The 144179-nt window shown below is 37.4% G+C and overlaps 2 protein-coding genes and 1 pseudogene across 10 annotated transcripts; 2 read left to right on the top strand and 1 right to left on the bottom strand.

Moving 5' to 3' along the window:
* Positions 1 to 25011: 25011 nt before the first annotated feature.
* On the bottom strand, positions 25012 to 76326 carry CCDC122 (coiled-coil domain containing 122). 4 transcript variants are annotated; one of them, XR_005782451.1, is made up of 8 exons: positions 73893 to 76326; positions 69939 to 70028; positions 69312 to 69427; positions 59665 to 60063; positions 58797 to 58913; positions 48230 to 48467; positions 26944 to 26988; positions 25012 to 25069 (listed from the first exon to the last, which is right to left on the bottom strand). XR_005782451.1 is itself a non-coding variant. In XM_040448508.1 (6 exons), exons 2-6 carry the CDS (start codon positions 69982 to 69984, stop codon positions 48318 to 48320), a joined length of 828 nt encoding a protein of 275 aa, XP_040304442.1. In that variant the 5' UTR covers positions 69985 to 70028; positions 73893 to 76326; the 3' UTR covers positions 47972 to 48317. The 4 variants fall into 4 exon arrangements, 1 of the variants encoding a protein (XP_040304442.1); XR_005782452.1 differs by having other exon boundaries at positions 58797 to 58838; XR_005782453.1 differs by lacking the exons at positions 69939 to 70028; positions 73893 to 76326 and having other exon boundaries at positions 69312 to 69438.
* Positions 76327 to 79337: 3011 nt separating this feature from the next.
* LACC1 (laccase domain containing 1) lies at positions 79338 to 113021 on the top strand. 6 transcript variants are annotated; one of them, XR_005782450.1, is made up of 8 exons: positions 79525 to 79864; positions 80578 to 81190; positions 81836 to 82014; positions 82753 to 82918; positions 85654 to 85879; positions 87508 to 87668; positions 88663 to 88781; positions 112847 to 113021. XR_005782450.1 is itself a non-coding variant. In XM_040448506.1 (7 exons), the coding sequence occupies exons 2-6, from the start codon at positions 80632 to 80634 to the stop codon at positions 87665 to 87667; spliced, it is 1290 nt and encodes a 429-aa protein (XP_040304440.1). In that variant the 5' UTR covers positions 79338 to 79436; positions 80578 to 80631; the 3' UTR covers position 87668; positions 88663 to 91193. The 6 variants fall into 6 exon arrangements, 5 of the variants coding, with proteins under 5 accessions (XP_040304440.1, XP_040304437.1, XP_040304439.1 ...); XM_040448506.1 differs by lacking the exons at positions 79525 to 79864; positions 112847 to 113021 and adding an exon at positions 79338 to 79436 and having other exon boundaries at positions 88663 to 91193; XM_040448503.1 differs by lacking the exons at positions 79525 to 79864; positions 112847 to 113021 and adding an exon at positions 79339 to 79448 and having other exon boundaries at positions 88663 to 91193.
* LOC121013001 (reactive oxygen species modulator 1-like) lies at positions 109651 to 110913 on the top strand (annotated as a pseudogene).
* Positions 113022 to 144179: the final 31158 nt, after the last annotated feature.

The raw sequence follows: 144179 nt of genomic DNA, 5'->3' as shown, positions 1-144179 counted from the left end.
TTTCTACTAGCTTGTCAAGTACAAGCTTTTCTCTTATAAAGAGCATTACTTCATGGACACTGACCAATGCAAGGTCACCCCAGACTATTTCTGCTGTAGCACCAAACCCACGTCCTTCACCCTTGGTATTTCCACAACCATCCTCTTAGAAGTAAAAGCCCTCAGTTTTACATTCCACGCTAAATTTCAATTTCTTTGAACTCAGGCTTTTGTATGAGCTGCTTCCCTCTCCACTCATGATATCACAGCTTTAAAATGTAGTTGAAATAAAGTGACAATTAAAATGGATTTATTTGGGTGCTGCCAGTGTGTTCTCTAGTGGGGGTCCTTTTAAGTAACTTCTTCTCTGTCCCTCAGTTTACAGTCTTCTTAAGAAGCCAGGTGCTTTTATGTTATGTAGAACACCTATATGTTTAAAACTTCTACTTGAAAGGAAGCTCTGGAACTTACAGGAGGAGCAGAAAAACTCTTGACACCCCAAATGGGTTCCTGACAGCCAACCTAAAATAGGTATGAGTCAAAGTCTTGTAAAATAATTTTAAAGCTTTGTTTTCCTTAGAGAGATGCCTTTAGGCTTCCCAAGTGCTTGTCTTGGGATGCAGAATGTAACCAAGTTTTAACTTCTCTGATGACCACCAAAGGGGGCAGTCTTCTCTTTGTAAAAATAAATGCATTGAGAAGAAGCCAACATTTAAAAATAGTAATGGGAGCGCCTGGGTGGCTTAGTCGGCTGAGTGTGCGACTTTGGCTCAGGTCATGATCTCACGGTTTGTGAGTTTGTGAGTTCGAGCCCCGTGTCAGGCTCTGTGCTGACAGCTCAGAACCTGGAGCCTGCTTCGGATTCTGTGTCTCCCTCTCTCTGCCCAGCCCCCCCCCCCACCCACCCCCCCCCCAGCTCATGCTCTGTCTCTCCCTCTCTCTCAAAAATAAATAAACATTAAAAATTTTTTTTAAATAAGAATGTAGGCTTATAGCAATCTTAATTTATGTTCACTTAAAAGATAAACAACAGAAAAGATAACAACATAAGATATATAGTGTTTATGACCAACTTAAAGATAAAAGTTTGGAGGGACAGCCAGGATCAAAATGCCATAAACCATAGGCCCTCACGCTACTTAAACACTACATAATAATAAAATGTGCTGCTGAGAGATTCACTGTTATATGTTATCATAAATAGGACTGAATCAATAGCATAATCATAAAGGTCCTATTTTTCTTCCTAAAAAGGGCATGCTCCTTAACAGTAACTGCTTTTTTCAATTTGCAACAATGCAATACACTAGTCAAACATTAACTTTCTTAAGAACATAGTACTGGGGAAAGGTGGAGTAGGTAGAGAAACACTTTAACCTGATTTGACCACAACTAACTAATCTATTCTGTCGGTCTAGATTAAAAAAAAGAAAGAAAAAGCTTTCTACCTCTAAACTCATAAATTTTGGGTGTGAGATGTATCATGGATTCTAAAGTCAACTTCTGCTGCTGGGAGCATATGGCCTCACATTCTCTGAAGTGAGGTGGCAGGAACCGTTAGTTGAAGTGCTCCTGTTGATTTTAAATGGTTGTGAGCATGCATAAGGAGACAGGTAATTTCCCCCCATAATCAGGTCCCAGATCACTTAGTCCATTAGAACTTTATATGATTTAAAAAAAAAAAAACCCAAAAAACCAACCTTGACCTGCACCTGGACTCAGAGTGCCACTTTGGTACAGAGTGTCACTCGGGAACAAGGAGAAGACAGGAGCTATCCTGTTTGCATCCGTGCTTTTATACGTTGCTTTATTCCAGGTACTACTTACGGTGCTTAATTCTGAATAAAGATCTTTAAGAAAGTCAAAAACCAGAGGAAAAAAAAGTTATACTTTATTCCAAGCAAAAGTAGATAGGTTTCTGTCATCATCAGTGCTGACATTTATGGTACAGGTGAATATATTAAATAACACCCATTTTTAATAGTTTCTGATCGAGTTATGGATTTCCTGGAAGCTGAAGAAAGCTATGTATCCTCTCCTCAGGAAAGTGAACATATGAAGATGTAAAAACAATTTTTTTTTATTTTTTTAATGATTATTTTTGAGGAAGTGAGTGGCGGAGGGGCAGAGAGAGAGGGAGACAGAGAATCCTAAATCGGCTCTGTGCTCTCATGGGGCTCAAACTCAGGAACCCGTGAACCATGAGATCATGACCTGAGACAAAATTGGACGCTCAACTGACTGAGCCACCCAGGCTCCCCTGAAGATGTAAAACATATTTGAGTAAAATTTCAGGAGTTAAGGGAATCCACTCTGAAGCTGAGGTAAGGAATCCCTAACATACGTCCTTTGCACATTGAGATTTACAGCTATAGAGAGATGAATTGGTAGATTTACTAATATCCTCATTTCTATTTTTAACCTGATAATTTAGTTGATTGTCAACACCAAAAAGACGCATAAACAAATCAGGAAACCAAGCAAGCATTTATTGAGTACCTACTTCATAATTAATTCTGTTCCTTATGCTGTGGTTTTTACCAAAAAGTATAAAGTGCAATCTGTTTCTGCCTTTAAAGAGCCTATCATCTAGCTATCATTATTCTTAGGAACAAAAAAGCTAACATAAGCATACTTTAGCACTTGACCAGATACAACTAGCCTCAATTTGAATTAACAAATACAACTTTTTAAACCAATTGTTAAACCATTCCGTTGAAAATTGGTTATTAGCGACCTATGTCTAAATGCATGTTTTTATATTCATACACCCCTAGTAATAATCACTTAGACTATTGCATGATGTATAATGTAAAAAGCTAGTTTATTGCTGTATTCTGAATTTTAGATTAGAGATAAGAATAAAATTGCTGGCAAGAAAAAATGGACTATGTTGGCAATGGCAGCTATGGATTATCTATCACAGGATCCCTGGGCAAAGTGGAATTGATTAGGATATATTAGAGCTACTATTTCCATTGATCAAAGAATTAGGGGGGTACCCATGCATTTTGAAAAGTCTAGATCTACAGAGACCCAGCAGTCTGTTCTTGGAGAATTTTACATAATATTTTATTTCAAATTATAAATGAATAGAATATAAATATAAAATAAATATTATAATATTTATTATTTAACATAACATACTCTTAACATAATATTTTACTAAGGACTCTCCTTAAAACTTCTTAATTTTTGTCTTCGCGGTTTCTTTTGGCTTGCTGACACAGAATTACTTTTGGTTAACATAATTTTTAAAACTGCAACTCCTTCACTTAATTCATGACGGAATTATGAAGAGTACAAAAGCAGCAACATAAGGAAACAAGAAGTTTCCAGTAGTTAGAGTGTTACCATGAATTCCCCTCCCACTTATACAGTGGCACAGACAGAAAGCCAGTCACAAAATTAGAACTGTGGAAAGCCCAACCATCCACGTGTTGAACATTTTACATAGCCTGCCTCCCCAAGGACCCCAGAGGCTTTCATGTGGGGAAAGCAGGAACATCAATCATATCTTTTTACTTTTCCGGCATCTTAGCATCATATAAAAATAGTACTGGGCACCAAGTCATAAGATCTAAGTTCAATCCTATTCTGGCCGACAGCTTACTGTGAGACCCGGGGCAACTCACTTTCGAAGCATCAGGTGGCCCTCCTGTGTAATGCGGATAATAATAACTGACTCATTGGTTAAGACAATTACATGAAATAATGTGAGAAAGGATCCCTCACATCGTAGGAGCTAAGTAACTCTGTGAAATCTTGGATCTAAATAATAATTTTTTTAAAAATGTATGTGGCAGAAAATTGGAGCACGTACGTGAATGGGAGGCTCCTGCGGAAATTTTGGAGGTTTTTGTTAGAAGATAACTCAAATAATGTTGAATGATTTGATGATTCCTGGGAGTCCCTTCCAAGGATATTTTAGGAAAACCACAGACAACCAAAAGTTGGCAGAAACAGACACATGCAGGATATTGTGGGTTCCATAATTCTAGAGGTGCGGTAATTCTATAAATTCTACTGCTATTGCAAAACCCAAGCTTTTGTGTTCATTTGTTTTTAATTAGTCTCTGTTTTTTTCAGTCACACAGATTCTCCTTTCCCAGTGATGGTTTGCCCTGCTAACTTGCCTATGTGAACATTTATTTTAAAAATTAATACCCATAGGGGCGCCTGGGTGGCGCAGTCGGTTAAGCGTCCGACTTCAGCCAGGTCACGATCTCGCGGTCCGTGAGTTCGAGCCCCGCGTCAGGCTCTGGGCTGATGGCTCGGAGCCTGGAGCCTGTTTCCGATTCTGTGTCTCCCTCTCTCTCTGCCCCTCCCCCATTCATGCTCTGTCTTTCTCTGTCCCAAAAATAAATAAACGTTGAAAAAAAAAAATTAATACCCATAGTAATTTTTTAAATCAAGAATAGTTCACTGTTTTCTGCCCCCTCCCCTTAACTGTGAAAGTGGTATATGTGTTCGTTGGGTTAAAAAAAAAAAAAAAAAAGGCAACGCAGAATGTATAAGGAAGAAAAAATTGCTGTTACATCACCTCTCAGGGACCAATCACCATTACTGTTCTGGTATATGTCCTTCTAGACATTTTATTTGCATAGATTCATTCTTTAAAAAGTGATTCAAGTCAATGTGCAGCCATTTAAATGCATACTAGCATTTTAGTAAAAACGGTTCACAAAAAAGTTCAACAGTTTTGTTCTGTTTTGTTTTTTCCTTTCATACACTTTTCTTCCAAGATGGGCCCTTTGTTCATCACGCAGCTTAAACAGGATTTTAGCCAATCATCTTTGAAAACTTCCCTTCCTGGGGTGCCTGGGTGGCTCGGTCGTTGAGCTTCTGACTGACTTCAGCTCAGGTCGTGATCTCACCATTCCTGGGTTTGAGCTCCATGTAGGGCTCTGTGCTAACAGCTCAGAGCCTGGAGCCTGCTTCAGATTCTGTGTCTCCCTCTCTCTCTGCCCCTTCCCTACTCATACTCTGTCTCTCTCTGTCTCAAAAATAAACATTAAAAAAAATTTTTTTTAAAAGAAAACCTCCCTTCCTATTTCCCCACTTTCAACACTTCTAACAATGAGTCCTTTTTAATGACCCTTTAAAAACTTAGTCTCACCTTGAGCTGACGTGATCTGGAGTCACAAGCCCTGCTCCTTGGCCTCTGGCCATTCTGTGGGTGCTTTGCATTACTTAGCCTCCACCCCCAAGATGAGGTCCAGCTCTGACCTTGGATCTGGTACTGCATTCCCTGATGGAGCAAAAAAGATTCTTGATTTCAATAAGTAACCAGAGTGTGCATTGGAGTGACCATCTACTGGTTCAACAGAAGGTCTGTGTAATGGTGAATTATTTGAGTTCATGTTTTATGTCAATTGCTGCAGGCAAAATTTGGGAAGTTTGTTTTATTTTGCTTTTAGGAATCTATAAACAGTCCTTCACAATGCAAATGCCAGCGATAATTCCAGTAGAATCTCCAACTTTCGCAATTGAGCATGTTCACTATTTTACCCAGAAGCTATCATTATTAATGAAACATATAACAATGTTTGTTTATAATTTTGCTGGTTCGCTAGTTGTACAGAAGGCTACAGGTTCCCAAAGTAAAACAACCACAACCCAATCTGTCCCCCTACAAATCCAAGAGACCAGGCCCTCTGCCACCGCTCTTAAAACGAGCGCTAAAGAACTGACAGAAGGAAAGAAAAAAAGAAAACGAGGTGAGATTAATTACATATAGTTCTCTGAGAAATATATGCCCTACATTGTGAATTACGAAAGTTTTAAGTAAATAAGTTACAACATTGTATGTACAACTCATAAAAGAAAATAATGAGATAATAAAATGCAACATATGAGACAAGCTATAATCTTAGAAATTGTATACAGGGAATAACAATGTGTATTAAAAAGTTTCCAAGAATTGATAGCATGTGTCTGACATTAATCAAAGGAGAGAGCCATCAAATTTAGCAAATGAGAGAGTTTCAGCAACTAGAAACGTATTCCCTTATCGCACATGATTACTTACCTTGATTCTTTCCTGTGCCAGATGTCATAAGATGCCATGTTCACACCATTAAATCTGAAAGGTAAGGTGAGGGCAGAAACAGAAAATCTGAGACTGGGAGACAGGATGAGGCCAGTGCTCCAGAACCAAGTCCTTGAGAGTTGAGTAGCCATGAAATGATCCTCGTATGTGATACACGGCTTGGTTGGAGCTCCAAGAGATGGATGCTATGCACTTTAAATTTGTTTGACTCTATTCTCAAAAACCAGCCTTTGAATTATTATAATAAAAACATTTGACCAGAGGAACTAAGAAAAATTGAAATAAATGCAACAATAATTTTAATTTACTTTCTGCTAAAATATGGTATGTTTTATATCCTTTAACCTAAACTTCACAAATTAGAATCACTAGAATATTTTTTATAGTTAGCATAGAAAAATGAAAATATGCAATTTAAGATCAGATTAAGCTAGATTTAAGTCACAGGTATGTCACTCTCTTGAGTAAACTTGGGTATGTTTCTTAACCTCTCTAGGCCTCAGTTTCTTCATCTGAAAATAGGGGTAGTTTAATACCTAACTGCTAAAACATTTTGTGATGATCAATGAGACAACACTAAGCATTTCCTAATGTTGACCTGCCCCTGGGGGATACTAAGGGCATATAGAGTTTACTTTCTTTGATGGTTAATTTTATGTGTCAACTTGACAGGACCATAGGGTGCCCAGATATTTGGCTAAACATTATTTCTGGATGTGTCTATGAGAGTGTTTCTGGATGAGATTAGCATTTCAATCAGTAGAGGAAAGCAGATTGTCCTCCCCAAAGTGGGTGGGCATCATCCCATCTGTTGAGGACCCAAATAGAACTAAAAGGCAGAAGGGAGAATTTGTTCCCTCTGACACCATGGTTCTCCTGATTCCCAGGACTTTGAACTCCAACCAGAACTACACCACTGGCTTGCCTAGGTCTCCAGCTTACACACAGCGGATCGTGGGACTTCTCAGCCTCCATCATCATGTGAGCCAATTCCTTACAATAAATCTCTTTAAATATAGATATTGGTTCTCCTTCTCTGCAGAACCCTGACCAGCATACCTTCCTCCACCACCAAATGGACTTTTGAGTTCACGTGTCTGTTTTCTCTACATTTCTTCAAAATGTCAGTTATCCCTTCTAGTTTCTATCAGTGCAACTGATCATAGCTTCTCCTCCGCTCCAAAGAGAATTCCATTTCACAGACTTGGGAACATCTATTTTTCAATACAAATAGTCTCGCTTTACTTACTTCCCACGACTAGACTGTATTCTGAATACATAAAGTATTTATTGGAATTCAGTTTTTCGGATACACTGACATCTGTAAAAGAGCATCCCAAGCAGAAAGGCATACATCTGACCTTGCTCCTTCCTGATCAACTCTGCTCACCCTTCACATCATATCACATATTCACCCTGAAAGGAATCAGTTTCTTGTGATTTCAGCTAGTACGAATCCGTTCCTCAGGGCCAGACCACTACTCCGTTTTTTGAAACTGCAAAACTGTGGACCAAGCCCCAAACCATGAAGGTTTCATTAAGGGTTACATCCTATGTGATCCAGCCTGAAACATTCAGTGCTTCCTATCATAAAAATCACAAGTTTTTGGAAATAAATGAACTGAATTTCTTTTTCATATTTAAGACACTCCAAGAGTTTTCACATGGAACATGTATATATTTATATTTCTTAATCTGGGGCATATAAGGGATTTATAATCAAAGTATGAAGAAGAGTTTCCTGATAAAGTGATTCTATCCAAATTGAGTTAAGAAAGACAGTGGAATTGTCCTTTTATATATGTCCATATGAAGCTCTTTGTAAACAGGTCTAAATAAAAGTGTTTATATACAGTACTTACTAAATCCAGACATTAGTGATCAATCAAGTACTCTTTGTTTTTAATGTTTATTTATTTTGAAAGATAGAGTATGTGAGCAGAGGAGGGACAGAGAGAGAGGGAGATAGAGAATCCCAAGCAGACTTCACACTGTCAGCACAGAGCCCCATGTGGGGCTTGAACTCCCAAACCACAAGATCATGACCTGAGCTGAAATCAAGAGTCCGTCATTTAACCGACTGACCACTCATGCACCCCTCAAGTACTCTTTTACTCAGATGATTCTCTGATACTGTAGAATAGGAAAAGCCAGACCAAGATGTTATTGTGATACATTTTAATGGTTTTATTCCATGACAATTATAGAAGGCAAAATGAAAATAAATAGCAGTTGGACTTTAGCCGCTGTTTTAGTGAGATAATCTCCATTTTAGATTTCTAGAATGGAGACAGTAGTCTGGGCGAGAAGAAACAAGATTTTGTTCTTACTTGGTAAAAGATCTCGTGTTAGAGATCTTGTTTTTATTGTAGGAGGGTGGGGAGAAAGGGAATATGATATGCCAGTCTACCTGCTATGGATGGAATGTGTCCCCCCCAAATTCCCATGTTGAACTCCTACCCCCTAAAATGACGTTATTGGTATTAGGATGTGGGACTTTTGGGAGGACACATCTAATAAGGTCATGAGGGTGGACCCTTCAAGAAAGGGATTAATGTCCTTACAAGAAGAAATACAAAAGCTTGCTTTCCACTTTATAAGGGTATATGGAAGAGATGGTCACCTGCAAGCTAGGAAGAGAGGCTTCACCAACCCCAGAATCAGCCAGCACCCTGATCTTGGACTGACTAGCCTTCAGAACTGCAAGAAATAAATGTTGGTTGTTTTAGCCACCCAGTCAGTGTTATTCTGTAATAGCCTGAACTAAGACCCTACCCCAAGAGTTAATGTAGTAGTTGTTGTCTTTTACTTTAACTGCCATGTAGTAATCTGTTCTTGGACTAGAAGACTGTTAGAATTTCCAGGGAATCATTAACGTCTTGCTAACAACCATGCATAATTATGTGAATGTGTATGTGTTTTACTCGTATAAGCTTTGTCATTAATACAGTTAACTAGAACCTTGTTTCATTCTTACAGTGGAAATGTCAATTATGACTTTGGGTTTGTCTTACATTTTTCAAAGCCATTTTTACTCCCTTTTCAGATTCCATGTTATACATTACTACTTATAGCTGGATGCAAATAAAATAAATGCTTTAAATGTTTTGGTAAATCTCCCATCAAGGCTCTTTTTTTGGGCATCTTAAATATATGAAAGAAATATGTACTATAGGTATGCAAAACCATAATCACAATCACACCTTCACAGTTTGGGCGCCTAGGTGACTCAGCCGGTTAAGTGTCCAACTTCAGCTCAGGTCACGAACTCGCCACTCGTAAGTTTGAGCCCCGAGTTGGGCTTTTTGCTGACAGCTCAGAGCCTGGAGCCTGCTTCCCATTCTGCGTCTCCCTCTCTCTCTGCCCCTCTCCCACTCATGCTCTGTCTCTTTCTCTCAAAAATAAATAAACGTTAAAAAAAAATTTAAACCTTCACGGTTTAATTGACATTCCTTAAGAAGGCAGTGTTTGCCCAGAACTACCATTTCACAGAATCCTTCTAATGACTGCATCACTCTGGAAACCAGTGCAATTGACTTATAAATTCTACAAGTGGAATAAGATGAGGGGTACAAGGGACGATGCTTCCAAATTCATTCCATGCTTTGAATTTGCTTTTTAATTTATTTTCCAGGTCTTTCTTTTCCTAGCCTGTTATGATGGTGCTTTGTTGTAGACTGTTGATTTATTTATGAGGAGTGAAGATGGAAAATATATCCTTGTGTCAGAAAGCCTGGGTTCAAGCCATGCGTCTCCCACTTACTGTCTTACTTTGAGTAAATTATTTTACCAGCTCCTGCTCAGTATTTTCATCTCTAAATTAGAGAAAATGGTAATGCTCATCTCCCAAAGCTATTATGAAGATTAAATTGAATTTTTCACTTAAAAATTTTGTAAAATCTAAGGCATCGTATAAATGCTAAAACATTTGGAGGGTATTACTACAGTTGTTACTATTTTAAAATATTAATATTTTCAAAGCTAAATATAGTAACACAGTCAACCATGAACTAATTTACTTGGCATAGTTTCTAGAGCAAAATAAAGAATGCATTTGCAAAGTGAGATGCTGTTCGTTCATCTCACACCAGTGATTCACTCATCTAAGACTCAGCCTGGTACAAAGCATGTAGTAAGGTGTTCGGTACATCATGTTATTTATCCCCTTCTTTAAAAAAATTTTTTTTAATGTTTATTTATTTTTGAGACAGAGACAGAGCATGAGTGGGGGAGGGGTAGAGAGAGAGGGAGACACAGAATCCGAAGGAGTCTCCATACTCTGAGCTGTCAGCACAGAGCCTGACGCGGGGCTCGAACTCACAGACCGTGAGATCGTGACCTGAGCTGAAGTCAGACGCTTAACCGACTGAGCCTCCCAGGTGCCCCTCCCCTTCTTTTAAAACAACTTTATTTCTTTTCAATCCTCCCGTACCTTTCCTCTTGGTTTATATTATTGGGATTATATTTTTGCAGTAAGCAAATATCCCAAGGACTATGAAAAACGCTGATAGCATTTTTCCATCTAAGAACCACATTGGCCCTTTATAAACACATTAATGATCATCACACAACATTGTCTATCTTGAATGTTTTCGCATCTTTTTATCATGCATGTCTGCCTAGTTTAAAATCACAGGGCAGGAACTCTGTCTAATTCTATTTGTAAATCAGAGAGAGAGCATTGTTGTTCAATAAATGCCAAGAAGCGACAGCATCCATGTGAGGTGAATAGGTGGAAATTATTATTTCTGTGTATAGAAAGGTGAAAATAAAATGGGTACTCTACAATTTTCAAAGCATTCTCATATCGATTATCTCGTTTGTCTATCACACCGACATTGTGAGGAAGCTAGAGAGGGCAGCTTTACTGTTAGCCTCCTTGTATGAAGGCAGAAAGTGAGACTAAGAGGTTAAATGCCTTATCCAAGACCCCTCAGCAAGTCAGCAGCACAGCCGGAGGGGAATCCAGACCTGCACAGTCTCTGCCCTGTGGTCTTCTCAACTGATGCTGCAGGAACTTCATAGCAGTAACCGTGCCGGGTCTGTGAGCATGTCAAGAAGCATCAAGAAGCTTATCTATTTTCTTCCCTTTGGGTCTCAGCACTTAACTCTGACCCTGGCCCACAACAAGTGCTTCATAAATAGTTGTTTAATCAATCAATCAATCAATCAATCAATTAATTAATATTATGACTATTCTATCAGCAGGACTCAAGAGTTAATTACTGAGCCCCGATGTCCTTGCGGTCCAGACCGCTGTTCAACCCACAAAACTATTCTGTATTGCTACTTTTCTGTTTCATTTAGTGACCCTTGTGATGCCAGTTTCCAGTACCACTCTCCGTCCTATCATTCTCCTACCAGGTTGCTACCTCTGTTCAGCAGCTGCCCTACATACTACCTCTCTAATAGACTCAGCTATAACCTGAAAAATCCAATAAATGAAGGGCCTAAAAAAGTATACGTCTAACCTTTCATTTCATTACGAAAGTATGTGATATGTTGACTGCTAAAATCTTCAGGGCTGTCCAGTATTCAGAAACTGATACGAGGACACACATGACTTACAATTGAGAGTCTGCTATGAATGTTCTCTGTTCATGCTAATGGCAAATGGAAGGTCTAAGACATTTGTGTGCTATATTGAGCTTTGGAAAAGTGTGAAACACACAAGCTGGATTGGGCAGTAAATGAGTTGGGGAACAGTAATAATGAAGGGAAGGGTGTGAGAATGGCTGTGCACACAGTGGCTACTTTTCTTAGATGTGGCAGGAAACAGTCAGTAATCCAATTAGCTAGGCCAGATTTGAACCGAAGGCATTGCTCATATAGTAGTTGTAGAGTGTCTTTACTTAGTGGTGCTAGAATCAAATGACTGCACACATTTGATATGGGCACTAGTTTAGGGACCTCATCATCCTCGACATCCTTTCTATGTATGCTGTCATTTTGCAGATGTATTTTAGTAGCATTTTTGGCTAATTATCTTTTCAAAATGGTTCATCAAGGAAGCCAGTGGTTGAACTCACTAAGTCTTATTTCTTAGAATCAAAACCAACTCAACAGACCAACAATCCTTTCTCACCCACACAGCCTCTATAAAACACACATATTGTTGAATTACAACTAACCTTATGTCTGTCCTCAGTTCAGTTCTTCATTTTCCAGAGAAATCCACAAAACATGGAACTATTTCTCTTAGAAGAAAATCTTATTTAAAATGAATAACTTATAGTAATATATTCTAATAACATTTTGAGTATTATAGAATATACAACCCCTGGATTCATTAGTGAATCCAGTATCAACATGTGCTAGTTCAATTTCATTAACCCTTCAATAAAACCTGAAATTTTAGGTTTGTACCCAACTTTTCCTATCAAGTGAGAGATCTGAGAGACATCAGAGAAAATGACAGGAGAAAGTGGGTCTAACTCCCTGAAGTCTTCTTTATGTTTATTGTGCTTGACCTTAATTTCCATGTACTGATTAGGCACACATTAAGCAATGTCTCTGAACAGGGCAAAAGAATATATATATATATATATATATATATATATATATATATATACATATTGACACTAGCTAAATTAACAAACCTCGATATCTATTAACCTGTCCTATTCAAAGTAACACAGAGAAAAATACTTGTTAGGTATTACTCAAGGATGAGGAACTCATTTTTATTAATAGGAATGAACAAATGAATGGCCTAGGAGCAACAGAATCGTGATTTTCCCTTTGGTGTTCTGTTAATTCTACAGTATATTTCACTCTGCTTAATGTGTTCTGTACAGCATTATTTTTGTTAAACTTCAAATGTACTAATACATGCTTTTAAAAGTGATTCTATTGTTATTTCTCTTAAAGTTGTGTTTAAAAGTAATTAACAACTCGTTTTTAGTTGTTGTCTAGCCAGATTCTCGTATATGAAGTTGTTTCAGGGCTTACCTTTGTTCTAATTTCTAATCAAGTATTGAGCCTCTCCTACATTTCAGGTATTGTGATAAAATACACTTTCTGTAGGGCATGCATGATTATTCTCATTTTTTATAGATGACAAAGTTCTGTTCCGGAAAGGTTAAGTAAGTTTACAAGGTAAGAAGACTAATAATGATTAGTATGTATCCAGGAATCCAGATCTGTGTTCCTCCAAGGTCTATACCTTTGTCAGTATATCCTGTGGGCTGTTAAATTTTAAAAGCATCAGGGTTTAATATGTATCTGTGTAGTTGCACACATGCAAACACACACACAGCAGGATGCTTTTTCCTTTTTAAAAATAGTCTTGGCATTCGAAACACAAATTGCATTGGAAAGACAGGAGTATCAGTAGTGAACTTCTGACATTTTGGTATATACCTGGCTTAACCTTTGCAAAATCTTAATTAGCATTGGGCCGACCTTGATAAATCATCCTTACTCTTAGTAAAATAAATATGACTTGTGGAAGAGATAGTTTCCCATTCTCTGCACTTTTAAACAGTTCTGGCATCAGGTATAAAAACTACCAGTAGATTTAATAAGCTATTTATTTCTATAATGAGAGAAACCCTTATTATTCACTAGGAATAGACTGCATTTGGGGATACTATAATAGATGACAGAAACAACAATTGAAATTCTGAATACATTAGAACCACAGCATGTTGCAGACCAATTAAAATTGACAACCAAGTGAAGCAAATACACATGGATAAATATAGAAAATTCAAGTTGTTGTTAGGGTGATTCCCCTCCTCTCTGCCTTTTCTCTTTTCTGGGTGGTATTTTTCTTTCTTCTGAATATTCCTGTTCATTCTGTTAATCTTTTTCTGCTCTGCTTCTGAATTTTAATCAAATTGAATGCTTACAGACATAAAATTTTCATTCATAGAATACCTTGGCACTTGGATGTATTTATTTAGTGCCCTGATGTTGGGAAACTATCACTAACTGGAAATACTAGCTTTTGTAGATAATAGATAATTTTCATAATCTTAAACCAAGATGGGGAAAGTAGATACTGTGCTAAATGTTTCAGCCACGTGTTCACCTTTCTGTATTAAATTAGTATTGGCAGCTGGGTAGGAGATTACAGGGTACAGTTGCTTTCACCTTCAACAGTAAATGGTGCTTGCTGAATTGCCTCTATGTGCCTCTAAAGCCCAAGAAGCTTTAAAATATACGTTTGATGCTGATGATCAGAAAACACAGTAAATTAGCATCACTTAGGTTGATGGGGGTGGTGGGGGGAGAGTGGAGACTAAGTATATTGCTAATGGAGATAATGGAATTTGTGTTTCTGAAGTTCTAAAAGTTTTGCATAAGGCCTCCCTGATTCTGGGAGATTACGTTTAATAGAACAACATAAACAACAGTCTGAGTAGCTACTGTGGATCATGCATTGAACTGGGCACCCAGGGTCATAGGATTAGAGGTCATAGGATTAGGGCACCATACCAGTGCCCCTTCTGATTCCAGTGACCTACCTACATTAACTGCACATTAGTTCATTCTCGTGTCAAAAAATACGATAAAGTATTTGTTCATAACGTGTCACACTGTTTGAAAAAAATGAAGTGAGAGAACTAGGTGTCATCCTAATACAAACATAATTTCATTGAAACACAGGTGCCATTCTGGCCTGAAACTGATTTTTAACCTACATAGTTTTTGAAGACAGAGTATCTGCAAAGTATATGAGGACTAGTGGGGAGGAGAAATACAGCTATCTTGGCAGCAAGTGAAAGAAAAGGAGCAAGTTAAATGCTTTCTACTCTCAGACATGATTAATAATCCTTAAGTACTGTTCTGTTTAATAAATTGTGACAGAGTTACTCAATGCGAGTCTGGAAAAGGACATAATGATGGGGCTCCTTGTAAGTAATGCTTTTTAAAGATGGAGGTTGGATTCTTATTATTGTAAAAACAAATAGGTTTGGGGGTGAGAGGAATGTTTCCTTACTGAATTAACTTGTAAAAAGTAGCAAACAGTGCCATCTACTGGGATTTAATTTTCTCTCTTTTACAGGTTTTTCAGAGGATCCTTAATTATGCACATTGAATACGTGCACACAATATAAATAAGACATAAATTTTAAAAGCCCTTGGTTACCTGTCATGAAGATTGCAAGATTTTTTTAAATGGCTGTGTTTGTTTCTTACTAGTACATTCCAAGTCACTTTACTATTGGTATTTAAAAAAATATTCAATAGAAATAATTGCCTTCACAGTAATCTACTTTGACATTCAAAAAAAAATTTTTTCTGGAACGGAAGTTAAATCACCTTACATGGAAGCATAATCAAATAAGAATTGAGGAAAACCTCCACAGGTCTGTGAAATAACCCTCTCCTCTGCTCGGCTGACAACTCTCCGGTCCATCCTCAATCTGATCTACCTGAGAGGCCAACTTTTTCCTTCTTTACAAAGAAAAGGAGGGAAAGGGGAACACTTTTCTTAGTGAGGAGAGCCAGCGGTGTGTACAAACGTTCATTTCATGCTACACACGGTGGAGAAGACGGGGTTGGAGGTGTCGTCCCCAACACTTCCCCGGAAGGACTCAGCGTGCTGGGTCATCTGAGTTCTTTCTCTACCAGCCAGCGTGCCCTCGGTCGTACACAAGATGGCCTGTGAGCCACACCCTGGCAACATGCCAGCAGCGTTTCTCAAATTGTGGTCCTCAGTCCACCTGTATCAAGATCCTCTGAGGAGCTTATGAAAGACACATGTTCTCAGCCTAGTCCTAGGACACGCTGAATCCTAAACTTCTGGTCTGGCACCCACTTTTCACTTAACAGGCTTTTCTTATGCACACTGGAGTTTGATGACCACTGTCTAGAACCCTGAAATTCTTTACTCTGTAACTTCTGTGGTGCCTAAGATCAAACTGCAGGTGGGTGAGCCTCCAGTGATCCATTCCAGGCCTCTTTTGGGAGAATTGTTCTAGAACAGGATGTGCCTGCACATTAGCACCATCGGTGGTACTTTTAAAAGTTGTACATTCCTGGGTCTCCTGTCAGTGGTTCTGATTCACAGAGCAGCTCCCACCACTGTCCACAGTGATCCTGCTGCTCTAGGGAAACTCCCGGACCAATCCTACAAAGACAGTTCTCAGGAAAACCATGGAGCCGACAGCATTTGCCGGCTGTCTCCCCACTGGCTTTCGAGTGCACCCTCTTCCTCTTGGCACCCCGCCTCCCCTGTGGGCCGCTCTTGTTTCACTTAGTCCTCATACTCTGATTCCTTTCAGTTATCCCATTCTTGATAAAGCTTGTTGATGGCAACTAACCTCTCCCAGAGCATTAGCTTTTAATGAACTTACATGCACACGGGGTAGCCATGAAGTCTAGAAACATAAATATTATCTTGTCATATGCTTGGTATGATAACAATAAACCATTTATTTTGTATCTAACTAGGTTTTCAGACTTGATGCTCTTCCTTTAGTTAAAACGTCAATGACTTTGACTTGGTAAAAGGACATGGAGGCTTTTATGGTGATGGGCATGCATGGATCACAGAGCACACCGTGAATGGTGTGGCAGTGTGGACAGAGGTTTGATTACCTATCCCTTTGTGGAAGTTTGCTCATGTGAGGTATCACCTCTCCTGGCAATGCTGGTGCACACCAGGAAGGCACTGAGGCCTCCTGAACATCAGCAAACCATTCATGTCTCTGACTTCCCCCACACACCGCAGTGACACCAGGGAAGACATCTCCAGGACCAAGAACCGCCTCTTTTCACTTATCCACACCCAATTCAGCCATCAAACTCAGCTTGGGTCTAAGCCCCTATGAAGCCTTCTCCTAGGTGAGTCGCATCCATAGCGTCCTCCTCCTTCTCTAAAAGCAGAGTCCTTATGGTCTGAGCCACTACATGACAACCAATTACAGACTGTTTTTAAATAGCTCTTAAGTTGTGGTGAAGAAGAGTATAAAGAATGATTCAAAAGTGAAAATTTGCGATGATTAGTAACATGAGTATTATCACAATTGATCTGTCCAGCCCATTGAAAATATGCTCATTGGAGGCAGGGACCATGTCCTATATTTATTTATATCTTCCGCAATATCCCACAAAGGCCATGTACTTAATAAATAGCTCATTTGAGGGGTGCCGGGGTGGCTCAGTCGGTTAAGTGTCAACTTCAGCTCAGGTCATGATCTCTCAGACAGTGCGTTTGAGCCCCACATCGGGCTCTGTGTGGACAGCTCAGAGCCTGGAGCCTGCTTCGGATTCTGTATGTCCCTGACTCTCTGCTCTCTCTCTCTCTCTCTCTCTCTCTGTCTCTCTCAAAAGTAAATAAACATTCAAAAAAATTTTAAATATATAGTTCATTTGATGCGACTTTTCCTCTCATATCTCTCCTTAGGAATTCAAAGTCTCTTTGAATGTAGGGTTTGTTGACTATTCTGCAGATTGGTGATTACAGAGTCAGAGTAGGGTGTGTCTTAGATTAAGAGAGTCTCTGGGCATTATTATCTTTTTATTCAAGACAAATAAAGAAACTGATCCCATTCACAATTGCACCAAGAAGCATAAAATACCTAGGAATAAATCTAACCAAAGATGTAAAGGATCTGTATGCTGAAAACTATAGAAAGTTTATGAAGGTAATTGAAGAAGATTTAAAGAAATGGAAAGACATTCCCTGCTCATGGATTGGAAGAATAAATATTGTCAAAATGTCAATACTACCCAAAGCTATCTACACATTCAATGCAATCCCAATCAAAATTGCACCAGCATTCTTCTCGAAACTAGAACAAGCAATCCTAAAATTCATATGGAACCACAAAAGGCCCCGAATAGCCAAAGTAATTTTGAAGAAGAAGACCAAAGCAGGAGGCATCACAATCCCAGACTTTAGCCTCTATCTTTTTATTCAGATTCAAACCCATCCCAGACCAAGTCCTTCTTACTTAGTGGTTTTAGAAACCTGTGTACTTCATTCAATCCAGCTCTTATTGGTTCTCCACACTACTCCCTTTATACAGAACAGCTCCTGAGGCAATTCCATTATTATCCAAGTGGAACTTTTGTTCTATTTCCCAGAGTCTTCCACAGCTGTAAGACCCATCCACTTCTCAATCATTGCTGCTTTATCTTTTCCAGTGGTCACAATTCTAGCTACACATCAGAAACATTGGGATAACTTTGTAAAATGCTGATCTCCAAGCCTCCTAAACAGGTTTGACTTAATCAGTTTGGAATAGGACCAAGGTTTCAGTATAAAAAAAAAAAAAAAAAAAAATCTCTTAGATAATTCTAATATGTAGCCAGAATCGAGAACATTCCATTTTTCTTGTGCTTAGCTAAGAAGATCCTATTTTGCCTTACTCTTACAATTTAAGTCAAAATTCTTGGCTTCAGGTTTAACTATTAAAAATTAATAAATGCAAGTATAGACATTTACAAAAAGTAAGCAGACTGTGATATAGAGTATCTCTACCCTACTTTCATCACCTTAGGGAGATACTAGAATCCTCAGGTATTTTAAAGGTTTCAAGGCAAGGGATGCCCTAATGGGTTGAAGAACTACTTTGTTAATGCATTAATTATAAAGTGGCATGACATGGAAAGCTCTGGTAAAACGAGATCTCGAGAATCCTCACCAATACTCTCTTCCCAAACATTTTTCCCAATCTTTAATGCCAGAGAAATGAAGGAATCAAGAGATGTAATTTGCTGTGAGGAGAGGGTTGCTTTGAATGGAATTTAGGAATAGGACTCCCACTCAAATGTACTGCACACTGGCTGATGTTGCCAGCTATCACATCTAACCCGGTTTAGTGCCCACTCAGTGCACTGTTGCCAAGATTTTAGATGTTAATTACCATTGAGAACAATAGCATGGGACATTTCTCAGCCCATCACTCTGCTTTGCCTAGCACATAAGTGTGCAGGGGATATGTGAATGACTAATAAATATATGTGTGTAATAGGTTTCACTAAAATAAAATGATTCATATTTGGACAAAATGCCCTCCTCCATCCATTTGAAGTTGTTTCGTTTAATTTTATTCTACACTATTGGATCCCTAATATTTCTGTCAGTAATCAATGGAAATGATGATGGCTTAAAATCTGCATGTCTAACATTTACTTCATCAGGAAAAATTAGCATATCTGAAATACATAATTAGTTTATCAAACGTGTTTTTAAACACATTTACAGAATGAGAGTTTTTATCTGCCAATTTCACTGAAGAAGCGTTTATGGACATCTAGGGAACTTAGAGTATGATCATGAAGGAACTCGTAACCAATTGAGGGATGAGCCTTGGAAGAATAGAATGAACTATTGATCTGAAATTATTGCAAAACTATGTCATCCTCCCAGAACATATGTGCTGGGAGTTGAGAACAGCCATTTCTGTTCCTGTTCCATCTTCCTTGCTTTTTGTTTTTTTCTTTTTTCTTTTTTTCTTTTTTTTCTTTTTTCTTTTTTTTTTTTTTTTTTTTTTTTTTTGAGAATTTTAACACATTTGAGAGGTTTAGGTTTTGTTACCTTCCTCAGGATTCAGGGATGTGTAATTGAAAAATCAAAAAGGTTTGACAAGTCAGAAAGAGTGAGAGGCAGAACACATAGACGTGTGATTCTTGAGAGACTCCCAACCATGCTGCCTTCCTTTTAATTTGCAGACCCATTACGTAGGTTTATTTGCTTTGTTCTCCCTTTCCCACTAACTAAGCATGTCCGAGTTGACCCAGCAACATTTAATACCTCTTTAGTGATAAAGAGGAATCTAGTGACACAACAGCATCATATACTTTTAAGTATGAAATTTTGTTGTTTTAGAACTGTTAATATTGGGTAAAAATGCCCAGCTAACAGTTTCTCCTCCCCAGCACAGAATACAAGGTTTTCTTGGTATCTTGAAAACTATAAGAGAAGATCAATGGAACAGAAAAGTATCAAAACATGATGGTCCCCTGATGCCACAATACGGACAAGATAGAATCTAGAAAGTGGATCGTGAACAGAAGTCAACTTTGTGACAATTAGTGATTCGCAGTGACTTGAGGATTTTGAGCTACTACTGACAAAAGAGGAAAGAGGGAGGCCAGTGTGGGGAGAGGAGGGAAAGAAATCTCTTCCTCTATATTGCTCTACTAAAGAAGACTGTTTTTCACTCTTGTTATGAGGAGCACACATTTTTTTTTTTTTTTTTTTGAGTTGAAATGGTTTCTGGTTGGGAACCACTGAGATTTCTGTCCCTGCCTCTTCTGTGGTGGAATTTGTCATATTTTCCCTTCTGTTTCAGTATCTGTGACATGTCATATCCTCTTCTACTTGTTAAACCATATAGTCTTCTTTGAATCCTGTAGCCCTTGTATCCAGTAGGAGCAGAATAAACATTTAGCAAATGAATATCTTTTTAAAAGAAGACAGTTTTTAAAATCTTGAGTGAGGGGGTGCCTGTGTGGCTCAGTCGGTTAAGCGTCCAACTTCAGCTCAGGTCATGATCTTGCAGTTCATGAGTTCGAGCCCCGCATCAGGCCCTGTGCTGATAGCTCAGAGCCTGGAGCCTGCTTCAGATTCTGTGTCTCCCTCTCTTGGCCCCTCCCCCAGTCACACTCTGTCTCTCTGTCTTTATCAAACATAAATTAAAAAAAATTTTTTTTAATCTTGAATGAGAAACCAGAAGGTACTCTTCATTGTATACCATAATTTCCATGGTTAAAATTAGTTAGAAATCAAATTGTTCCTTCAGCCTCGTACTTTGCCTAGGACAATGGCAGTTGACTTCTCCTATGTAACTTTCAAAAAAGTCCAAGGAAATGTATCGTAATAGGCAACAACTTCTTGGCATACACTAATAGATGATTAGAGCCATGTGTCACACAATTCCAGAGGCAACATTCATATAAGGGACTTACCATTTTAGCAGGTGTGATTCTCAAACTGTAAACGTAGAAATGCAATGAATATCGATTTATTTTTTATAAGTCATCTTAATTTCTGACTCTGGACTTTCTATCATTCATGCTTGTGAGGAAATTTAACCTCCACCTCTCTTGGAAACCTCCCCTTCCCCAAATGTGCCACCGTTCTGGGATTTTGTACATCAGCAAGTGAACTCCACAGGGGAGCCAGGTTTGAGCCAGCTCAAGGACCCCAGCAGAAAGAGGCTGTGTGTGCACCACTAGAAGGCGACAGCTGCAGGGGACGGTAAGAGGTCGTTTGGAAGGTATCCACTAGGGAAAGGTCCAGACCAGAGTTCCTTGAATGAGGGGTACGTAAATAATCTGCAAATATAACCTAAGAGAGAGACTCTACATCTGACAGACTACGAACAGCGACCTCTGAGTAAATAGGCCTTTGCTCTTTCTACTCAGCCCTCCTGCTCCACCTTGGAGTGAGGAGAAGAGAAGGTGGTGTCAGCAGTTGAAGTTTAGAAGACAGCAGTAGGGGGGCGCCTGGGTGGCGCAGTCGGTTAAGCGTCCGACTTCAGCCAGGTCACGATCTCGCGGTCCGTGGGTTCGAGCCCCGCGTCAGGCTCTGGGCTGATGGCTCAGAGCCTGGAGCCTGTTTCCGATTCTGTGTCTCCCTCTCTCTCTGCCCCTCCCCCGTTCATGCTCTGTCTCTCTCTGTCCCAAAAATAAATAAACGTTGAAAAAAAAAATATATATATATATATAGAAGACAGCAGTAGGGACAGCCTGCCTGTCCTACTCCTAGTACCTAATTAAAGCCTGGAGTCAGACCTCACCTGACAGAAGAAAAGCTTTAGTCAAAACAGGAAATTAAAGTTAGGCCTGTTGCTTACCTAGGAGACTGTAGCTATGGTTGAAATTGTCCAGAAATGCTATATGATTTCTCTGAGATGTTGCCAGGTGGTAGGGAGGAGACACCCACCAGAACACAGATGAAGACAGTGATCCTGATTGGATCCTACTGAATTCATGCTCATTGTCACGTTCCACATGCTCCGTCCTTTCCAGTGTGATGGCCTTCTGATGCTACCGTGCTCTCCTTCCTTGACAGTCATACCTATGACTTGAAGCTGTTCCACACTAGGCTCTTCTGCCTCCCTGGACATTTCCAGAAGACTGCATCTGACTCCTGCCCCAGGACCTCCCTCCTTGGGGAAAGCACTTTCCTTCCTTCTACTCTTTTCAAAAGTTTGCTCCTGCAAACATTTTCTCCCTAATGCATCCTCTATAAGCACTGGAAGTTCTTCTAGGGGCTTTGTTTTATTTTTAGAAAGACAAGCCAGAAAGGACAGGGACAACTTCCTATACCTGAGGCATAAGAGCACAGAGCCAGCTATTGGCTTAAATATGGAAAGGGTAAAGGAAAAAATAGGTGAGAAAAAAAAATGTAAATCATATATCAAAATATTATCCAGCTCCATTTTGATTTCTGATGGATTTTAGTGATCTTAGATTTGATTGAATTTAGCTACTGGATGCAGAAGACAAATGTACATAAGCTAATCCTAGCATATTTTATACCTTGATGTGCTTGCTTCTTCCCTTATGCTTTATATGGACTATGTAACAGAAGCATCACAGCATGGTGGTTGAGAGCATCTGAATCCAAATCTTATCTAAGCCATTATGTCATTCTGTGACCGTACACAAGTCCCTTAGCCTCTATGTGCCTCGGTTTCCCCACATATGAAATGAGAATGATGATAGTAATAGCATCTGCTTCATAGGGAGGTTATGAAGATAGAGTTAAGATTCATACAGTGCTCATGAGAGTGTATGAGACATTGTTGATGATACTTTTCTTGTTCTTTACATTCTGGAATCTCTATGGGGCAATAAATTGCTACATGTGTAGCATTCCTTAGTTGGACAACTCAAGACTTCCTTGAGTCCTCCAGACTAGGTCATTCTCTTAGCAGCTCCACATATTACTTTTTTAGAGCACTTAGCATCTTTACAGTTCAATAATTAACCTTGTAGTTACTTAACATCTGCTTTCCCTGCTCGGTTATAAGCTGCATGACTGCAGAGAGCACATGTATTTTTTTTTTTTTACACTATCCTAATAACTTGCACAGAGTGACTGCTCATAAGTATTTTTGTTAAATGAGTGAATCTGTTGAAATGTTAGGTGTAGTGGGAAGTGTGGGCCAAAAGGTGTGACAGCATGGGCCAGCCTACCCATCTAGCTGCTTTGCTTGCATGAAGATACAAGGATTTGGGGAGGTGAGTTGGCCTACATTGACTCCTGAGACCTCTTACAACTCGTGCAACTGTCCAAGGCTTTCTCTCACAGTCAGCATGGTGTTCTATCTGACCTTGTGTAGGTTGGGGGTTATAGGATATATTCTGGAAGGTTTTATTCAACCATTTGTCAAAATAAAATTTACCAGGCTATTTCTTTTCTACTTTTAAGAGGCATAATAAAATGGTATCAACCCCTTAGCTACTTTTAAAGCTATAAACACTAAAAACATCTGAACTCAGTTTTTGGCTCTAGGAGAGAAACTTAAAAACTTAAATTGCTACATATTTATTTAGTATAGTTTAATATTTAAAAAAGAAAAAAAAATCCTACGTTACTTGAAGGCCTTGTGGCTTGCTCCAAAGTTAGTAGTTTCCAGTTTAACTTGCACTAATGGGTAGGTCAGCTGAGGACTGCTTGGGGGAGAGGGAATTACATTAATGATTACAGACAACACTGACTCTTTCAGACTTCATGTTTTGAAAATCCTGATGGGGTACCTTGGTGGCTCAGTCAGTTGATCATCCAACTCTTGATTTTGGCTCAGGTCATGATGCCATGGTCGTGAGATTGAGCCCCATGTTGGGCTCTGTGTTGATAGCACGGAGCCTGCTAGGGATTCTCTCTCTCCCTCTCTCTTTGCTCCTCCCCAGCTCATGCTCTCTCTCTCTTTCAAAATAAATAAACATTAAAAAAAAAGAAAATCCTTATGATGGAATAATGTTCATAGAACACTATATAAAAAACATGGCATGGTCAGGATTTCATGTCCAAAACAACCTAGAGGAGCTACAACTATCAGATGAACCCATGGTGCAGACTCTCAGGGATATGTTTCTCTTCTCTCTTTGCACCAAGCAGCTCTCTCACCTGCCACCCAGCCTCTGAATCTCAGTGTATCTGATTCAAACTTTCTCTTTTACTTCCCCGAAGTAGTTAGACCTATGTACTGTGGTCATTCTAGCACGCAACAGCTGTGGTCTGAAATATCCAAGCCTTTCCTCTCCACTTCATCAAAATCCTGTCCATCATTCCAAAAACATCTCATGCTCTTCATTCCTCTGAAATTTTGTGAAACATAGTGATACTTCATTGTACTTACCCTTTCAATGTTGCTAAAGTGATTAATCTGTTTCATGTATTACTGGCACAACTGGGTGTAAGATAAAGGAGAGAAAGAACTATGTACTGTCCATTATATTATGTTCCAGAGGTATGCAGTTAGTAGATGCACAATTGTTGAATAAGTGATCCAGAATTTTTAAATAAATGATCCAGAACCTTGGAATATTTAATTAAATCAAGTTACATATTTGTGTGGTGCCCAAGCAAATGTCTAATATTTCTTAGGTGTTCAATAAATATTAGCACTCCACTTGTAATCTGAGATACTGAATTTAGTTTTAAAATATACCAACAGGGGCGCCTGGGTGGCTCAGCTGGTTAAGCATCTGACTCTTGATTTCAGCTAAGATCATGATCTCACAGTTCATGGGATCAAGTCCCACACATTGGGCTCTGTGCTGACAGCATGGAGCCTGCTTGGGATTCCCTCTCTCTCTCCCTCTCTCTCTGCTCCTCCCCTGCTTGCTCTCTTTCTCTCTCTCAAAATAAATAAACATTTAAAAAATAATAAAATAAAATAATAAAATAAAATAAACCAACAAACCAAACAAACTACTTCCCAGGTATGTTTTGAGTTCAGCCTTATCTTTTATAACTTACATATTTAGCGCTATACTACCATATTAAGAGAATAGCTATTTAAAATCCATAATTATTAAGAAAGAAAAGTTAAAATGTGTTTGATGTACTGAATTTATTTAATCCAATTTCCATCCCATCTTTTGCTGTGCTTCCTTATCCTGGACAACAGAACATACCAAAATAAAAATGGCAAAACTGAATTTAGTAGGTTCACCATGGATTTACTCTAATCTGTATCACTTAGACCACTAATGCCAATCCCTCTTTCATAGCTTTATACACCATTTCATTTGCTCAAATGTGCTAACTCCACACCATCACCCTCAGCTCTTATCCTTCCTCCATCTAAACAAAAACTCCTTCCATTTCCCTCCTCTCTTTAAAATTTAATTTTCCTGGGGCACCTGGATGGCTCAGTCCGTTAAGTGTCTGACTCTTGATTTCAGCTCAGGTCATGATCTCACGGTTTGTGAGATGGAGCCCCATGTGGAGCTCTGCACTGACAGCATGGAGCCTGCTTGGGATTCTCTCTCTCCCTCTCTCTCTCTGCCTCTCTCTCTCTCTCTTAAAATAAAAAAGTAAACTTTAAAAAATAAAATTTTATTTTCCTTATCTGACTTTTTTCATTTAGCAAAGTACTCTCTAGCTCCATCTACATCATTGCAAATGGCATTCACTCATGTGGAATTAAAGAAACAAAACAAGCGAAGGGATAAGAAGAGAGAGAGGCAAACAAAGAAAAGTACTCTTAATTATAGAGAACAAACTGATGGTTACCAAAAGGATGTGGGTGGGAAAATGGGAGAAATCGGTGATGGGGATTAAAGAGTGTACTTGTGATGAGTACCGGCTGTTGTATGGAATTGTTGATTCACTATATTGTATACCTGAAACTAACATTACACTGTATGTTAATGAACTAGAATTTAAATAAAAAAGAAAGAAGTTTCCTTTTCCTTTAGTTATTTTCTCTTTTTTTTTCCCCATTCTTTCTCGGATGTGATTTTTTTCCTCAAGGCTACCCCCTTCCTCTCTTCCTCTCTTACCATCTTGTATCTGCAGTATTGCCCTTTTCAAGAGCTCTACAAGTTTGGTCAGATTTCCCAGACCCTAGAAAATCCTCTTCCTAACCCTTTTGGCTACTTTATAAATTATTGTTTTAATGTTTGGCTTTTCATTTAGTATCTTGTTTCTCAAAAATGCAATCAACATGTTATCTCCATTTATCTGATTTTTTTTGTTTGTTTGTTTTGATGCATGGAATCTCTCCAGTCCTCACACCTAAGGCCACAAATTCCAGTCCTATGGGAGTGAGCTTGTGCTTAGATTCTAGGTTAAATCTAGTCATAAGGAAGCAACTCTCGCTCTTTAGATTCCCAGTTTCAAATCAACGTGTCAAGTGCTCCAACCTGGAACTAGATTCTGCCTATATCACTACTACTAGAACTTGTAAAGCCAACCACCCATCAGCTTCAATTTCTGCCTGTTGCTGACCTCTGTTACACTCTTTTTTCCTCCTTTCATGTTTGGACAAATACACATCAAAACATTAACTTCATTATTGATAAAGCTGATTGGGAAATGTGTCTGTAGCTGTTTGGGCGAATAGCTTTATTACATGGGATTGTGTCCTATCATAGCAGCCTAGAATATACCCTGTCTCCACTTGGTTTGCAGGCTAGCTTACAGGGAAAAGGGGCTAAGCCTTCTTCCAAATTAATTAAAAATATGTTACTCATCTACTGGGATGAGAGATAAGCTAAAAATGTTCCTCCCATAATTTTCCATTCCTGGAGAGTAGATTGGACATTCTCTTCCCTTTATGGAAATATGAGTCACGGGCAATAAATGTTCCACACCATCCATCTTCTGCCTCCCTGCTGGGGCTTCTCCCAACTCCTGCTATGCCCCAGAAAGCTTGTCTAATCTTAGCCACCATGCCAGCCCTTCTGTTGCCAAATACACTCACTCCTAAACCCTACATACCATGATTTCTGCCTCAGAAATCAACCATAGGATCTTAATTACTCACTCTGGTGACACCTTTTCGGTCCTTATCTTCTCTGACTTCTCAGCTCTAAAATTTGTGGAAAAAGAGGCAAAGATCATGGATTCAGGCATTAGGCTTTTATACACTAAGTTTCTTATGTAATTGCCATTTTTTCTAATCAGAAGACAATTCTCTTCATAACCAAGTCCATCTAGTGTAGGCTTTTCTAAAAATCAACATTCACATGAAAATGACTTTCAATTGATGTAATAGAGAAATAGGAACTTTGGAGTAAAAACAGATCAAAGGTTAGGTTCAAATCCCAATTCTGACCTTATTAGTTATTTGACTTTATCTACTTTCTCATTGCTTTGGTAATCTTATTTATAAACTGAGAAATTTATGAAATAATTAGTACTAATTTTATTAACAGTAGTTAATATATATTAAGTACTTAATTTTAATCTCTAAAGACTTTATATACATTATCTAATTTAATTCTACAACAAGTCCATGAAGTAAATCCTATTATCATTCCCACCCTACACATTTAAAATTGAGACTTAATGAATGTAAGATATTTGCCCAAAGTTACACCACCTGTAAGTGATAGTTTGGAACTAATCTAGTAAAACATGTATTTGAACTCAGGCTTATATAACTTCAAAGTTAAAGCTTTTAACAATTGAGTTTTTCTTTTTTCCCTATACTTAACTGTATACAAAGACTTCCTACAGTGCCTTGTACAGAATATGAAGTCATTCATTCGATAGTTATTATCATTATCATCCTCCTCACCATTATGGTTATCTCCATTACTATTAAGCAGAAGATTACATTCTAACTTGACCAGCAGTCTTTGTATAGTCTTTTATCAATTTGGTGTGTTATCATGTTTCTACCAAAAGGGGTCAACTCTTTCTCTGAAAACCTTACAGTGTTATTCATGCACAAATGAAACCATGGGCATGTTCCATTATAAGTTAAGTGTAGGCAGACACATGAAAAGATGCTCAACGTCACTCATCATCAGGGAAATACAAATCAAAACCACATTGAGATACCACCTCACACCAGTCAGAGTGGGTAAAATGAACAACTCAGGAAACAACAGATGCTGGCGAGGATGTGAAGAAATGGGAACCCTCTTGCTCTGTTGGTAGGAATGCAAACCAGTGCAGCCACTCTGGAAAACAGTGTGGAGGTTCCTCAAAAAGTTAAAAATAGAACTACCCTACCACCCAGCAATATCACTACCAGGAATTTATCCAAAGGATACAGGAGCGCTGATTAATAGGGGCACATGCACCCTAATGTTTATAGCAGAGCTTTCAACAATAGCCAAATTATGGAAAGAGCCCAAATGTCCATCAACTGATGAATGGATAAAGAAGATGTGGTTTATACATACAATGGACTACTACTTGGCAATGAGAAAGAACGAAATCTTGTCATTTGCAGCAACGTGGATGGAACTGGAGAGTGTTATGCTAAGTGAAATAAGTCAGAGAAAGACAGATATCATATGTTTTCACTCATATATGGAACTTGAGAAACTTGACAGAAGACCATGGGGGAAGGGAAGGGGAAAAAAACAGTTTCAAACAGAGAAGGAAACAAACCCATAAGAGACTCTTGAATGCAGAGAGTAAACTGAGGGTTGATGGCAGGGGGTGGGGTGGGGGGGAGAAGGGACAATGGGTGATGGCCATTGAGGGGGGTACATGTTGGGATGAGCAGTGGGTGTTGTATGTAAGCGATGAATCACAGGAATCTACCCCTGAAACCAAGAGCACACTGTATACACTGTATGTTAGCTAGCTTGACACTAAATGATATTAAAAATAAATACATCAATACATCAAATACATATGAAATTAAAAAATAATAAAATTAAATTAATTAAAATAAAAAAGTGCAGGGAAATTTTCCTATGAGACAAAATACAAAGGAAATAAATAAAAACAGTGATAAATTTAACTACATAAAATTAAACAACTTTTGCGTGGAAAAGATAAGTACTATAAACAAACTAAAAAGACAAATGACAAACTGAAATAAGTACCTGCCACTTGCACGACAAACAAAACTTTATTCTGGCATCAAGACAGACACACAGACTAATGAAGTAGAATACAGAGCCCAGAAACAAACCTTCACATATATGGACAATGATTTTTGACAAGTGTGTGAATGGGGAGAGGAGGGTCTTTTCAACAAATAGGGCTGGAAAGTGGATTTTCCCATGCAAAAGAATGAAGTTGGACTATTACCTTACATCAAATATAAAAATTAACTCAAAATGGATCAAGGACCTCAATCTAGAACCAAAACAATAAAACCCTTAGGAAAACACATAGAGGAAAAGCTTCATGACTTTGGATTTGGCAAGGATTTCATGGACATGATACCAAAAGCACAAGCAAAATGAAATAATAGATAAATTGGATTTCATCAAAATTGAATATTTCTGCACATCAAAGGACAGAGTGAAAAGTTAACCCATGAAGTGGGAGAAAATATTTTTGAGTTATATAACTGATATGGAATTAATAATCTAGAATATATAAAGAACTCCTACAACTCACCACCACCAACAAAAATAACTCAATTAAAAAAATGGACAGGGGCGCCATTGTGGCTCAGTCAGTTGAGTGTCCAATTTTGGCTCAGGTCATGATCTCACAGTTTATGAGTTTGAGCCCCACATTGGGCTCACTGCTCTCAGCACAAAGCCTACTTCAGATCCTCTGTCCCCCTCTCTCTCTGCCCCTCCCCTGCTCATGCTCTCTCAAGAATAAACACTAAAAAAATATTTATTAAAAAAAATGGACAAGGGACTTGAACAGACATTTCTCCAAAGAAGATATACAAATGGCCAATAAGCACATGAGAAGATGCTCTATATCACTAATTAGGGAAATGAAGATAAAAACCAAGTGAAATACCACTTTATATTCATAAGGGTGGCTAATATAAAATAAGATAAGCGGTTGAAAAGATGTTGAGAAATTGAAAACCTTGTGCATTCCTGGTGGGAATATAAAATGGTGCAGCTTCTGTGGAAAAGGCAGGGTGGTTTTTCAAATAAACATAGAATTACCATATCATCTAGCAGTTCCACTGCGAGGTGAATACTCAAAAAGAGTTAAAAGCAGGGACTCAAACACGAACGTTCAGAGCAGCATTACTCATAACAGCAAAAAAGTAGGAAAGCCTCAACTGTCTATGGAGGGGTAAATGGATAAACAAAATGTGGTACATACATACAATGGAATATTATTCAGCTTAAAAAGGAAGGAATTCCTGGCGCATGCTACAATATGACACTATGCTAAGTGAAATAAGCCTGACACGAAAGGACAAATGTTACACAGTTTCACTTACATGAGGTACCTAGGGAAGTCAAATTCATGGAGATGTAAAATAGAAAGGTAGTTTCCAGAAACAGGAGGGAGGAAGAATGGAAAGCTACTGTTTAATCAGTACAGAGTTTCAGTTGAAGATGAATAAGTCCTGGATATGGATGGGAGTGAAGTTGCTGGTTAACAGCACAACAATGTGAATGTACTTAAAGCTACTGAACTGTACACATAAAAATAGTTAAAATGGTAAATTTTATGTTATATATATTTTACCACAGTAAACAACAACAACAAAGGATTATTATTGCTTATACAAGAGGTCTCAAAGAATTGAGAAGAGCCATCAACTCTAATTTTTTAAAGGGGTAAACATTTTAAAAAGAATTCACAGAAAAAGAAATGTTTATGGCCTTTGAACATATGAAAGATGCTCAAATTCAATTATTAGAGAAATGTGAATTAAAATGAATTTATATAAAAGTTCACTCTCTTATCATGTGGGCAAAAATCCAAAAGCTTGACAATGTACTCTGATGGCAAGACTTTGGAGAAGCAAGCAGTCTCATACATTGCTGTGGATAGGGATACAAAATGGTTCAACACAATGGAGAAAAATTTTATAACATCAAGCAAAATTGTGTGTGCACATTATACACTTTATGTATATTTATATATATAAAGTATATATAAATATATATATGTATTAAATATATATAAAGTATATACAAAATTCAACTTAGCAATTCCACTTCTAGAAATCTATTCCAAAGACATACTGGCTAAAATAGAAAATGACATTTTCACAGGAGGCATTCATTACAGTACTATTTATTGTAGCAAAAGATTAGAAAAAAACTCAAATGTTCATTAAGAGTTGAATAAGCTATAGGGGTCAGGGCAGGGTAAAAAAAAATAGAATTGAGGGGCACCTGAGTGGCTCAGTTGGTTAAGAGTCCAACTGTGGCTTATGTCATGTTCTCACTGTCCATGAGTTCAAGCCCTGCGTCAGGCTTTATGCTGACAGCTGCTTCGGATTCTGTGTCTCCCTCTCTCTCCCACTCCCCCACTCGCGCTCTGTCTCTCTCTGTCAATCTCTCTCAAAAATAAATAAACACTAAGAAAAAAGAATAAGCTATGGACATCCATTAGAATGGAAAGCTATGTAGCTATAAAAAGTAAATTAGATTCTACAGAAAAAATTAACTTGTAATTATATTATTAAAAATAACATCATGATATTTTGAAAATAAATATTCATAATAATGTGATTCAGCAACTAAGATTTTCAGCATTAGAGGGAAAAAGCATACACCTCTGAAATTGAAGGTAAAATTGAGTAAAAACTACATGTAATCTTTGAATTTAAAATACAGTATAAATTCAATTTTTTTTTTTTTTTGTCCAAAATACTGATATCTCCTACCTCCACCTACTGAAAAACCCTAGGAACAATGACAGCCTAAGTTGCCCTTGTAAACTTAGTTTGCATTATTAGAAAACTACCTCATATAGGATGAAATATGTTTCTACAAGCAGCTGATGAGACTATATCTTAATTATCAAATCCTGGTCTGTACCTCTCACAGGACAATATCCAGGCAGAATATAACCAGAGATGTGACTAGAATGTTGAAGGGACTTGAACTTATATAAGTTGTTACAAAAGAACTGGGAATATTTAGCCCAGAGAAACAGTCTTTGGGCTGGATATGGGCTAAATATTCCTAGCTTTTTGAGACAAAACTCACTATCACTTTTTAAAAAATGGAATTAGAACATATCATTCATAATGTTTTATAATCTACATTTTGTCTTAACTCAGTCAATGAATTCAGACTCTTGGTAATATGCGTATTAATAAGCTCTTTTTTCCATTATTTAATTAGGTATATTTGGCCTTTCACTTTTTTATTCCCTCCTCTCCAGTGCCCATCATTTTAAATAGTGCTACATTTTAATTCAGATTCAAAGAATGCCTACGATTTCAAGGACTTAGGAGAATATCGAACTTATTTGCCTAAATCATGATGTATTAGCAATTACAATAGTTAATATCACAGAATACACATTTTCTCTTTGGTACATGGGATATTAAACCACGTTACTATGGTTGCTTATCAGCTCCTTGGTGCTTTTCCATTTCTCTATGTAGATTATTTTTCAAATAACCTTGGTTAAAGCAGCCATAATTGTACTAAACTGTATCTGAAAATTAAAGCATCTGGGAAACATCCTAATGAAAGCTCAAAACTCCCTTTGTATGAGAAAATTAGCACTCTCTAAGGCCTAATAAGCATGGCTAAGGATACCTCTGATGCCAAAACTCTGAAAAGTACTCAAAACCCCTGTGCCATCAGCTAATGGAATATTGTAATTTAAGGGGAAAAAGTAAAGAATATTTGAAAGTGATTAAAAGAGAGGCTATTTTCAGTGGTGTAAAGAGTAATAGAATAGACACAGAAAGCTGGTTTCCTGAAAATGATTTTGCTACAAATGTAATTAGGAAAGATATAAAGTGTGTCATTGGGAAAATTACATTAAAATTATAGTTAAACTTCATAATTATGCATAACCCATAGAGAAACAATAAAAACAAAGTGAAATTTTCCCAAATTACCCTAAATATGCATTAAATTTATGATTAATGCACAATATTAAGAGAAATATTCTGGTTTTCATTTTTAATACAGATTTTCTTTCTATTCCCATACAGTCTCATTTGTTGAGTTGTATTTTCATAAAGCTTATTACCAGCTTTCTTTTTTCAAGGATAGAACATTTTATCTAATTTTTCAATATATAAAACTCTTATAAAGCATGGTTCAATCAAAGTATTTATAATTGAAGAAGACAAAAAGCATATTTCTTGTGGCTTGTTAAGCATGTTTACTTTCATTAGGGCTAAACTAAAAACATAATTTCATTTTCTAGAAAGGCATTTTTTAAAACAGTTTGTCTTTTTTTTTTTTTAATTTAAATTCAAGTTAGTTAACATACAATGTAGTCTTGGCTTCAGGAGTAGAACCCAGTGATTCAAAAAAGTTTGTGTTCATAAATATTCACATTTTGATTTAAAATCATAAAAGTAGATTTTGGAATAGTCATGGAACAACTAATTCTCATGTTCTTTTATAGATGATAAATGAAATTATCTGTTATTTGGTATTATCCAAACAATTCCATGCCAGACTGTTCATAATAAAGCCCAATATTTAGAAGTCTAAAATTATTTTATTTATTTATTTTTTTTTAAGAGAGCGAGAGAGCACCAGCAGGGGAGAGAGGCAGAGCTCCGGAGAGAGAGAGAGAGGATCTTAAGCAGGCTCCACACTCAGCGCAGAGCCCCACACAGGTCTCAGTCCCATGACCCTGGGATCATGACTGGAACCAAAATCAAGAGTCAAATGCTCAACTGACAGAGCCAACAGAGCCAAGTTTTAAACAAGGATTTGTACATAAGTTCTCTAAGTTGTAAGCAAATATTTGTGTTGATTCAGAAATCATAATATAGGTTTCTTAGTATTTCTAAGCCGTGGCATTACAGAGAAATTGAGGCTGAAGGCTGAGTTAGAGTTAATTCCTGAATGTAGGCGAGAACTTCAAGGCAAAGAGAATAATGCGTGAAAATACATGCTTACAGAAGAGTTAAAATTTTGCTCTGACTGGAGTATAGGGTTGTTAGATTGAACAGGAAAAAATGAGGGTGAACAAGCGGGTTGGGACAGATTTGTAAGTGTTTACTATTTAGTGATGAAATGGATTTTGTGTCCACGTAAAGTTTTTCTTTTTTCTTTCTTTTTAGGAGAAGCATTACATGCTCAGTTTTTACTCATAGAAAAGAACTCAAGCAATAGCATTAACAATAGTACTAGAGCTAAGAGAGACGGAAGATAGGAATGTTGGGAGATATCAATAAGAATATTGGTTGATTATCTGATTCACTAACTCATTCGACATACATCAGAGTACTATTTATACACTCCAAGTATCTGCTAGGTTGTGGAGATGCAAACAGGAATAAAAAACTTTCAGGGTCTGATGAGTGGAAACAATCACAAGAACTTATAATGCTTTGCAGTTCACCTCAAACATCATGTCTTCTTTTAAGCCTCCCTGCCTCCATTTGGAATTAAGTGCTCCTCATTTTGTGTTTCCACAAAGTTGGGTTAATTGTTTCTATTGCAGGGTGCTGTACATTGTATTTGAATCTGTTATATATATGTCTCTCTTGCCAACTAAATTGATCTCCTGGATGAAAAGAATCATGCCATGTTTATTTTGACAGTTACCTAACACAGAGAAGGTATAACTTGAAAATTGTCTCTTTGCAATTAGTTCAGTGTTTTCAGCTATAACCTGTACTAGTTAGCTTCTTTTTTAGACAATGTTACAAAAATGAAAGTCTGTTTTCAAGTTTTGATCCTATTGCTGGCCCTCACTTGCATTTGCAGTAGTTTTAAATTATTCATATATCAGCTAGAAGTTTTGAGGGCCAGAAACATTAACTTTGAAAGCATTTTGAAGTTCAGAGCAAAAAGGATTATATTTACTTTAGCTTAGGATAAAATAATTTTCACAACAGCAATAATTGGTTTTGGGAATTATTAATTTTATATTTTGAATGTTGCTATGGTAAAAATATCACAAAGATATAAGATATTATTAGCAGTAAATACTCTCAAAGTTGCAAATTTTAAAAAACCATGCTGGCAGATGCTGTGACTTTCATATTTACAATGTTCTGTCTTATAGATCCATATGTCTTGGTAGTTTTCTGAGTTAATTACTCTTAGGCTGCAACAGACTATTACTCCAGTGTTCTTGAGCTATAGGTAGCATAACGAATTATTAGAAAAGAGAATTACTAATTTAAAAAAATGGAAAAGATGGGAAAGAATGGCTTGAGAGAACCAGAATGACTATATAAAGAAGCAGGGTCTGTGGATGTGCACACATGATTTATTCCTGTCTCTGTCTTGTCATCTGGTTGGAATGAGAGTAACATAGATGTTTTCCGTAAATATTACCCTTTTGGTCTGCTTGCATGAGTCTTCTAATACAGCTGTATAAAGTCATGTGACTTCAACACAGTTGGAGAAATATCCTACACTTTGAAATTGGGATCTCAAATCAAGATTTATTTAATAAATTATCGTATGCAGCAACATAGTAGTTCCTAAGAACACTAACATCAAAAAAGATAAATGCAACATAGTGATTTATTTACTATATTTGAAGGCTAATAGTGTACTTTTATATTCACACTATATATATGGAATAAAGTTTGTGCCTTTGGCTTTTTAAATTTAAAGCAAATAAATGATATCAAAATTATACTAAATGGGACAGTGATTACATTTCAAAGGTGCAAGTTTCTTTTTTTTTTTTTTTTTTTTTTTTCTCTGCTGCTGCTGCTGCTACTGCTGGGAGAGGGATTGATCTGGAATGAACAGCAGGAGTAGAATAATTGTCATCTCTTAAAAATAGATTTCAGTGTGTGATTATTTTTGCAAGGGGACTTACTTCGGGATTCCCAGAAGCAGACTCTGAGCAAGTGATTTATTACTGAAGCCCTCCCAGGTGAAATTGGTAAGGGAAGCCAGACTAGTAAGGAGAAAGCCAAGCAAGGCGGCAATCTCAGGCAAAGTCTTTTTTGAGGGAAGCAAACCTCCCACAGGAAGTCTTAGGTGAGAGCTATTGGAGGCAAAAACATGCCTTAGTTGGGAGAAGGATGCTCATAAGGGATAAAAAAAAAAAAGATCTGAGAGGATCTGGGCAGAGTCCGGACTATGTCCACTGCACAGTGTTGCTGAGAAAGCTGATCTCTGTGAAGCATCTCAAAGTAGAAAAAAGAGATTCTCTTGCGTAAGCCAGTTATAAATGAAGAGATTGTTTTCAATGTTCAGGATCTAACTTTAAGCCATGGATTAAACTTTGGAGTTACAACAAAAATGAGAACTGGAGCCTGAAGATGACACAGCTATGGCTCTGCAGAGACCGAAAACAGGTGAGCTCTGAATGAGGCCATGGCATTTTTAACAGAAAGGAATGTTAGAAAAATGAGAGAGTTACACTAGTTATTAAAAAACTGTGCAGGGGTAAATTACATTGACAGATTGAGACTGAAAGGCTTAGAAGATGAACAACCCAAATTACTGGAAGATTAGAAAAAGACTGGACCTTTCTGCAAGGTGAGTGCTTAATACAAATCTGTATGAACCACAAATTAAAATAATATCAACATTATCTAACAGCCCAGCAAAGTTAATGTTACATCTAAGGGATGGAAGTGTCTCCAAAGAGGTCTCACTCTATTTCTTTTTTTTTTTTTTTAATTTTTTTTAACGTTTATTTATTTTTGAGACAAAGAGAGACACAGCATGAATGGGGGAGGGGCAGAGAGAGAGAGGGAGACACAGAATCGGAAGCAGGCTCCAGGCTCTGAGCCATCAGCCCAGAGCCTGAGGCAGGGCTTGAACTCGCGAACCGCGAGATCGTGACCTGAGCTGAAGTCGGACGCTTAACCAACTGAGCCACCCAGGCGCCCCCCCTAAAGAGGTCTCAATCTAAAGGATGACAGACACTTAAGGATGGCTCTATACAGTCTCTGTGGAACAGGCAGATGAAGAGAAAACTGTGATATTTTCAGCCAATTGGATGTGCTGACATCTGGTTGGATCACTGTGCATGAGTTAGTTAACATTAGTCACTGAAGACAAAACAACTCATGCAGATTGCAGGCTTGCTAGCTAGCTATTTATTTATTTATTTATTTATGCCAGGTACACAAAGAAAGCAGCACTGTGGACTCAAGGAGACATACATAGTCTTGAGAACACCTTGATGAAGCTTCTTCAATACAAGCAAAGTGATTACATTTGTCTAAATACTATGTCAAATAATGTCAGGGGGAGTAACAAATAATAGTAGATGAGGGGAATCATATGTCTTGAGTGAAACATTTGGGACAGAAACTATATCTTAGATTGTTAGTGTATTATCACTGTCTCTAAATTACCTTGTGCTGTGTGGACTGAGAAATACTGGAACACATCTGATATTTATGTGTTTTATTCCAATTTGGACATGACTGTTATGCCAGGGAACTTTTGGATAATAAGCCTTTTAAAACTATTTATTGCATGAACTCTGATTTTCCTTTTGAATACATCATCTCATTAATTAAGAGATTTAAATTTCATTACTTGATGTCTCTCTTCACTAGATTATGTAAACAGCTCTGCCATTACCAAATCACATACTATTTTTATTTTTCTAAAGTTTTAGATCTCAAAGCCATCGTTTAAATTGAAAATTACAGAAAAGAAAAAGCAATTTGGAGCATCCCATTCTTAGCTATGTATTGAATAAAGCTATCCTGCTATTAGTATCTGTTTCAATTTATTTTTTCTGGTTTTGGTCATAGTTCAGCAACATTCAGGAGAATATTATATGATAAATAATGTGATATCGAAAACCCATTACTCACACTGCCAAATTTATCAGAAAAGGAAAAAAAAAACCCTTTCCTTAGAAATACATTATAAATCCAAATAAACAAATATAACACAGATTATTTTTGAAAGGCATATAATTTTTAGATTCTGATCATTAGCTTTAGTTATCCTTAGCTTAATGAAAAATATGTGTAATATTGAAAATATAAGCAACTAACAAATCAAATAGTTGCAAAACTATAAGCTCTTCTTCTCAATCTACTGATTCCTCTGCCAAAAAATGGTCTCAAATCTCCATATCATTAATATAGGCCTGAGTGATTTTTATATGAGCAATGGATTCCACATTCGATGTTAGGTGATACAGGAACATAGAGTTTTCATTGCAGTCACCTATATGAATTTTAAAAGGTTCCAAAGTAATATTTATAAGCAGGATTTCACTTCACTTAGCAAAATGTTTACTGATACTGACCTTGATGTAGTGTTAACTACATTTGAGTGCTTTTTAAAAAGACTATTTTTAAGAGCAGTTTTAGGTTTACTACAAAATTGAGAGGAAAGTACAAGATTTCCCATATACTCCTTGTCCCTACACATGCAAAGCTTTCCTCATTATCAACTTCACTCACCAGAATGGTACTTTCACATCATAATCACTTAAAGTCCATTGTTTACCTTAGGGTTCACTCTTGGTGTTATACTATGTACGGATTTGGATAAATAGTATAATGATATATATCCATCATTATAATATCATACAGAGTATTTCTACTGCCCTAAAATTCCTCTGTTCTCTGCCTATGCATCTCTCCCCTACCCTGCCCCCAACCCTAGCAGCCACTGATCTTTTTATTATCTCCATTGTTTTACCTTTTCAGAATGTCATATGGTTGGAATCATGTGGTATTACTGCCTTGTCAGATTGGCTTCTTTCACTTAGTAATATTCATTCAGGTTCCTCCAAGTCTTTTCATAGCTTAATAACTCATTTCTTTTTAGGACTAAATAATGTTCCATTGTCTGGATATACCACAGTTTATGTAGCTAATCACCTACTGAAGGACATTTTGCTTGCTTCCAAACTTTGACAATTATGGATACAGCTGCCATAAACATCTGTGTTTTGGCGTAGACATCAGTCTTTAACTCCTTTGGATAAATACCAAGCAGCACAATTGCTGGATTGTATGGTAAGAATATGTTCAGTTTTATGAGAAACCACCAAACTGTCTTTCAAAATGGCTGTATATTTTGCATTCCCACCAGAAATGAATGAGAGTTCCTGTTGCTCCACATCCTCATTAGCATTTTGGTGTTGTCAGGGTTCCTGACAATTCTCATTGTTTAATTCACATATAAAGTGGAACACCTTTTCATATGCTATTTGCCATCTGTCTTCTCTGGTGAGGCTTCTGTTAAGGTCTTTGGTCCACTTTCAAAATCTAGTTGTTTGTTTTCTTGTTATTGAATTTTAAGAGTTCTTCATTTTAAATAACAGTCTTTTATCAAATGGAGCTTTTGCAGTATTTTCTCCCAGTCTGTAGCTTGTCTTATCATTCTCTTGTGACAGTGTCTTTTACACAATAGAAACTTTTAATTTTAATGAAGTTTAGCTTATCAACTATTTATTTCATGGGTTGCCTTTGGTGTTGTATCTAAAATGGCAACACCAAACCCAACATCATCTAGATTTTCTCCTATGTTACCTTCTAGGAGTTTACAGTTTAGCATTTTATGTTTAGGTCTATGATCCACTTTAATTTTGTTGTTGTGGTGGTGGTGGTTTGTTTGTTTTTAAGCTTATTTATTTATTTATTTTGAGAGAAAGAGAGAGAGAGAGCAGATTGAGTGGGGGAGGGGCAGGGAAAGAGAGAGAGAGAGAGAGAGAGAGAGAGAGAGAGAGAGAGAGACAATATATCCCAAGCAGGCTCTGTGCTGTCAGCAGAGAGCCCAATGCGGGGCTTGACCTCACAGACCATGAGAACATGACCTGAGACTAAATCAAGAGTCAGTTGCTTAACCAATTGAGCCACCCAACACTCCTTGAGTTAATTTTTGTGAAGGGTGTAAGGTCTGTGTCTAGGTTCATTGTTTTGCATGTGGATATCCAATTGTTTCAGCACCATTTGTTGAATGGGACTATCTTTGCTCCACTATATTACCTTTGCTCCTTTGCCAAAGATCAGTTAATACATTTATGTGGGTCTCTTTATGTAGCTGTCTGTTACATTTACCTATTATTTCACCAGTACAACACCATCTTGATTACTGCAACTTGATAGTATGTCTTGATGTCAAATAAGGTCAGTGCTCCAACTTTGTTTTTCCTCTTCAATACTGTGCTGGCTAGTCTTTAGTCTTTTGCCTCCCTCTATAAACTTTACAATCAGTTTGTCACTATCCATAAAATAACTTACTGGGATTTTGATTGGGATTGAATTGAATCTGTAGATCACCTTGGGAAGAACTGACATGTTCGCTATAATGAGTCTTTCTACCAGTGAACATGGAATATCTCTCCATTTATGTAGTTCTTCTTTGAACACCTTCATCTGAGTTTTTTACTTTTTCTTATATAGATCTTGCACATATTTTATTAGATTTGTACCTAAGTATTTCATTTTTAGGGGTGCTAAGTAAATGGTATTGTTTTAAATTTCATATTCTACTTGTTCACTATCGTTATATAAAAGCATTGACTTTTTTATATTACCCTGAAACTTTGCTATAATTGATTATTGGTTCCAGCAGCTTGTTCTTTTTTTCAATTATTTTCAGTTTTATACCTAGATTATCATGTCATCTATAAACAGTTTTATATCTTCCCTAATCTGTATACATATTATTTCTTTTTCTCACCTTATTGCATCAGCAAGGACATATGGTATGATGTTGAAAAGGAATGATAAGAGAAAGTATCCTTGCCTTGTTCTAATCTTAATGGGAAAGCTTTGAGTTTCTTACTATTAAGTATGATGTTGGCTGTAGAATTTTTTTATCAAGTTGAGAAAGTTCTCCTGTATTGTTACTTTACTGAGTGTTTTTATTATAAATGGGATTTGGATTTGTTAAATGATTTTTATGTATCTATTGGTATAATCACATGATTTTACTTTTTTAAGTCTGTTGATGTGATGGATTATGTTAATTGATTTTTGGATGTTGAGCCATAATTGTGTACCTATGACAATTCCCACTCGATCATGGCATACAATTTCTTTTATACTTTTTTGGATTTGATTTGCTCATATTTTGTTGAGGATATTTAAATTTATGTTCACGAGAGATATTGGTTTATAGTTTTATTTTCTTGTAATTTTTTTTGTCTGGTTTTGGTATTAGGTTAATGCTGGCCTCATAGAATGAGTTAAGAAGTATTCCCTTTGCTTCTATCCTCTGAAAGAGATTATAGAGAATGGGTGTAATTTTTAAATGTTTGGCAGAATTTACCACTGAACCCTCTGGGTTTGGGGCTTTCTGTTTTGGAATGTGATGAATTATTGATTCAATTCCTTAAATAAATATAGGCCTATTCAGATCATCTGTTTTTTCTTGTGTCAGTTTTGGCAGATTATATCATTCAAGGAATTAGTCCATTTCATTTAGGGTATCAAATTTATTGGCATAGAGCTATTCATAGTATTCCTTTATTATCCTTTTAATTTCCATGAGATCTATAGTGATGTCTCCTCTTTCATTTCTGATATTAGAAATTTGTGACTTGTCCTTTTTGTCTTAGTTAATGTAGCTAGAGGGTCAGTAATTTTACTGATTTCTTCAAAGAACCAGATTTTGGTTTCATTGATTTTTCTCTACTGATATCCTGCATTTTATTTCATTGATTTCTGCTCTAATTCTTATTTCTTTTCGTCTACTTACTTTGAATGTAATTTACTGGTTTTTTTTTTTCTAGCTTCCTAATGTGGAAGTTTAGATGATTAATTTTAGATTTTTTTTTCTTTTCTAATATATGCATTCAATGCCATTAATTTCTATCTAAGCACTGCTTTTACTGTGTTCCACAAATTTGGATAAATTGTGTTTTCATTTTCATTTAGTTCAAAATATTTTATAATTTCTTGAGATTTCTTCTTTGATCTATTTATTTGGAAGTATGTAGTTTAATCTCTACCTATTTGGGGATTATTCCAGTTATTTTTTGTTGTTGATTTCTAGTTTAATTCCATTATGGTCTGAGAGCAAATATTTTATGATTTCTACTCTTTTAAATTTGTTAAGGTATGTTTTATGGCCCAGAATATTGTCTATTTTGGTGAATGTTCTATGTAAGCTTGAGAAAAATCTGTATTCTGCTGTTGTTGGATGAAGTAGTGTATAGGTGTGAGTAGTATCCAGTTGATTGATGGTGTTGTTGAATTCAACGATGTCCTTACTGAATTTCTTTTGGTGAATCTGTCCATTTCTGATAGAGTTATGTTGAAGTCTGCAACTATGATAGTGGAGTTATCTATTTTTCCTTGGCAGTTCTATCAGTTTTTGCCCCACATAGTTTGACGCTCTGTTGTTAGATGCATCCACATTAAGAATTATTATGTCTTCTTAAAGAATTGACCCCTTTCTTACTATGTAATGTCCTTCTTAATCTCTAATAACTTTCCTTACTTTGAAGTCTGCTCTGTTATGAAAGTATATAGCTACTCCTGTTTTCTTTTGATTAATGTCAGCATGGTATATTTTTCTCTATCCATTTACTTTTCATCTGTATGTGTCTTTATATTTAAAGTGGCTTCATATAGACAACATATGACTTGTGTTTTTTGATCCCCTCTGATAATCTCTGTCTTTAGTTGGTGCATTTACATCATTGACATTCATAGTGATAACTGATATAGCTGGATTCATATCTAGCATATTTGTTAATGTTTTCGATTTTTGCCCTTGTGTTTTGTTCTCTCACTTTTTGTCTCTCACTTTTTTTGTCTCTCACTTTTTTTCCTGCCTTTTGTGGTTTTAGTCAAGCATTTTATATGATTCCATTTTCTCTTCTTGGAGAATATCAGTTACACTTATTTTTTAACTTTTCTTAGTGCTTGCCCTTGAATTTGTAATATATATTTACAACCAAACCAAGTCCACTTTCAAGTAACACTATACCATTTCACTGGTAGTATGAATATCTTTTAATAACAAAATAATCTTAATTCTTTCCTCCCATGCCTTCTATCATTGCCGTCACTCATTTCACATATAGAAGCATTCATAACATATTTGTATATATATAAATGTGTACATTTGAATACATTGTTGCTAACATTATTATTTCGAGCAAATTGTTATCTGTTATATCAATTAAGAATAGAAAAATATGGGGCACCTGGGTGGCTCAGTCGGTTAAGTGTCCGACTTCAGCTCAGGTCATGATCTCGTGGTCTGTGAGTTCAAGCCCCACATCGGGCTCTGTGCTGACAGCTCAGAGCCTGGAGCCTGTTTCAGATTCTGTGTCTCCCGTTCTCTCTGACCCTCCCCCACTCATGCTCTGTCTCTGTCCCAAAAATAAACAAACGTTAAAAAATTAAAAAAAAAAAGAATAAGAAAAATACACCAGGGGTAAGGGAAACAAAAGCAAACATGAACTACTGGGACTTCATCCAGATAAAAAACCTTCTGCACAGTGAAGGAAACAATCAACAAAATGAAAAGGCAGCCTACAGAATGGGAGAAGTTATTTACAAACAACATATCTGATAAAGTCTTGGCATCCAAAATCTATAAAGAATTTATCAAACTCAATACCCCAAAAAACAAATAATCCAGTGAAGAAATGAGCAAAAGACATGAATAGACACTTTTCCAAAGCAGACATCAAGATGGTTAACAGAAACATGAAAAGATGCTCAACATCACTCATTGTCAAGGAAATACAAACCAAACCCATAATGAGATACCACCTCACACCAGTCAGAATGGCTAAAATTAACAACTCAGGAAACTGCAGGGGTTGGTGAGGACCCTGAGAAGGGGACCACTTTTTCACTTGTTCAGGGGAAAGCAAACTGGTGCAGCCACTCTGGAAAACTGTATGGAGGCTCCTTAAAAAACTAAAAATAGAACTACCCTACAATCCAGCAATTGCACTATTAGGTATTTACCCAAAGGATACAAAAGTACAGATGTAAAGGTGTATATGCACCCCAATGTTTATAGCAGCATTATCAACAATAGCCAAACTGTGGAGAGAGCACAAGTATCCACTGACTGATAAATGGATAAAGAAGATGTGGTATACATATACAATGGAATATTACTCAACCATCAAAAAGAATGAAATCTTGCCATTTGCAATGGCATGAATGGACCTAGAAGGTATTATGCTAAGCAAGATAAGTCAAACAGAGAAAGACAAATACCATATGATTTCACTCATATGTGGAATTTAAGAAACAAAATAGGTGAACATATGGGAAGCAGGGAGAAAGGAGAGAGGGAAACAAACCACAAGAGACTCTCAATGATAGAGAACAAACTGAGGGTTTGTGGAATTAGGTGGGTGGGGAATGGGCTACTTGGGTGATGGGTATTAAGGAGGGCACTTTTTTGTGATGAGCACTGGATGATGTATGCAAATGACAAATCACTGAATTCTACTCCTGAAACCAATATTGCACTGTATGTTACCTAACTAAAATTAAAGGAAAAAAAGAATGAGAAAAATACAATGTTTCCTTTTACCTTCACTTATTCCTTCTTTGATACTCTTCCTTACTTTATACAGATTCAAGTTTCTTACTTATATTATTTTTTATTTCTCTAAAGAACTTCTTTAACATTTCCTGTGAGGTAGGTCTACTGCATTAAATTCCCTCAATTTGTCTGAGAGCCTTTATTTCTCCTTCACTTCTGAAGGATAATTTCATAGGGTACAGAATTCTAGGTTGGTGGATTTTATTCTGTCAACACTTTAAATATTTCACACCACTCTCTTCTTGCCTGTATGGTTCCTAAGGAGAAGTCAGTTGTAATTCTTATCTGGAGATAAATCTCACAGTATTGTGGGGACCTACCTCTGCCTGGGTTCCCCTGGGGTTTTTAACTCTTAGAGTACGCCAGGACTCCAGAAATTTATCAATTACAGTTAGGTTTTCCTGTCCTGACACTGTTTCCTATGGCGGTTTATGAGTCTCTGCTCTGGCCAGCAGTGCCTTGTTGTATTTGCCTACCTGTGTCTCCAACTTCAGAGACAGTGGTTTCCCTTGTGTCCTCACCTCTTAGGGATCCAAGAAGAGTTATTGATTTTTCAGCCTATTAACTTTTCACTTGTTAGGATGGTGTGGTGACCTATATGTGGAATTCCCCCCTTTTTTTAACCATAAGATTTCTCCTTTAAGTTAAATTTGTCTTAGGCCTTGTAATTTATTTTAAAACTTGATTAAATACACAAACAAAATATTTATTTAATAATAAAATTGTAAAATTGAGGCTTTCTTTGGGATCATTTCTTGCAGGATATTTTATGAATTTCAATGAATTCAATGAAATTCAATGAATTTCAACTCTGCCCCTGATGAGCTGTGTGATAAGATCTTAAGCAAGTCCCTAAGCCTCAGTTTCCCCATCTGTAAATCAAGGACAATAATATATACTTTAAGCCATTATTCTCATTATTCTGAAGAGTAAATGAATTAATGTATGCAAATTGCCAAATAGGGCATTGCATAGTTGCTCAATTATGTTACTATTGTTGCTATTTCATATCTTTAGTCTTTTAGAAAATAACATGATTAATCAATTGACTAGAATAACATGGCCTAACAGATAACTGTCCATGACAGTGCCTATGATAGCTGCTTTGACAATGGAAATCACCAATGTTAATATATGACTTAAAAGTAGAGGGGCGCCTGGGTGGCGCAGTCGGTTAAGCGTCCGACTTCAGCCAGGTCACGATCTCGCGGTCTGTGAGTTCGAGCCCCGCGTCAGGCTCTGGGCTGATGGCTCGGAGCCTGGAGCCTGTTTCCGATTCTGTGTCTCCCTCTCTCTCTCTGCCCTTCCCCCGTTCATGCTCTGTCTCTCTCTGTCCCAAAAATAAATAAACGTTGAAAAAAAAAAAAAAGTAGATATCAATTTATTCACATTGGTCAACTATAATTTGCCTATACATTGCACATGTAGTAAGTAATATTTTGATATATAACTGTAGGTTTTTTTCCTCCCACTGCTTCCTTGCACTACTTACCTTTTCCTGATCATTTAGATAATAGAACTTAGCAGGCTAGAGTCAGGACACAACTACTCAGAATTTAGAAGTCATTTATCAGCTTTGAGCTTCACATTAGGCTTTTGAAAGAGTCCACAGTAGGCACAATAGTGTTAAAATCATAGCTTTCCTTTGCAGAACACGGGGCATTTTGAGAGAAAAATTTGCTGAGCTCCAAAGCACTGAGAGACTTGAAAGACTCATTTTATACCAGGAATCAAAGAGTCAGGAAGAATTCGTGAGTAGAATAACAGGCCCCAAAGAGGTAAAATTTGTCCTACATACAGAAAAAGAGAAGTAAACATGAGCAGAAGAGATCTTATGATTGAGTGAGGAGGCTGACCACATTAATTAGAGACAACAACTGCAGTTGTGGCATAGGCAAACTCCTCAAGACCAAGAAGATGGGTTACAGCTGTGCAGAGGCCAGTGAGAATGCTGCTTGGACCAGGACCCTTCCCCTGATGACAAACAATGTAAGTGTACTGCCCATCCCCTGCTCCAGGAATTTAGACTACCTCCAAGAAGAAAATGAGAAGAAGGAGAATCTGACTGAATGATTACTCAAAATAGACTGAGTTGTAAGGCAAAAGTGTATGTGACAAAGGCCATTAAGCAGAAGAGCTCATATTCTAATCTAGATTCAGCTATAGAGAAATTTAAAAAATTACTTCATTTTCTAACTGCAGAGTTTATGATTATGTTGAGATATCATATCCACTAACTATATGATCAGGCTTGAGGATACCTCAAGTTTTAGTTCTTCTTGGTTAATCTGAAAGCCTCCATCATCTGAAATGATTTTCAAGATTAGAAGGAGAAAGGAAAGAAAAGAATTTCTCTTTCAAATAATTCTTTCATCTGTCACAAAATTTAAAATAGGTACATGTATTGTTATCATGGGTATTTCAGAAAACTACATTAAAAACAACTTTCTCAAATAGAACACATTATCTTAAGCAGATTAAACCTATTTTTCTATCTTAATTTAAAAATAATTTTCACAAACATAACTCAAGGTGTTTAGCTATCACGTACAAATATTTTGAAACCTATTATAAGCTTAAAAAGTTTAGAAAGCTAGAATTTTTCTATTATAAACTGTAAATAAAATTATAAAGTATAATTATAAAAATAACCTTTTAAATATGCAAAATACACTGAAATATTTTTATATCATCAGCCTTTGTGTCAGCCTTGTCTTCCGCTGAGCATAGTGGATACTCTCTACAATCTGCAGGTTTAACCATTTTTAGTCTAACTGCATTTCTGAGTCATGCACCAAGGCTGATTGTGTTAACAGCAAAGATATTTGACATGTTAGCCATATTGAGCCATGCTAATTCATAATAGGATTATTAATGTTAGATAACAAGATTATTTATGTCAGGTTTTATATCAGCTATCCTCTTACTTAGTCGTAGGCACAAAGAAAGGTGAGGAGAAAATGGACTTGAGATACCTTTTTGATGTTGTTGCTTTGAAAGCATTAAGTCCTAAAAGTAAATATTTAAAAACCATTATCCTCAATATTTTTTTTGTTCCTAAAAATTTGATTCAATGGAGCCATAAGAAGGAGCATTTTTATCTTAGTATCAAGTTAAATTTTGAAAGGTTGCCATGGACATAGTATATGACTTCCAGTGAGAAAAAATACATGGTAGTGTATACTGGTTAATATTCTTTTTTTAAGAGCTCATATTTGCCTTGCACGATGCTATAACATCAATTTCATCACAGAATATTACTAACAAATTTACAGACAGAAAAGTAAACAAAAAATTTTATGCATTGCAACACTCTAAAATTATGTTATCTAACAACAAAGAAAAAAATGATTGCTACCTTCAGAATAAAAAACTGAGTAAAGTACCTGAAGCACTGAACATATAATAACATTATTATAAATGTCAATATTTATGGACTACTGTGAAGGCAGTGGTAAAAAAGCAAGTTTTAATAAAATGTTTGAAACAATCATTTAAAATAAATCATTTAAAATAAATCATTTAAAATAAATCATTTAAAATAAATCATTATAACTTCAAGTGTTTCCTTCTAAATTTTTACCTCATATGATAGTGCAAACAACACATTTATAAAATAAGAATCATGAGTACAGTTTATCTTATACACTCAAAATGTTTATATAGAATCTTGCACTATTCTTACATAAGCATTCCTATTGTCTCTCTACTGTTGTCAATTGTAGGCTTGGAAGGTAAACAGGTAACTGATTCAAAAAAAAAAAAAGAGAGAGAGAAAATACATCTGTTATTAAGACAGACCTCTGGTAGTAGATGCTGGTTGTTAAGAATCCAAAGAATTTTCTGTTTTGTTGGCATAGTCTATGCTCTACATTGCCCTTTAGCCACGTTAGTATTTCATTCCAATGCGTTTTCTCAGTTCAGCTGCAGTTTTTTCCAGTTGTTGAATGTTAGATTGCCATTGTCTTCTATTTGACTGAAGCTTGTTCACTTGACAATGCAAACGCTTAAGAATTGCATTATATCTCTTATGTTGTACCTGTTAAAACAAGAGTACACATCCTGAATCTCCCCTCTGCTTTTCCCCCACCAAGGTCACTCGTTTTGTTTCCAAGTTCCTGCCTTAGCTCAGACCTTCTTTACTGTTATTATGCCATGGGTCCTTTTGACAATATGGTGAAGACTATGGACTCCTCAGAATAATGCTTTTAATGCATAAAATAAGACATACATGATTACAAAAAAATAAATTATATCAAAATACAGCTCTGCAACAGCATCAGGGGAATGGGGACAGAGACATCAAATTACTACCATAAAGACAAAGTGAAAACTTGTCAACTGACACTTCACATAAAGTTCTATAAACTTTATGTCATTCTAAGTTTTCATTTTTGTTAATTCTTTAAGTTCAGATAATTCATTGAAACTGGTGAACTAACCCTGCTAATATGTTTACAAAATAAAAAATGACTTGAAAAGGATTAGAAATAAATTAATATAAACTGAAACATCATATTAGATGTGAAACTATATTCAAAAAAAGATTTTTTATACATTAAATATACTTAAGAGGATCTATATTTATATCTATATTTCTATATAAAAACATACATATCCACTATCCATAATATATTTATGTATTATATCCACTGGTATATACAATAGAATATATTCATAAGGAGAGAATAGTTGCTGAATGCACATACTGCTGTTCATAGAATATATTCATAGCAATAAAATAATGAAAACAAATTTTTGTTTAATCAGTAAATTTGGTCATTTGCATAGTAGCATGCTTCTAAAATTATTCTTCAGTAGTAAGCTATGAAACTAATACACAATGGATCAGAGTAGAGATGTGCAAGGTACCCTTAGTGGGACTCCAGATCACCAGTCATAGCTAGATGTCACAAAAGGTATTAATACACCTAAAGAAAGAATATATCATTAGAAGAGGTTTTGTGAAAAATGTAGCACACACATAGGAAAGTTAAGGAGTCATGTGCTGGTAGGAACTGATTATCTGACAAGTATAATTGTGTTATGGGGATTGGCTTCTTGAGCACCCAGAGCCAGAGTCCAAGAACATTCAAACTCAGATGACTGACTTGATTTCCATGCTCATTAACCAACTCCTGGCTTCCAATGTAGTTCCTTTACAGGGAGAAGCACCAATGGCTGACATAAGTTATCTGGTTTCCTTGAGGATTTTATTATTGTAAATTAATAAGCTGATATTTGAGTTATATACATCAGTTTCTTGTGAACTTACTAGCATCTCTCTATGTCTAAGCAACTCTGGGATACTAACAAGATTAAGTTTCTAAGCTCACAAGGCTAAAAGGCAGTTTGGCCAAGAAGTGACTTTATTTTTTCTTTTTCACATGCCAATATTTCATTTGTCTTATTTTGTATTATTTTAATTCCAGCTAGTTAACATACAATGTTATATTAGTTTCAGGTGTACAATATAGTTACTGAACAATTCCATACATCATGGAGTGCTCATCATGACAGGTGCACTCCTTAATCCCCATCACCTATTTCACCCATTCCCCCCCCCCCACCTGTTTCCCTCTGGTAACTAACTAGAATTTAAATAAAAACTTGAAATTAACAAATAAACAACCCCCCATGCATACAACAAATGAACAAAGGGAAAAAAGAGAGAGAGAGGCAGAGAGACAAGAAGTGACTTTGTAAAGGCAAAGTTCACATTGTGAGCCTTCTTGAAAGTCAGCCATTTGTTTAGCCTCTACTGATAACATTCAGACTTTGAGATGTGTCTTAATGTTCAAATTTGATTATCTGTAGGCAGCCAAGGATGTAAATGGTTCTGTACAGAAAGTAACTTTTTGCCTCTAGGAAGTGGATGGGCCACTACTCTCATTTAGTTACTGTTTCTGGCTAGGAAGAAACAAGCAATAATGAAGGAGAGGTGGTGGTCACAAAACACAGTGGCAAAAAGAAAACAAGGCTCTGTATAAGCCAAATCTGACCTCATCCACTACTGTTTTCTTCCTTCCCTCCATTCTAGCCACACTGCTCTTCTAATCTCTGAGCCCAAGAATGGTCTCATCTTAAGAACTTTCCACTTGCATTTACTTTTTCCTGGAAAGCTCTCACTCAGATCTGCATGCCTAGCTCCTTCACTTCTTTTAGGATTTTTGCTGAAAGAGACATTCTCAGTGCAGCTTTTGATGGCTAGAAGATACAATATTTCGCCTTCTCTCTCCTTACACCACATATATTACATATTCCCTTCTCTGCTCCATTTTTTTGTCCTTAATCCTATCCTTAGCTAACATGCCATATATTTTACTTACATATATTGTTTATGTCTATGTCTCCAACTAGAATGCAAGTTCAGGAGGACATATATCTTTAGAAGGGGTTTTGTAAGGAATGTAGCACACACATAGAAAAGCGAAGGAGTCATGTGCTATTTGAGACAGTTTTTGAAAATCAAATTGCTGCTACCCTATTTTGAGAAGAATGTTATATAAAATATATTGCTAAATTCTGTATTGTTCATATACAGAGAACAAATTGGTGGTTGCCGAAGGGATATTGGATGGGGGGATGGGTAAAGTAGGCAAAGGGGATTAAGAATGCATTTATTGTGATGAGCACTGAGTAATGTATAAAATTGATATATTGCATACCCAAAATGATGTTGTTATGTTATGTTATGATGTTATGAAGTCCGTATGTTAATCAAATTTCAATTAAAAAAAAGAACACCTCATCTATAGGGAGAAAAACAATTTGGATGGCAGGATTTTTCATCAGAAATCATGGAGGTCAGAAAGAAGTGGCACAGCATTTTTCAAATGAGGAAAGAACTTTCAATCCAGAATTATTTTATTTTATTTTATTTTATTTTATTTTTTATATTAAATATAATCTATTGTCAAATTGGTTTCCATACAACACCCAGTGCTCATCCCAACAAATGCCCTTCTCAATGCCCATCACCCACTTTCCCCTCTCCCCTACCCCCCCATCAACTCTCAGTTTGTTCTCAGTATTTAAGAGTCTCTTATGGTTTGCCTCCTTCCCTCTCTGTAACTTTTTCCCCTCTTCCACTCCCCGCTGGTCTTCTGTTAAGTTTCTCAGGACCCACATATGAGTGAAAACATATTCAACCCAGAATTCTATATGCATCAAAAATATCCGTCAGGAGTGAAGGGGAAACCAAGACACTCTCAGATGAAAAAAAACTAAAACACTTTGTCACCAGCAGACCTATTCTAAAAGAATGAATTTATTTTTCTAAAGAGACAGGAAATGATAAAAGAAGGAATTTTAGAGCATCAGGTAGGAAAGAAGAATATGGTAGAGCAAAAATATAGGTAAACAAAATAGACAAAAGAAGAGGTCACAGCTACAGGGTATGATGTTTCCTTTTTGAGGTGATGAAAATTTCTAAAATTAAATGTGGTAATGGTTACAAATTATTGATAAATATACTAAAAACCATTGAATTATGCACTCTCAATGGATTAATTATATGGTATGCAAGTTATATCTCAATGAAGTTGTTTTTAAAAACAGGAATAATGGTAGTCTGGGGGAAGGAGCACAGAAGAACTTCATAAGCATGATGGGTAAGTGTTCTATCCTGATCTAGGTGATGGTAATAACAGGTGTAAATATATATCTTAGTCAAAATTAGTCAAACTAAACCTTTTCATTTGTGTACCTACTCTTACAACAATTTACTTCAAGAAAGAATATTAGAGTTAAAAATTACTAGGTAATTTCAAAACCCTTTCCAAAATACTTTTTACCAATTTACACTCATACCAACAGTATATTAAAATGTAGGTACTCCACAGAGAACTCCCTTCAGATGTAACTTGAATTGATCTTCTGCACAACATATCATAGTGAAACTGGCAAAATACAAAGATAAAGAGAGAATCCTGAAAGCAGCTAGGGATAAACGGGCCTTAACATACAAGGGTAGACACTTAAGGTTAGTAGCAGACCTATCTACTGAAAGTTGGCAGGCCAGAAAGAGTGGCAAGAAATTTTCAATGTGATGAACAGGAAAAAGATTCAGCCAAGAATCCTGTATCCAGCAAGCCTGTCATTCAGAATAGAAGGAGAGATAACGGTTTTCCCAAACAAACAAAAACTAAAGGAATTCATCACCACTAAATCAGCCCTACAAGAGATCCTAAGGGAGACGCTGTGAGTGAAAGATTGCAAGGACCACAAAGGACCAGACACATCACTACAAGCATAAAACTTACAGATAACACAATGACTCTAAACCCATATCTTTCAGTAATAACACTGAATGTAATGGACCAAATGCTCTAATAAAAAGACATAGGGTATCAGAATGGATAAAAAAACAAGACCCATCTTTTTGCTGTCTACAAGAGACCCATTTTAGACCTGAGGACACCTTCAGATTGAAAGTGAGGGGATGGGGAACCATCTATCATGCTACTGGAAGTCAAAAGAAAGCTGGAGTAGCCATACTTACATCAGACAAACTAGACTTTAAACTAAAGACTGTAACAAGAGATGAAGAAAGGCATTACATAATAATTACAGGGTCTATCCATCAGGAAAAGCTAACAATTATGAGTGTCAATTCACTGAATTTGGGAGCACCCAAATATATAAAACAATCACAAACATAAGCAATCTTATTGGTAAGAATGTAGTAATTGCAAGGGACTTTAATACTCCACTTACAACAATGGACAGATCATCTAGACAGAAAACAGATAAAGAAACAAGGGCCCTGAATCATAACTGGAGCAGATGGACTTGACAGATATATTTAGAACTTTTCATCCTAAAGCAGCAGAATATACATTTTTCTCAAGTTCACATGGAACATTCTCCAAGATAGATCACATACTGGGTCACAAAACAGCCCACAATAAATACATAAGAATTGAGATCATACCATGCACACTTTCAGATCATAATGCTATGAATCTTGAAAACAACCACAGGAAAAACTTTGGAAAACCTCCAAATGCATGGAGGTAAAAGAACATCGTATTAAGGAATGAATGGGTCAACCAGTCAATTAAAGAAGAAATCAAGAAATATATAGAAACAAATGAAAATGAAAACACAATAATCCAAACTCTTTGAGATGCAGCAAGGCAGTCCTAGGAGAAAAATACATTGTAATCCAGGCCTATCTCAAGAAACACGAAAAATCCCAAATACAAAATCTAACAGCACACCTAAAGGAACCAGAAGCAGAATAACAAAGAAACCCCAAACCAGCATAAGAAGAGAAATAATAAAGATCAGAGCATAACTAAACAATATAGAATTAAAAAAAACAACAACAGTAGAACAGATCAATGACACCAAGAGTTGACATTTTGCAAAAATAAACAAAATTGACAAACCTCTAGCCAGGCTTCTCAAAAATAGAGAGGAAGAGGATCCAAATAGATAAAATCATGAATTAAGATGGATTTCTCACAACCAATCCCTCAGAAATACAAGCAATTATAAGAGAATAGTAGGAAAACTTACATGCCAACAACTGGACAACCTGGAAGAAATGGACAAATTCCTAACACCCACACACTACCAAAACTCAAACCAGGAGAAATAGAAAATTTTAAAAAACCCATAACTAGTGAAGAAATTGAATCAGTTATCAAAAATCTCCCAACAAATAAGAGTCCTGGACCCGATGGCTTGCCTGGGGAATTCTACCAGACATTTAAACCGGAGTTAATACCTACCATTCTCAAGCTGTCCCAAAAAGGAGAAATGGAAGGAAAACTTCCAGACTCATTCTATGAAGCCAGCATTACTTTGATTCCTAAACCACACAGAGACCCCACAAAAAAGGAGAACTATGAGCCAATATCCCTGATGAACATGGATGCAAAAATTCTCAACAAGATACTAGCAAATCGAATTCAACAGCATATCAAAAGAATTATTCACCATGATCAAGTGGGATTCATTCCTGGGCTGCAGGGCTGGTTCAACATTCACAAATCATTCAGTGTGATCCATCACATTAACAGAAGAAAAGATAAGAAACATGATCCTATCAATAGATGCAGAAAAAGCATTTGGTAAAATACAACATCCTTTCTTAATAAAAACCCTCAAGAAAGTTGGCATAGAAGGAACATACTTAAACATCATAAAAGTCATATATGAAAAGCCCACAGCTAGTATTATCCTCAATGGGAAAGACTGAAAGCTTTTCCCCTGAGATCAGGAACACGACAGGGATGTCCACTCTAACCACTGTTGTTTAACATAGTGTTGGAAGTCCTAGCATCAGCAATCACACAACAAAATGAAATAGAAAGCATGAAAACTGGTAAAGAAGAAGTCAAACCCTCACTTTTCGCAAACGACATGATACTCTACATGGAAAACCCAAAAGACTCCACCAAAAGGCTCCTAGAAATGATACATGAATTCAGCAAAGTCTCAGGATACAAAATCAATGTACAGAAATCAGTTGCATTTGTATACACCAATAATGAAGCAACAGAAAGAAATAAAGAAACTGATCTCATTTACAATTTCACAAAGAACCATAAAATACATAGGAATAAACCTAACCAAAGATGTAAAAGGTCTGTATGCTGAAAACTATAGAAAGCTTATGAAGGACTGAAGAAGACACAAAGAAATGCGAAAACATTCCATGCTCTTGGATTGGAAGAATAAACATTGTTAAAATGTCAGTACTATCCAAAGCAATCTACCCATTCAATGCAATCCCAATCAGAGTGCACAGAGCTAGAATAAACACCCTAAAATTTGTATGGAACCACAAAAGACTCCAAAGAGCCAAAGTAATGTTGAAAAAGAAAACCAAAGCGGGAGGCATCACAATCCCGGACTTCAGCCTCTACTACAAAGCTGTAATCATCAAGACAGTATATGGTATTGGCACAAAAACAGACACATAGACCAATGGAATAGAATATAGAACCCAGAATTGGACCCACACATATATGGCCGACTAATCTTTGACAAAGCAGGGAAGAGGACCCAATGGAAAAAAGACAATCTTGTCAGCAAATGGTGCTGAGAGAACTGGACAGCAACATGCAGAAGAATGAAACTGGACAACTTTCTTACACCATACACAAAAATAGACTCACACTGGATGAAAGACCTAAATGTGAGGCAGGAAACCATCAAAACCCTCGAGGAGAAAACAGGCAACAATCTCTTTGACCTCAGCCACAGCAACTTCTTAATCGACACATCTCTGAAGGCAAGGGAAATAAAAGCAAAAATGAACTATTGGGACCTCATCAAGATAAAAGCTTCTGCACAGCAAAGGAAACAATCAACAAGACGAAAAGGCAACCAACGGAATGGGAAAAGATGTTTGCAGATGACATACCAGATAAAGGGCTAGTACGCAAAGTCTATAAAGAACTTATCAAACTCCACACCCAAAAAGCAAATAATCCAGTGAAGAAATGGGCAGAAGACATGAATAGACACTTTTCCAAAGAAGACACCCAGATGGCCAACAAGCACATGAAAAGATGCTTAATGTCACGCATTATCAGGGAAATACAAATCAAAGCCACACTGAGATACCACCTCACAACACCTACCAGAGTGGCTAAAATTAACAAATCAGGAAACAACAGATGTTGGCAAGGATGTGGAGAAATGGGAACCCTCTTGCACTGTTGGTGGAAATGCAAACTTGTGCAGCCACTCTGGAAAACAGTGTGGAGGTTCCTCAAAAAGTTAAAAATAGACCTACCCTACCACCCAGCAATAGCACTATTAGGAATTTATCCAAGGGACACAGGAGTGCTGATGCATAGGGGCATATGTACCCCAGTGTTTATAGCAGCATTTTCAACAGTAACAAAATTATGGAAAGAGCCTAAATGTCCATCAAGTGACAAATGGATAAAGAAGATGGTTTATATATACAATGGAATACTACTTGGCAATGAGAAAGAATGAAATCTTGCCATTTGCAGCAACATAGATGGAACTGGAGGGTATTATGCTAAGTGAAATAAGTCAGTCAGAGAAAGACAGATATCATATGTTTTCACTCATATGTGGATCTTGAGAAATTAACAGAAGATCATGGGGGAAGGGAAGGGGAAAGAGAAAAAGTTACAGAGAGGGAGTGAGGCAAACCATAAGAGACTCTTAAAGACTGAGAACAAACTGAGGGTTGATGGGGGGTGGGGGAGAGGGGAAAGTAGGTGATGGGCATGGAGGAGGGTACATGCTGGGATGAGCACTGAGTGTTGTATGGAAATCAATTTGACGATAAATCATATTAAAATGTACACACACACACACACACACACACACACTAGAATACTACTTGGCAATGAGAAAGAATGAATTCTCACCATTTGCAGCAACGTGGATGGAACTAGAAGGTATTATGCTGAGTGAAATAAGTCAGTCAGAGAAGGACAGATATCATGTTTTCACTCATCTGTGGATCTTGAGAAACTCAAGAGACATCCATGAAGGAAGGGAGGGGGAAAATTAGTTACAAGCAGAGAAGGAGGGAGACAAACCATAAGAGACTCTTAAATACAGAGAACAAAGTGAGGGTGGATGGGAGGGTGGGGGAGAGGGGAAAATGGGTGATGGGCATCGAGGAAGGCACTTGTTGGGATGAGCACTGGGTGTTGTATGTAAGCCAATTTGAGAATAAATTATATTGAAAAATAATAAAATTCAGGTGCTCCATATCTTCCCAACTGTAATATTGATAATCTAAGGGACTAAATATGGGACCCCATTGTGGTTTTAATTATCAATCCATTATTATTAATTAGGTTTGTCAATTTTACCAGTGTTTTTGGATATTCATGTTTCAAAAAATAAGACTTTTCATATTTTACCCAGTGTTTAACTGGCTTGTTTGACATCTTTTATCTCTTAGTCACTTGTATAAGTTACAAATACCTTCTCTCTATGAGTCTTATCTTCTTTATTGTAATGGTACATTTTAATAATCCAGAAACTTATGATAATGTCAAAAGCAATATTTAATCATGCAGTTGTGTGTGTGTGTGTGTGTGTGTGTGTCTTTTAAAAGAAATAGTTCTCTGACACAAATGGTTAAGTTTGTCTCATATATTGTCTTGAATCTTCCTGTAAGTAGTTGTATGTGTTATAAGATAGAAATATAATTTTATTTCCAAATTTGCTTTATTTTCCCATATGGCTAACTTATTTTGTTTGTACCATTTATGATAGATTATATCCGGAGTCTTTTTTCTATTTCATTAATCATTGTACTTCTATTTTGATGCCGCTGATAGTGTCTTACTGTTTCTAGTTTTATAATAAATCTTGATCCAGAAGGTAAAAAAGTAATCATTTATTTAGGTTACTACTAAATATATGATAAAGTAATGGTATTTCTTAGAAAAATGTTTTGTAAAGGTGAGGATTTTTATCTTCAAATTCCTCAGATGCTTTTTTATTGTGTTAAATTAGCCACAAGCAAACATATCTTTTTAGTTTTCAAATTAATGTCTTAAGGGTGAAAATCATTTATTTCACATAGTATTTCACATATTATTTCAAATAATAATTTCACATAATAATTTCAAATAATAAATAATTTTTTATTTCCTCAACAACATCTTCTTTTCTATTTTTGTTCTCCATTTATTTAAACAATAATGGTCATAGAAGTTTAATAGTGGTACCCCCAATTTAATTTCATTTTAAATTTTGCATATCAGTTTTTTTATTTGATTCTTAATAATTGGAAGCGTGAAGTCAGAAAGGATTAGGATACTAATGACTTCCATCGCCTTTTACTCTATTTTAAGGAGTTTCTGATGTCTATCTAGTAACTCGATAGCCTCTACTTTCTAGCTATTAATTTAGTACCAAGTTGTTGATGGAATGAGACCTGGAATAATTCCCAGCCACATTTAAAAAAATTGTTTAAGTATTTATTTATTTATTTATTTATTTATTTATTTATTTATTTAGAGCATGTGCATGCACACACACAAGTGGGGGAGGGGCAGAGAGAGGGGGAGAGAACCCAGGCTCTGTGCCTTCAGTAAAACCCAGATGTGAGATCATGACCTGAGCCAAAGTCAAGAGTGGGATGCTTCACCAACTGAGCCACACAGGCACCCTCCCAGGCCATATTTTAATAGGAATGAGTGTTTGCTTTTTTGAATACATTTCACATATTTAAGTATCTGAATGAGAGAGTTATTTCTGGTAATGATTTGAACTTTATTGCTTTTTATAGTTCTTTTTTGTTCTCTAGCTGTTTTAGGAATTGAAAATAAACTGTGTAAATTATAAATATAGTATATGTTAAGAAATGATACCATAAAACATTGAAATCCAGATAATTAAGACTTACCTCTATTTCTTTTCTTAATTTTTCATGTGTCTTTTCTTCTTCCTCAAGAAAGAAAGTTTTTTCAATGATAGATTCTTTTACAGCTATAATTTTAGCCTTCAGCTTTATAATGTCTTCCTGCATATTTATAAAATTTAAAATATACAAGTCAAACAATGAATGATCAATATACGTCCAACATTTTTAGTGTTTCTATAATTTAAAAAAAATAGACATCGTATTTAATTTTGGTAAACAGGATTAGAACATTACTTCTATAGGTACAAAGAATAAAGAACTGTTATTCAAACAAATAAACCTTTGACTTAAAGACATAAAATTAAAACTAAATGTAGATAAGACATAAAAAATAAGTGGTAGTCATAGTGGCAATTGCCCAGCAACAGTATAAAGGATACTTTTAAATTCTCTAGCAAGAAATGATAGATATTTTAACTTTATATCTCCCCATCTTCAAACAATACTCTAAAAAATAGAAGATGCTTAAGGTGCAATTATTAATTGATGCTGTTTGTATAACAGCATTACGCATACTAAATTGATTTGAATTGGTTGGATCCATTAGCTTAAGCTAGGGCTTCAACGTTTTTGTGAGTCACCAGTTTCTGCAAAAAATGGATTAATTGTTCACTGCAATTCTGTTTGAATTTTTTTATTAATCCACAGGGGATTTGAGAACAATTCCTTTATGCATTTGTTCATTTGGCATAGTTGTTATATAACTCATGTATTTAAGTTTTTAGAAGTTGTGAAAATAGTTTCTAAATCTAGTTAAAGCAGCTATGGGTGTTTTATTAAATTTATCACTTAATAAGTGTGCTTGAAAAAAGGAGTAATAGAAAAACTTTTGGTAAGTGATATTTCAAACCTGTGCTTGTTTTATGTGGTTTCCTTCTGGATTTTTGAGATTTTGCATAAGTTCCTCTTTCATTGTTTTTAGTTTTCTAACAAGATCTCGTTTTTCATGGAGTGTAGTCATGAATGACCTTTTGCTTCCAGCCTCCCACAAACTATCTTTATGCTCTTTTATTTTTGCATAATATTCATTATATCTTATCATGTGTTCCTCAAAGTCTTCTTGAGCTCCTTCTATGTCAAATTTAAGCTTTACATTTTCTGTATGTAAGGATTTGATTTGAGTTTCCAGGTTCCCACACTGTAGTTTGGTATTCTCGATGGCAGCATCTTGCTGATAAATTTTCCTTTCTGTTTCTTTAGTTTCTGCAGAGACAGATGCTATTTGTTTTTCAAGCTCATGGAGTTCATCCTGTAAAATATTTCAATATTATTGTTATTAATTTATGATACTCAAAAAAGAGGATACTATTGTTTTGATCCATAATTCATGTTGTGAAATCACAACATAAAAATACCTATTTATCAGATATTGAAAAACTGTTATACAAAAAGAACCATTCAATAAGTAACAAATTATCTTATAATCTTGAAGTGAGCCCAGAATTATATATTTCTTACTTTTTAATGTTCATCTAATTCAAAATATTAAAATTTACTGTTTGTGTTAACATTTCATATTAAAATGTACTTTACAATCATTTAAATAATATATTTATGGAATCAGAAGTATGCACTGAAGAAAGATAATATGATGAAAATTATAAAGCCCTAGGTTAAAAATCAAAAGATCTATATTCTAGGGCCCTTACTGACATTTACTAGTTGGTATGATCATATATAGCAAACTTAATTGCCCTATCTAAACCTAAACCTCACTTTATTCATTTATAAATAAGTATAAAGATGTCTGCCTTACCTCTCTGGGGCAGTTGGCATTTCTCACCAGCACCTCCTTTTTTTTAATGTTTTATTTATTTTTGAAAGAGCATAAGTGGGGGAGGAGCAGAGAGAGAGGACAGAAGATCCAAAGCAGGCTCTAAGCTAACAGCAGCGAGCCTGATGTAGGGCTTGAACTCAGGAACTCCTAGATCATGACCTGAGTTGGAGTCGGATGCTCAACCGACTGAGCCACTCAGGTGCACCACCAGCACCTCCTTTTTATTTTTTTAATTATTATTTTTAATATAATTTATTGTCATATTGGTTTCCGTACAACACCCAGTACTCATCCTAACAAGTGCCCTCCTCAATGCCCATCACCCACTTTCCCCTCTCCTCCACCCCCCATCAACCCTCAGTTTGTTCTCATTATCCAAGAGTCTCTTAAGGTTTGCCTCCCTCCCTCTCTGTAATTTTTTTCCCCTTCCCTTCCCCCATGATCTTCTGTTAAGTTTCTCAAGATCCACATATGAATGAAAACACATGGTATCTTTCTCTGACTTATTTCACTTAGCCTAATACCCTCCAGTTCCATCTATGTTGCTGCAAATGGCAAGATTTCATTCTTTCTCATTGCCAAGTAGTATTCCATTGTGTATATAAACCACATCTTCTTTATCCATTCGTCACTTGATGGACATTTAAGCTCTTTCCATAATTTGGCTATTGTTGAAAATGCTGCTATAAACATTGGGATACGTGTGCCCCTATGCATCAGCACTCCTGTATCCCTTGGGTAAATTCCTAGTAGTGTTATTGCTGGCTCATAGGGTAGTTCTATTTTTAACTTTTTGAGGAACCTCTACAGTTTTCCAGAGAGGTTGCACCAGTTTGCATTCCCACCAACAGCAGCACCTCCTTTTTAAAACATAGTTTTCACACCACCATTCTTCTCTGGTTCTCCTCAGATACCTGAACATTCCTTCTCAATCTCAGTCATTCCTTCAAATATAGGTCTTCCTCAGGGTGCAACCATCATCATCTCCTCCTCTCATTCTATGTATATTCCTTGAGTAATCTCACCCATACTTGCATCTAGAGCTACATATATGCCAATGATTCACAGAACATAACTGGCTGTTAAGTCCTATACCCAGGTATCCACTGGCCATTTCAAATTCACCACGTCCCCAAATCAGACTAATCTTTCTCCCCTTCCCATCGTGTTCTTCCTTGCATTACTTATCTATTGTCAGGACCACAGAACCTCAGTGACATACAACAATACATATTTATTGCTCATAGCTGGAATTGGCTAGATGCTGACATTGGTTAGATTTGCTCAAATGTCTGAGAATTGACTGGCTGTAAGATGGTTTGGCTTGGCTGACTGGGCTGGCCATGATGTCTTGGCTTTGCTTCATATATATCTTATCCTCTAGTGGGACAGACCAGGCATATCCTTCCCATGATGATAGCAGATGCAAAAGAATGGAAGCATCCTTTTTATGGAATTATGGAAGAGCTTTCTCAAGCTTCTATTCATAACATCTGTTAACATCCCAGCTAGTCATATGATGCAACTCACAGTCAAACGCCCACCCGTGGTAATGATACATGGGGAAGGGTATGAATACAGACAAGGATGAAGAATTGGGACCAAAAATGTGAATTACCATACCCCTGGATTCCCAAACTAATTAACGAATGGTACTACTTTGGGAGCCATCCCTAATTATTTCCTTCTCCTTATTATCTATATCTGTTAATCAAATTTTATAGATCCTCCCTCCAAAACAACTCTGAAGACCATCATCCATCCTTTTTTTTTTTTTTTTTTTTTTTTTGTCTAGTATGGCCATTCTTTTTAAATAAATTTTTAATTTTGGGAAGGGGCAATGCATTAAAAAGTCAGACCAAGTTATCGTTTTCCTGGCAGAGACAAGAAAGAGAAAAATACAATATGTTGAGGAACCTCTATTTTTATCTCCAGTTCTGATATTTCAAATACCCACTTGATTTTTTTATTCGGATACCCAATAGACATCTCAACTATACATGTTCAGAAAATAATCGACACACCCAATATGTTCCTCCCCTAGTCTTCCCGATTTCAATAAATTGCGCCACCTTATACCTAGATACTCAAGACCTACAATTCATTCTTGATTCTTCCCTTTACCTAACTCCCCACAGCCTAATTCAGCAAAACTTGATGGTTGGGCCTCCAAAATAAAATCCCACATTCACTTCTGACCAATTTCTTTATTGTGGCCAGAATCCTGCCTGGTCTCCCTATTTCCATTCCCCCCCCCCCCCGCCCCGCCACACATCTGAGCTCCATATATCAGGCAGGAGAATCTTTCAAAAACATAAATCATATCATGTTACTTCCCAGCTCAGAACCTTCCAGTGGTTTCCTATTGCATTAATAATAAAATTCAAATTCCTTAATGTAGCTTACAAAGCTATATATCCTCTAGCCACTATTTACTGTGCCATTCCTCTCACATTCTACTCTCCCCTCCTCCACCTTCCTTTCTGTTTATTAAATGTGCCTAATGACTTTTTATTGGAGAGTAATTGTGATCTCAACCTTAGATGTGTCTACCTTTAGTTATTACCTATTGGAGTCTTTGTCTTCCGCAATTCAGTTTTATTATTACTCTTCAAATAGTCTTCTCTGAATTAAAATATAGATTAACCATCCATCCTTCTCCTTGCATTACTCTCTATACATTATTGTATTTCCTTTGAAACACATCAATTAATGGAATTACCTTTTTTGTTTTATTTCTTTATTGCCTGCATCCCCTGACTAGAGAGTAAGCCCCCTGGGTGCAGTAACCTTGTCTATTTTCTTTACTATTATGTTCTCAGGTCTTAAAATTGTACCTAGTACAAAAAAGGTGCTCAATAAATATTAAATGATTGAATGAATGATGCACAGGGACACATGCACTGCCAACTAGATGAGGCTATTAACACTATTTATCAATATGGGGAAAGATATTTCCACGGATTTGGTAATCATTTCTTCTCTCTCCTGGACTAATATAATAGGTTATTAATGTTTCTCCCTGGCTTGAGTCAATTCCTCCTTCAATCCATTTCTTTCACTAGATCTATATTTTTTGTTCTCCTCCCTCTCCTCCCCTTCTTCTTAATACCCAATGCCTCCTCCTCCTTTTACTTCTCCTCTTTCTTCTTCTGTCCCTTCTTCTTCCCCTCTCCCTCTTCTCTTTTTTTGTTTATAGATTTATTGAGGTAGAATTTACATAAACTGCACATATTTAAACTTTACAATTTGATGAGTTTTGATTTATTTTTATGCTCTTGAGACCACCACAATTAAGATAATAAACATATCCATTACCAACGAGCTTCCTCCTGCTACTTTGCAATCCATCCTTCCTCCCCATCTCTCCATTCTCAGACAACCATTTATTTTCTGTCTCTTACTAAAGATAAGTTTGCATTTTCAAGAATTTTTTATAAATACATTATCACAATATATACTTTTTAAGTCTTACTTCTTTCAGCATAAATACTTTTAGATACCACTGTATTGTTATACGTATCATTAGTTCTTCCTTTTTATTGATGAGTAGCATTCCATTGTATGGGTATACCACACTTTGTTCTGATGGGTATTTTCGTTGTATGCAGTTTTCCAGTGAGTATACACTTTCATTTCTCTTGGGTAAACAAATATCTAGAAGCTGAATGGCTGAGTTATACAGTAAATATATTTTAACCTTTTGGGAAACTGTGAACTGTTTCCTAAGTGGGTGTATTTACATTCCAAATAACAGAATCTGAGAGTTCCAATTCTTCCATATCTTCTTTACAATACTTGGTATGGTCAGTCTTTTTAAATTTAGTCATTCCAGTGGTATAGAGTAGTATCTCATGATGATTATAATTTGCATTTCCTTAATGATGAATGATATTGATATTATCTTTTCATTTGCTTGTCTTTTGTAATATCTTCTTTAATAAAACGACTATTCAAATATTTTGTCCAGGTTTTAATTGGGTTGTTTGCCTTCCTGAGTTGTAGGATTTGTTTATATACTGTAAATATAAGCACATTGTCATATGTGTTTTCAAATAATTTTCCCAGTCTATGACAATCCAAATGTCCATAGGGCCCCAACAAATATACCATATATTCATTTTTAAAAGTGTCTCTTGAGTAGAAATTAAAAAATATTTCCGACGAAGTCCAATTTTTAAATTTTTGTGTCCTATTTAAGACATCTTTACCAAACTCAGTATCACTAAACTTTTCTCCTATGTTTTTTTCTAGACATTTTATAGCTTTAATTCTTACACTTAGGCTGCTAATCCATTTTGAGTTAATTTTTCCATGTGGTATGAGGTGAAAATTGAGGTTCACTTTTTTTGCATGTGGCTGTCCTCTACCATTGTTGAAAGACTATTCTTTCTCTAAAGGATGGTCTTTGCACCTGCCTTAGCCAGCTTGGCTGTTATAAAAAAATACCATAGATTAGGTGGCTTAAATAACAAGCATTTATTTCTACAGTTCTGAGAAATCAAGGTGCCAGCAGATTCAGTTCCTGGTGATGACCGTGTTTCTGGTTTGCCGATGGCTGCCTTCTTCCTTTGTCCTCGTATGGAAAACAGAGTTCTGGTTTCTCTTCCTCTTCTTTTTTTTTTTTAACCTTTTTTTTTAAGGCTTATTTATTTTTGAGAGAGAGAAAGTTCTGGTAGGGGAGGAACAGAGAGAGAGAGAGAGAAACACACACAGAATCCGAAGCAGGCTCCAGACTCTGAGCTGTCAGTATAGAGCCTGACACGGGTTCAAACTCATGAACTGGGAGATCATGACCTGAGGTCAGACGCTTAACCGACTGAGCCACCCAGGCGCCCCTTTTCCTCCTCTTCTTATAAGGACAGTAACTCTATTATAGTGGCACCACCCTCATAAAGTCACCCAAATCTTACTTTCCAAAGGCCTTACCTCAAAATTTCAGCACACTAGGGGAAACACAAACATTCAATCCATAATAGCACCTTTGAAATCAATCGATATGTGTGGGGCTATTACTGCATACTCTGTTCTGTTCAATGGATCTGTAGGTCTATCTTTATTCCTTATCATACTGTCCTGATTGCTCTATAATAAATCTTTAAGTCAGGTAACGTATGAACTTCTACATTGTTTTTCTTTTTCAAAATTGTTTTGGCTATTCTGGGTCCTTTCCATTTTCATATGAGTTTTAGAATCGGCAATTTCTCAAAAAAAAGAAAAAAAAAAGCCTGCTGGGATTTTGATTAGAATTGCTTTTAAACTATAGATAAAATTGAAAGAACTTACATGTTAACAATACTGACTCTTCTGACTCTTGAAAATGGTATATCTCTCTATTTATTTAGGTCTTTATTTTCTCTCATCAGTGTTTTCAGCATACCAGTCTTAAGACAAATTGTCTTAGTCGGCTTGGGCTGCCATAGCAAAATACCATAGACTCAGTAGCTTAAATAACAGACATTTATTTCTCATGGTTCTAAAGGCTGAAAGTGTGTCAGCATGGTTGGGTTCTGGTGAGAGCTCTCTTCTTGGCTTGCAGACAGCCACCCTCTCACTGTATCCTCACAGCAGAGAAAGAGAGAGAGCAAGCTCTCTGGTGTTTCTTCTTATAATGGCACTACTCGTGTCATGAGGATGACTTCATCTAGGCCTAATTACCTCCTAAACCCCCCATCTCCAGATACAATCACATTGGGGGTTAGGGCTACAACATATGAATTTGGGTGAGGGGGACACAAATATTCAGCCCATAACACAAACCTTTTGTCACATTTACCTCTAAGTAAATGATAATGCTACTGTAAATGATATTGCTATTTAAATTTTAATTTCTGGTTGTTTCTTTCATATACAGAAATACAATTGATATTTATATACTAATCTTGTACCCTGCAACCTTCATAAACTCACTTATTAGTCCTAATCTGTTTTTTTAAAGATTCCTTAGGATTTTCTAAAGATAATCATGCTACCTGTGAATAAAAGTGGTTTACTTCCTCCTTTCCGATATGGATGCCTTTTATTTATTTTCCTTTCATGATTGCACTTGCTTGAACCAGCAGTATGACAGAAAGAAAAGACGTGGTAAGAGCATACATCCTTGCCTTGTTCCTGATCTTAAGGGAGAAACAGTCTTTTGCCATTAGGTATGAAGTTGGCTGTAAGATTCATAAATGGATATATATGCCCTTTTTTAGATTAAGGAAGTTCTACTCCTAATTTGCTGAGAGTTTTTATCATGAATGGATGTTGGATTATGAAAAGTGTTTTTTATGCATCTATAATTCTCTTTCTAAAATATAAAGGTAATCATTTGCAAACCCATCAAAACCTTCCCATCACCTTTAGAATACATCCAGGTTTCTGATCACAGTATATATCTCCCACCATGTCTCAAAACACACCCTATGCTATACTGCCACCAAACTACATGTACAGTTGACCCTTGAACCACACAGATTTGCACTGCATGGGTCCACTTATAGGAAGATACACACACAGTACTGTCCACTATAGGAAGATTTACACACACACACACATACACACATACACACACACACACAGTACAGTACTGGAAACATATTTTCTCTTTCTTGTGATTTTCTTAATGACATTTTTTCTCTAGCTTACTTTATTGTAAGAACACAGTAATTAATACGTATAACTTACAAAACATGTGTTAATAGATTGTTTATGTTATTGGTTAAGTCTTCTCGTCAACAATAGGCTATTAATAGTTAAGTTTTTGAGGAGTCAAAAGTTATATGTTAGGGGTGGGCGCCCCTAACACTCTGTTATTCAAGGGTCAACTGTAGGTCTACGAATGTATCAGTGTATCAATGCTACATGCACCTGTGGATTTTCTTAGGATCTTGTCTGGATGTCTGGGATACCATCCTCCTTAGCACCTAACCCTTAAACCTGTCCCAGATACCCAATTGTTCAAGTGAATTCCAACTATCTTCTTTTTTTTTAAGACTTAAAAATTGTTTTAATTTTATTTGAGAGAGAGAGAGAGAGAGAGAGAGAGAGAGAGAGAGAACACAAACAGGGGAGAGGGGCAGAGGGAAAGAGGGAGAGAATCCCAAACAGGTTTCATGCTCAGCACTGACAAGGGGCTCGATACCACAACCCTGGGATCATGACCTGAGCCAAAAATCAAAGAGTCAGATGCTCAAGTGACATAGCCACCCAGACGTCCCTTCAGCTGTCTTCTTTTAAATTCAACTGAAAAATCACTTTGTGATCACTCCTTTTTCAGTGTTAAATCTGCCTCTACTGTTGACATTACTACCCTGCATATAATTATGTATTTATTTGTCTCCCTCATAAATAGATGATGAGCAACTTAAGAGTGAGGACAATGCTTGGCAAAATGCTTGCTTAATAGAAAGTAAGCCCTGAATATAAGTGAAATAACATCTGTGCAACTTATTGAAGATTGAGAAGTTTTACGGATAATTTCTTTATAAACTGCTAAGACATTATTATTTTTGTATTATATTCTATTGCAAAAAAAATACATTCTTTTCTAAAAGTGACTAATGCAATGCAGATATTTGTAGGAGATCCGTATTACCATGAGAGTAAAATTATCATCATCATACGAATGATGAACTAATACCTAAAGCCAATATCAAAATCCAGCTCTATACTGTCCACCAGGGCCCCAGCAGGATACTGTACACGTATTTACAAATATTAATTCATTTAATCCTCATGAAACTTCTAAGTAGGTCATATGATTATCTCCATTTTACAAATAGGAAAATGGAAGCACAAAGAAATTAAACCATGGAGCTAAAGGTAGCAAACTTTGTCTTTCAAACTAGGCAGCTGGGCTCTAGAGCCTATTCTCTTCATTTCCATATATATTTAATAATAACCTTTACAAAGCAGATAGTAAAGATACGGTTTCCATTTTTGCTTCTTTAGCTATATTAACAGAGTATAGTTCATCTAAATGTGCTGCATGCCAAACAACAACAACAACAAAACAAAAAACAAGTGTGGCTTCCAGATTCCTTGCAGTGGAATTATGAATATATTATGAAATATAAGGAACACAAAAATGTTTCTTATCAACTTGAAATGTTCACTGACAACTATAACTCACAAGCCATGGCTTTAAAAATACTAGCTTAGGGGCTCCTGGTTGGCTCAGTCGGTTAAGCATCTGACTTTGGCTCAGGTCACGATCTCACGGCTTGTGAGTTCGAGCCCCATGTCAGGCTCTGTGCTGACAGCTCAGAGCCTGGAGCCTGCTTCAGATTCTGTGTCTCCCTCTTTGTCTGCCTCTCCCCTGGTTGCTTGCTCGCTCTCTCTCTCTCTCTCTCAAAAATAAACAAAAACAAAAAAATTTTAAAAACCCACTAGCTTAAAAACTTAACTTTTCTTCAATTTAACATTTTAGAAAAAACTATCAAATAGCAGTGAATTTAAAATAATTCTATGTGATAGATGGGTTTTATATGTACATACTACAGTTGCAATGACATTGCTGAATCCTTGTATATTGGGTGTGCAAAATGTTCCATGACACTGGAATACTTGTATACACTTCATTTAGGGATAAAAGATTAAGAAGGAGTAAACATGAAAAATAGAAGTTTAGAAATTGCCTCCCCAAATTAAGTATCCTCAATAACTTCTCTATTAATAATTTAATATAGTTTTGAAGACAGTAAAGGCTCATTTAAAAACTATATGAAATAGGTTACCTGCAAATGGAATAGAACTTTTTTATTTTTTTCTATCTCTGATGTTTGTGATTGTTGTTGCTTTGCAACTTGCTCTACAGCAGCAGTTAATGAAGACGTGCCTCGGTTAGCCAGAGCTAGACAAAAGAATAAAGTACGTAATACAAATTTAAGTGTAAACACTCAAAGAAAATTAGTGTTTCTTTACTCAAAGTTATGAAAAATGTGATGTTTCTCATCAATAAAGTATATTTAGGGTTGATAATATTCCCTTTCTGACCATAAACAAAACCAAAATCAAATGCCATAATACACAATTCAGAATCACCTACTGTAATGTTATACCTGTTCCTGTACAGAACGGTAGAAATATTTTGATTGTCCTACCTATTTTATCCAGACCATTTATACATATACATACAATGCTACCGTAACAACTATATAGCGATTATAGTTGATGAATTTTCATTATAGGCCTGTATTTCCAGGTTGTTATGCCTTTTCTAAACAACATATAAGTTCCTTCTTCGAGAAATTTAACAGTTCCCTTCTGTTCTATTTGGCTATAAATTTTAACACAATTATCCTATCATACTACCTTTTTATTGTTGCCTATCTTTTATTTATTTCTTAAGATTGCTTCATTACCTTCTTCAGGAATTCCTTGACTCTTCATTTCTTTGTTGCCTGACATTCTTCTGTGTCTCTTCCCCCTTTTTGATTCACCTTTTTTTGTGCCTATAAAATAATCAATATTGATAATTTATCACTTTTCCTTGTTGTTTTTTTTTTCTGTCATATATCCTGGTGATCCTGAAAGCAAATTAATTGTCAAAAACCTCAAAGGGATGGCAAGGATATTTCATCATTAGTTCCTAAAATTAAAACACAATGGTTAAGTGAAAAAGCTTTGGAGGAAAACTGAACTGTATTTGAATCTTGGTTCTCCTGCTTTTTAGCTGTTATGACCTTGGGACAGTTTCTTAACTTCTTTGACCATCAGGGTCCTCATCTATAAAGCCTCACAGTGCTGTCATAATAGTTAACGTAATATAGGTAGCATGCTTAGCATAGTACCTGACATATATAGTGAGTAATTATTATGGACTTTGTCTTGGGTTTCCTTTGCTAGTTCCTCTTCAGCTTTCCCATCTATGTCAGTGTCCCAATGCTAAGTCCTCAGGCATCTTCTCCATACTCACTCTTCAACTGATGTCACCTAGTGGCATAGCCTTAAAACCCACTTACAGGTTTTATCCTATTCATATCTCTAATCTGAACATCCTTCTCGACCTCCAGACTCATACCAAAATTGCCTACCTGATATCTTCACTTGGATTTTTATAGGCATTTCAATTTAATATAGTCCAAACTGAACTATGTATTTCTCTGTTCACTCTACCACCACCACTAAACCTGCTCCTTCACAGTCTCCTCCATCTCAATAAATGAAGTTTTTCCTGTTTAGGCCCAAAACCCTGGAGACATTAGTAAGGAGTTCTCTAAAAAAGTATAGAACAGGAGGGAGCAAAGCTAAATAAATGGCAGCTCCCTCTCCAATAAATAAATAAATAAATAAATAAATAAATAAATAAATAAAATAAAAAAGTAGAGAACACTCAGCAATTCAACAAGACTTCTTAAAGATAATCATAAATAAGAGTTCATTGTGGATGTTTCATAGGCCCTTTGGGAAATCCCTTAAGATACTCTCCAAATATGTGGCCCAGGACTTCTGTCTCAATTATCTACCCGAAGGACAAGCCAGAATCTTGACTTTTCTTTTACATGCTGCATGCAATTCTTTTAGCAAAACCTGTTGGTTCCCTCTTTAAATTATATTAGGATTCACTCACTACTTAGCACTTCCAAATACTATCTTAGTAGAGAAGCCTTCCCTGATAACCTTCTTTAAAACATGACCTCCCCTTCTTCATTCTCCATTTTCTGACCCTGCCTCATTTTTCTTAATAGCATTTGTCACTACTGACATTTTATATACATTTGTTTCTTCCTATCTCCCTTTACTAATATAAGGTCCACAAAGGTAGAGACCTGAAACAGTGCCTGGCACTTTCTAGGTGTCTGTTTGTAGTCTATCTTCATTCCAATTTACCCTGTTCTACTGATAGAATCTCCTAAAATACTGTTCCCGCCATGTCAACATCACAACCAATCTTTCAACTTCATCACAGATGGCATCTTCTTTAAGAAGTCTTTTTTGATCTTTTTGGGGAGATATAATCCCTCCCTCTTTCTGGTGCAATTTTTCTATATCTGTTATACTGTGATGACAGTTTAGGTTATAAAGTAAGACACAGCCAGCTTTGAATTCAGATTGTACCACTTACTAGTTTATTAGGCCCAACCTGGGCCTGATTCTTTATCTATAAAACAGAAACAATAGTAATACCTGTTTCATTAGAATTATTGTGAGGACTCAATAATGCATGACAACATTTAGCAAATTCCTGCTACTTAACAATTTTTATTTTTTTCTTAAAAAAAATTTTTTTAATGTTTATTTATTTTTGAGACAGAGAGAGAGAGACAGCATGAACAGGGGAGGGTCAGAGAGAGGGAGACACAGAATCTGAAGCAGGCTCCAGGCTCTGAGCTGTCAGCACAGAGCCCAACGCAGGGCTGGAACTCACGGACGGTGAGATCATGACCTGAGCCGAAGTCAGATGCTTAACCAACTGAGCCACCCAGGTGCCCCTACAATTTTTATTCTTATTATTTCCATCATTTTATACATATTTCCCCACTAGACTATAAGCTCCAGGAAGACACATACAGTGTCTTACTCATTTTTGTATTCCTTGAAAATTTGTTGGAGAAATGTTAAAAAATGGAAAACATTAGATTTATAATAATAAAAAATAACATAACTGGTACTTCTTGATCTCTATTTCTAAAGCAACATAAATTGAAAAACTCTTGGGTGACATTTATTTAAACCAACTATTTGTGAAAGGATATATGCTTTAAAATTGGGAAAGTTGTAGTTTTTTCTGGATCTCTATTGCAGAATGGACAAAAGATAAAAAAGAAAACAAACTACTGCCATCTACTGATAATTCATTATAATCATTTAAATCAATGAAAACGAGAGTTTAGAGACTAGACAGTATCAATTACTTTCTTTTTTTTTTTAACATTTATTTATTTTTGAGAGACAGAGAAGACAGAGTGTGAGCAGGGGAGGGGCAGAGAGAGAGAGAGAGTAACACAGAATCCGAAGCAGGCTCCAGGCTCTGAGCTGTCAGCACGGAGCCCGACGCGGGGTTCGAACTTACCAACCATGAGATCATGAGCTGAGCCGAAGTCAGAGGCTCAACCGACTGAGCCACCCAAGTGCCCCTCAATTACTCTTTCGTTCAAACCATATATGTGGGTACATATAATATATAAGGTATTTTGAGGAATATAAAGACAAATTAAGTGACTCTGATTTAAAAAAAAAAAACTACAGTATTTGATAGTAAATGTTCAAACTACATATAAAACACAATCATTTAGAAAATATACTTTCAACTAAAAAATTAGCTTTACAGAAAATAAGTTAATAAAAATACTACACTAAACTATCATTTTTCTATATTAACTATAATCAACATTGAGTACTTACAAGTAACTGACATTGTTCTAAGTGCTTTTACATGAATTATCTGTATTTTCCCTCAGAACAATCCTATAAGCTAGATATTATTTTTACCTATATTTTATAGATGAGTAAACTAAGACTTGTAGAAATTAAGAAATTAGCCAAAGGTCACACATCCAACAAGTAGGAAGGATGGAATTTGAAACAATTAGGATTCAAATTCACATTTATTAGGCACTTAACATGTATGAAAGCACTGTGATAAGCATAATTTGTGCATTATCTCTTTTGCATTGAAGAGGCAAGCCCCTCTATTTGACCCTTGGGATATTTTTAAAAGGCCATGGTTCCAGCTTTTGGAAACTCATCATCTGGTACCTCCTCCAAGTTAATGAGCAAAATAAAGCAAGACTGTCAAACTCCTCTGGGCTTTTGAGAGCTTTTGGCTTAGAAGCACTACAAGGAGGTAATTGTGTATGTGCAACCATGTCACATAAGCACCGGTTTTCATTCTGAATGGGAAAGCTGTCATGTGACAGCTAGGCAGTTAAAGTAGCTTATAATTTCATCCTACCCTTTTAAAATAGCGACTTTTCAGAAAACAGAAAATATTACCAGAAACATAATTTTTTGTGTGAAATTATTTTTGCTTTCTAAGTGGGTGGGGGAGTTTAATATCTAAAGCTGATATTTAGCTGGGAAAGCTAAAGAAAATTAACCTGGGGAAAGATGAGGTCAAAGAGTTCCCTGGAATCGAGCAAATTTTAAATTATGGTCTTTATTTGTCATAAACATGATGAACTCAGATCTGGGTGGTTCAATTCTAACAAATAAAGATAATAGTGGGGAAAATGTCACCCACTGCACAAATAAGTAAGAATACACACTTTTCAGGTAAAAAAGAGTGTAAGTCTTTTCAATCACATGTTTTTAAGAGAAGTTATAACATCATCCAAAGGAACTAATTAATTGGATCATTAAAAATGTATTCATACCTATTATATACTAGTGTGTTGGGATCTGCTAAGAGTAGTCATTACTCTCTTCTTTGACTAGGCAATGTGATTAAGGTTTCAGGATGCTGAAAACAGAAAGAAAAAAACCCAGGATTTGCAGTGTTCCTTAACTTCCTATCAAAGACAATACAGGCAACATTAATACATTAACCACCCTGCTTCTAACTTTCTACAAAAGGTGAGATTTCTCTGAATGTTCCGCTAGTAATGGACTACCAAGATGTCTTGTTTTAAAGTGTAAACATACAAAGATTGATCCGCAGCTTGAATCCAAGCTTTAAGGGATAGCTAGGCAACTGTTTCAAATAGAAATGATAGGTGTATGATGAAATCCAGTCACAGCCTACCTACGTGTTTCATTCAGGACAGTAAGAAGCAAGGTTTTTTTGTTCTTTTGTTTTTTTACTCTGTGTACAAGTAAGCATGATTTCTAACCAAGAGGAGCTTGTAGGTTGAATGGTGCCCCCACACCTATATGTCCATGTTCCAAACTCCAGAATCTGTGAATGTGCTAATTTGGAAAAATGGTGTTTGCAGTTGTAGTTAAGGATCTTGAAATGAGATCATCCTGGATTTAGGATTAGCCCTAAATCCAATGACAGGTGAGAGATGGGCTATGCAAACAGTGGGCAGACCATATATAAATACAGAATTCTGACCTACAATTGGCAGCAACCAACTCAGGAAACCAACCTGTTTCCTACAGTAACCAGACCAGGAAACCATCCTGCTGTCTATAAGCCAGGCTTGTAGGAAGCCAGACCACTATCTCTAATAACAATTCTAGAAGCCAAACAAAAACTTCTGTAACAACTGGCCCCAAAAGACCAGTGTTTGCTGGTTTGCTGAATAACTGACAGCTTCCCTAATTTTTGTCACCACTTCTATCTTGGGATCAATCAGAGAAAGCCAAATATGCACACTTAGCCAATCGCATAGGATGCCTTGCTTCTAGTTAGCCCACTTACAGCTTCCCCACGCCAATTGCCTCTAATCAGGGTATACTTGAAGATTTCCTTTTTTTCCACTATAAAGCTTTCCTACTTTGCCAACCCACAAGTGATGGTGGCCGACTTCCTTGCCATAGCAAACTCTGAACAAATAATCTTTGCCTGTTCTCATATGGTTGGCCATTATTTGCACACAAGTGTTCTTACAGCAGAAAGGTAGAGGGAGATTTGAGATTCAGATGCACATTAAGAAGACCATAGGAGGCTCAAGACATGGAGCCCCAAGCCAAGGAACGAAACACCTGGAGCTACCAGAAGCTGAAGAGGCAAGGAAAATGAGACACTTTGAAAGAAACATGGTCATGAGAACACCTAGATTTGGGACTTCTGCTTCCATAACTACGAGAGAATACATTTTTGTCGCTTTTAGCTATCCAGTTTGTGGTAATTTGTTATGGCAGCCTTAGGAAATTAATATAAGCTTTTAACAAGGAAATGTGCAATATTACATTTACTTTTCTTGAGGGACCCATGAATTAATGTAAATGTCTTAAAAACAACTGTTCGTTTTTCAGAATTTCATTTGTTTTCATAAGAAGATTAAAGATCTATACAGTGATAGAAGAACTTTTAGGGATTCCCCCAAAGTTTCCTTTAATAGCCAGGCACTATCTCTGCCCTCAGAATGCTCTACGTCTCTATGAAGGCGATAGACACACAGTAAAATAATTAAAATGTAGAGGTATAGTAGTTGCTCTCTTAGTCTACTTACACTAAAAACTCTAACCAATTAACTCATTCTATTTCCTTTATAAATCATAAACTGCTAATTCCCACATCATGCTGATTAGGAAACTACTCTCCTGTGAATCTGTCTACTTCTGCTCCTATCAGTACAATCTGACAGTGAGTTACCTGTGTTTGTTCCCAAACCTGTTTATGCCAGTTGTACTTGTTATTCTGCTTTCATAATTTAGTAATATGTAAAGCGATGAAATAGTGTGGAAATAAATTTCATTGTTTCTTTAAAATCTAATGTTTAATATTCTGGAAAGACCCCCAAACTGTGAGCTGTTTGAATGTGTGAGATCACAATAAAAGATTATAAAGGAGAAATCTGCACTCAGATAGCTCTGCAAGTGCCTTTATTTTCCTCTTAAAGGAATAAAATCTTAGGAAATCTTTGCTGATGGTTTAGAGGTGTAGTTTATGCAAGAAATGCAACACAAAACTCTAATCAGCAGAACTTGTGCAAAGAAAACGCCATGGCTTTCTCAGATTGGCAACAGAGCATATAGTTGTTTTAGGTTAAAACAAAATGTTTAAGATATTTATGTTATATTTCTATCACGACTCTCGGGTTAAACTGACCAAAACACATAAAACAAAAACAAAAAGCAAACCAAAAATAGCTTTGGGGTGCCTGGGTGGTTCAGTGGGTTAAGTATCCAACTTCATCTCAGATCATGTAGCTCAGGTGGAGATCTCAGGATTGGTGAGTTAGAGCCCCACATTGAACTCAGCTTGGAGCCTGCTTGGGATTGTCGGTCTCCCTCTTTCTCTGCCCCTCCCCCCACTTGCATGTGCTCTTTGTCTCTCTCTCTCTCTCTCTCTCAAAATAAATAAACTTTTTAAAAAAGCTTTATTTAGAGAAAAGTCATATACTATCAAGTTCATTCTTATAAAGTTTACACTTCAGAGCACCTAGGTGGCTCAGTAGGTTGAGTATCTGACTTCGGCTTAGGTCATGATCTCACGGTTCATGGGTTCAAGCCCTGAGTCAGGCTCTGTGCTAACAGCTCAGGGCTTGGAGCCAGTTTTGGATTCTCTGTCTCCCTCTCTCTCTCTCTCTCTTTCTGCCCCTCCCCTGCCCACTCTCTGTCTCACTCAAAAATAAACAAATATTAAAAATATTTAAAAAATAAAAAAATATGAATAATACCTTCAATGTTTAATTGACTTTTTCAATTTATTAGTAGGTTATGGGTCCAGAGTACATCAATGAGAGGGCTTCTTCTGTGTGAACAAAATGCTAAGGAAGAAGCAATTAATTCTGTCTGGTGAGAGGATGGGGACTCAAGGAAAGTTATGATTGGTTTTAAAGATCTTAAATAAGCAGCAAATAAATAAGTGTCAAAAGAGAAGGGTGTTCTAAGTAAAAGGAATAGCAAATGTAAAGGATAAAAATCTTGTAGTTCATCCAAGGAACAGCCTTTAGTTTAAATGGCTTGGGAATAAGGCATTTGTTTTTTCAAACCTAATTATGCATCTGAATCATCTGTACACATTAAAAGAAAACAAATAGCAGGGAAAAACAAGCCCAGACTTGACTCCCAGAGATTCTGATTTAAATGTATATGGAGTGGAGTCCCTAGATTTATTTACTTTTTTTGTAGGTTCTACTTGTAGTTCTGAGGTGCAGCCAGGATTAAGAACCACCCGAGTGGGGTAAACCGGGATGAGAGAAGAGAGAGTTAGGAGATGAGGCTAGGTAGTAGTCTAGGAACAACTGGTGAAAGGAAATAGTATGTAAATACAACAAGATGACAAACTATCTCTTTCCTGGTAGCTTCCCTATTTTGAAACATTAAAAACAATTTTTAACGTTTATTTATTTTTGAGAGAGAAACAGAGCACGAGCAGGGGAGGGGCGGAGAGAGAGAGGGAGACACAGAATCTGAAGCAGGCTCCAGGCTCTGAGTTGTCAGCACAGAGCCTGATGCAGGGAACTCGACTCTCCAACCTTCCAAGGGGGAGAGCATGACCTGAGCCCAAGTCGGCTGCTTAACCGACTGAGCCACCCACACGCCCCTGAAATATTTTTAAACTTTTGACTGCCACTACTGTTTCAGGAAAAGAAAATGAATTCCCACCACTGTCTATAAAAACAGGGATAAACGTTTTAAACCAGCTTTGTAACTCAAAGATTTCTATTTTACTTAAGGTAATACTTAACATAAAACTCAGAGAGCAGAGTGCACCTTCTGATCAAGTGTACCATCTACCACTCAGGGTTTTTAACAAATGTCCAACAAAAATCATGAAAATACAAATTTGGACAGAACACCTGCCAGGGATACTAAACAGCAAGTTCCTGTTCTGGGCTGGTGATCCCATCACCTAGTTAAATAGAAGGGAGGCACTTGCCCACTTCCAAATGCTCTTCTAAACTCCCAGATATGTAAGGCTCTCTCTTTCAGGTTAAATTTCTTCAGCATTTATCATCTAAGCAACAATGAAGACAAAAGGGACCTCTCCTTCCATCATAACCAGCTCCACAGGAAGCACCCTTTCTCCTACTCCGTGAAGGTCGGATTGACTCTCCCTTTACCATAGCATCTGCCTTCCATGTAGCAGCTGTTCAATATTTTTAAATGATTGTTACCCTCTTCGAGGTTAGATAAGGGATGCTAATTTATTGCATTTCTAAGAGTCACTGCCTTCTAATGTTCTACTAGGGGCTCATATTTTTAAACGGGCATACAAAAAAGTCAGTACAAGGGGCTGTATGGAGTTTTGGTCCCGTCAGCAAGTAAGGCGGAATCAGCAAAAAGGCAAAGGAAGGTTCAACCAAGTTATTTCCGAGAACAAACAACACACTGTAAAAAACAACAGCAAGCGGCCGCCTGGGTGGCTCCGTGGGATAAGCATCTGACCTTGGCTCAGGTCTTGCTCTCCGGGTTGGTGAGTTCCAGCCCAGATCAAGCCCTCCGCTGTTAGCCCAGAGCCCGCCTTGGATCCTGTTCCGCGCCCCCCCCCCCTCCTTCTGCCCCTCCCCTGCTGGCACATTGTCTCTCAAAAATAAACAAACATTAAAAAAAAAAAAGCAAGAACAACAAACCAAATCCCCGCCCCAAGAAGGCCTATTACTTGAACCATAGGAGGTTCTCAGGGTTGGGCTCTAGGAACGAAACCAAAACTCTGCTCACACAGCTGGTCCGGGACTGCTTGGGCGGGAGGGGGGGTGCCGATTTGGGGAAGCCCACTCCCGGAGACGGAATCCGTTCACAGAACGGCGTCTGCGATTGGTTCCCCACGACGTTCTCCCGCCTTACCCCGCACAGGGGCCAGCCCGCCAGCCCGCCCCTTCGCGGACCCTCCTCCTCCCCGCCGCCCCGCTCCCCTCACGGGCCTTCAAATCGACCAGCCGCCCCGCTCCCCTCACGGGTCCGGCCTCCCGCCGGCCAGCTCCTCGCACGGGCCCCCCAGTCTGGCTGCCCGCCCGCTCCCCCTCACGGCCCGCCGCCCTGGCCCCCGCCCGCTGACCCGCCTGGCTCCGGCCAAAGGGCCCCGGTTCCTGTTTCTCTTGCCTAGACAGGGCGGCGGAGGACGGCCTCGACGGGCCGCGCTGACCCGGAACTACTGAGGTGGCCGCGGGGGCCGGCTCTCGGCTCTTCCCGGACTTTCCCCGCGCCGGGGCTCGGCCCGCCTGGCCCCTCGGTGCCCAGCCCTCTCCCTCGAACTCGCTCGTGCCCCCGTGCCGCTCGCCGGCCTGGCCGGGCCCGGGCCTCTGCAACAGCGGGACCCCCCGGCCGTCGAGTCCACTCAAAGCCGGCACGCCACCCCGCGGCTGGTAGGCAGTGAGGTGGCTGAGGTGGGGCGGGCGCCGCAGTGGGCGGGGCCGCGGGGCGGGGCTTAGGATTCCAGGTGCCCAGCTCGCGGCTTCCGGGTTCCGTGCAGGCTCGGGGCTGGGGTGGTGGCGGTGGCTGCCGGGCGCTTCCGAGCTCGCAGCAGACTGGGAGTATAGGTCTAAGCGGAGCGTGGGCAGGCGGCACGGGGAAAACTGCCTACGGTGCACGTCCGTATGTCAGGAAGTGCCAAGGGGGCGGGGAAGAGGCGGTGGTGGAGCTCGGGCAGGTGGAGACCGAGCGTGGGACCGGGCCGGGACAGACGCTTTTTGCGGCATTTCCCAAGGCAGAGGGGAAGGAGGCCGTCACCCTCCTAGCTTCTCTCAATGTTTTTCAAAACTGGCGAGGTGAACTTCAGCGGGAGCCCAGTACGGTATGGAGTGGAGGTTGGGAGCGGCCCCTGAAGAGAAAGCGGAGGCCTTGGGGTGGGAGTGCTGGGGCTGGAGGGGTGAAGATCCACTCTGGGCGGGGCCTGGGCCCTGAGTAAGCAAGAGGGTAGGCAGCGCGTCTGATCCAAATCGTGGTAGTCTTTGTGCCCATTGCCCTACTTGGAGTGCTTTGTAAATCCTGGATCGTCTCAGCTTTTATCCCCTTAAAAGCGTGAATTTTAGTGCAGCTCCATTTAATCTGTTGAACCTAAGGCCCCAATGTGTCATATGAAGAGGTGTGACCTAATATGCCAGTCACATCAAGATTAATGATGTATATAACATAAACTGACACCCTGTAATTAAAAAACAAGACTTCATCTAGGTCAACAAGTAATTCCCTACTTAAAACTTGCTGTGTGCAAACACACACACACACACACACACACACACACACAGAGGAACTGTAGTCCTGCTGAAAAGATGTACAAATACTTTCACAAAACAAATTAAAAGATGGTTCTCCTCTCATGGTTCACGTAGGACAGATAGTGGACTGGCTTTAATGGGAGAAGTCTAGATTTACTATTTTACTACCTTTTTAGATCCGTGAACCTTCTTTTTTTTTTTTTTTTTTTTTGATGTAGGCACAAATTTCTGTTGTAACTGTAAGAAGATTGATATAATTTTGCATTCTTAGGCTAATTTTTCTTTATAGGTGATTTCTTAGGAGGCACAGAAGTGTTTGAAGGGCTGCGTACCCTATTGAAGGATGGCAGAAGCGGTGTTGATTGATTTATTTGGTTTGAAATTTAACTCTCAGAAAAACAGTCACCAGGTATTACTGAAGACACTGAATGCTGTCCGATACCATCATGCTGCCAAGGCCAAGTTTCTTTGCATAATGTGTTGTAATAGCATCAGCTGTGAAAGGGATGGGGAACATAACTTTGAATTGGAAGCAAGCAATGGATTATCAACTCTCTTGAGAGAGTTTGAGACTGTTAGCCATCCTAGTATGGCTGCCTCTTTGTATACCATTAAACAAAAAATTGATGAAAAAAACTTGAGCAGCATTAAGGTAATTGTACCCAAGCACCGGAAGACATTGCTGAAAGCTTTTATTGATCAACTCTTCACCAACGTTTACAATTTTGAGTTTGAAGATTTACAGGTGACTTTGAGGGGAGGTCTTGTGAAACAGTCCACTGAAATAAACATGATCACAGATCAAGAACAAGAAGCAATCCAGAATGAAATAAAAACATATTTGAGAAGTCTGCCAGCTCTGAAAGGAGAATTAACCATTATCACATCTCCATTAATCTCAGGTATATTAAACACTGTGTTGTTCTTACTGTATACATGAAAAAAAACAGTCTTTCTTTAGAGGCTGGTCACCTTTTTCCCCTTCCTCTCTTGTAGACTGTAGGGTTTATAAGCTCATTGGCATCAGTTGCAACATGGGAGTATCAGGGATGGCCTTGTAGTGTCAGCAGTGTCGAGGGACAGTCCCTTCAGAGCCACCCTAAATAAATAAATTTGCTTTGTGCAAATTCAGCTTTAAGACAAATCCCCCAGGCTTCCTTTAAAATGAGATTTATGACCCTAAGCATCTCCTATTTAGAAATTCTGGAACCTTAAGTCATTGGCGTTTAGACAGAAGAATGAAATTGAAGAGTCCATCTTACTCTTGGTTAAATGATACTTACTGTGAGCTGTATGCTATGAGGAATACCAAAGACAAATGGGACAGAAGATACCCTTTGAAACGCAATAGTCCCATGGGGAAGGTAGAGCAAACACAAATCGTGTATAACAAGAATACATGGAGGTACACAGTGCTGTAGAAATTGGAAGCCAGAAAAACATGCAGCTTGAGGTGATCAGGGAAAGTCTTACTGTGAGACTGGGTTGGTAATGCTCTATAGTCTTTGTATAGCATATTTTTAATCTTCACTACTTCTATTCGATAGATATATTCTTGCATGGATTTACTACAAGGACAGGTGGAATATCTTACATACCAACTCTTAGCTCATTCAATCTCTTCAGTAGTTCCAAACGGAGGGATCCCAAGGTTGTTGTCCAAGAAAATCTGCGTAGGTTGGGGAATGCTGCAGGATTTGATGTGGAGAAATTTTACCAAATAAAGGTAAAGTTTTGTTTCATGTTTTAGAAGATGCAAAGTATATTCTTAACTCTGCTAATGACTTCATGGACTTTAATCAAGCTGTTTAACTTCTGCATCTGGTGTTTTACTGAAAATGTTAGGATAATGCTTATGGTTGTTTTTCTTAGATCTGTGCTCTATAGCTTAAATATCAATTCTGTGATAGATTTCACCTGAAGCTACTCATGTCTAAAAGTACTTTTAACTCTCAGGGTATGGTATCACGGCCCTTTTTGATTCAGAAGGAAGATTCCAGAATGATGGGAGAAAAGGGCTATTATTTTCTAAATCAACATTAGGAGGAACTAGGGTCACAATGGACGCCTTGTTCCTTACAGAATGCTAGGTTTATTTGAATCAGGAAAAGTAAAAATACCATTGATTTGGTAATTAACTTCTTTCCTTAAATAATACTCTTTGGAAAGTGCTGCAAGTAGAGATTTACTCATCTCTAGTAGGAGATGTTTGTGATGTACAGTATTAAATTTTTAAGTGTTAAAGTGTGTTTTCCTTTGACTAAAATATGCAGAGATTATAATACCAAAAGTTAAGTGATAAGTAAATTTGGTATTTTACCACACAGAAGTGATATACTTAATGCTTGCTGGTAATATTAAACTGATTGTTTAATTTTGTACACAAAAAGAGTATTTTCAGAAAAGCTTATGGTATGAGAAATCCTCCTTTCAAAATATTTTTATCACACATCTTTGGTATTAGACTGATCATGCCAATGACGTCTGGATTATGGGAAGGAAGGAGCCTGAATCTTACGATGGAATCACCACAAATCAGAGGGGAGTCACAATAGCAGCTCTTGGTGCTGACTGTATACCAATAGTTTTTGCTGATCCTGTCAAAAAAGCATGTGGGGTTGCTCACTCTGGTAAGTATCCTTAATAAAGCATTTAAAGTTTTACCAATTTTGTAGTATAGGCAAAATTATAATTTCTTTACGGTGTGCATTACAAGACAGTTAATTACATGGTATTAAGTATAAAGGGGTAGAACCAGCATACTCTTATTATAGGAGCAGGTGGGGGCAGTACCTAAGTCAAATTATATGAATCAGAGTAGAATTCCCAAAGGAAGCAGTAACCAGGCTGATTTCTGAGGAATTTGCAAGACCTGATTAGGTACCAATGTTTCTCAGCAGGGGTGCCAAAATGTTAACATTTTGGGCAAGATAATCTTATATTGCAGTTTGCTTGGCTTCCAAAATTCTTAATGCCAGTAGCACCCCCCCCCCAGTTGTTGTAAGAAAAGCAGCAACAAAAAGAAAGCCTTCATGCTTTTCAGAACATTCCAAAGGGAGTGGTACTGCCTCTGGTTGAGAACCCTTGAAGTCCGGTCAATGGGGAATAGGAAGGTTAAGCATGTTGCAGAAAGGTATTCATGAAGGGGGCGGTACAACAGCATGTGTAAAAGGTATGGAGGTAAGAAAAAGCAAGATATGTTTGGAAAAAGTCGTTTAGTTTAATACGTTATAGTCTAGTGCCTTTATTATCTAAAGATAAGAACAAAGGATTTTTAGATGCTGTGTTAAGGTTATGGAATTTTGTTTTCTAAAGGTATTTTAAAATGCTATTTAAATTATCCTGTGGTTACTACTCTATGTGAAATAAGGGATGATCTTTCAGATTTCCTTCTGCTTGTAAATCTAGGACTACTTTGCTTTTTAGACAAAAGATAAATAAGAAAATGGCATATTTTTCTTTTGATCTAGCTAGAGTTATGGGATTGGATGACTAGAAGTCAAATTTTGATTTGCCATTATCAAAATGTTATTTAACGTTTGAGTCTTAGTTCCTGGTTGTAAAAAAATCTTATTTGTTACTTCTTAGGTAAAGCTGTCAAAATGAAACACTCTTGAACAAAGTCAGAGGTCTGACACTCTCTGATTTCAAAACTTATTATAAAGCCACAGTAATCAAAACAGTATGGTACTGGCATAAGACAGACATATCGACCAATGGAACAGAACAGAGGTCCCAGAAATAAACCCTTGCATATGGTCAAAAGATTTTTAACAAGGTGCCTAGACTATACAATGGGGAAAGGATAGTCTCTTCAACAAATAGTGCTGAGAAAACTGGATATTCACCTAGAAAAGAATGATATTAGACCCTTATCTCACATCGTATATAAAAATTAACTCAAATTGGGTTAAAGACCTACATGTAAGACCTAAATCTATAAAATGCATCAAAGAAAACAGTGTAAATCCTTATGAACTTGGATGAGGCAGTGGTTTTATAGATGTGATACCGAAAGCACAAGGAACAGAAGTATAAATAGATAAATTGGATTTCAGCAGAATTACAAACTGAGCATCAACACAGTTAAAAGGCAACCCATAGAATGGGAGAAAATATTTGCAATTCACATATCCGAAAAGGGATTCATGTCCAGAATGTATAAAGAACTCCTATAATTCAACAACAAAAAAACAACCCAGAAAAATAGGCAAAGGACTTGACTAGACATTTCTCCAAATATGATAAGCAAATGGCCAACAAGCATGTGAAATATGCTTAATGTCACTAATAATTAGGGAAATGCAAATCAAAACTACGATGAGATACCACCTCACACTCATTAGGAAAGCTAATATTAAAAACAAACGAAAATAACAAATTTTGGTAAGGATGTGGAGAAACTGGAACCCTGATGTACTATTGGTGGGAATAGTGGGAATGTAAAATGGTGCAGCTGCTATAGAAAATAATATGATGGTTCCTCAGAAATTTTTAAATAGAATTACCATATGATCCAGCAATTCTACTTCTAGGTAGAATCCTGGTATCCAGTACTTCTGGGTATATCCAAAAGAATTGAAAGCAGGACCTTGACAAGATACTTGCACACCCATACTCATGGCAGAATGATTCACAATGGCAAAGAGGTGGAAGCAATCCAAGAGTCCACAGATGGATGAATAGATAAACACAATGTGATATATACAGACAATGGAATATTATTTAGCATTAAAAAGGAAGGAAATCCTGACACCTGAATGAGGGGTTTGAGGACATTATGCTAAGTGTAATAAGTCAGTCACAAAGAGACACTTTTAAGATTCCACTTACATGGCTTATCTATAGTCGGCAAATTCATAGAAACAGAAAGTAGAATGGTGGGTACCAGGGCGAGGGGAAAGTGGTGAGGGGGAGTTGTTATTTAATGGGTATAGAGTTTCAGTTTTGCAAGATGAACGTATTTAACACTACTGAAGTATACACTTAAAAAGAGTTAAAATGGTAAATTTTATTTTACATATTTTTTCCCACAATTTAAAAAAATTTGAAAAAAGTGAAGGAGAGAGAATACTAACAAGTTATATATAATCCCAGTGGAAACTGAAGCTGTAGAATATTTTTAAAGAAAGTGGAAGGGACCTCCCATTAAATATGTTTTCTATGTCAGGTGCTTTGCATAACATACCTTATTTAAAAACCAGTATTTTAGTTAATTGATTATTTAGCTTAATTAATTTTGTGATTTATTTGCTGTTTCTGGACTTTGAAAAATACACAAACTGTTCATTTTTAAGTTAGATATAAATTAAGGTACAATGTTACATTTTAACTTCCCTTATCTTTTTTTCTTCCTATTTACCAGGTTGGAGAGGTACTTTGTTAGGTGTTGCTATGGCTACAGTGCATGCTCTGATCACAGAATACAGCTGTAGTTTGGAAGACATTATTGTTGTACTGGGACCTTCAGTAGGACCTTGCTGTTTTACTCTGCCAAGGGAATCAGCAAAGGGATTTCATAATCTTGATCCTGAATGTGTACGGTTATTTGATTCACCAAATCCCTATGTTGACATTCGTAAAGCCACTAGGTAGGTTTGACTTCATTACAGAACTGCAAGTTTGGTTATTGCTTATTGTTTCTTTCTCTCTCTCTTTTTTTTTTTTAATGTACAGTCTCTATGGCATGAGTGCTTCAGTGTTATTTTATTTTATTTTATTTTTAAATATTTATTTATTTTTGAGAGAGAGAGAGAGAGAGACAGAATGCACAAACGGGGGAAGGCCAGAGAGAGGAGGACATTGGGTTCTGTGCTGAGAGTAGTGAGCCCAGTGTGGGGCTCAAACTCATGAACCATGAGATCATGACCTGAGCCCAAGTCGGATGCTCAACTGACTGAACCACCCAGCTACCCCTGTTTCTAAAATGAAAAGTACTTTAGGGGCGCCTGGGTGGCTTGGTCGGTTAAGCGGCCGACTTCGGCTCAGGTCATGATCTCACGGTCCGTGAGTTCGAGCCCCGCGTCAGGCTCTGTGCTGACAGCTCAGAGCCTGGAGCCTGTTTCAGATTCTGTGTCTCCCTCTCTCTCTGCCCCTCCCCTGTTCATGCTCTGTCTCTCTCTGTCTCAAAAATAAATAAACATTAAAAAAATTTTTTTTAAATGAAAAGTACTTTAGACAATTAGTAACTCCAAGAAAAATTCAGGTGGCAGGTATTTAAGTAGCTGACACACACATATATATAAAAACTTATTTTAATTATGAAATACATTGTCATTTAAGTTTGAATAATGAAATTTTCCTGTCTGGTACCTCTTACTGATTTACAAGTGAAAGAGGATATATTTACCATGTAGTTTTGAGAGACCTACTTAGACTTCATGTAGAAAAGTTGCCATGTACTTAATAGACATTCCTCAGCTAAAATGTCCTAAATACAATAAACTATCAGAAAGCTGATATTTTAAAATTATTTTATTCTATAACTAGAGGAATATATTTCTTAGAAAAAATGTTAGATAATATAAGCACATAGTCACTTTCAAGGTTTTTATGGCCCCTTACAATTTTGAGTTACAAAGTGTTGCTGTTAATAGCCATTATCATTCCTATAAAGGAAAATTGTCTGATTTGAATTGTGTTTCTGTTCCAGCCAACAAAACCTTGCTGAGATTCTGCTTCACTTAGCACATAAGTAGAAAGGATTGAAATTGATTCTTAAATGTGACTTGTGGAATTAGTGTCACTAATTTATAGTCATATTTCATATCATAAAGTGTTTATGAAGAAACAACTTCTCTGTGAAAAATCTGGTTAAGAGGAGGACAGGAGAAGGGAGGGCCAAATGACTAAAAAGCATGTTCTGAATCAAATGAATCTTGTCTGCCAATACCCTGGTAACTTTAGAAGTTTCTTCTGAATAAGTACTTGATTTTGATTATAAAATTCCCAGGTCATGTCTGCAGAACAATATGGAAGGTTTTACAGTTTATATATGAATTTAAGTGATTAATGGTGATAAAATCTATCATTTCCTGGACTTGTTCATGTTTTGTGTCTGAAAATCAACTTGCCTGGTTTTAAGCAGATCTTTCCCAGAATTCTTTTATACCAATATCCAATACACACACACACACACACACACACACACACACACATTCCTGCTTTGTCTATTGGTGAAATAAACTCTTGCTATCTTTTAAAAAATCTTTATCCCAAGGATTCTTCTAGAACGGGGAGGAATTCTACCACAGAATATTCAGGACCTGAACCAAGATCTCAACATCTGTACATCCTGCCATCCTGACAAGTTTTTTTCCCACGTCCGAGATGGCCTTAATTTTGGTACACAGATTGGCTTCATATCAATTAGAGAATGAGGTACAGTAGGTTCTCTCTCGTCTTTCCCTTCTCTCCTTCTTCCTCTTTCCACCTTTCCCTCCCCTCATTTTTAAAAATAATTAATCATATTTAACTTTACCCCTTTATTCTTGTAGGAAGAATTAAGTTTCTACTTTTTATTGAAGCAATAGAGGTAGAAAAGTTAATTTTTAGTGACATGCTATAATATAAAGAATAGCCACTCCTTTTCCTAGTTAATGAAGAATAATCAGTCTAGCATATAAGTATAAAATTAAATCATTTATTCTTTTTAAAAAATCCGGTATGAATACCATTTATCTTCTTTGTACTTCATATCAGTATACTTCATATCATAACATCCTCGTACCTTTCTTTTTTTTATTCTTTTGATTTTTGAGAAGAAATCTTTGCATAAAGATTCTAAATTCTAGAATAATAAAAAATCCTCACATACACAAACTGACTTGGTTTTCAGCTAGATTTCCAACTGATTATAGCAGGAATTTGCTAGTTTTCTTTAAAGGATAAATAATAAATAGACTTTGTAGTATGTGCAGTCTCTGTCTCTACTCAGCTTTGCCATTGTACAGCAAAAGCAGACAGGAAAGACACAGAAACAAAAGAGTACGACTGTATTTCAATAAAACTGTCTTTATGAAAAAAAAAACAGGTGAGGCGCCAGGCAGGTTTAGCCCACAGGCTATAATTTGCTGATACCTGATCTATAGTCACAGAGCGAGACAGAGTATAATTTAATTAAGTTAGTATTTATTTCAGATAATTTTCTCAGAGTTATAAAAAAAATTTCATGACAGCGATTTAGTGCTGACCCTTTAGCACATATCTAATTTTCCTTAAGTTTACTTTTAACTGAATTAATATTATTTTTAATCTTCACAATGTCTTTAACTCTTTAATATACAAAAGACTTTAGCATACTTAGTGATTTTTACCTTGATATTATAATAGCATTAGTAAGGGTCTCTTATTTGATTTCAATGTATTTTTACAGATATTGACTGGATTTTTACACAACTGTTTCCTGCCTCCTCCTAAACCAACGACAAGAGACAAATTTAGCTGTTTGATTTACTTAAAACCAAAAGGATTATAATGGATAATTCATCTTAGGTATATTTTTCACTATTATCCAAAACCAAATGATTTTTATTTGATTCTAACAAAATCTAGATGAGGATTATTCGTAAAGTGTGGTCTATTTTCTGTGTTGCATGAATCAGGAATAGGTCTGTTCATTTCAGTATTTATTGGGTACCCTCTTTGTCAGGCATTGGTGAAGCATAGGTGAGTCAAAATAAGTAATAATTTTTCCCCTTGAGTCTAATGCAATGGAGGAGATAAACACTTATAATACTTAAATTTAATTTTGATAGCCGTGGAAGAGTACTGAAGAAGATAGGATTAATTCTCTCTGGAAGGCAGGATAGGGAAAGTGCTATATAGAAAATGATATATCACATGGGCCCAAAAGATGTACAGGCTTTTGACAAATGAAGAACAACCATAACAGGTAGAGGGAACACCATGAACTAGGGCATGAAATTGAGTGTGTAACATGTTCTAGAGAGAGAAGTGTGTAGGCAGGAGTTACTGGAAAAACAGGTTGGAAAGAGATTAGTTAAGGTCTCACATGCCATGTCAGAGAGTTTAGAGTTGATTTTTCAGTTAAAGAGTAGGCATAAAAAGTAGGGGAGTGTTTTTATTTTCTCGACATCTGTAACAGGATGGATTTAAATTGCAAGAGACCAGGCCAGAGAGAATTAGTTAAGAGGCAAAATACTTTAAAAAAGAAATAATGAAGCCTAAATGAAGACCATGGAAATTAAGATGGAGGAGAATAGATGGCGAGACGTTTCAGATATAGAATCAGTAGATCCTCTTAATAGATAATGAAGCGGACAGGTGAGGAAGAGTGGGGAAGTCATTGATGACTCCACGATTTCTGCTTGGTTGACTACCAAGAGTGGCAACAAGAGGAAGAAAGAAGTTTGGGAAAAGGGAGAAGGATAATGAGTTTGACACGCAGACTAAAGTGTATCCAGATGGAAATATTTGGTCAATGACTAGAAATACAGCCCTGTCACATTGGTGGGAGCTGGGAGAAAGATAGAGCTTTAGAAGTTGGCTATGCAGAAATGAGGCCTGAGGCCATTGGAGTAGACTGAATCATCTAGGCAGAATTACAGGATGAGTGAAAAGGAGGTTTGAGGGTGAAACTTCATGCAACACCTGGGTTTGAAGAACCAAGAAGCTGAACCATTAAAAAAAAAAAGATTAATAATTAGAAATAAGGGAAGAAAACCAGAGTATTCCCATTTTGAAGAAAGAAGCCAGTGTGGATGTGAGAGGAACTCAGAATGAGACACAGCATACAAGAAATTTTCAGAGATGGAATAAAATGAGAACTGAGAAGAAACCAGTGGATTAACCATATTGAAGCTGTTCTATAGGCAATGGTGGCAGAGTCGGATTTCAAGACACGGCGAAAGAGGATGCGTAGGTGTCCACTCTTCTTTGATAGTATTTACTAGAGAAGAGAAAGCACTGGGGGCTGTGTATCTCAAAGGAAGGGGTATTTTTTTTTCTTTTGATCAGGAGTTTTAAATATATTTGTAGGCTGAAGAGAGGAGTCAAGCTATGTGTACGTGGGGCAAAATGGTATATATGGCGTGTATTTTTAAAGTGAGTAGTTCATTGCATCTTCAACTTTTTTATTTTATTCATATGTGTCTTATATGAACAGGTAGTAGAATAATAGAAAATTACATTTGTTGGGTATTTACAAAGGGCTTTTATATACATTACCTCATTTTATCTTGACAGCTATTCTGAAATACATAGGCCAGTTGTTATTCTTTTTATTCAGATGAGGAAACTTAAGTCTCATTGAGGTTTAAAATCATATACTTTGTGATAAAGCAGGACTTGAACCCACATCTTAGGACTTCAAATCTCATTTTAGATTTTACAGTTAATCAAAGCTATCTAAGTTAAAATTTTATTTTCAACGTTCTGTTAATATCATCCATTCATACATTCAGTCAAAATTTTGTTGAGGTACTAGGATAGGTTAAAAAAAATACACTTGTAGCCTTTAGGAGGTTTAATATCTACTGAAAGGTGGCAGTCAATAAACCAGCAATTGCAATACTGTGATATGTGTTGTTAAGCCGTCACAACCTGATACCTTGTTCAGTTGAATTCTTCTATGCAACTCGTAAGACAGTGTAAAATTTAAATACCTCGTCTCTTCCAGTTCAGGGAAGGCATTAAACATAGGACAACAATTTCAAACTCAGGAAAAATACTTTTGTTTAATGATAACAATGAAGATTAAGAATAATTTCACACATTAAGAAAGGTTGATCATTTTCCAGTTCTTCACTATGCATTATTTTGTTTGAAGTTTATAAATTTACAAGAGGATTAGGTGACCATATTTCACTTTATGTACCAAAATATTCTAAAACAAAATAATATTATATTTGACTATGACTTTGGATTATCTGTTCCAAAGTATTTTTTTTTTAATTTTTTTTCAACGTTTATTTATTTTTGGGACAGAGAGAGACAGAGCATGAACGGGGGAGAGGCAGAGAGAGAGGGAGACACAGAATCGGAAACAGGCTCCAGGCTCCGAGCCATCAGCCCAGAGCCTGACGCGGGGCTCGAACTCACGGACCGTGAGATCGTGACCTGGCTGAAGTCGGACGCTCAACCGACTGCGCCACCCAGGCGCCCCTGTTCCAAAGTATTTAATGAAAAGTCTCCTTGCTGTTTTACTGAGTGAAAAAGTTTTGATTAACTCAGACACAGAATGACTAGGTTGTTAAATAATTGTGTCTTACTGTTTCTATAAGATCTTTGTCACTCTCAAGCATTTATATATAGGTTTCTGGTACTTTGAGGGTAAAACCACAATGATGATTTTTATTTTTAATAAGTTTAGTTTTCAATCTAAGCTCTGCTACTAATTGCACATATGAAATACTGGTTGTCATTTTATTAAGAAGAGGAATCACGTTTGTAAATCAGATGAGAGTTCATGACATGATTTTTTGGAGGTACTAAGTATCAAACTAAACTTTGTCTAACTGTAGTTTTAAATTGTGAATAGTAATATAGTGACCAAATAAATGTGCTGTACTCCAGTGCTTTATGAAACAAATGAAAAAGTGATCTTTCCACTAGGAGGCAGTATTTCTACAAGTAGCTTTGCTCTTTTCCTTGGTATAAAGTTGAACCAATCTTACTCTGTATTTATTTGTACCAGGAAAGAAAAAAAAAAAAAAAGGTGCTTTTAAAGTTAATGAACGTATTGCTCTTACTTTATATATGCACCATCTTGTAGTTCAAGTCTATAAAAGCATTTAGGAACCCTCACCCACCTGGATCTATCTCACTTCTACAGAATCTCCAGTAATTCCTTTTCTGTAAGTAGAATTTTGGGGGAGAAATTCAGAGAAGCTTATTCTATGACACATGACAAAAACATAACACCCATGGATTCAAAAGCTGGAGGATAAGATGTCAATTACATGTGAATTATATCATTTTATATTTCAAAGTAGATTTAATAATTGTTTTTACTTGGTTGTATTAAAGTTATACTTACAATATATCCATCCTACTTTTTTTTTTTAATAGAGAGCAAGAACGGGGGAGAGGGGCAGAGGGAGAGAAAGAGAGAGAGAATCTTAAGCAGGGTTCACACTCAGTCTGACATGGGGCTTGATCCCACAACCCTGGGATCATGACCTGAGCCATATCACGAGCCGGACGCTCAACCAACTAAGCAACCCCGGTGTCCCAACATCCTATTTGTTATGTGAACTCTTAGATGCCACCAATCTATGGAAGTCTAGCACTTTCAAGAAAGCACTGCTCAGTTATCTATGTGTTTGTGTGTGTGTGTGTGTGTGTGTGTGTGTGTGTGTGTGTGTGTATCTGAGTGTTTGTGCTAAATGGCAAGCAAGAAATGTGTATGTATTATATATAGCCTGTTTGCCCTAAATAATGTAAATTCACACACAACATATTGGATGCAGTGGAATTATGGATTTCTTTTTATAAAGTTTTTGTAACTTGTGCAGTAAAGAATGGGAATCATAGTTTATATGCTTACTGTATGTGTTTATGTGAACTGTGGTCTAGAGCACATGTGTTTCCATTGTAGGCAATGTTTTTAAACTTGTGATATCAGAGATGGGGCGGCTGCTACAAGTAATGAGTTAGTCTATGCTAGCTATTTGCTTAGTGAAGGAAATAGAGTCTGTCATTATGACTTTTTCCAGATTAACACATTTAGTTTGGACTCATGATGATCACGTATCAATTGTGTAGAGACAAACTTTTCATACTCTCCTTAAATAGATTTTCTTTCTAGAGAAATAAATGCTTACATCGTATTTCCTGTGTCCTTGTGCCAAGTGCCTGTGGTAAACTATGTCCCTTCTAAATCTGGAGCAGGCTTTTTGTTTTATTTAATTCTCAGAAGGCTGGGGTGTCCAGTTACTGTATTTTATTAAATAATTAAAGCTTCCAGCAGACTCTTTAGCTCAAAATGTCACATTCCTTTCTAACAACAACAAAAAGAGAGTACTCATTTAATGAGAAACATTTGTGGAAAATAGATGTGTTCATGACAATTGAGTTTTCAGTTTTTAATATCCTCCATTTTCTTTTCTCTCTTTTTTTTTTTTTAATGTTTATCTCTTTATTTTGAGAGCAAGAGAGAGGGAAAGAGAATTCCAAGCAGGCTGCATTCCATCAGCACAGAGCCAGATGTGGGGCTTGATCTCACAAACCGTGAGATCATGACCCAACCCAAAATCAAGAGCTGGACCCTCAACCAACTGAACCACCTAGGTGCCCCTATCCTCCATTTTCTTAATTCCTAGTTTTGCATTATACATTGCTTCAATTTACATATTATCAGTACTTCCCTATTCCTTTACTTTCCTTAAGCACGTGTTTTAGAGTTTATTTTCTTATCCCACCCCATCATCCTCGTGTTTATAATTGATGTTTCCTCTACATAAGGTAACCTAATTCTTTAAGTTTTATACTTGCAAGTACATATTCAGACTTGCGTATAGTGTTGCTTATTGGCCATATCCTATGGGCCCCTCAAAACAATATCCTCCAAACTTAACTCACCATTTCCCCTCCAAATTTTTTCCCCTCTGATGTTCTATTTCAGAGAATGAAACCATTTTTCATGAAGTTGTTCATCCAAAAATCTTGGAGCATTTCTGAATGTCTCCCTTTCCTTCACCTCTTCTTCCCCTACACTTCTGCCTTTATAAATCTATCATCTGTTCCCATGTCTCTCTATCTTAACTGCCAGACATTCAGATCGTCATCTCTCAGGTGCATCATTTGACCAGCCTTCTAACTAGTCCGCCTTCATTGAATCTCTTCTTTTACTGCCATTATTGTTCTAAAATGCAAATCTGGTCATATTACATCCCTCTGTACTATATGATGTTTCTGCTATCTCCAAGATGAAGCCCTACTCACTAACTTTTATAGGAGCTATTATGATCTCACCCCTTTGTTACCTTTTCTATTTCTCCCACTCCCCACTCTCTATTGCATATTCCATCCATTCTGTGCTTTTTTTCATTTCCTGGAATATACCATTAAGCTCAGTCAGACCACAGAGGTTGGTTTGTATTCAAAGACTGACTAGAACTCAAATTAGGTTCAAGGTTACTTTTACTTAGGTTTTCTCCTGAGAAAACAAGCAGCACCGAGGACATACATAATATAAACATCTAAGTGAATGGATACAGCACTGGAGTGTCCCCCCCCCCCCCAATTCCGTAGAGACATTTGACCAAAATTCAGTTGTCAATGTAGTGTATACTCAGCAATATGCCAGGTCATATATAGAAGAATAGTAGTTTTTGTTCCATTAGGCAGGGTGAGGGGCTATGTTAATGTTCAAAGGTCTACCTTCTACAAAATATAACAAAATTTTGCCATATCTAAGCAGTATTGTATATGGTGTGCTCTTGGCTTTGGGAGTAGATTCCCATGAGTCATCACTTACATACGACATCCAGTGCTCATCCCAACAAGTGCCCTCCTCAATGCTCACCACTCATTTTCCCTTCTCCCCCAGCCCCCGCCATCAACCCTCACTTTGTTCTCTGTGTTTAAGAGTCTTTATGGGGGGCGCCTGGGTGGCACAGTTGGTTAAGCGTCCGACTTCAGCCAGGTCAAGATCTCACGGTCCGTGAGTTCGAGCCCCACGTCGGGCTCTGGGCTGATGGCTCAGAGCCTGGAGCCTGTTTCCGATTCTGTGTCTCCCTCTCTGTCTGCCCCTCCCCCGTTCATGCTCTGTCTCTCTCTGTCCCAAAAATAAATAAACGTTGAAAAAAAAAAAAAAGAGTCTTTATGGTTTGCCTCCCTCTCTGTTTGAAACTATTTTTTCCCCTTCCCTTCCCCCATGGTCTTCGGTTAAGTTTCTCATATGAGTGAAAACATATGATATCTGTCTTTCTCTGACTGACTTATTTCACTTAGCATAATACCCTCTACTTCCATTCACATTGTTTGCAAATGGCAAGATTTCATTCTTTCTCATTGCAAAATAGTATTCTATTGTATATATAAACCACATCTTTATCCATTCATCAGTTGATGAACATTTGGGCTCTTTCCATAATTTGGCTGTTATTGATAGCCCTGCTATAAACATTGGGGTACCTGTACCCCTATGTATCAGCACTCCTGTACCCTTTGGATAAATTCCTGGTAGTGCTATTGCTGGGTGGTGGGGTAGGTCTATTTTTAACTTTTTGAGGAACCTCCACACTGTTTTCCAGAGTGGTTGCACCAGTTTGCATTTCCACCAACAGTGCAAGAGGGTTCCCATTTCTCCACATCCTTGCCAACATCTGTTGTTTCCTGATTTGTTAATTTTAGCCACTCTGGTATATGTTGTGAGGTGGTATCTCAGTGTGGCTTTGATTTGTATTTCCCTGATAATGCGTGACATTAAGCATCTTTTCATGTGCTTGTTGGCCATCTGGGTGTCTTCTTTGGAAAAGTGTCTATTCATGTCTTCTGCCCATTTCTTCACTGGATTATTTGCTTTTTGGGTGTGGAGTTTGATAAGTTCTTTATAGACTTTGCATACTAGCCCTTTATCTGGTATGTCATCTGCAAACATCTTTTCCCATTCCGTTGGTTGCCTTTTCGTCTTGTTGATTGTTTCCTTTGCTGTGCAGAAGCTTTTATCTTGATGAGGTCCCAATAGTTCATTTTTGCTTTTATTTCCCTTGCCTTCAGAGATGTGTCGATTAAGAAGTTGCTGTGGCTGAGGTCAAAGAGATTGTTGCCTGTTTTCTCCTCGAGGGTTTTGATGGTTTCCTGCCTCACATTTAGGTCTTTCATCCAGTGTGAGTCTATTTTTGTGTATGGTGTAAGAAAGTTGTCCAGTTTCATTCTTCTGCATGTTGCTGTCCAGTTCTCTCAGCACCATTTGCTGACAAGACTGTCTTTTTTCCATTGGGTCCTCTTCCCTGCTTTGTCAAAGATTAGTCGGCCATACATGTGTGGGTCCAATTCTGGGTTCTATATTCTATTCCATTGGTCTATGTGTCTGTTTTTGTGCCAATACCATATACTGTCTTGATGATTACAGCTTTGTAGTAGAGGCTGAAGTCCGGGATTGTGATGCCTCCCGCTTTGGTTTTCTTTTTCAACATTACTTTGGCTCTTTGGAGTCTTTTGTGGTTCCATACAAATTTTAGGGTGTTTATTCTAGCTCTGTGCACTCTGATTGGGATTGCATTGAATGGGTAGATTGCTTTGGGTAGTACTGACATGTTAACAATGTTTATTCTTCCAATCCAAGAGCATGGAATGTTTTCGCATTTCTTTGTGTCTTCTTCAGTCCTTCATAAGCTTTCTATAGTTTTCAGCATACAGACCTTTTACATCTTTGGTTAGGTTTATTCCTATGTATTTTATGGTTCTTTGTGAAATTGTAAATGAGATCAGTTTCTTTATTTCTTTCTGTTGCTTCATTATTGGTGTATACAAATGCAACTGATTTCTGTACATTGATTTTGTATCCTGAGACTTTGCTGAATTCATGTATCATTTCTAGGAGCCTTTTGGTGGAGTCTTTTGGGTTTTCCATGTAGAGTATCATGTCGTTTGCGAAAAGTGAGGGTTTGACTTCTTCTTTACCAGTTTTCATGCTTTTTATTTCATTTTGTTGTGTGATTGCTGATGCTAGGACTTCCAACACTATGTTAAACAACAGTGGTTAGAGTGGACATCCCTGTCGTGTTCCTGATCTCAGGGGAAAAGCTTTCAGTCTTTCCCATTGAGGATAATACTAGCTGTGGGCTTTTCATATATGACTTCTATGATGTTTAAGTATGTTCCTTCTATCCTGACTTTCTTGAGGGTTTTTTTTTTAATTTTTTTTTCAACGTTTATTTATTTTTGGGACAGAGAGAGACAGAGCATGAACGGGGGAGGGGCAGAGAGAGAGGGAGACACAGAATCAGAAACAGGCTCCAGGCTCTGAGCCATCAGCCCAGAGCCTGACGCGGGGCTCGAACTCACGGACCGCGAGATCGTGACCTGGCTGAAGTTGGACGCTTAACCGACTGCGCCACCCAGGCGCCCCAAGGGTTTTTATTAAGAAAGGATGTTGTATTTTATCAAATGCTTTTTCTGCATCTATTGATAGGATCATGTTTCTTATCTTTTCTTCTGTTAATGTGATGGATCACACTAATGATTTTTGAATGTTGAACCAGCCCTGCAGCCCAGGAATGAATCCCACTTGATCATGGTGAATAATTCTTTTGATATACTGTTGAATTCGATTTGCTAGTATCTTGTTGAGAATTTTTGCATCCATGTTCATCAGGGATATGGCCTATAATTCTCCTTTTTTGTAGGGTCTCACAGAAGCTTTCCTTCTGTTTCTATTTTTTGGAACAGCTATTAACTCTGCTTTAAATGTCTGATAGAATTCCCCTGGGAAGCCATCTGGCCCAGGACTCTTATTTGTTGGGAGATTTTTGATAACCAATTCAAATTCTTCACTGGTTATGGATCTGTTCAAATTTTCTCTTTCTTTCTGTTTGAGTTTTGGTAGTGTGTGGGTGTCTAGGAATTTGTCCATTTCTTCCCGGTTGTCCAGTTTTTGACATATAATTTTTCATAGTATTCTCTTAATTGTTTTTATTTCTGTGGTGTTGTGATCTCTCCTCTTTCATTCGTGATTTTATCTATTTGGGTTCTCTCTCTTTTCTTGAGAAGTCTGGCTAGTGGGTTATCAATTTTGCGTATTCTTTCAAAAACCAACTCTTAGATTTATGAATCTGTTCTACTCTTTTTTTTTTTTTTTTTTGGATTCTATATTGTTCATTTCTACTCTAGTCTTTATTATTTCTATTCTTCTGCTGAGTTTTGGTTTTCTTTGCAGCTCTGCTTCTAGTTCCTTTATGTGTGAGTTTAGGTTTTGTGTTTGGGATTTTTCTTGTTTTTTGAGATTGGCCTGGATTGCAATGTATTTTCCTCTTAGGACTGCCTTTGATACATCCCAAAGGGTTTGGACTGTTGTGTTTTCATTTTCATTTTCTTCCATATATTTTTTAATTTCTTCTTTAATTGCCTGGTTGATCCATTCATTCTTTAGTTGGATATTCTTTAACCTCCATGCATTTTGAGGCTTTCCAAATTTTTCTTGTGGGTCAAGTTTCATAGCCTTGTGATCTGAAAATATGCATGGTATGATCTCAATTCTTTTGTATTTATTGAGGGCTGTTTTGTGACCCAGTATGTGATCTATCTTGGAGAATGTCCTATGTGCACTCAAGAAGAATGTGTATTCTGTTGCTTTTGGATGAAAAGTTCTGAATATATCTGTCAAGTCCATCTGTTCCAGTGTATCATTCAGGGCCATTGTTTCTTTATTGATTTTCTGCCTAGATGATTTGTCCATTGTTGTAAGTGGAGTATTAAAGTCACCTGCAATTACTGTTTTCTTATCAATAAGATTGCTTATGTTTGTGATTAATTGATTTATATATTTGGGTGCTATCAATTAGGGGGCATAAACATTTACAATTGTCAGCTCTTCTTGATGGATAGACCTTATAATTATGATATAATTCCCTTCTTCATCTCTTACAGTCTTTAGTTTAAAATCTAGTTTGTCTGATGTAAGTATGGCTACTCCAGTTTTCTTTTGACTTCCAGTAGCATGATAGATGGTTCTCCATCCCCTCACTTTCAATCTGAAGGTGTCCTCAAGTCTAAAATGGGTTTCTTGTAGACAGCAAAAAGATGGGTCTTGTTTTTTTATCCATTCTGATACCCTATGTCTTTTCATTGGAGCATTTAGTCCATTTACATTCAGAGTGATTTTTGAAAGATACGGATTTAGTGTCATTGTGTTATCTATAGGTTCCATGCTAGTGGTGATGTCTTGTCCTTTGTCGTCTTTGCAGCATTCCACTCACAGAGTCCCCCTTAGGATCATTTGCAGGGCTGGTTTGGTGATCATGCACTCCTTTATCTGGGAAAGCCTTTATCTCTCCTTCTATTATGAATGACAACCTTGAAGGATAAAGGATTCTTGGCTGCATATTGTTCTTAACACATTAAATATTTCCTGCCACACCCTTCTGGCCTGCCAAGTTTCAGTGGACAGGTCTGCTACTACCCTTATGTGTCTACCCTTGTAGGTTAAGGCCCATTTGTCCCTAGATGCTTTCAGAATTCCCTTTATCTTTGTATTTTGCTAGTTTTGCTATGATATGCTGTGGTTAAGATCTATTCTTATTGATTCTTAAGGGAGTTCTCTGTGCCTCCTGGATATAAATGTCTGCTTCCTTCCCCGGATTAAGGAAGGTCTCAGCTATAATTTTTCAAGTAAACCTTCTGCCTCTTTCTCTCTCTCTTCTTCTGGAACTTCTGTGATACAGATATTATGTTTCATTGAATCACCTAGTTCTCTAATTCTCCCCTCATGGTCTAGTATTTTCTTATCTCTCTTTTTCTCAGCTTTATCATTTTCCATAATTTTATCTTCTTTTTCACTTATTCTCCCCTCTGCTTTCTCCGTCCTTGCTGTCACTGCAACTAGTTTATTTTGTACCTCATTTATAGCATTTCTTAATTTGTCGTGACTATTTCTTATTTCCTTGATCTTTGCAGCAATAGATTTTCTGGTATCTTCTATGCTTTTTTTAAGCCCAGCTATTAACCTTAAGATTATTATTCCAAATTCTTAATGAGATATATTGTTTATATCTGTTTTGAGCAATTCTCTAGCTGTCATTTCCTGGAATTTCTTTTGAGGAGAATTCTTCCATTTCATCATTTTGTTTGGTTTTCTGTCCTTTACGTGTTTTAATAGCTTGTTATGTGTCCTGCAACTGTGAGAACTACCATATTAAAAAGGGGTCATACACTGTCCAGGGCCTGGCCCTTCAGGAGGTGTTTTTGGAGTGTGTTGTGTGCTCTCTGTTATTTTGACTCTAGTTGCTTTATCTCCCTACTCATAGTGGTGGTTTGGACCTTCTTCCACTTGTGCTTTGATTTGTTCATTGAAGTAACCCTGGAAAAAATTCAAAATGGGGGGTGGTGGTAGAAGAAGCCTTATTCCATACAAAGAGAGAAATGACAGGAGTGGGGAAAAAGAAAAGAAAAAAAAATGACCAGTTAGAGAATCAGAGAAACTATACTATATTGCTTAATCCAGAGAGAAAGAGGAATATAAAGAAGAAGGAGATACAGAAGAGGTGTAAAAAGAATAGATTTAAAATGTCCCATTAAACAAACCACCAACCAGAATAGAGAAGAGAAGAAATAAGAGGAAGAAAAGAAAGAAAAAATTATATATATGTGTGTATGTGTATACATATACATATACATGTATACATACACACACACACACACACACACACACACAGACACACACACACACACACACACACACACACACACACACACACACACAGAATTGACCAAGAATCAAACCAGAAAATGCAAAAACGCTGGGAGGATATCTGATGCTGCCTTGGAACCAGTGGCTGTGCTGGTTTGGAGGAGGGGCCGTCTGGTTCGGTCAGTGTCAATCTTGGTTGGCAGATGGCAGTTACCAGGCACGGAGGGGCGTGGTTTGGTGTAGGTGGGTCCCGCTTCCACTGTGGCCCTCTGTCCTATTCTCTGAAGCCCCACCTTGTTGGTGATGGAGAGAAAAATGGCACACCCAGTCTCTTTTCCCTGGACTGGGTGTCCCAAATCACTGTGTTCAGGCGTTTGTCACAGTGCTGGGTGTTCGCGAGTGGGCTGGCTTCTCTTGCTCTACAGTCATTCGTGCCTCCCATGTGCTTGTCGGGGATTCAAACCCTGATGTCTTAAATTCCTCTTCACTTGCCCCTGTTCCAGGGTAGTGCCACTCCACCCAGCCAGGGGACAAAGGGCCTCAGGCTGGCCAGCACCTGCAGGGTCTTTTGTCCTTGAAGAGGCTATATGCCTTCTTCCCACAGCACTCAAGGGAGGGGACTGCTCTGACTGCGCCTCTGAGCTCGCTACCAAGCCAGGGTTCGATCCCCTCCTCCCCAGGTGCACGCACAGGGCGGCTGGCCCCAGTCCAGAGGAAGTCCCACAACCCTGGTTCCTCACTCCTAAGGCTGTTTGCAAGTTAGAAATTGGTTCTTTCTCCATTTTTTCCATTCCCCGGTATGTGGTCCAGAGAGGTTTTTCTCTTGTCCAAATATAATCCTACACTTCCACAGCCTCTCTTTCTCTTTCTTTTGTCTCTCCACAGAGGGGGATCCCTCCCCTCCTTGCCTACGCGGCCCATTTTATCTCTCCCAATTCACAATCACATGCCTATGGCCCACCAAGATATCCCCATGGGCCCCTGGAGATATTTCTGTCACTCTGTAGCCCGTCTACTGGCCTCAATACTGCTGTGTTTGAGAGATGGAGGAATTTCGGGCCCCCTACTTCTCTGCCATGTTGACTCCTCCAACTCATAGCCATTCTTTAAGACTCAGACCAGGGGTCATCTTTTCCAGAACATTTTTGTTGGTCATTTTCTTGAGTACTGTCTTGTGTATCATTTTTTTTTTTTATAGTCCTCAGTGTACTGATTTTTAAATGTTGGTCTGTTTACTTGTCTACTGGTATATGTCAGCTCTATCAGAGTAAAGACCAGGTCTTACTCATCTTCATTTTTTAAATATCTAGTGAGGATTAACACATTGTAATCACCTATATCTATAGAAAGAAAAAAGGGAGGGAAAAGGGGAGGAATCCTTTATTGATCATCACAAAGTCTGAAAGGATAAAGATAACAAACCATTTGGGGCATTGTTGTGTGTGTGTATTGTCATTTTTTGCCAAGTAGTTTTCTATCTTCAATATTTAGTTGAATTTATTTAAATATAAATTATAACAATACATTAATGTCATTTTGAGGAAAGAATATCTAAGATGGAGATCTGTTTTAAAGTGTTCCTCCATGTTTCTTTAAAACATTAGAATTTCCAATTTCCAATTCATGTAACAATATAAACTTTAAATTATTGCTTTAAAAAACATGCCTTCTATGGGAATGATGTATGTTAGAGATCAATATGTGTTTTCAAAACTGTTGATTTCTTTCCACCCCTGTAATAATATATTCTAGTATTTATCTTATATTACACAAGAGCCTTGGTCCCTGACCCCATGGAATGAACTTACTTACATCCCATTAATGAAAGGAATACATTCATTTAATCAAATCACTATGACAGGGATCCAGAGAGTGAAGATCAAACAGGTAGGTCTCTTCCATGAAAATTCAATAGCTTGTCAATAGTTCTGTTGATATTTGAAAGTAAAGTAGTAAAAGTATTTTGTTTTGTTTTGGTAGACTCTATTTCTAGAGCAATAGTTCTCAACATTGGCTGCATTAATAGACTTACCTGTTAAGCTTTAAAAATCACCCCAAATCAATTCAGTTAGAATGGCGGGTACGAGTGTTACACAGTGACATCAGTGTACTTGAAAGCTTTCTTGATGATTTTAATGTGTAGCCAATGTTGAGGACCACTGCTCACTGGGTACTTTTATATCTTCAATGTTTAGCTGAACTTATTTAAATAATGATATATTAAAGTCACTATAAAGAAAGAACTTTTGCAATAGAGATCTATTTTAGGGCTTTCAGCCATGTTTTTTGTTTAGTTTAGTTTTGTTTTGTTTTACCCATCGTTAGACTTGCTTGTTTCCACCTTGTAGTAAATTTGAGAATATTGAGTCCAATCTGATCTAAATTTAAAACTTCTTCTCTTCCCAACTTGGACCAGACAGGCATTGTTTGATCCCATGGGCAAAAGGCACACTTACTTACCACTTATTTTAAAAGTGGTGGATTCCCCGAGTTAAAGATTTTTAACATAGGACACAAATAGATGTACAAAGAATGCACCTGGGTCCCTCTCCAGTGCGCCTATGGGACTTGGCAGTAAGGGAAACTCACTCAAATGTAATTTCATCCTACTTGCTAATTGTGAATAATGAAGTCATTTGTGCCTAACTCAGGCATCTCATGTCTTCTGTCAACATTCATGAAACAGTGATAGGCTAACTTACTAGCTTATAAGTAGGATTAGATGAATAAATCCCAGACCCAGCAAAGAACAAGCACCCTAGTTACTTGACTCCCTATCTAGAGTTGCTCAAAAGTGGATGGATAAATCTCTTCATGAGGATACTGCATAAACATAGCAAGATATAAAACCCCAAACTAGTTTTCCTTGGACTTTCAATGTCCTTCCAATTGCGTGAATTTTATTATTCTTTTTAGAAAACATAGTACATAGGTTTAGACTTATCTACAGAATACCAGAAGAATCTTATGGAGTTATTCCATGAGAAGTATATTTGTTGTGCCCCTTCAAGTTGAACCACTAGGAAATCTCTCCATAAACATGACGTCAATACATAAATGACCCAGCTTCCATCCATTGTCTCTATATATCCCTACTCTAATAAATCTTTATTTGCTTTCAGATGAAGGGAAACTCAAGATTATTATGCCAAAAATGTAATTGATCAAAATTGTTAGCACCCTGGGGAGTCAAGGTTTAAATGTCTAGTCTCTGCCTTGAGAACCCTTTCTGCCTTATTGTAAGTTAAATACGCCTGATTTGTTTTATTGGAAATCCATGGACATTAAGTTTCATTGGCATTAATGAGACTTTAGTATCTAAAGCAGAGGTAAGAACGCTCAATATTTTTCTCTCATTGCTGAAAGCCTCTGATAATGTTTATCAGAATACTTCGAAAATGTATATTAAGATCTAGTCTGGCATTCTAAATGAGTGGTAATGCAGGTTTGGGTCACTTATGATATCTGACCTTCACTGAGCATAAACATAGCTTTAACACTAACATGGTCATAATTAACCTCTTACTGTCATCTTCCTTTGTCTTTCCCTTTGCAAATGCTTTGTGTATCATGCACATGCATCCACTGGGTGGCAATATGTACTCAAGAATGTATACTGTTTCTTGTCATTACCCCCCCCCCCCCCATCTAACTGAATTTAAGATGTCAAACATTTTTATGTGGAAAATAGCCATTGTATCAAATAATAAGAAAGAGTATTGTCGGAATTCAAGCCCCTAACTAGAAGTGACTACAGACATTTTAATAATGTTAACACTTCCTGCCACTTACTGACAACCACGTTGGCTCTCCTCCCAATATGTCCACAAACACACATTTGCAAAATAAGTGATTCTTCATGCTCTTCCCATCTCTCAGCATTTTATGGATTCATATGTCACTCCCCGAAACATACACATGCCCTTTTTAAATTCCCCTAACCTATTTTTCTAACTCCAATACTCTTAATTATCTTCTTATTTCTGTGGCTCTTGCCTGACAATGGACCCTTCCCTTTTTCCATACACATTTATTCAAAAAATCAAATAATATAATGTTAAGAGATTTTTACATATCATTAACTTTGACTACCTAATTTTTTTTCCAGATGAGCCAACTGAAGTCCCAATATAAAGTCAATAATGTTAGTGCTGGACGGGAGATTAGAAATCATCTACTTAGAGATTCTACATATACCAGTGTTGAGACCCAGAGATCTAGTGACTTTCTTAGGGTCAGCCCTCAAGTAGTGATGTGGAACCACACATTTACTCTCTTGACCTTCAGGCCAGAGCTCTTTTCACCACAGAGCTTTGCCTTGTTTAATCATTGATTTATACACTTAACTAATTCACCCATTCAACAAAAATTGTTTAAGTAGCGGCTCTGTTCCTGGCACTGTGCTAAGGTTTGTAGGTACAAATTTGGATAGTTTACACCACTTTAAAAAATTGAATCTAAAATTGGGTAAACTGCCACCAGGTGGCATAAGTCCTCAAACTGGCAAGGACATTAGGCAGTTTATAGGTAACCATTCAGTTTTCCTTCTTAGACATTTTTTTTTTTTTTCAAACTGAGATGGTGAGAACTAGTCTGAATGTGTAATCCAGACTTCTTTTCTGTTAAGGTGCTGCCAATCTGCCAGCCTCCCAGGTACAAGTCTTTGAGTTATTTTTCTGTTTCATGTTTTGCTGATTGAGTCACTGTTCCTTCCCTCACCTTTAGCTTCTTTATAAAAACCTTCAATTTAGCAATGTCAGGAAATGTCAGGAAAAAAAAAATACCTTGGGCTAGTCTCAGCCTACTGCAAGTTCACTGCTACTTCTGAGCCTTTGTTCCTGCTGTTCCCTTCCCTAAATTTTCTTCTCTTTTAAACTCATCCTTGACTTACCAGTATCCAACAAATATTTGAATGGTAATTACGGTGATGGTAATATATGAAAGGCCAAACCACGTACTCTGTTTCCATACCAGAATTTGCGATTTCCCTCTCTACCCTTTTGAGAGTAAAGAAGATCTAGTTGGTAAAATGGGTATATGAAAATAGATTGAAGGCAATTACCGGACCATAGTATCAGTCTTGCAGTGGTGGTCGAGAAAGAAATTGGTCCTTGAGTTAGGCTTGAAGGTAACTCAAATAATATAAATGGGTAGAGTCAAAGGTGGTTTTAGAATAGTGAGATGAAATGGCATGGTATTTCAAAGTTTGACAATTTTAGCATGGGTAGAAGATACGATGTGTATAGGTAAATGGCCAACGTTGAAATTAAAAAGAAAGGGACAGATTATGAGGGTCCTTGAATGACATGCAAAGAAGTTAGGACTTTGTCCTTTAGGCATTAAAAGTCATTACGATATTTAGGAAGGAGGGTGACACAAACAGATTTGTAGTTTAGAAAGATCATCCCTAGGTGTATGTGGCATGGATTGGAAAGAGGTGAGACCAGATACAAGGCCAGCAGTTAGGAAATGACCATAGAACCTGGTGGGGGGTATTAAGGCCTGAACCAAGGTAAAAACTGTGCTGAAAGAGAGTCAGGGATGGATCTGAGAGCATCAAGAGAATTTGACAATATGATATTGTGATTTCTAATAGGAAATATGTATTTGGTCTTTGTCCCCTTTCCTGGCAGAGAGCTGCTAAAACTCAAGGCATTTCCTAACAGCAGAGAACCATAAAGGTGTCTTTTTTTACGTTAATGAGATGACTTTTGGAAAACTCCTTTGTAACCAAGGGATGGGGTCTGGTTGCCAGGAGAACTGAGGTAATACTGAAAGGTTTGGGACCGAAAGTTCCCTGAAGGAAAGGGAGCAAGAGCCAGGACTAGAGGTTGAATCAGTCACCAACGGTCAGTGACCAGTGGTTTAATCCATTGTGTCTATGTAATGAACCCAAAATGATGGGTTTCTGAGAGCTTCCAGGTTGGTGAACAGTGAACACACAGGGATTTGGAAGCAGTGGATCACTCAGAGACAGTATGGAAGCTCCCTGCCCTTTCCCCATACCTTGCCCTCTGCATCTCTTCCATCTGGCTGTTCCTGAGTCATATCCTTTTATAATAAACCAGTAATCCACTGAGTAAAATGTTTCTCTGAGTTTTGTGAGCCATTCTAGCAAATTTTCAAACTTGAGGAGGGAGTCTTGGGACCCTCCAATCTATAGCTGATTGTGACAACCTGGATTTGGGATTGGCAAATAAAGTGGAGGGGGTGAGGGTAAGAATGGGGTGTGGGGGATGAAGACAGTCCTGTGAGACTGAGCCTTTAGGCTGTGGAATTGGATGCTATCTCCAGGTACTGTCTTCACTGAGTTGAATTGTAGGACACCATCTGGTGTTGGAGAATTGCTTGGTGATGTGTGGGAAAATTTCTCCCCACAAATTGGAATTGGTTACAGAACATTCAGATGAGGAATAAAATATGAGAGTAAGGACAAAATGCTAGGTGGCCGCCAGGTTCCCGGCTTAGGTCACTGGGTGAATGGTGATGTCATCAAATATGATAGAGGATGCAGGAGGCCAGACTGTCTTTAGAGGATGGTGGTGAATGTCTTGAGTTTACTTTAGGACATATTGTCTGATTATTTTCACTAATCAACTTCATACATTATGAACATATAGGTTAGAATGAAAGATCTCAGTAAAGAAAAACTCCCTTATAAACATTCATCAATTAACATGTCTGTCTGTCAAAAATATTTTAGTGCTTCTTTTATGTCTTATAAGGAGTCAAGTGCACTGGGTATGTGGACCACACATCCCAAGTTTTCCACAGTAGTTTCACTTTCATATTATTCTTTTCAATAGAGGCAATTCATTAAATGTATAATTAATGTGAGTTAATTTTTATGTCTTGTAAGACTTTGCTCATAAGTAAGTTCAAAAGCATAAGTTTTAAAAGGTTTAATAAGGCCTGAGTCCCACCAATAAGAAATCTGTAGTCTAATCTGGAAGAACTCAACATCTATTAAAGAACCATTTAGTGCTAAATTTTGATATTGTGGGGCATCCAGAAAGTGGCTGTCATTTTTGGAAGGAGGAATCAGGGCTAAGGTGAAGCTGGAATTGCAGCAGTGCTCTAATAAGGAATCTGAAAAAGTATCTGAAAAAGCAGACAATGGGTGAGGAAAGCAGCATTAGGAAAAACACTAAGTTGGACATGGCCTCAGTGTGTTCAATGGAGACTGAGGACCATGGCCTGCCTATCTTGATTAGTCTTTTGATTCAGCCACAGAGAGTGGCTGATAGGTTGTTCGACTCCTATTCCTGCTTTCCCACACCTACCTCCTCTTTAGTATTCACTTTGTGAATATTTTTCTAAGGTATAATGAAGATTTCTAGCGATGCAGTTTCCATGATCTCTTTTTCCATTCCCTTGCTGTCTTTTTAAAATTTTCATCTCATTGTGAATTTCCACTTTTCTGACCTACATCGTAAAAGTTTGCTAAATTTTATATTCCCTAATCAGTCACCTTAGTTTCTATGTTTGGTAACATTCCCATTTGCCTATGAGGTCCACATGCAGCCTTTTGAGGCAATGTAACTGAAATTCCCATTAGAACTAACTGTGTAATAATGAGATCTTCTTCCAACATATTTTCAAGAGCTATGGACAAATTAATGTGGAAGTGAAACATCCGTAGTGTGACAAGGATATGTATCAGTGCCTCCTGCATGGTGGGCATTTGATAAATCTTTTCAAATGAATTGGTTTTACATAATAACCTGTTCATAAGGAAAAGAATGCATCTTTTCTGGCGTATGCTTTGCATAGCACTTTTTACTATCAGAACAAGAAATACAGCAGGAGGCTCAAGGGATAAGCAGTTAGGCCATGGTTCTTCTGGGTACAATTTCCTCTGGCATCTCCTTCAGTCAAGTCAAGCGGACTCCTATGCTCTGAGTGGAGGTGAGGGTCAGGGAACTGGTATGCCAACCCCCTTCTGTCCAGCGGGCCCTAGCCCAGAGATCTGTATGAAGTATATCAAAACACTCGTCCAAATGGCTAATGTACACTTTAGCTATTTGTTCACAAATAGGAGTTCTGAATGCTTTGGAAACAGTTTGTTCTTTAAACTTTGTGAGCATTCCTTTTATAATTTGCTTATGCTCTTTGTTGAATAAGCTACTAATGTCTCTGTTAGAACAAAATTAAAATTCATCTAGGCTCACTTTGATGGTTAATCACAAATTTAATTTTAGCAAAGTCCAAATTAATGAGATTTTTATTATGTATGTATGTATATGTATATAGGGTTACATGTGTATGAATGAAGAATGATAGCAATTTAGAACTGGGAGGAAACATACAGAAGAGTTCTGTTGAAAGCTTACATTTTACCGATGAAGAGATTTGTGACTGGTAAATTATTCTTTTTTCTTGTACTCAAGAGACTAGTTCTATATTTAAACACAATCCAGAAATAGCCTCTTTAAAGACATAATTTGCTACGATTCCATGACTCTGGAGCAGGTTACATGTTACATAATGCTCTTATTTTTATTAGCTGTGTCTTACCATCGTCTGTAAGTCTACAGGCACTTTGAAAATAGAGATTTTGTTGTATTTATTTTGCATTTTACAAATACCTGCTTCATCCCACATCTGATACTGGACTGAACATTAAGCCATCTGTAGGCAGCCATGATCCTATACTGAAATTAAGGAAACAGGCCTTAAAGTGGTAGGTCTCTTGTGAGTTTTGCACATTTTCTTTTGCTTCAGAACATCTGATAGTTTCCCTAGACCTTGTTTGCTGATAGAAACCTAACCAATTTGACAATAGATTTCATATTAAAAAATAATAATAATATAAAAACAGGGAGGGGGACAAAACAGAAGAGACTCATAAATATGGAGAACAAACTGAGGGTTACTGGAGGGGTTGTGGGAGGGGGGGATGGTCTAAATGGGGAATGGGCACTAAGGAATGGGCACTAAATGGGCACTAAGGAATCTACTCCTGAAATCATTGTTGCACTATATGCTAACCAATTTGGATGTAAATAAAAAAAAAAAACAAAAACAAAAGAAAGAAAACAAGTTAAAAAAAAGAAAAGAAAAAAAGAAACCTAAGTTGGCAGTCTTCACCTGATATTATAAAGCTGCGTCTCTGCGTTCGGGCCCTCCCATCCCATTGTTTCCCCACCCCAAAACCAACACCTGATTTGGACTGGACTGAATTTACCATTCCCCAGTTTGGATACAAATTAGAATTGTTACCACTGTATCAGGCCCCCTTCCTTGTGCCCCTCAGCTCATCCTCCTTCCTGACATGCTGAGTATAACGCAGGCAGCCTGCTGTAATCTCACTCTTTGAGAGCTTAAACTATTGCTTACCTGTCACTATTACACAAATGAAATTGGTGTTGAACAATTTGAAAGAAAAGATTTTGTCATTAATTATTCACTTGACAAGTATTTATTGAGTACCTAATATATACGAACACTGCATGATGTTGCATGTGCTAGAGATACAACAGGGAACAAGACCAAATCCCTGCCCTCATGGAGTTGACATCCTAGTCCAGAAGAAACATGAAAAACAAACAAATGAATAGATATATAATATACAATTATTGCTAAAAAGTAAGTGCTGTGAAGGAACATAAAGCAGGGAAAAGGAACAGAAGGTGACATCACTAATCAAAATCACTAACGTGAAGGAAATGCAAATCAAAACCACAATGAGACATCACCTCATACCTGTTTGCATGGCTATTATCAAAAAGACAAGAGATAACAAGTACTGGCAAGAATGTGAAGAAAGAGAGCCTTGTGCACACTTGGTGGGAATTGGTGCGGCCACTGTGGAAAACAGTATGGAGAGTCCGCAAAAAATTAAAAATAGAGCAACCAAAACTGGGTAACTGAAGACATGAATGAGATGCTGGTGGTCATGGGTCCCTATAGACAGCTGCAGATGAACTGCTTCGACCCCATGAAGATGGGCTTTTGTGATGGGCTGTGCAGTGGTGTGGTGGCTGAGGCACTTTCTGGCACCTTTTCCTCAGGAAAAGGATTAAAGTGTGGGGTCAGGAGTTGATGGTGGGATCAGGAAAACCATGATGCAGGGTGGCAGCACCTTTGGCACATTCATGGCCATCGGGATGGGCATCCAATGCTAATCAGGGCAGTGGTTGCCCACTACAGCTACTCCTTCCCATCAGTCCCAGCTCACATACTATAATAAAAGGCTTTGAGTAGTTAAATAAGAGCCACCATATGATCCACAAATTCTACTTCTGGATATTTATCTGAAGACAACAAAACCACTGATTTGAAAAGATAAATGTACCCCTATATTCATTGCAGCATTATTTATGATAGCCAAGATGCAGAAACAACCTAAGTGTCTATCAATGTATGACTGGATAAAGACGATCCACATACACAATGGAATATTACTCAGCCATAAAAAGAAGGAAATCCTACCATTTATAATGACATGGATGGATTTCAAGAGCATTATGCTAAGTGAAATAAGTCAGATACAGAAAGACAAATACCGTATGATCTCACTTATATGTGGAATCTAAAAATATATATATATAAATAAAAGAAACTCCTCCCCCCCGCCAAAAAAAAACCAAGCTCATAGATACAGAGAATAGATTGGTGATTGCCAGAGGTGGGGGTAGGGTGGGCAAATGAGTGAAGAAAGTCAAAAGGTTTAAATTTCCTGTTATAAAGTAAAGAAGTCCTGAGGATTTAATGTAATAATGGTGACTATCATTAGTAACACTATAATGTATATTTGAAAGTTGCTGAGAGAGTAGATTTTTAAAGTGCTAAAAAAATAGAAAAAAAATGACAGGAGGGAGTGCTGTTTTAGAAAGAATGATCAGGGAAGGCCTAGACTAGAGACATTTTGGAATCATCTGCACAGATGGTATTGAAAGTCATCGGACAAGTGAGATCATGTAAGGAAGAAATGTACTTAGTGAGGAGACGTCTGAGGGCTCAACCCTGAGGCATTCCAGCATGAGAGGTAGGGAACTGAAGAGGATTCAGGAAAGAAGGTCAAGAAGGAACAGCCACTGAGGTAGAAGGATATGCAGGAGAGTGTAGTGTTCTTGGAAGTCAAATTGAGACAGTACTTCAAAAAGGAGGACAATCAACTTAGACCAGAAATCAACTTTAGAATTTGACAATTAGAAGTTAATTGGTGATCAAGGACACAACATTTTTGTTGAAATAGTGAGACCCTGATAGGAGTAAGTTCTAGAGAGAATGAGAGGAGAAGAAAGGGAGAGTGAATGTGCACACTACCTTTGCACTACATTGCTACGAAAGGAAGCAGAAGATAGGCAGTACCTAGAGAGGGCTGTGACTAAGAGAAGCTTGATTTTTCTAAAATGGGAGAAAGAACATCACTTTTGTGTGCAGAGAACAAAGATACAGCAGAAAGAAAGCTGATGATGCAAGAGAGAGGGGTTATCGTATAGGCAAGTTGCGGTGAGATTCAGTGTGCGTGCAGACCACATTTCCTCCAGTAAAAGCCTAACTTTCAGCCAAAGAGTTAAGGCATTGCAAAAGAAGGCAAATGGGCAATGGTAAATTAACCATTTTGGCAAGTGTGTATTTCATTTCTGCTCCATTTTGCTCTCTCTCTCTTAAGTTACTATGCATAATATAAGTGAAGTTATACTGATAGTAAGAATATTGATATACAGAATTTTAGACAGTGACCCTTCAGTGAAATTAATGGTATCTTAATGAATTATTTGTGGTTTCAAATCCTAGAACAACTTGAAATGTACACTCTTCAGTGTATGGTAAATAAACTATCACATCCTTGCAATTAGACCCATATCATTAAAGTAATAGCAGCTTCCCTTTTTGTAGCATGTCTGCTAATGGAGCTTTAGTTTTCTTGAGGAAAGCCTCAGAGAAAACCCAAATGGGAAAAGTATGACCCTACCAACAGAAAATACAACCTTTCCTGTTTGGATTTTTCTCTTTATAGTACTTCAGCTCTTAGTTCCCAGGCATAAATAGGGGTAGAAACTGACCTAAAGTCCAATGTACTTAAAAAAACAAATTCTACAGGATGAGGAATTTTGATGAGATAAATAAGAAACAAGATTTTCAGGACATCACAGTTGTGATCAGAAAGGGGAGCACTCTCAGTGAATATAAAACCTTAAGACAGATGAGATGGATTCCTGTCAGTGTACAATTAGACTTTTAGATTTAGAGAAAGACAATAAAGATCATCTATTCCAACCACTTTATTTTACAGATGAATAAACTCAGTGACCGAGTGATTAAATTACTTAATACGAAGATGCAGAGGTGATTAGTGGCTGTGTTGGGTGAGTTTTAGAATTAACACAAAGAAAACTAAAATATAATAATGATGATAACATTTATTGAGTGCTTTCATATACGAGGCGCCGTGCTGACTACTTTACAGTCATAACCTCAATTAAAATTTACAGCAGCGGTTATACAGAACTATACGAGGTGGAAAGTAGGAGATTTCTTAACTGCTACTTAATTGACTTACCAAATTCACTACTTATCTCCATTACCTTCTCTTTAAATAACTGATTGATGCAGGTGCCATGATGAATACTTGAGGCTGGTAAGTTTCTTTCAAAATTTCTTTCTACTTATCTAATCTGTAATCTATTGGTAGGCATAATCTACATTGGTGTCAGTATCACCTGGGGACTTGTTTAAAAAAACATACCCAGACTCCAAGGCTTGATAGCAAGTGTCCCTCATCCTCTTTGGACTAGTGGCTACTCAAGACATGCTTGTCTTATGGTAAAAGGCAGGAGTTAAGAGAGCAAGACCAATTGTGCAAGCACAGTTCAAAGTTCTGTTTATGATACGTCCACGAACATCCCGTTAGCCAAAGCAAAACAAATGGTCAAGCCTAAGTTTAAGGGGTGAGAAAATATACTCTTCTCATTAAGGAGAGGGATGAGGGTGAATATTTCTTAAGCAGTGATCTAATCTACCATCTGAATTTAAAACTGGTATTTTCTTGTTTACAAAAACAATACTCAGTATGTTGTTAGCAAAAGCAGTGCAAATAGCTGACTCGGTACAGTATAATGAGTGACTTTTATTTGTTGGTGTGTGTTAGGCGTTCAAGATACAGAGAAGGGTGAGACAGTCTCTGCCCTCAAGAAGCTCAGAGACAGATTTATAAGCAAATCAGAATTTAGTGTGAGGAGGGCGTCTGGGTGGCTCAGTTGGTTAACTGTCTGACTTTTGAGTTCGTCTCCTGTCTCAGGTCACGATCTCACAAGCATGAGATTGAGCCTGAGTTGGGATCCACACTGGGCATGGAACCTACTTGGAATTCTCTCACCCCCCACCCCCCCGCCCCTCCTCTGCTCATGACCGTTATCTCTTTCTCTCTCTGAAAATAAATAAACATTAAAAAAATTAAAGTGATGAATGCAGCAAAAGCATTTACAACTTTCTAGGGTTAGTGTTATTATTTTCATTTTATACATAAGAAACTGAGTCTAAGAAGGATTAAATGATAAATGTCCAATATCATATAACAATCAAAACTGAAATCCCAAGGTGCCTGAGTGGCTCAGTCAGTTAAGTGTCTGACTCTTGATTTTGGCTCAGGTCATGATCTCACAGTTCATGATATCGAGATCCTTGTCAGGCTCTGTGCTGATTCTCTCTCTCTCCATCTCTTCCCCTTCCCTGCTCATGCTCTTTCTCTCAAAATAAATATACTTTTTTAAAAAAAACCCAAAAAACTGAAATCCCACCTTTTTTTAGGGCAGAGGGTTAAAACCCTAAACTCTACCTGTCATTCCATACAACCTTCCTCAGAAAATGAGCACAAAAGTGATTCGTGTAAACCTCATGTGACGCCGGAATCCTTGTCTCCTTAAGACAGCAAAAAGCCAACATCTCAGTGAATTGAATCCCATGATAAAGGGTACAGAGTGGATTACATATGCTTTCCCCTGCTTTGTAAATCTGCCATTTCTACTATTTGTCTTAGATTCCCCATCAAACTAACCTTTCTGAGATGCTTGAGGATACTTTGGTCAGTTTTAAAAATATCTGAGTCACAGGCCATAGGCTTTTAGTGGATGGAGTTTTTGTAAATATAAACTATTGTGATGATAAAGGGAAAAACTAAATGGACTACTGGGGCTTCTATTCCTGAGAAGTAAAAAGGATTATGGGCATCAATAAAGTATCCTGAGGGCTAGAGGGTATGTATAATTATGACTTTCAGCTCTGTTAGCCACCATAAGCTATTGCTATAATGTTCAATATCAATACTAGTATGTAATAACTGTTTTAGTATGAAATGGCTCTTCATATTTGTGCAGAAGAATATCCATGAGCTAATGTTTGCAGAACATTCACCATAACCTTGTTAAGGCAAATTATAGGTACCATGTTTTGTTACCATGTTGAGAGAGAGAGAGAGAGAGAGAGAGAGAGAGAGAGAGAGAGAGAAACTAGGGCACCGGTGTGGCTCAGTCAGTTAAGCATCCGATTCTTGGTTTCAACTCAGGTTATGATCTCCCGGTTTGTGGGTTCCAGCTCCTTGTTGGGCTCTGTGCTGACAGTAGAGAGCCTGCTTGGGATTCTCTCTCTCCTTCTCTCTTCGACCCTCCTCTACTCCTGTGCTCTCTCTCTCTCTCTCTCTCAAAAGTCAAACAAAAAAGAAACTTAAAAGAAAAAAAAGAGAGATGGAAACCAGCTCTTCACTTGGGTAAAGTAACAAGTCACTGAAAGAATCCAGGACTTGAGTCTAGCAACTACTAGCTTGGATAGTAGACTTTTGGCTCTTGAAAATTTTGGGGAATGTTAAGGGCACAAACACAAGCCCAGCCACTAAGTCTTAATTTTATGTGACCTGTCAGAAACTAGCACATTTAATACTTAGGCAAGAACCAGGATAATTACGAATGTTAGAAAGGATAAGGAAGCTTGAATCAGAACAATTCTTCTGTGCCATCATTTTATACTGGAGGATGTTTTTGTTGTGTTTGTTTCTTGCAATGAGTTTCATGTTGGTTCTTTGGGGTCTGGATGTTGGTTCACTTCAGTTATAGTTAATGTAATAATAAATGCCAACATTTTATTGCTTCAATTTACCCTCTTCTTTCCCAATTCCCAAGCTTGTCAGCACCAGAGGGATCCCTTCCATGGATGCTTCGTTCTGAAAGTCCGTCTCGGTATTGAGAGTTTCTTACACAAACAGAAGTCCAGTGAAAGCTGCAGACATTGTTTTCCCTTCTTGATGAATGAGCTTTGGAGCTGAGTTGGACCTGTTCTTCAGGGAGTTCCCACTATTAAATCTGTTAGAAAACACTTCAGTAGACCTCTAATAGAATCTGGAAAATAGTGAGAAAAAAATATACATCACTCTTAACTTCAGCTCTAGATACTCAAAAGAATTTCTTATTTACAGTGGGCAAATATCCTTAGAGAGTTTTAGGAGCTATTCCTGTCTGTGTACATTTGATATAGAAACGAGGGTTCAGGTTGCCTCTATCTCCTAAGAGAATATTTGATTACACAAAAAGGAGGTGAGGTGATGGCCTGAGGTTTTATAATGACTTGTTTATGAACATACGTGAGCAGGCCGCTGGTATAAAGAACTAGACCTATTAAGAATCAATATATTTTCTTTTCGTTATCTTTCTTTTTGTCTTATTCTTAAAAAGATGAGTGGATAAAAAGGCTTGTTGGCCCTCTTTATTTGGATCAGGAGTTAAACATTCCCTCAGCATGGGATAAATTATTGCGAAAGGGTAAATTAAAGAGTTAGAGCAATTTGAAATGAGAATGCTTTAGCCTGTCTTTATGTCAGTAATAGATATTACCTCATGGCAACACTTCAGACTTTCCTCAGCCTGCTTGTAAGGGCTGAAATTTATCAATTCAAACATTTCCATGACAAAAAGTGGATGTCTCTATCTGAATTTCACATAGTTGCATCTAGCTGAAGGTAATTTTTCTGGCTCTTTATATATATTTAAAAAATTTTTTAAATGGCAAAAGTTTCCAAGGGCATTTCTACTTTTTTTTTTTTTTTGATCTTTTTTTTGGTAAAACTACATGCTTCAATAGTCATTTGCCCAATGAAGTGATTATGTCCTTAATTATCCCCATGACTTTCAGGATTATGGTTTTAAAAATTACCTCCTACAGAAAAATCATGTAACTCACCCTAGCATCTTTTAGAAATTACACCCTTTCTTTAAAAAAAAAAATCCCACCATTTTTCTCTCTCGTCAAGATTGAATAACTTGCATATCCTTTTTGTTTTAAGGCACACTATTCAATTTCTTTCAGGCCATTGATTCAGTCATTATCCTCTATATAACTATGATTCAACTAAAATTATTATTATAACTTTTTGATAAAAATATCTTTCTTTTATTTTGAGAATTGGATAGATACATTAGTGTCTTTCTTGTGAGGGAGCCTTTTTGCTGTTATGTAGGTTCCTCTTTTATTTGGATATCTCTAGATTTAATTCAATTTAATTTATTTGGATATCTTTAGACTTTATGGTAATGGGACTTATCTTTCCTTTGGATTGACACCTGTTCTGTGCCTTTCCCTTTCTGTACTTTTTTCTACTCATGATTCAGATGGTACCCCTGGTCTACCTTTAGGAGGAGTTAAGTGATCAGGTGTGACGCACATTTCTTTTGTCCTGTAATAGGGAAAGCAGAAATGATTATTTAATGAAGAAGTGTATAACAAATGAAAACTAGAGGTTGAGATGGATGAGCTGCTTTTCAAAGCGCCTTCAGAGTGCCAGTATCAGGGCCAGAACCCAACTTCTTCCTGTCTGATTTCAGATCCTAGATTTGCTTATTGGCTCTGTTGTCTCTCTTCATTGACCAGTCTGCGAGGCAAAACAATGACTGAGAAATAACAGGAGGCTAGTTTAGATCTTCCAGGACAGATTTGGCCCTGGGAACTCTATGTCCTTCCCCTAAGCTGTTGAAAGTTCATTGACACTCTGAAGGAAAGACATCAGAATTTTTCATCACTCATCCATTAATTAACACATTAATTTGCGTTACTGTTTACTATGCCAGTTACTGTAGACATGCAGAGATAATTACAGATAACAGCTTCCATTTATTGAGCGAATTCTTTTCAGGGAACTTTGCATATCCTCTTTCTAATCCTCACAACGATCTTTCAAGAGAGGAGTTGTCTTCCTTTTGCAGATGTGTAAACTGAGACCCAGAGAGATGAAGTGACTTGTCCAAAGTTACACAAGTAAATGGCTGAACTGAGATTTTAACTCCAGTCTGTCTAACTCCACACTCATTCTCTTTCTATTTTATCACATAGTCTGCTCATTAACTCTTTCTTCCAAGAATAAGACTTTGTCTCTGCCTTTTAAAGACTTACAAGTATGTAAAAGATCATATATCAGACGGTCCCATTTATATGAAACGTGCAGAATAGGTAAATCTATAGAGACAAGAAGGAAAATTAAGGTTTGCTGAGGGTAAGGGAGTGCAGAGTGCAGAGTGACTGCTAATGGTATAGGGTTTCTTTTTGCAGTAATGAAAATGTTCTAAAATTGTTTGTGGTAATGGTTGCACAACTCTGTGACTATACTAAGAATCATTCAATTGCACACTTCAAATGGGTGAATTATATGATCTGTGAACTAATCTCAATAAAGCTGTTATTTTTTTTATAAGGTTAACAATATAGTATAGAAGATGGATTTATAAACAGCTAACAGGATACCAGGCAATAGGAAACAGTATGAACAATGCACTCTGGAAACTCAGGGGAAGGTGTAGTTGTTAGGTCCAGGGAGCTGGAAGATGGCTTTATGAAGTAGGTGCATTGGAGCTGAATCTGAGAGCAAAATTAGAATGGTAGTGGGCAACTGAGGGTAGAGGCTGAGAAGACAGCATGGGCAAAGTCACAGGTAGGAGCAAGGACAGGGTTCTGGGTGGCAGATCATGGGAAGTCATCCAGTTGGAAGTGTGTGAACAGTGAGTGGGGGACACAGAAAGAAATGAGATTGGAAAGGGGTCTATGTGGAGGGTCTTGAATGCTATGCCAAGAAGTTAGGCTTTATCCTGTACACTCTGATCTTTTTCATGGTGGGAGAGAGTATATTTTACTTTAAAAAATTTTTCAGTTTATTGGGATATAATTGACAACATTGCATATATTTATAGTGTACAAAGTGATGATTTGACATTCATATACTATGTGAAGTGATTACCACATATCCATCACCTCACATGGTTACTATTTTTTATTTGAGTGTGATAAGAATGCTTAAGATCTATTCCTTAGCAAATTTCAAGTGCATAATGCAGTATTATTAACTATAGGCACAGTGCTGGACTTAGATACCCAGACTTACTCATCTAATACCGGAAGGCTTATACTCTTTGATTGGTATCTCCCCATCTCCTCTACCTCCAAAACCCTGGTAACCCACCAATCTAGAGAGAGTATATTTTAAAATTGGATCTGAGTTGAGATTTTTCTACATCAGAATTCTACTTTCAGGAAAGAAACACCATACATTAAGCTAAATTAATGTTGCTAACTTGATTTTTCCTGATTTTGTTTTAATATGTATAGTATATAAGTATACATTTCTTTAGGTTTCATATTTGTATAAGTGTTTAAAGTATAAAGAATTTATATCTAGTTGTACGCTTTTATTAAAAAAATAAAATAATATGGATTATTTTTAAAAATTTCAATGTAAAGGGAGTTCATAATTTAAATAAGTGAGAAATATTAGTCCAGGAGATAGAATATTAATCAGTGCCTCTTCCAAACTTGACCTGGGGAGCCCCATTCTCTACAAGGGAAGACTCCTCTGAGTGTCCTGTTCTGCAGAGTTGAGAATCTGTACCTAAATCTCAGTACCACTACATTATAGTACAATTTTTATACAGTAACAAAATAAGAATATCATAGTTTGTTAATACAAACACAAAATCAGGAAAATCTGACCTGTTAAGAAATGAAAATTTAGATAGTTGAACCATTTTGAATAGTCACTAGGCATGATCTTAATGTAGGATGGAACCTTTGATATAGATTTTATTTTATTTTTTTTTTTTTTAATTTTTTTTTTTCCAACGTTTATTTATTTTTGGGGCAGAGAGAGACAGAGCATGAACGGGGGAGGGGCAGAGAGAGAGGGAGACACAGAATCGGAAACAGGCTCCAGGCTCTGAGCCATCAGCCCAGAGCCCGACGCGGGGCTCGAACTCACGGACTGCGAGATCGTGACCTGGCTGAAGTCGGACACTTAACCGACTGCGCCACCCAGGCGCCCCGATATAGATTTTATTTGATGACTGCAAACTTTCTTTAGAAATAGTATTGCTCTAATCACTGCTATGAGTAACATAGGAAATGAATGGCCAAATATCCAGCAACTTTTACCCCTTGTCTACTCATTTGATTTACCATTCTAACAGACTGATTTGGCAAAAAAAAAGATTGGCTGATAATTTAACCCTTGAAAGAAAGAAAGAAAGAAAGAAAGAAAGAAAGAAAGAAAGAAAGAAAGAAAGAAAGAAAGAAAGAAGAGAAAGAAAATGGAAGGAGAAGGAAGGAAGGAAGGAAGGAAGGAAGGAAGGAAGGAAGGAAGAAAAAAGGAAGAAGAAGAATTTCACCGTATTTTAAATCACAGGCATTGGGAAGTAGTAATCTTTTTTCCTTTCTTTGTTTCAGAGAGACTACAATTGACATGACCTTGAATATAAACTCAGGGTCCATTTTCTGGTCAAAAAGATATAGGCACTTTGAAAGTTAAAAAAATATGTACTAAGTTTTCCCCCATCTCCTTCTATGTTTCTTTTTTTTTTTTTTTTTCAACGTTTATTTATTTTTGGGACAGAGAGAGACAGAGCATGAACGGGGGAGGGGCAGAGAGAGAGGGAGGCACAGAATCGGAAACAGGCTCCAGGCTCTGAGTCATCAGCCCAGAGCCCGACGCGGGGCTCGAACTCACGGACCGCGAGATCGTGACCTGGCTGAAGTCGGACGCTTAACCGACTGCGCCACCCAGGCGCCCCTCCTTCTATGTTTCAACTGTGAACTGTTGTGTCATGATGCCTTTCAAAATAATGCAAGAAGCAAAGTTAGTATATGTTGTCAAAAAAGACCTTGTTAAAATTTGAAAAATTTCTAGGTCACTATGTTTTTATTATCCTTTATAACTTAAAAATTAAAACATTAAAAAATTCAAATGTTTATATGTTCCCTATCATCAACATTTAAATTAAAAGGTCATCACAAATTCAGTAAATAAGTGGGTAAAAGGAATGGAAGGAAGAGGTATTTTATAATTACTTCAGTTTTTACCCCCCAAAATTAAGTTTGTTATCCATACTCATTTCACTTGTTTCTCTTTTATTTTTATTGGTATATCTGTCTTTTTGTTACTCTTTACCTCCTTCGTTTTCTATCTGCCTTTCTCCTTTTCCTTCTCGTCTCTCTCTCTCTCTCTCTCTCTCCCTTTTTGCCTCTTCCTCACTCCCTTTTTCCCCTTTCCCCCTTACTGGACCATACTTGGGAATAAAGGGTAAATTATAAAGATAATTTAGAACATATTTTGTGCATTGAGTATGATTTGATATTATTACTCTCTTAAAATGTGATGAATTAAACTTTTTATGTTTTTTCTTCCTAAGAAAGCAAAGCAATTACTTAGTTTTCTTTTATGTATAACCATTTATGAGAATGTTGGACTTCAGTATAAGGGGTGATGGAATCAGGTGTGTGTAGGAATAATACCAGCATGCACTCACTGTAATTTTCTTTAGCTGAGAGAATTCTTTGGGGCTCTAAGCACCCATACCAAGGTGTTTTCTTTGCCTTCTCCCTCCTCCCTACTGTGGTCCTAGCATGTAGTGCTCATCTGCAGTTAGATTATATGAATTTAGTGTGAGTTTTTTTTGCACATATAAACTAGTTCATTTTCCCTAATTCCAACATCAGTGTGCACATCTTTGCCTAACTGCTCCTGCATTTGAGAAATAATTAGAAATTGACAGCAGTGTTTGGGCATCCCTTTCTGATATTTCAACAACACTGAAGAGAAGTGGAAGCAGAGATTCCTCAATGTCTCATAGTAAGAATACCCTTCCTTTTTCTTCTAGGACTTCTAGCAATTGCTTCTTGATTATTTGAGACCTCAAATTGCCTCACCAACACACTCTTTTTTTTTTTTTTTCAACGTTTATTTATTTTTGGGACAGAGAGAGACAGAGCATGACCAGGGGAGGGGCAGAGAGAGAGGGAGACACAGAATCGGAAACAGGCTCCAGGCTCTGAGCCATCAGCCCAGAGCCCGATGCGGGGCTCGAACTCACGGACCGCGAGATCGTGACCTGGCTGAAGTCGGACGCTTAACCGACTGCGCCACCCAGGCGCCCCAACACATTCTTATTAAAACTCTTGCCCATATAGGAAGTGAAATTATTATTTCTACTTATTGAGACTGAAGAACAGGAAATGAAATCATTATTGTGGTCACTGAGCAAATCAACCTGGGAGCCAGGAATGGGTCTCAGCAGTACTATAGGGCACTTGACCATTTAGTATCTAAAGGAGGCAAAAGGAGCATGTATAATTATTATCCTTCCAGTGAATTCTCTGAATGAAATTCTCTAATATCTTATGACCATGCTAATCACACTTTTACAACTACAAGTACTAGTTTTTATTTGATACTTTTCCAGGGGCATTTCTGCCAGAGAAGGGATCAAATCTTATTATAAAAATATAATGATGGGGTGCCTGGGTGGCCTAGTTGGTTAAGCATCTGACTCTTGATTTCAGCTCAGGTCATGATCTCATGATTGGAAGATTGAGCCCCATGTCAGCTCCACACTGGTGTGGAACCTGCCTAAGATTCTTTCTCTCCCTCTCTCTTTGCCTCTCTCTCCTGCTTGCACTCTCTTAAAAAAAAAAAATATCTATATCTATATCTATATCTATATCTATATCTATATCTATATACACACACACATATATACACACATATATACATATATGTGTATATATGTATATATATACACACATATATATATATAATGAAAAGTATAGATAGTAAAACTAATTGGAAATAACTAATAATTTAATTAGTGAGTGACTTAAAAGAGATAAAAGTGTGTGTGGTTTGTGTTCTTGAAATCTATGCAGCTAGATATTTTTTGTTAAAAATAAATTTATTTTGAAAGAGTTTATTTATGGCAGTGGAAAAGTCAGAGTCCAGATAATCAGCATTATTAACAGTTTTATTTGATAAAATTGAATATTGGTGTTATGGAAAGAGGATGTCAAGATAGTAATCTCCCATGGAACCATTTCCACTTTCTGCAATACATCAATAAAGAGTGGAGTTGACAAAAATATACCAGCCACTAATAATACTCAAATTGTTAACATCGTGTGAGAAATATATTTATTTTATTTCTTTCCCATGGTCAGGCTCAAAGATTGAGGGCCTATGACTGGAAAATGGATTGCTGTGAGAATACTGACTTTCTGATTTAGTCAGAATATCTCCACCCCACCTATCTAAGTAAGTTGGGTGGGTTTTTTTGTTTGTTTGATTTTAGGATTCAAATCTATTGGAATTTAATCCTTTTAGGAAGAGTGTCAGTTCTAGGGATGCTACTAGTTGGAGTTTCTGGTCCTTGCTATAGTGCCCTTCCTTCAAAAAGCCTCTGCTTCATTTGTTTTGGTTTCTTTTTCTTTTTGCCTTCCATTAAGTGACTCCCTCTCATGTGTTCTCATTCTAAATTCTAAGAAAGGAACTCATTTTGGGCGAGGTGCCCATCTTTGTTTCAATTTGCTTAATTAATGGAGAAGAGGTAATGCAGTACAAATATAACAGCAGGGGTTGAAGGTGAAAGGCCAGTCACAAAGAAGAGGCGGGGACTCAGCAGGTTCCCTGAATGTGTCTACTTCAGGATTGCGGGTTTTCAATAATCCACTAATTAGAGACAAGGCATTGGTGGTTTATGAGAGAGTCTGTCTAAATTTAAAAGAGTCGCCATAATTGAATACCTAGGAGAACTGGAATTTGAGCAAGTTAAGAGCCCTATGCCTTAATATGGTCTGCGGTTAATAGGCCAAAAATAGCCTAACTCTACTTAAGTAAGGAGTGAATGGTGGAGGTTCCACTTCCGGCAGGATGGCTGAGAATTTTCCAGAATTGAGTTAGGCTATAAATCCTCAGATTTAGGAAACATGAGTCCCATGCCAAAAAACATAGGAGACAACATTATAGTGAGACTACAGAACACCAAAAATAGATTGTTAAAAGCAACTGGGGGAAAAAATTAAAATATATAAATCAGTTATAAAAGGTAACTCTTAAAATGCTGTATGTGTTTGGAATTTTAACTATGAATTCAATTTCTTTAAAATATATAAGGGTAATCTAGGCTAGCTATTCTTAGGTGAGCTTTGGTTATTTGTGTATTTCAAGGAATTTTTTGGTTTCATCCAAGTTGTAGAATTTATAGGCATAAACTTGTTCCCAATTTTTCTTTTAATGACTATACGATCTTTAGCAAGGATCTTTCACTATTGATATTAGTAATTTATGTATTTTCTTTACCTGATCAGTCCAGCTAGAATTTATTAATTGTATTAAATTGTGTTTAAAGAAGTCAAGGTTTTTTGGTTGTTGTCTCATTGATTTTTCTCTATTGCTTTTCTGTTTTCTATTTCATTAATTTCTGTTTGTATCCATTTTAAATCCTTTTTTATCCCTATTTTGGTCTTAATATACTGTTTCTACTTTCTTCAGGTACAGACTTTAGTCATGAATTTTGAGTCTTTCTACTTGACTAATATATTATACTATAAGCACTTAATATAAATATATGATACTCCTTAAGCACTCTTCAGCTGGATCCAACAGATTTTTAAATATCTTGTTTCCATTTTCACTCAGCTTAATTTCTGATTTCAATTATGATTTCTTCTTTGGCCTATGGGTTATTTGAAAGTGTGTTGTTTAGCTGCCAAACACTTGGAGATTTTCTGAATACATTTTTGTGGTTGATTTTTAATTTAATTCCATTGAAGTTAGAGTACATATATTACATTATTTCATTCTTTTTAAATTTATTAAGACTTTTTTATTTGTCCATAGTGTGGTCTAATCTGGTGTTATGGGTTGACTTGCATCCCCACAAAAGATAGTTCAGGTCCTAACCCTGGTACCTGTGAATGCAACCTTATTTGTAAAGAGGGTCTTTGCAGATCTAATAAGGTCATACTGGATTAGGGTGCCTATCTTTCAATATCTGTGAGAGAATAAATTTCTGACATTTTTAAGTTACTTAGTTTGTATAAATAAAATGGTATTTTATTATGGTAACCCTAGGAAACTAATACATCTGGTAAATGTTCCATATACATTTGTAGAACATGTGTTTGCAGCTCTTGGTTTCAGCTCAGGTCATGATCTCATGGTTCATGAGTTCAAGCCCCAGATGGGGCTCTGTGCTGACAGTATGGAGTCTGCTTGGGATTCTCTCTGTCCCTCTCTCCGCCCATCCCTTGTTTGTGCTCTCTCTCTCAAAATAAATAAGCTAAACAAAAACAAACAAACAGACAAAAAAGATCAGTTGCCAGCGTTAGGGAATGAATAGAGCACAGCTTTTCGGGCAATAAAAATACTATTTGTGATATTACAGTGATGGATACATGTCATTATACATTTGTCCAAATCTATCAAATGTACAACACCAAGAGTGAACCATAAGGTAAACTATGGACTTTGGGGGATTATGATGGGTCAGTGTACGTTCATCCCTGGTGAAAAAAAAAAAAAAAATGCTCTACTCTGATGAGTGATAATGGAGGAGGTTATATATGTGTGAGTGTAGGAGACATATGGGAAATCTCTGTACCCTCTTCTCAGTTTTGTTATAAACCTAAAACTGCTCTTTAAAAAGTCTTGGAACACCTGGGTGGCTCTGTTGGTTAAGCATCTGACTTCGGATCAGGCCATGATCTCACAGTTCATGAGTTCAAGCCCCACATCTGGCTGCCTGCTGTCAGCACAGAAACTGCTTTGGACCTCTGTCTCCTCTTTCTCTGCCCCTCCCCCATTCACAAGTGTTCACACACACTCTCTCTCTCTCTCAAAAATAAACAAACATTTAAAAAATAAAATTAAAATTAAAAAGTCTTAAAAAATAAATAATGGCTTCTCTACACTGAATACTCTGATTGACTACCATAGCGCTCACTATTCAGAGGGATTCAGTTTTGCCAGAGGAACACAGGCCCCTTTTAGAATTAAGATTTGAACTTATTTTTTGGAGGAGTGTTTTCTAGAGCCTCCTTTCCTGCTTTCTGTTGTTCATTATTTTCCTCATTATCACCCTGTTCCTGATGGCCAACATCTAACAGCATAATAGTAAAGGAGTGATGTCATATATGTATCCTAAGACATTTGTCTTACTCTTCCTTGTGTTACATTCCTTTTTGTGCTTGAATCATCTACCCAGTTGTGAATCGTATCTTAACTTTTTTTAATGCTTATTTATTTATTTTGAGGGGGGGGTAGGGACAGCATGCATGCTGGAGTGAGTCGTGCAGAGAGAGAGAGGGAGACAGAGAGAATCCCAAGCAGGCTCCACACTGTTAACCCAGAGCCTGATGGAGGGTTTGAACTCACAAACCATGAGATCATGACCTGAGCGGAGATCAAGAGTCAGAGGCTTAATGGACTGAGCCACCCAGGGGCCCCTGATTTTGAATTATGTCTTAACTTTTTATTTGTCTTCTTTAGCATTTATACCTGTCCTTAGAAAGGATTCCATAAATGCTTATTAAGTTGAATTGAATCTAGGCAACAGGGTAAAACAGACCCAACTAATCCACTCTAAATATTGCAATAATCTATCAGAGGGATTAAAATAGAAAAAAAAAGATGCTATGAGCATGGGACCTCGGGATGCTCTGGCATAAGAAAGCATTTCCTGAAATGTGGCAGATTATTAGTACTGGCAAAGTGAGAAGGTAGGTATGTCGATTACAGGGTGAGAGGTGAGTACTACCCTGAGACTTAGGAGCAACAACATAGGCTGAGCTCCCATGTACTGACTTAGCCTCAGGTGGTCCTCAGTAGAATCTGACAGGTGGAACCACATCACCCCCCCCCCCACACACACACACATACACACTCAACCTGGGGATCCAGGAAATATCGTAAACCCAGGAATTCAGTCTGTTGTTAATGTTGATCAGGAATCACATACAGAATGAGTTAGGAAGTACCAGAGTTCACAAAGCAAGTATGTTTCTGTCTCTTTTGTAGGCCTTTAAAAACGGAATTAACTGCCAATGGGAAAGAAAGAAATAAGCAAATATTTTAAGAGGGGAGGGGAAGGCTCTGATTCCTCTTTTTTTCTTACAGATTTTCTGTGGCTAGCAAAACTATTCTTACCAGTCCCTTGGTGTTGACAGCAAAATATCGCACAGTATCTGCCAGGTAGCTGTTGATCTGTAAATCATCCTCCTTTCCCAGATTTATTACATTTGGAAAGACCCTAAGGGGCAGCATCCTTCTTGAAGCTGAAAATAATTGCTCATCTTTGAAAAGGCAGAGAGAGGCCTGAGGCAAGGGATAATGGGAATAGAGACTAGCAGCAGCAGAAAAAGGGGAGAGCAGTGGTTGGGGAGGGGAAGAGCTTGCATTTTAGAGGCAAATTGACAGTTTGCAAAGTAACATTTTCTTCAAAAATCCAACTGAAAGCATTCACAATTTTGCACATCCAGTCCTGTTGCCTGGTGTTCTGCAGCAGCAGAGATGGGAGATGATGACAAGGCTGTATGAATCTTGGGTGGAGGAAAGTTGTTCCCATGGTATGTCCCATGGGAGCATCTGCCTTCTCGGTGATGGCATTGCCTGTTTAAAAAAAAAAAAAAATAAAAAAAATATATATATATATATATATATATATATAGTGTGCGTGTGGGTATGTGCGCGCGTACTTCCAATCAAAACTGAAGCTGAGGAATTTTCCTGACAGGGTGAAAGTTGTAGCATGCATGGTCTACTAGATTTGATTTCTTTGTTCAGTGAAACATAAAGTCACTACTCTACCAACAAACTGGAATACCTAAGATATTCTCTGTTTCTCACTTTCCCATGTGCTTTTGCCCCCCACCTCCCATGTCCATGAGTGCATACGCACACATCCACCTTATTACTTTAGAATCAGGTCTCTCTCTATATATAGTTATGGTGGAATTAATCTATTTTCTCTCTCCATCTCTCTCTCTCTTTCTCTCTCTCTTATTCTAATATTTCCTAGATTAATGGCTAACTTTCCACCCCCATTTGGCATTTTCAGGGCCACCCTAATAGAACAAAGGCTTTTTACCATTAAGGATATTTGGGAAAAAATGTGCCACGAGTCCTAAAGGAAATACAAAAAGGTCATTCCAAACAATTTTTTTGAGCAGGGATTAATTGCTTAAATAGGTGAAATAAGTGACAGTTTTGCACAGTGGCTAATTTGAAGGAGACAAGAGGCACCTGGAAATACAGAGTTTGGTATAGTTGATAAAAACAAAAACAGTCTCCTTCATTTATAATTACAGCTTGCGTTAAAGGTTTCTTCCTAACGTGGAGATGTTGCCAAGGCAATAGCTTGGCAATCTTCTACATGGCTGCTTTTCACATTAACCCACACAGGCTTCACGGATATTAATCTTTATAACGCACCTATGTAGTCCAGAAAGGCAAAATACAGTTTTTAGTCTGTTTTTCAGAGTAGGGAAAGAACATTAGAAGACCAGGCTTTCTGGTCCCTTTTCTCCTTTCCAGGACATGCTGTCAGAACCAAGCCATGAATTTTGAAATGGCCTTAGTACCGCAGCCTAGGTCTGTGGGGAAAAGAGAACAGGAGACCTTAAGGACATGCAACAAACCAGATCAAGGACATGGCTGATGGTCAGAGCCAGAAGGTCTGCCACGGAGACAAGGTAGAAGCTAGGAGGCAGAAGCCCAAAAGGAAGCAGACCAAAAGTCACACTTAGCAAAGCCCAGGGCCAAAGCACAAGAAGGAGCCAAAAGAGAAATCAATCTTGAGAGGAAAGTCATGAGATCAGCATTCAGAAGCTGTTCTCATGACCACTGTTGGTAGCGTTTCCTTACCCTCAACTTGGGGCAGCTCCCCTGGAAAGCATCTACTAGGGTTAGGCTTTGGGGATGTGATGAATCTTGGAATCAAGGTGAGCTGTTTAGATTCTCCCAGTCTTTCATTGTGAGGAGATAGAATAAAGACAAGCTCTTTCTACCCAGGATGTCTCTGGAGTCACAAAGCTCATCCAAGTAGTATCACTGAAGCAGGGCCTCGTCTAGGGTCAAGGGGGGTGGGGTGAGTGAGCTGCCTAGAGTGTCAGCCTTAAGGAGGCATTCACTCTTAGGGTCATACAAATGCAGGTCACTGAGGCTCGGAGAGGGGAAGGGCCTCTCCCACCCAAGGCCTAGCAGCACTGGACCTGATACCTGATAGTCTGCTTCCCTTTGGGCCACGAGTCCATTCTGAATCAGTCTCATGAAGCTCATGAAGTTTCTTGAAGCAAAATACTTGATTAATATTTAGCTACTCCCTGGTATTTAACAATGTAGGATGGATGAGAATAAACTCCTAAGTTAATACAACAGAAAAATATTAGCACCATATTAAACACATTTTTCTCTTATCCTTTTGCTGACCAGAAAGTTCTAAGTACCTTCCAAAGAGTAATTGCTTCAAAAGAACAGAGAGGAAGTTCCTGAGAGGCCCCAGCAAATGCTTGTTGGATGTATAGATGATGAATTGGAACTGAGGACAGGGAGCATGAGACTTACATGAACTCCATGAAAACACTCAGTATCCTTTATTTTAGTTCCATCTGGTGGTTCAAATAACAAGCTTATTTTTTTATACACTATTTTTTTCACCTTTTTCTAGAAGGTGTAAGAGGTATCTGCATTGAGGGCCCACAAGATTTTCCTCTGAAGCATTATTTAAATCACTTTGATTGACTCTGATCCCAACCAGGTAAGATGTTAAGGAAAGAACAAGAAAAAACAGAAATAGTATGAAACTTTACCCAACCATTTAAAAAAGGAGTTCTTGGTTAATTTTGATTTGGGTGATGAATATCTCCCCCAAATCCACCTTCTAAATCAACATAGGAGTTTCTTCAGTTTTCCATTCAAGACATGATTTTTTTTTTTTCTTTTTTTCCACCAGGCTCCACAGACTGGGCTGTCTCCTCTGCTTCTGAGGCTATTATCCTTCAGCAGGATTTAGAGTTGCTGACAGTGTGTTTCAATAATTCACAAGAAATGGGGCCCATTCTGAGCTCCTTGTTTTCTCAGTTGGCTCAGAGAAGCAGACAGATTAAAAACATGATTTTTTTTTTTCAGTGAAATAAATCAAGAGAAATCAGAGACACCCTGGGAAGAACAACACTAAAGGAGTTAGCACTGCTAAACATGACCCCAGCAATGCACAAGTAGGAAAGCAGGCACACCAGTATCTGTGGCAAACTCTTGAATCTCACTTGCCTGGTGACTGCCATGAAGTTAAGCCTCCAAAATGTGGAGATGATTTATTCTGGCAGCTGAATGTACTGGCTTTCAAGTTTTAAGGAAGGGAAAGCTACGGACAAAATGAAATTCTAAATTCACACGCTCCCCTTTTATGACCTGTGGCATTAGTTTGTTAATTATGTTGGTAAAATGTGTTGCTAGCAACTATTATACATTGTTTCCATACCTCTCTTCAAAAGATGTGTTTTATTTCTGAGTAGCCTTAGACAACAAGGCAGGAAAGAGAACGCCCCCTGGCTAAGACTTCCACTTCTCAGTGTCAAGGAGAAAGAGCCCCCTGGGGACGTTCCATTGCTTCATGTTTCTTTAATATTAAATATAACAAGTTCTGTGTCAGGTTTAAATCCCCAGCCTGGCCTCATCCCAGAGGAGGCCCAGAGCCTGTCGGGGCTTATAGTGTCCTGACTTTGTTGATTGATTCTGTTCATTGAAATTCAGCAACAGAGGAAGGTGCCTCCTCTGTGCAGCCAGCTCCTCTCCCTAAGCAAACAGGACTGCGGCTCAAAGGCAATGTAAACCGAGATTTCCATAGCCAATTTAAATACTCACTTCCTCTCCAAAACCAGTAACTAGACCCACGCCAGAAGGAAGACACACCCGTCCAGATAAAGAATGTATTTATATGTAGGTTCATGCAGAAACCAAAGAAGAAAGGACAGGGTAGATGAGAAAATCCTATCCTGGACCTTACAACTGAGCTGAGAGGTATTTCATAGAGCCTAGCTGACCAATTTAGTTTGCTTGCACACACGTATGATGCGCTTTTAGAATTTGGCATGCCTTGAGTTTTCAGTTTGATTTTGGCATTTGCCGTTTACACAGATTTTGCTTCCTTGTATTTTCCACACATCTCAATCCATTTGAAAAGGATAGACTAGTCCTACCAATTGAGTAAAAAATTATGGCTCTGAAGAGTATTATTTTCAATAGGATCTTAAAAACTTCACTATCTGGAAATCAGTTGACCTCTGATATATCCTTATATATCTATTAATGTCAGTATACATAGATATGTAGATAGTTCTACACATAAAATATTAAGAATATTCATATGTGTTTTTCTTTAGGTAACTATATGTAACATCTAACCTTAGTTCCACTTGGCTTGGGCAATAAGTTAGCATCTAGTTTTTCATCTATTTGGTAAATGCACATTATAAATAAGTTTAAAGAATATAATCTGCCCTTTTGTTTTCTTTAAATTATAATTTGAGATTGGAGTAAATGAAGTGTATATCAATGGAAGTCCGTCCTTCCTTCCTTCTTTCCTTCCTTCCTTCCCTTCTTCTCTTTCTTTCTTTCTCTTTCTTTCTTTCTTTCTTTCTTTCCCCAAATATCTGTTATTCTCCAGATGACATACAAAGAAAGAAAGACCTTGAAGTGTCTGGTTGTGACTTCTCTAGACCTTTATGTTCTGTCTTTGAGTTACAAGAAAAGAAAGAAAAAAAGAAAAGAAAAAGAAAAAACAAACAAAAAAACCACAGAAAAGAACTCCCAGTCTAACAGCAAAATTTCTCCCTCAAATAACACTGTATAGATTATCTTTGGTTATTTTGACAGGTGTTATACTCAGTCTTAAACTCATTCATTCAAAATCCAGCAACTATTTGTTGAGAACCTACCTACTACATGCCAGATAGGTAAGGTATCTGTCTTCATGGTATTTAGTTTTAATGGAGGGAGATGTTTAATAAATGAGAGACTATTTTTAAAAAGCAATAATTTCAGATGATGACACATGCTTATAACGAATTTTATGATGAACTTTCCAGATACCCTTTAGGTCTAATGTTCTTTGACAGTCCCGTTGGGACTGCTGACAGCAGACAGCCCTCATTTCTCAGCCCCCTTTGAGAATTACCTTACCTAAAGAGAGTTACCTTACTCAAGGTTATGTTCCTTTTCTGGGGTAGTCCATATCCAATAACTCATCAACATAGAGGTATGATGCATGGACACCCTCATGTTACCTCAGAGCAGCTCTAAAGATCGACACCAGCTTTCTGTAGGGTCAGCTGCGTCTTTTGTTAATGCATCATGTCCCAACTTCTTCCTCTGCCCTATCCTATTTCCTTCCCTTCCATAGGCAAGAACCCAACAGCACTTCCTGATAAACTCCCTGCTCACTAATCTCTGCCTCAGTCTGCTTCTTGAGAGCCCTGACCTGCAATAGTTCATACCATCATGGGACCAAGGAAATAGACACTAAGTTAGAATTTGGGGTCTGCGTCAGCTACTGTCTAGCTAGGAATAAAGACTCACCGGTAGCAGAAATGAATGCTATGCATTGGCCTAGTGGAGGTCTAACCAGCCAGCAGGAAAAACCAATGATGAGTCCCCAGTAAAGCACCAACCCAGGAAAGAGATGGGGTATTTTGGAGGATGTAGTGACAGTGAAGTATGGTTGACTTTTAGTATATATTTTGAAAGGGAATCCAAAAGAAGTTGTGATGGATTGTATGCAGGACAACGAAAAGAGAATAAAGATTACCCTTAGGACTGGCCTGAGCAACTGGGGCTAGGTCACTACCAGAAAAGACTAGTAGAGGAGTATGTTTGGAAGAGGGAACTGAAAGTAACCCAAGGTTGTATATTGGTTTGACATAATTGCAAATCTACTTGTTAACGACAAAAATGAAGAATTAAGAGTAAAGTTGTTTTGCTGTAAGAGTGAAGTCCATTGTGACAGAGTGTCATCATCCCATCTGTTGTTGGTGATAAGCTGTCAGTCGGTGGCTCAGCAGCTGGGGGGGGTGCTCCAGGGGGCTTATCGGTAAAACCATGAAGAAGCAACTACGGCAAGGGGACATTTGGACTATAAATACTGAGGGTTTGTGAGGACGATCTGAGAGGTGTTCATTAACTCCTGCCAGTAAAGACGACTCTTCGTTGCAATGGTGACAACCATGGAGTGGCCCTCAGAGATCTTCTTGCTGCACAACACCAACCCCCATGGCCCACATTCCATAGCACGTGCTTTAGAAACAGGGGACTTTAGTGCTGGCAGCTGGACATCAGCTCTCCTGTGAAGGGTACACCTCAACTAAACTTGGTCTTTATTCCTTTCATCTTCCCTTGCCTGAAACAATATTGTGATTAATCCATCATTGGCTTGGAGCATGTTATTTCCTTATTGGCTTATTAAGGCATATTATCCTGTATGCTATTGGCTCATGGAACTCCCTCAGTGAACCTGTGTTAAATAAATTGCCGGTGAGGACAAACCCAGTCTCTGAGCATTAACTTGCCCCTGAAACAAAACACCTAAGGATGGGTACAAAGTTCCTGGAGAAAAGAAACAGATTCAAAGATTAGATTACTTAATTAAGTAGTGAATTCTACTCTGTTAACCTTTTCAGTCCCTGGGTGCCTCAGCCTCTTAGTTTTCCACTCTTTCCTAAGCACCTATGAGATTTGGCAGACCTCAATCTGTATTTATCTGTAAACTGGTTCATATTTCTCAGAGTTCTGCATTTTCAGCAACCTCCCGAGTGACACTCATGGTGTGGGTGTTTTGAACAGCAAGGTTCCAGTAAAAATAACACCGTTGGGTCAGACAGACCCAGTTTTGAATTATTTCCCAGCCAATTATTACTTGTAGAATATTGGGCAAGTTTAAATTCTCTCAGAGCTCTAGTTTCTTGTAAAAACAGGAATAGTATACCTACCTCATAAAGTTTCGGGGAGAATTAAATGATGTCATGTCTCTTGAGCTTAAGGCAAGTAACCTAGTTCCTTACTCACAAAAGAACTCACTAATTTAGTCTCCCACCTCCCCCCCCCCAAAAAAAACAGCTGTATACTCACAAATTATATTAGAATTTAAACAAATCATTATAAGACCTTTGGCAGTCAGAGAATTAACATGTGCAGCTTTGACTATTGCTAAGTAACTCCACTGGTCCACATAATGTAATCGTTCCAGTTTTGCGGAGGTACACATTTGAATCCTGCACACTGAGAGGAGACTAGTTGACAGGAGTGAGTCACTTTCTTCTGGTGGAGCCTATCCAATGCCAGACATCCTCATCTCAGCTTGCCTTTATGGTTCTTGGCTCATCCTCCTGTGCACACACCTTCAGTGAAGCAAGAAAGTCTCTGTATTTTATGGAATTGCCCCTGCTAAACAAAGGAACAAACGGGGAAAAAGAAAACAGAAAACAAAACCAACTAGTGAACAGTGTTGACATGGAAGTGAAGAGAAAGTTAAAAAAACCTAAGAACTAGATGATACTTACACCGTATGAGAAATAGATATTTGGGATAAATTATGGGGAAGCTACATTGGCAGTGGCTTGGATCCATGCTATGAATATTTTTACCATGTGCTCCATGAGGAAATAAGGAAAGGCAATTCACAAACTATTTCAATAAATTTTCCAGACAGAATTCATACAGTTAGCTTTATAAATGAGTCTAGTCTTCTATTTATAGAATTATAAAAGTCTTAAGGGATCAATTAAAAGTTTTTAGTGATACTTGACTGAATTTTACAGGAAAAATTCTACACTATAAATGGTATCTGTGATTTGGGGATTTTGTAAATGTCTCAGGACATATATATTAAGAATGTCAGGGTCTGCTATGATTATTTTTACCACACAGTTCCTGTAAATTGCAAAATGCAAATTATTAACTACCAGGTTGGTAATCAAAACACATGGTAAAGAGAGAATTTGCATCTTTAATTTCCTATTTTACCATAAGGCTATGGCATTTGCCTATACATAGTCAACATCATGTACACCAGGGGTTCACACTACCAAGTACACAGGCAAATAAGACATGAGTCCTGCCCTCTTTTGAGAAAGGGAAATATTGGTTCCATGATGTAAATATAACCCTGAGAATTGGAAGGGTAAATTATCGTGGGGAAAGAATATTGGGATCTATGACTGGCAGAAAGCCATAATATTGGTGCATTTAAATAGTTTCTTGTTAATCCCCTGGCAATCATCTAGGAAGAAAAAAGGGCTATATCATTCGTTATGATACTAAAAGCACAGAGCTAGCACTAAGAATCTGACATGTCCCAGATGTGATCAACAAACTTAAGCACTTTTGATCTCTGTGAAGTCACTTAACTTTGATTGGATACTCCCTGTGGTAGGTAGGACTAACACATCTAAAGATAGATACATTTCCAAAAAAAGTGATTTTTACACTCACATCCATAGAAAATAACAGTCTCATGTTCATAAGGCTCCGAGCAATCTCAACCCTGTGTTCCTTTCATTTTAACTTTGTAATCTTTGTAGGAACAATGATCCCACATTCCATTGTTGTTTGAAGAGTCTGAGTTGAATTCTGTGGACAGTTAGGCTGTGTTACAAAAAGACTGGTATTTCCTGGGGCAGGTTAAGGGGAGTCAACCACAAGATTGATTAGAATTCAGCTGGGCACTAATTTCTTCATATTATCTTCTGAAATCCTAATTTAAAATGCAAACACTCCAGGGAGAGTAATACATTAAAGAACATTAAGGAATAAAGCTATCAAGAGAGATGCCAAGGTCTATTACCATCCTATGACTAATGACTCGAACAGAATGTCGCTCATTTTTAGAAATCTTTTCAAGACATTTTAAGAATTCACTGGGAATTCTTATCAGTGGAGATTTCCTGGTCTCCTGAGAGGAAGTCCTATTGTTATTGCCCCAGTGAGGTAGGGAAGGAAAGTATAGTGTGGTATTCAAGGAGTTTTGTTTTTAATGTTTATTTATTTTTGAGAGAGAGAGAGAAAGACCATGAGCAGGGGAGGAACAGAGAGAGATAGGGACACAGAATCAGGCTCCAGGCTCTGAGCTGTCAGCACAGAGCCCGACATGGGACTCGAACTCACAGAACACAAGATCATGACCTGAGCTGAAGTCTCAGGTTAAGCCAGAGGCTTAACCAACTGAGCCACCCAGATGCCCCTCAAGTAGTCTAATCGAAGGAGGGAAATAAACTTTTGTTGAGTGTCCCTCATATACCTGGCTCTGTTCTATGTGCTTTGAATTTTTTTTTTCAACGTTTATTTATTTTTGGGACAGAGAGACACAGAGCATGAACGGGGGAGGGGCAGAGAGAGAGGGAGACACAGAATCGGAAACAGGCTCCAGGCTCCGAGCCATCAGCCCAGAGCCTGACGCGGGGCTCGAACTCACGGACCGTGAGATCGTGACCTGGCTGAAGTCGGACGCTTAACCGACTGCGCCACCCAGGCGCCCCTGTTCTATGTGCTTTGAATATGCCATTTCATCAAATCTTTCTCTAGTGCCATTATGCCATTAATCACCATTTTATGGGTGGGGAAAATGAGGCTATGGGAGGTTAAGTAACTGTAGTGAGGAGCTAATCAGTAGTAGAAGATCTTGGAGTTTAGCTTGACCTATCTCCTTTCAAAGCTCATTAACTGAAGAAAAAGAGGAAGCTTATCCATGGAATTTGTTCCATAGCATGTGGGTTCTCTTCCTCGCCACCCAGGTCTACTTGATTTTGACTCGTTTTACAGACGAGTTAGGAAGTTCCTTCAAGAGAAGAGATTTAGAGGGTGAAATGTGAAAACTAACTATTAGGAGACCTATTACCAAGTAGGACTGAAGTAGTGATGGAAGAAAGACTTATTTCCACTGTTCTATTCGGAAGAAGTGCCCCGTTTCTCTATTTTTAGAATGTTAAAAAATTATCTATGACAAAGTTGAACATAATCTAAGCGTATGATATGCACTCCCAGGTATTTACCCAAATGAATTGAAAACTTACATCCCCATAAAAACATGCACACAAATGTTTACAGAAGCCTTATTCATAAATGCCTAAATTGGAAGCAACCAAGTTATCATGGAGTAGGTGAATGGGTAAACAAATTGTGGAATATCCAAACAATATTTGTCAACAATCATTTTTTTAAGTGCTCTCAAGCCGTGAAAATACACGGAAGGAACTTAGTGCATATTGCAAGTGAAAGAAGCCAGTTTGAAAGGCTATATACTATATAATTCCAATTATATGACATCCTGAAAAAGGCAAAACTATAGAGAGAGTAAAAATATCAGAGGCTGCCAGAAGTTCGAGGTGGGGGACAGTGGAGGAGGAAAGAGGTGAACAGGTGGCACACAGGGCATTTTTAGGGCAGGGAAACTATTCTTTGTGATATCGTAATGAAGGATACATGACATTATGCACATGTCAAAACCCATAAAACTGTACACCAGGATGAAGCCTAATGTAAACTATGGGCTTTAGTTAATAATATTGTATCAATATTGCTTCATCATTTGTACTACACCAATGCAAGATAGTAATATTGGGCACACGGGGTGGAAGGGTGGGTGACTTGGAAAGGAGGTGTATGGGACTCTCTAGTACTTTCTGATCAATTTTTTCTAAACCTAAAACTGCTCTAAAAAGCCTGTTTATTTAAAAAAGTTATTAGCATCACACTCTCCAGTTCCATCCACGTTGCTACAAAGGGCCATATTTCATTCTTTCTCATTGCCACGTAGTACTCCATTGTGTATATAAACCACAATTTCTTTATCCATTCATCAGTTGATGGACATTTAGGCTCTTTCCACAATTTGGCTATTGTTGAGAGTGCTGCTATAAACATTGGGGTACAAGTGCCCCTATGCCTCAGTACTCCTGTATTCCTTGGGTAAATTCCTAGCAGTGCTACTGCTGGGTCATAGGGTAGATCTATTTTTAATTTTTTGAGGAACCTCCACACTTTTCCAGAGTGGCTGCACCAGTTTGCATTCCCACCAACAGTGCAAGAGGGTTCCCGTTTCTCCACATCCTCTCCAGCATCTATAGTCTCCTGATTTGTACATTTTGGGCACTCTGACTGGCGTGAGGTGATATCTGAAATAAACCATACAGAGAAAGATAGATACCGTATGTTTTCATTCTTATGTGGATCCTGAGAAACTTGACAGAAACCCATGGGGGAGGGGAAGGAAAAAAAAAGAGGTTAGAGTGGGAGAGAGCCAAAGCATAAGAGACTCTTAAAAACTGAGAACAAACTGAAGGTTGATGGGGTGTGGGAGGGAGGGGAGGGTAGGTGATGAGTATTGAAGAGGGCATCTTTTGGGATGAGCACTGGGTGTTGTATGAAAACCAATTTGACAATACATTTCATACATTAAAAAAATAAAATAAAATAAAATAAAATAAAATAAAATAAAAAAGTTATTCTAGAACTACTACGTTCTTCATATCTTTTTAAAGTATAACAGATATAGGTAGAGAGAAAAGAAGAGGTAAGTAGTGTGAAGGAAGGAAAAAGGCAGATAAATATGAGAATTACAAAAAGATGCAGAAAATGAAATTTATGGCTCCAGGAAAAAAAGTTAAAAAATTTACGGAGCCATCACCCCCCCTCCATGTTCCTCTCTTTCCCCTTCCCCTTCCTCCTCCTCCTCCTCCTCCTCCTCCTTCTCCTCCTCCTTCTCTTCTTGGTGATGGGGTGGGGGGCATTGAGTGGGGGAAAAGGATTTTAGCAGGCTTAGAATGTGGGGCAATATGACAGCATGGAATCTTAAAAATCTATGCACTTTCCCCAAAAGTAGGCATTTGACTTAGGGCAGTTGATAGGCCAGGATGTCTAGAACACTATATATATATTTATGAGACCACTAAGCTTGAAATGTTTAAACTCTAACTTCTGAATGGTTGGGGGAAGAAGGTATTAAGTGTTGTGATACTGGAAAACTCATGGGCTGAATAATTGGGAGTAAATAGGACATACTGAAGTTACTGGAAACCAGGGATAGTGGTGACAGGGAGACACTGAATGAGGTGAAGAAGCTTAAAAAGATGTTCTCCGAGCAAAGATACCTATTTTTTTCTATTGAGCTATAACACACACACACACACACACACACACACACACACACACACACACACACGTATCCAATTAATCTTAGGTGTGTAGTTTGTTGAATTTTCATTTATGAGCATACCTAAGGATCTCCAAACCAAATCAAAATACAGAATACTTCCAGCATCTCAGAAGGCTTCCTTTTGCTTCCTTCTAGTCAATATCTCTGTCCTCAGACTAATTACTCTGATTTGTATTACTAAAAATTTATTTTGCTTGCACACCTCGCATAAATGGAATCATTCAATATGTAGTTATTTGTGTCTAGCTTCCTTCACCAGGCATTATGTCTGTGAGATTCATCCACATTGTTGCATATAATAGTGGTTTGTTCTTTTAAATTGCTACTTAGTATCCCATTGTAGGAAAATACCCTAGTCCTTCTATCTTTGATGAAGATTTGGATTGTTTCCAGTGTTTTTCTTTAATGAATGAATTTGCTATGAATATTCTTGTACACATCTCCTGGTGGATGTATGCATCCATTCCTCTTGAGTGTATGTACACCTAGGAGTGGAATTACTGTGTCAAAGATACGGAAACAATTTTCCAAAGTGGTTATACAATTTAAATTTTTACTGGCGGCATATGAAGATTCCAGTTGCCCCCCTTCTTCACCAACTTTTGCTATTACCTGTCTTTTAAATGTTAGACATTCTGATGAGTGTAGAGTGGTATTCATTTGGTTTAAATTTATATTTGCCTAATGAATAATGAAAATGAGCATTTTCCCCCAAATCATTATTGCCTGTTTGGATATCCACGTTTATAAAGTTCTTATCAAGTCTTTTGTCCATGTAGTTGGTTTGTCTACCATTATACTATTGATTTGTAGTTACTTATATATTCTAAATTTGATCCCTTTGTCAGATACTTGTGTTATAAACATCTTCTCTCAGTTTATGACTTGCCTTTTAATTCTTTCTTGGTATCTTTTGATTATTAGAAGTTCTTAATTGTGATAAAATTTAATCTATCAATCTTTTGTTTTATAATTCGTGTTTTTCTTGCACTGCTTTAATATAACCCTAAGTTCATGAATCTGTTATTCTGTTCTCTTCTGAAAAGCTTTATTTTTTTATTTTTAGCTCTTATAATCCATATGTAATTAACTTTTGTATATTCTATTCATCCCCTTTCTGCAGAAAGATATTCAGTTAATTCAGAAATATTTATTAAAAATTCCAATCCTTTGCCCCCTAAGTTATAGTAGCACTTCTGATGTAAATCAGATGATTGCACGTGTATGGACTTTTTTATTTATTCTACTTTGTTTCATTGCTTTGTCTGTCTTTATGCCAGTAGTACATGACCTTAATTATGAAACTTTATAAAAAGTATTTATATCTTGTCCTGGCTATTCTCGATATTTTGTCTTATCATATACATTTTTGAATCAGTTCTAATTAAGCTCTTCTTTCTTTAAAAATTTCTAATTTTTATATTTAATTTTACTTTTAATCAAAATTACTTATGTACATAGTTTAAATAGTCAAATAGCTCTATGAGGCTTTCAGTGAATAACAGTGGTCTCTTATTCTGCCTCTTTCTACCCCATTTCAATCCCATCTCAAGAAGCAGTCTCTCTCATCTTTTAGTTTTCTTCTTGTATTTCATTTCATATTTCTCAATAATATGCTTCTAGTTTTATTACTTGATTTTCAGCTTTAGATATTATCTACCAGCTTCCTACTATGAAAGATAATTTAACTATCACATTTTCTCAACATGATTTTTATAGATTAGTATTCATCAATTACACTATTATTCTCTTATAACTATCATTCACAGCATTTTTATACCTTTTTGTTTTCCCTAGAATTAATAATCACCTTCTTTTCTTCATTTTTAAATTTTATGTGGTGTTTACTACCATTAGTTCATTCTTGAATTCCTTGCTAGAAATATAAATCTCCTCCGAATATATTAAATTATATCAGGTAACCTACTACATTATATACATTTTTTTCTTGAAGACACCTCTTTTGTTACCTTCTGTCCTCCCCTCAAGTCTGGACTGGCTGATCTCTATACCTGCCACACAAATGTTGCCAAAAAATCTTCTTTAATGCTACTTTTGAGATTTCCTTTGCCTGTTGGACCTGTTGTTTCGCAGAGCCCATGTTTTCATCTTTCTTGGTTTCCTCCGTTGTTTTGATGGAGCTTGCTAGGAAAGAGTTCACAGGAGATATGCTTTTTGAGAACTTGATGTCTTTATTCTAGTCTTGTAGTTAATAGATCATTTGACCAGGTTGCTAGAGTGAAAATCATTTCCCTCAGGAGTTTGATCTTCTAGATTCTGACGTTGTACTTTATTTTGCAGTTGCTATAATAACATGATGTAATCAGTGTCAGTTTGATTCCTGATGCTTGTATGTTTTTCACTCTCTGGAAGGTTTTATGATTTCCTTTTTGTCCTTCAGCTCCTAAAACTTCCTGACTAAAGGAATTGAAGTGGTTCTCTGCTCATGTATTGTGCTGGGCGTTTTGTGGGTTCCATCATTTGCAAGATAATGTTTAAAGTGCTGACACATTTTCAAATATTTCTATACTAATTTCTATCCCTATGTTTTATTTTTTGTTTTCTCTTTCAAAATATTCCATTAAAATGATTTTGGACCTCTGGATCGATTCTCTAATTTTGTTATCTTTCTTTTTATTTTCTATCTCTTAAACAGATATGTCATATTTTCTACTTGACTTAATAAATCATATCTTCTATTCCTTCAATTAAAATGTTTATTTCTACTGTTTTCCCCTAACTCCCAAGAATTTGCTTTTGTTCAGAAATGTTGCTTTTTTATAGTCTTCTTTTCTTTTTTTGGCGGATGCTATATCTTTTTCATTTCTCTGAGGATTATAAGAATTAAGTTTTTCTGTTTGTTTGAAGTTTTCTTGTTTCATCCAATGCCTCTTTTCTTTTCTGGTTGTTTGTTTGTCTGTTTTGTTTTGGTCAGCAAAGCACAGGTTATCAGCATATCACAGGTTTTCCTCATCTACAGTGTTATCATTGGCTGTGCGCTCATATCTTCAGTACCAAAAAAGGCTGCTTATAAATTCTGAATGAGTGGATGGGTCAATCTACAATAATTTGGCTGAGGGATTTTCTCAGAGGACTTCCAGCTGTCAGTATCAGTGCATCTTCCTGGCCAGCTTCTGGGACTGAGTGGGAGAAGAGGCTGGGGCAGAGGTGGAGGAGGTGCACCTGTCAGAAGTTTCAAAGTTGGTCTATTCTCCCTGTTTTCGATATAGTTCTTTTGTATTATGTGGCAACGTGAGGCTGGAGTCTCTCTGGTTCAGTGTCTCCACTGAGCAAATCTTTTGTTTTCTTTCATGGTGGGAGAAGAGGTAGTCATTTGGCTGAACAGGCTTGGGGAGGAGATCTGTGAGGTTAACTGCTTCTTATTAGGATTATCAAGGTCTGGCTTTCTTCCTCACTTGAACCCCCACTTTCAGAGGTAATTGATGCCCCAATTACCAAGGCTTTCTGTAGCTTTAGAACATGCATCTGCTTATTTCTGAAGTTACCCTGAGGTTTTCCCACCTCAAACCACCTCCAAGCTTTTTCCAGTTTCCCAAGTTAGTAACCACTCACCCATTTGATTGTGAGCTTTCAATATTATATTGTCATTTCTTTTTCTGTTCTCTTTACACTTGTGGATGTATATATCTTAATACCTTTACTGCCTTCTTAGTGAGGTTTCTGGAGGGAAAATAGTAAACACTTGTTCAGTCCACATTTTAACTAGAAGCTAGTTAGTCACTATTCAAAAATTTACAGTCAGCTCTTGCCTGAAAACAGAGTGATCTGCTCTGGATGTCTCTGAAACAGAAGTAAGAATTGCTACTTTTTCTAATGTTGTTCTAATAGCTTATTGATAAAGAAAAATGCCCCTTTTAGTATGTCCCTTTGGAGAATGTGATAGAATGCAATGGGAACCAAGATGGATCATGGCCAAGGAGACATTTGGGGACTGGCTTTTCTGGTTGTATTTAGGATCAAATCCCCACAAAAAGGTGGCAACATTATAGTGTAAGACTGCTGTTATAGATTTGTTAGCTTGATTATTACAGGGCAAATACAAAAGAAATAACAGAATGTAATCAGTATTGAATATATGGTCTTTATTTAGAAATGATTATTGCATGCATTTGTTGCAAAGATGAGAAACCTAATTTGGAATATCAATGGAACATTCAGATTTTATTTACCAGAAGGTCTTCAAGCATGTGAGCATACTTTAAATATTCTCTACTTACAATTTGAGTCTTCATAGAATTATTTCCATATTTTACAGATAAATATCACTTGTGTTGCCACAAGTCATAAATGGTGATGCTGGATATTTCAAAAAAAAATACAGTCTTGAGAAACCTAACACTAATTTGTGATAATGTCTTCTTTTTCCACATTGCTTTGTGCAGCTGGAAAATTAAGCTGTGTGTTTTTTAAAGGAATGAAATAAATCTTGGCAATTGAGGCAGCTTAGTTACATGCTGCTCACGTGCCATTGTTATTGACTTGCACAGCCTTGTCTCAGATAACTGCTTTATTAGCTCCCATCATCACGAATGAAGATTTATTTCACATCAATAGGGGACAGTCTTCCATTGGCAGATTTAGATGATACTATGATCAATATTACACAGTTAGAAAAATTACAAGATAGGAAGAAACTGTGGAAAGTATGTTTGAGACTAGTCAACTAATAGCGACAGATAGAAAAGTCCTGTAAGGGGACTTCAGAAAGTTGAGATTTTTCAGACTATCAAAATGCTTAGAGAATTTAAAGGTGCTGAATGTGGAGGGGCACCTGGGTGGCTCAGTTGGCTCTGGTGGCTCAAGCGTCCAACTTTGGCTCAGGTCATGATCTCACGGTTCATGAGTTCAAGCCCCATGTTGGGCTTTGCGCTCACAGCTCAGAGCCTGGACCCTTCTTCAGTTTCTGCGTCTCCCTCTCTCCTGCCCCTCCCCTGCTTGCACTCTGTCTCTCTTTCAAAAATAAATAAACATTAAAAAAAGATTTCTTAAATGAAAGTGTAGAATGTGGAGAGTAGGTGAATGGGAATTATTGCAGACACATGACCCTGTTATAGGAGT

The sequence above is a fragment of the Herpailurus yagouaroundi genome, unplaced genomic scaffold (assembly GCF_014898765.1).
Source record: "Herpailurus yagouaroundi ecotype Mexico unplaced genomic scaffold, PumYag 197, whole genome shotgun sequence".
NCBI lineage: Eukaryota > Metazoa > Chordata > Mammalia > Carnivora > Felidae > Herpailurus > Herpailurus yagouaroundi.
Note: the sequence above shows the minus strand (reverse complement) of the source record. Positions and strands in the feature narration are given on the sequence as shown.

Coding starts and splice junctions, on each gene's coding strand:
- CCDC122 (XM_040448508.1), bottom strand. CDS start 69,984: ATGTCAGGCAACAAAGAAATGAAGAGTCAAGGAATTCCTGAAGAAG. Junction 60,064..69,311: donor AAGTTCTATTCCATTTGCAG/GTAACCTATTTC, acceptor AATATTTTACAG/GATGAACTCCATGAGCTTGA. Junction 58,914..59,664: donor ACCACATAAAACAAGCACAG/GTTTGAAATATC, acceptor ATAAATATGCAG/GAAGACATTATAAAGCTGAA.
- LACC1 (XM_040448506.1), top strand. CDS start 80,632: ATGGCAGAAGCGGTGTTGATTGATTTATTTGGTTTGAAATTTAACTCT. Junction 82,015..82,752: donor AGAAATTTTACCAAATAAAG/GTAAAGTTTTGT, acceptor CTTTGGTATTAG/ACTGATCATGCCAATGACGT. Junction 82,919..85,653: donor ATGTGGGGTTGCTCACTCTG/GTAAGTATCCTT, acceptor CCTATTTACCAG/GTTGGAGAGGTACTTTGTTA.